At 41.9% G+C, this 134,246-nt stretch overlaps 1 protein-coding gene across 2 annotated transcripts; it reads left to right on the forward strand.

Annotated features, from left to right (window-relative positions):
* Positions 1-28,215: 28,215 nt before the first annotated feature.
* LOC109629527 (matrix metalloproteinase-16-like) lies at positions 28,216-90,411 on the forward strand. 2 transcript variants are annotated; one of them, XM_069512791.1, is made up of 11 exons: positions 28,397-28,650; positions 45,920-46,068; positions 47,175-47,189; positions 47,444-47,566; positions 52,260-52,564; positions 68,480-68,641; positions 70,829-71,046; positions 79,268-79,406; positions 83,715-83,865; positions 84,189-84,304; positions 88,241-90,411. In XM_069512791.1, exons 1-11 carry the CDS (start codon positions 28,537-28,539, stop codon positions 88,573-88,575), a joined length of 1,827 nt encoding a protein of 608 aa, XP_069368892.1. In that variant the 5' UTR covers positions 28,397-28,536; the 3' UTR covers positions 88,576-90,411. The 2 variants fall into 2 exon arrangements, with proteins under 2 accessions (XP_069368893.1, XP_069368892.1); XM_069512792.1 differs by lacking the exon at positions 47,175-47,189 and having other exon boundaries at positions 28,216-28,650.
* The last annotated feature ends 43,835 nt before the right edge of the window (positions 90,412-134,246 follow it).

A 134,246-nucleotide genomic window follows, 5' to 3' on the forward strand; every position in this document is an offset into this window, starting at 1 on the left:
AGCGAGACTTTAATATGTAGCAGAGAAGACCTTAACCTGTCCATTCTCCTGTATCTGCCCCTTACTCACAGTCAGAGGGTCGGAGAGGACCCGGCTGTGTCCTCATCTTAACGCACTGAGCTCTCTGATTCCTCGCTGAGAAAAACTGAAGTTGTTGAGTGTCTAAGTGGGGAAATTACTGCCTTATGTACAAAGTACTCTTACTGCCTGACTGAAATATTCCAATGTCCTTGCATGGCTTCTGCCAGATTTCTTTAAATTGTGTCTGACTATGTTTTATCAGCCCTCACGCAGGTACCGTTTGTCACAGTCTTCCTGGAACATGGACGCTCTTCCTCCTACACTTTCTGTTGTCGTGCAGTCTTCTATTCTTCACTTGCCACTGATTTCACACTTGTCTCTGTGCAGCTCGCACTGACGTCACTGTGACTTTTTGTATCCAAGAATAAATTCAGTTAGAGTCCTTATGGGACCTGAAATGAAACTCTTCATGGCTTCATGTTTCCCTCCATCATTGCTCGTTGCCTTGATTGTTTTCATTATTACTCGATTTCTTTCTTTGCTCGACATGTGGTTTCAATAGTTATCATCTTGCTTCCATTCTTATTTGAAAAGAAATAGATTTTACATCTGTTTAATGTACATTGCATATTTCATGGACAATGGTAAAAAAAGCTTTAAGATTAATATCAGTATAAAAGCCAGTTAAATCATTCAGGACAATCATGAGCCTGAGAAAATCAGTTTTGCTCCTATGTTTTCTTAAAAAGTTGGAAACAGTAATGACTGATCTCACATCATCTGGGGTTTTGTCCTGAGAGGGAGTGAAGGTTCCCTCTGCAGAAGCGGATCTTGTTCTGGGTGCAGTCAGAGGACGTCAAAGCTTCAGTTGAGCACAAATCACCAGAAATATGTTGGGAATTCAAACAAAGAGAAAAAGTAAAAGTCGCCACCGATGCTAACGGAGGTTCTCCTGATGTTTTGAGTTTTTAGCAGCCGAATTTTACCCTCTCATCATCAATCTCTGCAGCGAGCAGTAGAAAAACAACAAGATGATGATGATAGAGGGCGTGACTCATGTGACATTTAGAGTTAAAGTCATCGCCCACTGAGATACATGCAGCTGCTGACTGTGATGTCATGTCACTGTGAGTCAGACCTGGATGCGTCTCATCCTCTGAGAGGTAAAGCGATACCCTCCAGTCAGCTCCTGCACCTTTGACAAGCCCCGAGCTAAGAACCAGAAAAATTACTGTGACATGAGAATTCTGGGGACTTCAGACTGTCACAACATCAACACTGTCTATCCCTGTACTAAACAAAACACACATGGTTTGTGTATAACTGAGCACAGATCAGATGATAAACTGACTTTAGTAATCATTTATATTCATATTATGCAACATCCACCTCATTAGTATGAGACTTTACCATGGATGTAGCAGGTTGTAATCAGTGTGACATTATGGGAAATCATGTGTTGGGATGTTTATCCTCATTAATAATGTGACTGCAGACGTCTGCCTGATTAAGATGCTGTAAGTTTGGAACAATGGATGTTATGATGGTCCAGCACGCCACCAAAGCAAATGGATCCTGACTGTGACAGGTGTGTGTCTATCTGTGTGTGTGTTTGTGTGTGTGTGTGTGTGTGTGTGTGTGTGGTATTTTTTTAATGTGCCAGGCACTCATGGGTTATATAACATTTTAATCTCATTGGTTAATGTTTAATAATCTGTTCACGAGTGTTCGTTATCCATCTGAAAAAATTCTAAATTTAAATGAACCCTAGTCTTGAATGATTTCATCAACATCCATTGTGAGGAGAAGCTGCAGTAGTCAGGGTCATCTCATAGGCTACGCTAGGACTAGCTTCCATTCCCAGGCATTGGGTGAGAGGCGGGGTTCACCCAGGGCAGGTCAGCAGCACATCACACCAACATGCAGAGGCAAACAACTAATCACACTCATATTCACACCTTTCTGGACACTTTCCTGCTCTATTCTCACATGGGCTCAATCTGACATTTTTTGGACTGATAGGAAAACTTCCAGAAAATGTCCAGAGCAACTGACTTGGACATTTGCGTTCTCACATACAGCCCCTCTAGAAAACATCTGACGTCTCTCGTGTGATATGAAGCAGGCCAAAGAGCCCTTGATTTGGACTAGCACCAACTTAAAGATATCCTTCTTTCTGGCTGTGGACTAAACAGAGTGGTCCTCTGGGTGGGTTAGAACCACAACATCTGGAGCAATGGCTTGTATGAAGATAAATGATGCATCTCCATCTTCTACGACTGCACAAAACACACATAAAAGAGTCAATAAATAATACACTAACATGTATTACTTTACTGCAAGGTCCACTTTAAAAGCTCTGGTCTGAACTTCATAAATATATGTTAAACCGACAGATGTTGTTGACCAAGTTATGCCATCGATCTCATATTTTCAGTCCCTCAGTCAACAACAAGTCTTCACCTCCCTGACTCCTCCAGAGCAACTGAATTCCTTCCCTCCACCATACATATTTAATATCAGAGCATATGGTTGTCATCAGAGGAGGTCAGTGCTGGAGGCAAAGCTGCAGCGTGTCCTGTTGGCTATACATCTGCCCTCAGCCTGCTGGGACGGGGTGAAAGGAGGAGGGAGAAGAGCTGAGGAAGGAAGACTGACATACAAAACTTTATGTAACTGTGTTGTAATGCTAAAGGGATACTCCACCCTTTTTAAGGCGGGTGCTCAGTCTGTGAAAACAGTTCTGAAATGTTAACCACATCCATTCTACTATGTTTCTGTTTCAAAATAAAACGATCTCTGTCCAAATAAGTTTGTTGGCTGTATGTCAGTTTTAATCCCTTATCTATACCAACACGCCTGAAAATGAATAACGTGACCACTCATGTACACAGGATGCATTTGGTTGTTAGTTGCAGAATTGTCGCCACTCAAAGCCTTGTTGGTCTAATTTTAATTGATTTAGTCTTTTTGATTTTTGATTGACAGGTATACACACTGCAATACCCATGAGCCTCAGCTGCTGTAACCATGGAGAAGGAGTCAGGGCAGTAGTAACAGTTGTAAAAGGAAACTTGGAACTTGACCAATGCTGAGCCCAAAAAAATCTGCAAGTCCTGTCTCATCCACTTTGCTTTGATTTCATTTCAGCTTTGATTGAATGTCCACACACACGCTCACCACGTGGCTAGTTGTTGCAGCGTGGCAGTGGTTGATGTGACTGATCGTCCTAATGCACCCTCTTCTGCAGAGGTCATAAATAAGCGTGAGATACGGAGCAAGCCGCCGCTGCCAACCTCATCTGCAAAGTGAGCAAAGTGAAGCAGCGAGGTGCGGCCCCGAGATGCAGCGTCAGGCTGTTCTCGTCTGGTTCGTCTGCAGCGCTGTCTCGGAAATGAGATATTACACTCTGTCATCTCGGGACTCCTCGCTTTCCTCCATAGATATGAGTGCATCCAGCTCCCACGGCAGATAGTGTTGACTGATTGGCCTCATTTTATATTAATTACAATTTCTATGAGTAATAACATTTATTGGATTCCCATTATTACGGAGAGAGGGAGATAAGGAGCTCTTTTGTCTGAGAGGATTTTCTTGGCTTTATGCTGCTTGAAGCACGAGCGACTCTTGTGGAGAATAAAAAAGAGATAAGATTGGAAGGAGCTTTCTTCAAAATTTTCAATTGTAATTTCATTTCCCTAACCTTTAAACCATCACAGAAATTCCAGAGAAAATATTAATTTCATTTTTATCTTTTGTCTTGTTGCCAAAATGCTTCTTTGTTTGGTTTAATTGGAAGGTAATTGAGCTTTTTTGGTCCACGATGCCTGTTCATGTAATTGTTTACCATCAACTGTAATAATTAACAGGGAGAAGATTAAATTAATTTACCTGCCCAGTGTGCATATCACTGTTTACAGTGATTTGTTAATAATTGTGTGTAAATCAGGACATTGGGGAGTCTCCAATAATCTATTAGATGATATCTGTAGAAATTAAAGATACGTCTCATCTCCTCTCAAACACCCACTCGCCGTAATTAACAGTGAACCTGTCACACAGTAAAATACCTAAGCCTCACTTAACCTTTGCTGATTTTAATAGATTGATAGTGTTTCATATGAAAGCCTTTTTTTTACATACTTCTCTTTCATTTCATTTCTTTCATTTCAAGTCCACAGTCATAGAAATGCTTAGGTTCAGACAATAAATACTTTGTTCCAATGTCCAATGTAAAAAGGCTGAATACTGTTTAAAACAATTAGAATTTTTGTATGGTTGTCCACATGATTTCAACTCAGTGTATAAACAGACTTTAAAGCTGTTCAGTTGTTAAGATGTGTTGAATTTGTTAGAAAAAGGTTGAGACTGTTACTTGAAAACAAAAACAAAAACATGAAAAAGGGAAACTTAATTTCCATATTTTATTCCACAATTTCTTTTACACTTTGGCAGGAGTCTTTCTGTGTGGAGTTTTTCTGAGGGTACGCTGGTTTTCTTCCAGAGTCCAAAGATATGCAGATTTGGCTCAGGTTGATCGGAGACTCTTTAATCTAGAGTCTAGATGAACCATAGGAGAGAATGTGAGTGTGAACGGTTGTTTGTCTTTGTATGTTGACCCTGTGATACGGCTAGTGTCATCAACCCCTAAGTCCAAGTGAAGCCAAACACCTAAGTATTGGTCGTATATGATGCATGTCCACTTCCTCCCACTGCTGTTTGTATTCTTCCAGTTTTGTGTCTGTGGAGTGTTTGAAATGTCATCAACACACACATCATGAATTTTCCGGGCATTTTCCTGCTGTATGGGCTGACTCAAAACATTTAATGGATATTTAATTTGGGACCTGGCAGGAACTTACTCTTACATTTGCATTCTCATGTCTGGACTTCAGTGCATGTCTGAAAGCATCCTGCAGTTTCAGAAGAAAATTCTACTCCCAGCAAATCTTATGAATGCAGAGAATTAGACTTTAACATGAGATGAAGTAAACTATTGCTCCAAGAAGAACCTAGCAACAAGCTCCAAGCATGTGCATCCTAATCAAACCCCTCACATCCTCTCATTAACTAACAGCGTCCTGTGAGATGTTTCCCTTTCGAAAAGCTCATTTCAGCAGTCCTTCCCATCATGCATCTGAGCACTCCCCGCTCACTGTCTGCCGCAGACACACTTAAGATAATGAATAGCTGGAGGAGGCTGGCGTTCTTTACTGCAGCCCAGTAAAAGGCCACTAAGTCTGGATCCACCAGGCAAAAAAAGAAAAGAGAAATCTTTCCTGCAGCATCTGGTTGGACAGTGCGAAATCATCACTCTGAATCAGTGGTTGTGTTAAAGATGTTCTTGTGTCACAACATTGAAAGCAAAGAATGCCTTAAGGCCAGCTGAGGGCAGACGAAAATGTCTTTATTCACGTCTTCTCCTGTAACTGAGACTCCACATAAGGTCACAGCTTCTTAGAACAGCACTGGAGCTGGTTGTGCACGTCTCAAGAAACTGGAATAGGTAAATGTCGAGCGGAAATGGACTGGGGGTGCGGAGGAGCTTTGGAAGAGGGCTAATGAAACCCTGGGCGTTTGACAGTCATCGCATTTAACTGCCAAGGTTCTGTTGGCATCAACTTGTCTTCTATTTGAACATTTAGTTATTAATTCATCCAAGCTCAGCCAAATAGTGGCTATTGGCATTTTAATTAGGCCTTTTTGAGCTACAAGAAAAACACATTTGCTACGTGCTGGGGGCAAAAAAATGTGCATATTAAGACCTAGTTGGCATTTCTTGGTTTTCTCTGATCACAAGTTCTTAGAGTCTCATTAGTGGCAAAGGATATGACCACAGAAAATCAAGACTCTCAAAGACCGATTTACTAAAATGCCATGTGTTATATTTAGTACCTCATGTCCATTAGGGGCGGTGCCAGAGATGTTTGGACTTTAAGTGCCTAACTTTGGTGCAACTATTAACACATTCAGTCCTACATTTCCCATAATGCAGCTAGAATGTAAAGCTAAAGCACCTCAAAGACGCCTTTTCTCAAACTTTGGAAAGTTCCCTTCACAAGCACAGAGGCTGTTTGTCCAACATGACTGAAGTTCTCAGCTTTAATATGTCATCAAACCAACTGTGGACATATCAGTGAAGCATTACAACCTCAAACACAAACTCTACAACAACTTTCTGCTTTAATCAGTGCAGGAGGCAACACTTCTAAGGCAGCTCCATACATGATGTGGGGACTTCAGGGAACAGAGGGGGATTTTTTTTAAACTGAAGCCTCCAGTGTAAACTAGTTTTGTAAAAACATCACATGTGCTGCTGTTTGTGTTGTGTGTCTACAGCAGACTGTACATAAAATGGACGACATGGCAGCTCCACAAAAGTGAAGCCAAAATGTTTCGATTGCCCCCTGGGGGCTGGCAGCAGTATAGGTCATAAATCCTGCTTCGTCCATGTTAGTGGATTTAAATAAATTTTTCTCAAAGATGCTACCTGTATGTTCACATGCTGAACAAGTAAAACTTCATGATTGACAGCTGAGACTAACCAATCGCTACTGCACAGAGCACAAATGACGACATAGGAGCAAGATGGCAATATTCGTATCTAGGATATTTTGGGTTAATTTCTGGATAGTGGGAGGGAGTGAAGACATGCTGTCCATCTTTATATAAAGTCTATGGTCTTCAGACTCTATTCTGCCATTGCTCATCCACTGACCAAAAGATTTTGTTCATTTTAAATTCCTACAGTAGTAGAACTGGTTTTAGAATTGTTCCAGTTGTAGAAACACTACAGACTCACACACGACTCTGTCTCCATACTGTCTTCAGGGTAGTTTGTGCGTGCATGCTTTCGCCTCCTGCCTGATCCACGCAAACTTGTGGTCGTGGTAATGTGCTAGTTCCTGACACGATGCAGTAAATCACCTTTTTTTGAGGTGAGTTGTTTTTCCCTGCTGCCCGGCTGCACCGGATCCCAGGGCTCCCCCGACCAAAGACTGTCCTGCGCTCTGCAGATTCAAAGGTGCTCAACCCTGGAAACATCTACATGTTTGAAATACCGGATACACGCAGAGGTCCAGACCCGACGAATACCGAGGGAGAATAACGCTTGAGAAAAGAAATAACAGTCAGAAAACTGAGGTGAACCTTTAGTCTGCAGGGAGGGGAACTTCTCTAAATCTAAAACAGACTTGAAGCTTTCAGCCACAGAGGCCAGTGAACCTCTGCACATTAAATTCATCACTTCACAAGGTGTTTGAAATGTGTTACGGTGTTAGAATTTCTCATCATTTTGATGGATACATTTTCATGTGGATGCACTCAGATTCGGGTATCGTGTAAAGTGTGATATGGACAAACAGCAGAGGTTCCATACTGAGTGATTCCTGTGGTGAACTATATAATGCATACATCACCTGCATGCATTACTTACTTTGTTTGGTCTGAACCTTCTAACTTTTCAGTTCAGTCCGATATATAAAATAAAATAACAGGTGTAAAAGGTGCCTCAGACCATGGACTAAACTTAGTCCAACCGAAAGAAATGGTGTCAGTCTGTTTAAATTGAACCATGGTTTGGTTTGAAAATAATTTTTAGGATACTTCAGGTTTTTGGGCCAATTGCAAGATGAGGCATTAAACAAATGAAGAACAATGTGGATTATATTAGTATTACTTGCAGTCTTCACCTCCAGCAATATAATGTTTGAATGACAAGGACGTTAATTTGGCGTATTTCAAACAAGTGTGTAGAACTGCACCAGAAGTTTTTTGATGCTGGTAGTCATACAATAATGATAAAACAGTGGCAATGAAAGCAGCAAAATGGCCTTGTTCATTAATCTTTTCCATTCCAACTGAGAGACCAATAACCCGCTTAATTGACACCACCACAGTGACAGAGGCCCATCTACAAACCAATCATTGTAGTAATTAAATATAAGTATAGGTAGATGCAGGGCACATAGCTGATAGCAGGACACACATATGCCATATGAAAGTCTTTAGTGCTAAATTGCAATGTGAAACCAAAACAGAAGGGATCATACATATGCAACGTAACAAAGGCATGAACCAACACTAATCAACATGTACTGTTGTGGCAAGAGACAGTCAAACTTACATAGAACTGCACAACCTCCCTCTACTCTGTGCTTTGAGTAACTGAATCCTCTTCTTCTTCTGTTGTTGAACAATCGCTGTTGAACAGTTATCTTCACGTTTCTATAGACACAGCTGTTGTGGATCAGCCCCTCAGACTGTTGACACTATTACAACGACTAACCCAGACTGCGCCGCGCAAACCGTCTCCAGCGAAAGCCTGAAATGGGTCAGGGGATATTCAGGGACAAGGCAGAGCGCTGGGGGCGAAGGAGGGAGGATTCAGAGGGATTTGAAGAAGCTGTGCAGTGTTTCATCATCATTTATTATTGAAGCTTGGGGGATTATGGTGTTTTTATCAAAATCACAGATCTTTTATCACTGTTTTCAGCTTTATGGAGCGTGGATGTTTAGTATCACAATGCAAATTAGGCCAAAAGGGCAAAGCTCTGTAAAATAAATTCAAGAGGTTAACTTAAGGACGCAAATTTACTGTGAACATTATAATATCCTTGGTTAGTCAGTGTTCCCAAAGTTGTAACTGGAGCCTCACTTGCACTGTGCATTGCTGAAAATCCACCATGTTATCATGAACACTGTTGACATGTGTCTGTAAAAGAAAGATTGGAACTATTCTTGGATTAATTTTGTCAGAGCATTAAAGTACCATTATCCATAACTTATTGCCTGATGTACAAAGGTGACAAAGAGGAAAAGTGTTCATGTTGCAGCATAGCCCCTTTAGAACAGACAAACATTTCCCACCCCGAGTCCTGTGGGGGGTTAACTAGACATCCATCCATCCATTACCCATCTCACTTATCCTTTAAGGAACAAAGGGGAACTAATCCCAATCGGACCCTGGACAGGTCGCCAAAACAGGATTCCAACCAAGAACCTTCTTCCTATGAGTCAGAGGACGGACACTGTAAAGAGGACTGACCAGTGACCCTGAGACGCCGTCAACATCAGGGTCAGTTTACTCTCTTGTTGCCATCAGCATGTTTGTTATTACAGCTCATTACAATCAACATTTCCCATGAAATAAAATGAAAAAACGTTATGTTTTCACTCATGAGAATCTGTTTGTTTGTTGGTTTGATTTTACAGAAAAACTACAGAACATATTTTCAGGAAACTGGTTGAAAAAATGGGACATGAGCCAAGTCACAATCCATAAAGGTTTGGTGTAGGTCTGAATAAAGGGGAGAATTCAGGATTCATTTTAACATTTAACATTGTGAGGGAGGATGTTCTTTGTTTTTTTGACATTGTCATTAATTTCCCAGAGAGTAGCTTATGGATCTTGATGAAAAAAGCCATATGAGTGTGTGTAATTTAGGGTTTGATTGCAGTCAATGAGATTGTTGGGCTGTGACGGAGATATGGGCCAGAAATTCATGCCACACTCTCTTATTCACATTCCTGGGTGTGTACAATGTTCATACGGTGCAGTTTCTGTGAACACAAGGAATTCACACATGCACGTTATACTAATCCAAAGTCAATTATTCAAGAAAAGTGGTTTGAAAAAGTTTCAGAATATAAAATACAACAATTAGACATCAGGACACACTGCCACCGTCTGACTTACATCAGTCCCTGTCGGCAGGTCAGGCTGTGACACAGCGTCTGTCCACACAGTGCACTGCTGGATATGGACAATACATCATGCACACAAACACACACACACGTTCACTTACACAGACACATACAAAGGGTCGTTTCTCGCTCTGCTGCTCCTCCACCGCCGAAACGCACACACACGCTGAGTGAGAGGCCAGATGGAGGCTCAGTGTGGGCTGCTGGCCTTTCACACTCTCTGTTTCTTCTCCTTCACCGACCCTTTCCCTCTTTCTCGCTCTGGCTCTCTCTCTCCTCGTCCCACTTACCTCGCTCCTCCACTCCCTTTCCTCTTTGTCAGCTCATCCTCATTGCCACCATTTGTGTCTGACCTTTTTATTTGTTCTCTCTGCGATTGCCATCCTTTTCATTGTGTGAACGATACATGACAATGGTCGATTGTGTTGTGCAGAATGAGGTGATATTTTCCTGAAGACTCTGTTTGACATGATGGGGGGGGGGGGGGGGGGGGGGGGGGTTGCACATTGATCTGGGGACTACAAAAGCTATTCTTATTACTATTATTACTATTGTGAACAGAGAAGAAGCACTGGGCTTCGTTCCATCCACAGTTGTAATCAATCATTTCTGTTTTCTATTTTTTCTGAAGATTTTAACATTGTCCAAATAGTTTCTTCCAGCACTACAAGCTCTGAGTTGTAACTGGGAAGAGCTCTCTCACTGTGGCTCTCGTCTTCCTAATCAAATAAGAGGCAAAGAGAAAAAGGAGAACTGCTTAGTCCTCCACCTTCCCATTGCCTGTGCTGTAAAAATTGATCCCAGGTTAAAGCCAATTAGAATAATGGAGCAAAAACCGTGCAGGCTCGGCCACAATGTTCTTGGCTTCGGCTCATAGAATAACGATGGTGGAGAAAGCTTCTGATTTAAAGAGCTGGAGCTTCTGACCAAAATAAGCCCTTAATACATCTTACGGAGGATAATGCACGTTAAACACCATCGATCAGTGTCCTGAGCAAGGGGAAATCTCCTCCAGAGCAAAAAATATACGTGGACGTGTTTCAGGAAATCAGCTGATTTGATTAGTGGAGACAAGAGAAGGAGTTTAAGGTTTCAGTCATCTCTATGTAGAAGAAGCAGAAGACAGACAGATACAGGCTATAGACTGAAGATGGACGACGAGAAATGAAACCAAAATATCCTCGATGCGAGCACTTTTGCAGTCGCATTTAGGTAATGTAGCTGCTGTAGCAAAGTCCTGCCAATACACATGCTCGACCAATCTGGAGCGAGACTCATTTGTATAGCACTAACTAACTAATGAAAACCAAATGAACACTTGAACAAACATTATTACAATAAGAACTACCTGAATATTATCTTCTTCTACTTGAACTATCTCGTTCTATTTGTACCTTTTTAGATTTCTGATTCACTGCGCTTTGTACTTTTCACATATTCACGTGCGCTCAGGTTCTAACGGAGAGCCAGTGAAGATGTAGAACAGAGAAAATGATCCACGAGGGTGGCATGGCGGCCGCATCCATGATGGCATATCATGACATAATCTCTAATGGAGGCCAGGCTGCAGATGGCAGACACCCCAGGGTCCCGATTCAAAGCAGAGCACGGCGAGCAATGCTGTCCTGTCATGTGACGTGCCATGAAGCTCAGGGCTAAGTCTGTGTCACCCACACACTCGCTCGCTCTCTTGCTCTCTACACACAGGCGCTGTGTCTAAATGTCGTATAAATATTTAAAGTCTGATCAGGGGACACAGGCTCCCAGCTCCACTTTCTACTCTCAGTGAATCCACATTCCCTCAGATCAGAGCGCGATCGAGTCACTTTCTCTATCAATGCAACCATTCAATCAGCTGCACCGTGGGAGGGCTCTGTGCAACCCAGTGCCGAAGGCTTCGAAGCCCACACTGGGTTGAGCAAAGTACTAGATTTTATTTCCTAAAATGGAAACTTGTCAAAAAAGTCTGGACCAGCTCGACACCTATAGTACTTATGATTTCCTTGGTCGCAGCAACCTTGGACTGTAAATAAGTGACACAGGTCCACCTAACAAGTGTGGGACTGTATGTTATTTTTCACACTCAGACCTCAGGATGATTGACTCTCCCTATCTGTGAATGTCTTTACTGCTCAGCTCGGCTCAGCTCTGGTTGTAAAAATAAATGAATCCTGCTTGTCCATTCAGCCCCAGCACAGGCAGGAATGTAAACTCACCTTAAATAAACAGGGGGACCCTTATATACAGTCTATGGTGGGGCCCCCCAGTGCCTCCAATAACCACCACCCCTTGTATCGTGGCTGCTCTCAGACTGACTCAAACAGTGCAGCCATGTGGGGGTGTGCATATTAACTTACATTAAGGCAAACATGTCCATGATTTACCTTTGTGTGTGTGTGTGTGTGTGTGTGTGTGTGTGTCATAAAAATGTCCATTTTAACATGAGTAATATCTTAGATTTTAGCTTTATATATAATACATTGGTTCGTTATTAAATATAACTGTTATATTTATTGCATATCACATGTTTGTATATTATTGGATAATTGTTTATGTTAATGTATATTTAGGTTTAGGATTCACATTCCCCTTGTATTTTTTAACACTGAGATGTGCAGTTAAAATAATAGCTGTGTCTCACTTCAGGCATTGCATCTTTCAGAGTCTGACAATTTGACAATGGCGCTTGACAGCGACGTCTAAAGCTTGAGTATCACGCTTCAACTCAACCGATCAGCGGTCAACGGTACATATGTTAAAAAAAACATTGCGCTCAACTTCAGCTCTGTTGCTAGGCAGCAGCAGTAAAGGCGGATTGAGCTGGATGCAGATCACGGAAACCAAACATCTCAATTTGGTTCGGCCTTCGCAGAAGACCGCCTCCTTCATGGGCCCCTTTGCATCCTCAGAGGAATGCAGCACCTGAATTGAGACACAGCAAATAGGTTGGGTGGAAAAGTTAAACTGTTAGAGAGAGTGTAAGTGAAACTGCAAACTATGTGCTACCCAGAAATCAGGATGCCACTTCCACTGGGGCTTATTATACAGTGTAATTCAATTACATTTAAATGCATAGTCTGACAATTGTGCTCATTTACTGTCTTTTGATAACCCCCTCGATCACTAATGATCACAATGTATGTACATGTATAATCAGCGGCTACAGACAAGCATGAAGTGTAACACAACACTCCTCTGTGCAGAGAGGAGGCCAGAGCGTCCAGCAGAGACTGGGCTGACTGTGTTCCACCAGGAATCAATGGAGCACAATGTAGTAGATATTCAGGGTCAATCCCCTTCTGACGTTGAATAAAAGCAAAAGCCGTTGAGCAGAAGTGTTTCACAGACTGAAGCAGCTTGTTACAGCTGCCAAGAAGGTTGTGATTTCAAAGTTATTTTGCCCATTTGTCTGTCTGTGAGCAGGATTATGCAAAAACTACTAAACTGATTTTCTTGCAATTTGGTGGAAGGGTGGGAAATGGGTCAAGAACAAACGTTTGGCTCAGATTTGAACAGAGGGGCAGATTCTCTTTTGGTTTTTTTTACATTTTCACTAATTTCCTTCAGGGATTTATTAAAATATTTGATGACAAAAACAAGCATATTAAGGGGAACTGATATCTATGAGTGTGTGCAATTTTGTTTGGTTTGAGTGAATTTAAAGGGACAGTTGGACCCTGGCAGAAGTTTGTGCCCTGATGTGTGCCATTCTTGAGCGTGTGCTGCAGCCAGAACCTTCAACAGTTCACCACCCATCTCAAGGCTGCTTAACAGCTGTGCTGTTTGTACAGCTGGATGTGGAGAGGTGGACATTTAACACACTTATCCACAACTGCTGAGCCACTTCCTCACTCCTGCTGCACAAAAACGTCCGACCTCAGCTTCTTTCAACAGACCCCTTCAACACACACAGTCACAGGGTTTGGAAAGGGATGGATGTCATCAGACTGGAATAAAAAAACAAATAGAAACATACACAAATGTAAATGTAAACAACACGTAAACTTAAATGCAAGCATAACAAATGTAAACAAAAACATGATAGTGAACATAAAAATATGAGCATTAATAAATGTAAATATGAACAAATCTAAATGGGAACATAAATATAAGCATTAACAAACATGAACATAAACACACAAATGCAGCATGGTGAGGCTGTGGACAGGTGGAAGTCACATGATAACATTATTATTATACGTTACTCACTTGCTATGTGTCTGTTATGTAATGGCCTTAAATATGTTTTTGTTAGTTTGTTTACTTACATAAATTTCACTTCCTTCACTGCCTTCTTTTCTTTACATGCACATCTTTGGTAAAATTCATTCTCAACGACGAGACCTATAATTACTTTGAAAAGTTCAACTCAAACTTAATTAATTTTTCTTCGTATAACAAAACCAAAGTTAACTTTTGCTTATTTGAAAAAAGCATTTGTTTTACCTAAGAGTAGCCACCAATGTTGCTTCTTAAAGCTCTTTAATTATTTTACTGTCAAATGGTTCTGTAGTTAATTACACTGAGGAACTGAATCCCGACCCCTCCTGACCCATCTGGTTTCATTACCTTGTCTGTTGAGAGGCCGTACAGAGATGAGTCACGTATGTTCCTCAATAAAAGTAGAAGAGAGTGTTTCAATCTGTCTTCCACCTGCATCCAGGCAACATCAGTTAATGTGATAAGTGCAAAACTTGTTGTGCTGCTGTTTATTTGCTTCATTTGACCAAATGATCAAACACTCACTATTATAAGTGGTCAAATAGTATAACTTTATTGCAGCAAATAAACAAAAGAAAAGTAAAACTAAAAGTAATCTGTTCCATTCCAAAAAAACATTCAGGACTCAGCACATCTGTGTTTTGGCTGTGGCTATGCACACATGGAATTGGAAAACCTTAAACAGATTCATTGAAGCTGCACTGTCCAGATTGTGCAGACTGATCCAAGTACAAATGCATATTTGTGGTGGAACATATAGAAAGCAGCTGAAAGATGAATCCCATTCAATCGTTCCATTTACGCCAAGAAAGAACAGTGAGAAGATATTTCCTGAAAAAAAGACACTTGTTGCTGATATAATCAGACACATGTTGCACCACATATATCAAGCACAGATGTAAAATGTTGACATAGAAACCAATGATCGGACTATTGGCTTTATTCTGAAGGGACGTCAAAATACTGTGAAATGTATATATGAGTCTACATACTGAGACTGAGGTTGTAACACACTTCAATTCTCCAGTTGTTTCTAATTCTGAGTTTTATGTTAATCAGAAAAGGCTGTTTATATGGCAGTGTCTGATTCAGACTATTGTCTTAATATCAGAATATTGGCGTCCATGTAATCGTGTCCACTGAGCCAGAACCATCTGGCACAAATGTTCTGTCATTGATCAGAGATGATCGCTCTGCAGAGGACAGAGTTCGCTCTCCCACCTGGTTGTATTGATGATTCTCCTCCCTCTCTCTCACCAGACTGCAGCACCAGATGGATAAAACAGGAACCTTTAAGACAGCAGATGAAAAAAGGGACACGTTCAAGGTAAAGAGGCAGATAACCACTTTCAAACCAAATGTGCTTTTATACAACAAGCCTCACTGATCATAAAGTATTCAGTGTTGGTCAAAGATCGACTTCGAGGAGTGAGGTCAGTCGTGATACTGTGTTGGATAAAATGAATCTCTATGAATGTGTGAGAGGACCCTAACAGCATAGATCAAGGAGTGATGGTATTTTCACAACAGCTGCAGGTGCTTGTGAGAAAGACTATTCACCTTCACCGAGGAGGTCATGTCTACGCCCTTGTCCATTTGTTTGTTTGTCTGTCTCCCAGCAGAATAACTCGAAAAATACAGATTCCATTTCCATGACATTTTGTAGAAGGGTTGGGCACGCCCGTAAGAAGAACCCATCATTTTGGAGTGGATCCATGATTTCTTTTTCACTTTCTTTAACATGGTGAGATAGTGCATGAAGTATGTTTATATTTATATTTAACTTACTGTTAAACTGCTTTCAGACGTGCGCTGAAGTTAAAGTCAAGGAAGACAATGAGATTCAAGAGTTTTTATTGATTCAAAGCAAATGGTTTCAATGTCCTGTAAACAAAACCATGTGATTTCTGCAGCTGAATTCATACGTCATGTCCCGCTATGAACCTTGTGTTCCTCATATGAAAATGCTGCAGTGCTTTTTTCAATTTAAAACACAGTAGTAAGGATGTAGCCAAAGTCAGACCAGGGCTGAGACATGCTATCCACCCTCCCCCTGACCCCTACTTAGACTACTTAATTTAGAGACCACTCGTCCTTGACAAACCGGCCTTAGGACACACAGACGATAGAGCAAAGTTTGAGTTTGCCTTATAACGGCAATGCAGCTACAATGAACAAGACCCCTCCACTAAACATTCATACTCTCAGTCGAGCTGCACATAGTCTACCTCCCGCTGAGACACACAGTAGTGGTCCCCACCCGGTGAATGCCACGTTTGTCAAATCAAATTCTCCTCAATTACGTCCTCCTGTAAGTGCACCGAGAGCCTGGTGAAAGTATCCAGGATACTGCGGGGATAGTAGGGGGGTTGGAGGAAGATGGGACTGCGTCTGACAGTCTCCAGCAGAGTGTCTGGGCCTGATAACACCCACAACCTCCTCAGTGTGTTCAATTGTTCGAGGTTTCCCAGGATTTGGACATAAAAAAACAGTCCCTGAATGCAGCAGCTTGATTTTTATGCCACAGTGTTCTCTGACTCTATAAAATCCCTGTGTCCTCCCATAACTGGCAGCGCCACACAAGCAGCAGTGTGTTAGGGTTTTATTGATGATGATTAGGTGCTTTTCTTCCTCTTCCTGACTTCCTGCCTGCAGCCAGCGACACAAACTATAGGAGGTTAATGTCTTTTCATAATGGTGGCTCCATAACTCCTCTCTGCGTATTAAGATTAGGTTTATTATTATTGCTCTCGTAGGTGCACTGTCATCGTAAAAGTTTCCCCCAATTCAGTGATGCACAAGCAGCAGGTTTTCGGGGAGTGCTCAAACTGTTTGCCTAAAGGGGAGATAAAAAAAATAACTGAAGAGCAACCTGTTGTTTTATGATGCTTTTTATATTTGTCCGAAAAGAAACTTTGGATGACTTTCAGCTCTCACTAAAAAACAACATTTTACTTTGAACACTACATAACAGCTGTCACTGCTGCTTCGTTCGATCTAACATGTTACTTGAGCTTTTTTTGGAAGAGCTCTTCTGACGTCTTGAAGATATAAAGCTAATTGGCAATCATCTTAAAATTGCAAATTACACAAGTGTGGTAATGTGGTCCTAAAAATCCATCAGCACATCTCTCTCTAACGTGTAGGACTGCTGTGTTGTGAGAGCTGACGACGATCAGTTCTTCATTCTTTGTCTTCATGGTTCTTCAGAAAATGATTCAAAATTCCTAGGTATGCCCTTTTACTATACAGCAGCTGAACCCAAAACCCGATGCAATCACAGGATTTTTATTTGGATCTGCACCAAATTGCACACAAACATGGAAATCTCTCCTCTAAGTACGGCTTATCTTTTAAATCAAGATCTGTACATTTTTTACCTGCAGGGAAAATGGTGAAAATTAAAAAAGAAAAGAAAACACCTTTCTTAAAGAAAGAAAACAAATAATCCTGGTTCTGTCTCCTTGTTCATATCTGCGAAAAAATGTAATGGCCTCTTTCTTGGCCCATCCTTCCACCAGGTTTTGTGGAGGCTTGCTTCCCGCAGCAGCAGCAGAACCTGTTCCAAGCTGCAGCGTGTCTTCCCCAATCCCTCTCTCCATTTCACACTTCAACTATCCCTTTAATAAATGCCCAAAAATATATCTGAAAGAATTAGCAGAATTCAGTAGTAAGGCTCTACTTAATTCTATGGAGAAACCGCAGTGTGAGCTTAAGAGTCTCTCCTCTTCTTTATGGATTTGTTCTTGTTTTGCTTCTCATTTATTCATAAAGAAGCCTTTGCTCTCTGGTTCAGAGACCAGCCCTGACAGTTTCAAATGTCTGAAATATTTTCTCATAAATTACATACATTTCTCCCAGGCTTGGCCACTTGATTAAGATCTAACATTTCCAGTGAGACAAGTCTTCTTCCAGACAGGGGTTGATGACAGGAAATAAAATTCAAGCCAATATCAATTCCATATCAATTTTGATATTAGTCAGTCTATTATTATCATCCAATTTTTTTTTTCAAATTATAATTATTAACATCTAAATATGTATGTGATTCTTGCCCTGCTTTCATTGTACATGTATTTAACACCTCTTCCAGTTTTCCATTATTTCTCCTGATAAAACATGGATTCCAGGAGAATTTTCAGGAGGTCCTGAGGCACCTCTTCATCCGCCCATGTGCTGGCGGAGCGGTGCTCCTCCGAGGACAGATGTCTGGCCTTGCTTTAAGGCTGCATGTTGTCGAGTGAGAAGAAGCTGTAAGACTGCTCCCCCACAGGAGTCTGAGAAGTGAAGCTGATGTTTGTGCTCTGTGTGAGGAAGGAGGGGAGGGGGTTGTCTTGAAAATGACCTGTGATTCAGTACAAGCTCCCGGCATCCTCCCTGATGGGATTCCCTGAGTTGTTTTCACTCTGGACAACATGCTGGAGCACATCTCATCCGTACTAAAACTCTGATGACATCACTAAACAGAAAACCTGTCGATGAAGTGAAATAATATTAATAAAATAAACTTGCTCTTTGCACTGATTGCTGGAAATGAAGGATTGGCCCAGAACACTCAGTTCAGACATGTGTTAACACATATAATAAACATATACTGTACATGAATATCAGCTGTGGAGGTCAGGCCTGTGTCTGTCTGCTCACTCCACTGGAGACAGATTACAGCCGATGGTGTTCATTGATATTTCTTTCCTCTTTTTACCCTGTAGCTAATTCTTTCCGGAAAAAGTCGAGCGCACAGCTAAATCCTCGTCTGCCTGCGACGGCTCCATCTGGACACCGAGTGACAATGTGAGAGAAGAGAGAGGGATGGAGGGAGAGAGAGGTGTGCAAAGTGACCAGAGTCCCTCTTCAATGTCAACTCTGTAACAGAGACAGATTGCAGTGGGAGGGAAACGTCCCATTTCTGAGAATGAGTAACACTGAAAGCAGATGACAGCGTGATCTCAATCAAAGAAGCTGCAGGGATGGACACGGAGAGATAGACATGCAGGGCCAAAAATTCAGATGTAGGATGCACACACACACACACACACACACACACACACACACACACACACACTCAAACTGTCAAATATATTAACAGAGGCATTACAAATGTTTAACAAAGTTAAACAAACTAGTTTTTAATCAAAAGTATCAGCAACTAGAATGACACGATAAAAATTTAATTCAATCAGTCATCGTATCTCGGCTACACATTGGTGGTAGGTACAGTACTTTGTTTACATATCACTATAATATATACTTATATTTTGCTGATGACATTTATTTTATACTTCATTGGTTTACATTTTATTTTGTTTATATATTTTACTTTGTAAATCTTTATAACTGGCTCAATTTGATTTGAGGAGGACACTTGAAAAACACCTAATCCCAACAACAAATGAAGATGGCCTCCTTGGTGGAGCTAACCATCTCCACACGAGTCTGTGTTGAGATGTTTGTGAACATGTGACCCTTTCTGACCTCTGACCTTTTAGTAACCCACCACTTGGCACCCATATCATAACGGACCCAATGAGTTAATTCAGTTTGTGGCAGTCCGCATGTCTGGAGGGTTATTGACCGTTGATTACAGTCCCATTGATTGAGGCTATAGAATTGCTGCATGTCCATTTACAGTCTGATGGATAATTATGAAGCAGGTTTCAACGTGCAGCAGTAACAGTATAATAGCAAAGTGATGCTATAGGAGCTTTTTGGCTCAGTAACAGACTCAGTAGCAGGCTCAGAAATTTCCGTTGAGGATCTTAGCAACAACTTCTCCTCCTCCCACAAACAGACATTAACTCTGATTATCTGCATGTGTCGACCTTCTCGGTTTTCAATCCTCATATATTTCTGTTCCATAAAATGAAACGAATAAAACGATAGTGGAAACCTCAGGCCTCCATTTGCATGCAGATGCCTGTCTGTTGATTGTTTGTTCCCCCCACCTTCAAAAGGTTCAATACACAGATAATGTAATATCGGCAAACATCTCCAGCCGTCTGTTTCAGACAAGTCTGACCTTTCAAATGAATACATCTTCTTATCGTGGACACACTTTTGATGGATTTCTCAGAACCTGTGGCGCTGCCCTGAATACAAACAACAGCGCTCCCCTCGGCCGTGGCATTCACGTCGTGAGCTGTTGATCAGAGACTGCTGACCTCAGTCACATGCTCCAGAACTCAACTCAACTTTATTTATACACAAATATGTAGCCCTGAGTGCTTCACTTAGCAGGATAGGTCAATAAAACCATATAAATAAAAGTCAACACAATAAAAGAAAGGATGGAAATAATTATGAAAACCACTGATTAAAACATAAAGACTGAGGCTGTAACATTTCCCAATAGTAAAAGCCAAATTAAAACAAAACAGGCCTCTAGTTTGTATAAAAAAATACTGATGGAGCTCAGCGTTGTGATATCCAGAGGCAGAGTGCTCCTCAGTTTAGAGGCATTAAAATGGAAGGAGACCTCAGTGGTACTTTTATAGTACACAGATGGAACATTTTTAGTGATCTGGCTGAAGCATAAAGGAAGATCTCTGATGTAGGGAGGAGTGAGGTCATTTGAAGATTTGCAAAGTACAAGAACTTTAAAATCAAGATACAGGCATTTAGGGAAATATGATTAAAATAAAATTCATCGTTTGGATTGTGGCTGCAGCATTTTGAATTTATTCTTGTCGACTTTATTCTAGTAAAAATGTGATACAATAGTCCGGTGGTGCCCAGTAGCTTGCATTAATATGGGAAAAAATCATGATAACTATTAGAGCACTTCATTTTAAAGTGTAACTTCACCTCTTAGTTTTGGCTGAATTGGCTGGTTAAAGCTAAGTTATAGGTTGTGTAGCTATGAGCTGCGACTCCAGCAGCAGCACAGGCAGTGTTTCCTGATGATCAAGACCACGGCCGTCCTGAGTCGTTTGAACCTGTGGCACAGGCGGATGTCTCATGAGCAGGAGAGGGTGGGGGACATCTCTGAATGGTGGACAGCTCTCACACTGTCATGACGTAGAGACTTCCAAACAGTCTAAGTAAGAATTGGCCCTGCAAGATCGAAGACCAACAGTGGGTAGTGTTACGAGCTATGTTCAACTCATAAATATGTTTTATTTTTAATAAATTGTCACTTTAATTCAACAATGATCCTTTGATTCCCAGATAACAAAAGGTTTGATATGTTGCTTTGTAATACAGGCCCTGGGTCTCTTACAGAATTAGAATGGATTATACTTGATATACACATGTACTGCATCTATGACCTGCATACATGTCAACAGTACATGTCCTCTTATCTATTGCTACCACCATACACTGAACCGCTGATCAGATTTAATGTTGTAGCTGATCCACCAACATGCAATATTATACTGACTCTACTTTCTGCACGGTCGCTGCAATGTCACAGCAGCTGCAGCACCTGCCCGCAGATCTGATAAGACCAGAAACTGTAAGCTTCAAAGTCACAGCAAAGGAAGCGAATTCACTACGTGCACACACACACACACACACACACACACACACACACACACACACACACACACACACACACACACACACACACACACACACACACAGACAGCTTTGGGGAGATTTGCCCCTGTGATTGCTTGTGGTTACAGCAGCTCTCACTAAAAATGCTTCCACCCTTCCTGTACGGGGTAAACATTCGTAGCATGCAGCCACCCATCGGCCAAAAACCTGAAACTGATCCTTGCCGGAAGTAGGTCAATTGGCGCTGTTGGCAAACTCTCCCTCTGTCTCACCACCCTTCCCCTCTCTCTGGCTCCCGATGGCCAACTGATTCTTCTTCAAACTTGTGCTTGTGGGAATAAGGCAGACTCATGCTGCTAATAACTTCAGTGGGAGACACTTGGCCACGTCCCATCTCCTGCACTTAATGACAAATATGAACAGTGTGCAGTTTGTGTGGAGACACAATGTCTGTGTTTTTTCCTGAAAAGGAAGACAAACTCCCAGACAGCTCCAAGAAACTGTTTGAAAATGTGGGGACATTGTTAGAGTTAGATGAAAGGACTGATACTTATCCAATATCTGTACAATATCGATTCACATCCAGTAGTCTGAGTTGAATCCCAAAGACTGGAGACTGGAAGATTCACCCTGCACAGCCAGGAAAGAGTCAGACGTTTCACTAGTCTGTGGTTTAGGGGGAGACTAGAGTGGGTTGTTCACAAACCAGAAGGTTAATGGTTCAATCTCCGGCTCCTCCAGTCTGTAAGATGTAAGGCACTGAATCACCAGTTTGCCTCCAAAGTGTATGTGTGTGGATAGATTAATTTGTGCTTTGAGTGGTTAATAAGACAAGAGTGGTGCTACATACCTGTAAGCAGTCCAATTGTTTACAAATGCCAGCAGAAACAATGGCATCATATCCACCAATGAGTACAGAAAGAATGAGATCACCCAGAACAGGCTTGTGAGAACCTAAACAATATGTCTTCTGACCTTAGAAACTCTCAGGATTCTGCAGGAGGAGCTGGAAAACGTTGGTGGGTAGAAACCAAGATGAGAATCTCTTCTACTTTGGTCGGCATGTAGCCACAATGACCCTACTCTGGATAAGAGGCAGAAAATGAGTGGTGGGACGAATAAAGAAATCCATAACTTGTTAATCGCTGAGCTGTAGAGTTGCTTGTTTGTTGCTTTTGAGCCATTCAAGATTTTACCCTCAAATTAAAACATAACATTTTACAGCAGAACTGGTCATCCATTATTCCAGGGATATACAGTAGAAATTGAATGTATAGTGCAGATATAATTTTTGCTCCTTTAATTCACCCCCAACAATGTTTCAGCTTCATTGCATTTGAGCAGATGTGTTTTGAACAGGGTTGTTGGTGGATTTCAGCTGATTTGTTGGGGCGAGCTTCTTGACAGCAGCTGACAGTGTTGGACTGCACCAGGATCTTACACAGTTCATTTCACAATGTAGAGTTTTCATGATGTAACTGAAACAGGTTTGTGAGGTTTGTTGACAACAGCTGGGAGAGCAGGTTTTTATTTTCAGACAACCCCACTGAAGGCTGGAAATGATCGACCACAGAGTCTAAATTGACAGACTCGTGGATAGAGTCGCTCTGACCATCTGTGTGCTTGGTCTCAGTCTTTTTTAAGAGCTAGACAGTTGTTTTTCAGCCTGTGCTCATGTATCTGAAGACCAGTTTATTTTTAATTATATATGCTGTCGCTGGAAAATAATCAATAGGTCAATGAACATTTTTATGCCAATGATATACTATTGTACAGCTCTGTTTACTCATTTAACCTCAGTGCACTCTTGTCTGTCTCATGTATGAATCAAAAAAGGCTAAATAAATAATTGTGATTGAAATCAGCAAGAGAAAAACTGCTCTATTGCTGTTTTCAGACATGAACTCCACAATAAGTCTGGAAAATGGGGTTCATTCTTTGTCTGGAGTTTGCCTTTCACATATGAAGAATGGAGCAGGATGTTCTGCTCTCAGGAGCATTCACAACAAGAATTCTCTACATATTGGACTATTTTCAAATTTACATCCAGTGGCAACACCGACGCAGAAGACAGGAGGCTGTGTGTGCAAGGGTTTATACGGCAACATTCAATTTCTGTCCCATCTCAGACCAAGAACTCAAGTTGTATATATATATATATTGACTTAGCCTAATAAGAACAGACCACTGAATTGGCTTGTTGTAAATTCCTCCACTACTAAGCTTATTATGTAAATATCTGGTTTGTTCGCAGCAGAGTGTCGGCTGTAATGGCTTATTTTTTATATAGATATGTATACAGACCCATTTCTGTTGTTTTTCTGGATGCAGATCTCAAACATGCCGGTGCCCGACTCTGACATCGTGGCTGGGGTTGCTCGAGATCAGCTTTCTGCTTCAGGTTAAAACTTAGAATGAGGTGTAGTCACATGACTGACGGAGCCATAGACCCAAATGTGCTGGTTTCCTGCATCACTTATTTCCGAGAGAGAGCCGAGCCAAGTCATGACTCAAAATGGCAAAATGAAAGGGTTTTACCTCAGCGCACATGCAGTGCCATGCTCTGTTTGGTGAAATGACTTCACATGTGGGAACTTTCTGCAACGACTGGCAGCAAGAAAGGATATAATACAAGCTGAGAGACATTGGGCCAACACTTTTCATGTTTTATTGAACTGAATGAATAAATGTCCACTGGCGAACTTGAAATACAGACTTCATAAATCCCCAAAAAATGAAAAGTCAGCCATCCAGCCGAACTTGCTGGTCTGTCGGGCACAACCACTTTTGTTGTTGTGGTCTTTTATTTTTTTGCAGTTTGGGGTAATTTTTCTTTAGTTGTTCCAGGCACTGTTTCCCGGTGTGGTGGATGTTCAGCTCGCTCAGCTTGCTTGAGATTGTAGAACACGTGTACACAGGCAAATAGATTCACCCAGAACTTTATTAAGACACTAGTTCCTGCAGTGGAAATGGAAGGAATTCCTGCAATGGTTGCTAGTTTCGCAGAAAAGTTCCTGCTGTCAAAGCGCGGCTCGAGAAACTTTTTAAGTGAAAATATCTTTATGCACAATGTTCTAAGATGCAAAACGAACACCGAGCCTGCATGAAATAATCAAAAAGTAATTGCTAACATCAGCAAACAGTTCAAGGTTTGGAAGAATTTCCATTTGAAAGAAAAGAACGATGTCAGAGTGAAAAACACAAGTAAAGTGGTCCAACTGTGAAAAAGGGTTGGAGCAGAGTGGATTTTCCTTTTAGTCGACTGTGGCAGGTCACAGGATAACACATCAATCTGAGACCTATAATCAATCTGAGAGGGCGGCTTCTCGCTGTGCTTCCAACCCGACCCTGGAGCTTCATCTGGACCGAGAACATGAATTTGATGACCCCATCCAACCTCAGGAGTATTAGCAGTTATACATACTATGACATGGAGTTTTACTCCCTGAGAAGTGAAGGAAAATCCCGAGCAAATCTTCCAAAATAAACATACTAGCTTTAAATAATACAAATATCTAATCTTTTCTTTATTACTCAGAGAAAAAAAGGCAGATGGATGGGAGGCTTTGGATTCATGCTGCCAAGAGGTCCAGGAGGTCTGACTGGGAGCAGATGCAGCACTTATGAGACAGTCATGTTTGGAAAGGGAAGCTTTGACGATCCTGGCAAAAAAAACTGCACTGGTGGGAGGACCAGTTGGAAAGGGCCAGAACCCTTCAGAAAGGCTATTCAGGATTATAGAGTGAGAGAGGAAATCTTTAAGAGGAGGAGGAGAGGAAGCGGGAACTGGAAAACGAGAAAGGAAGCCAGGATGAGAAAATGATTTCAGCGGCCAACAAACTTCTAAATGAGCATGAGAACAAAGAGAGGAAGAGAAACTTTCACACATTAATCACAGAAACAGTGAAGTGAATTCAGTCCAGAGGACAAAGACACAGGGACACGTCTTCTGTGTCACTGCTTCTGTTTCAGCTGTGTTGTCAAATACGATGTAGTTAATGGTAAGGGTTTTGTTCCAGGAGATTAATTGATTCTGCATTTTAAGTGAAATAACTATAAAATAAATGAAGTGGCAATAAATAAAACTGTCTCCTGAATTTTAACAAGAAACAAACACTTAAATCTTCCCATAAACTCCCATAAACACAGGAAACACAAACCCCTTAAACCTAACATTCAGGAAATGACACGATTCAATAATAATCAGTGAGCGTTCTTCAGAAGGGTTGATGAGGTGTCTTTGTGTTTGTACACTTGTTTGAGTTGCCTGTTTAAGACCTTTTTCAGCATAAATAATGACCTTGTCAGGACCAATAGACGTCATGGGGACCACAGCCGGGTCCTTAATGAGGCTAAACATCATTTCTTAAAGTCCTGGTTGAGAACAGGGGTAAGATGAGATGTGTGGTAAGGTTAAGGTTGGGGTTAGGCATAAATTGGCCATGGCTAATGTGAGGTCTTTACTAGAATGGCACTCAGTCGAGGGCTTAATGGTCCCCTGATGAAACCACATTTAAATTTTTATTTGGATCTGCACCAAATTGTGCAACTCATTAAATATCAGTTCCCTAAAAATGTCTGATCCATGAATTATTTTTTGAGAAATCAACGAAAATGTAAGAGAAAGTGAACAAAACAAATTCTGAATCCGGCCCCTGATCCGGATTGTTTCCGACATTTGTTAGGTTCTTCCCTGACTCATACTGCATCGCTCCACCAAGTTTTGTGTCCTGTAGTTTTTGTATAATCCTTCTATGTATGCACAACATGCAGTCGAAAACATAAACATCCTTGGCGGAGGTAAAAGGGATAAGGGACAAACCTCCTGTGTGTGTGCATGTGTATGTTGAGGGGGTGCAAATTGAAATCTCAGCAATGGGCTAATTGTTGTTGCATTCACACACACACACACACACACACACACACACACACACACACACACACACACACACACACACACACACACACACACAACTCCATCCCTTGGTGTTAGTCTAAGTGGAAAATCATTGATCAGGCTCTCCGCTTTTATGTGAAGAGATCAGAAAAAAGGTTTTTCCTCACACACACATTTCTTTGTCTGCCGTGGCCACACGTCAGTAAATATTTCTAAATCTTCCTATACTGAAGAAAACAATATTCTGTACATTTCCTGTTAAATGATACAATAAGAGTCAGCTTCATGTATGTAAATAAGACTGACCCTTAATGAGAGTTGTTCCTGTAAAATCAGGTCCCACATCAGTTTGTCTACAGTAAGTAGTGACTGTCCCAACGGTCATCATCGGACTGGAGGCTGAGACACAGCAGGATTACTCATCCACATTTACTGGAGGGAGTGCTGAGCCTATCATCGCCCTCTGGTGGAGCTAAATCATTTATAAAATGAATTCAGTAAATAACACCCAGGCACTTTGATTCAGAAGAGAAAAAACACCAAAACAAAGAACCAGTGTAAAAACAAACTCACTGACAGCTGATACTGAGGCAGGGCTTTGTCCTGCTTGTTATAAGTTACGAGTGACTTTGTAATTCATCAAAATGAATAACAAGCAAAACAACCTGCAGCCTGATGTGGAAGCTGTGTTGGGAATATGTGTCAAATTTGGACCTGGTGACCTGAAGTTATTCATGCTTTTATTTTGGTAAAGGAATGTTAGGAAATACAGCTGTTTTCATATGAAAAACTTTGGTTTATTTACATTAATTTGCTGACAGAGAATAAAAAGATGTTTCTTTTTCATTCAGGTGAGGACTGAATTCACAGGAAGACACGGTTTCATATGAGGACAGGGGTTTACATGAGGACAGACTGGTTTATATAAGGACAGCCTGGTTTACAAAAGGATCGACTGGTTTTATATAAAGTCAGACTGGCCTCAGATAAAAACACACTGGTTTTAGATGAGGACAGACTGGTTTCAGATAGGGACAGACTGGTTTTAGATGAAAACAGACTGGTTTCAGATGAGGACAAACTAGTTTCAGATAGGGACAGACTGGTTTCAGATGAGGACAGACTGGTTTCAGATGAGGACAGACTGGTTCTAGATGAAAACAGACTGGGTCTAGATGAGGACAGACTGGTTCTAGATGAGGACAGACTGGTTTCAGATGAGGACAGACTGGTTCTAGATGAGGACAGACTGGTTTCAGATGAGGACAGACTGGTTTTAGATGAGGACAGACTGGTTCTAGATGAGGACAGACTGGTTCTAGATGAGGACAGACTGGTTTCAGATGAGGACAGACTGGTTTCAGATGAGGACAGACTGGTTCTAGATGAGGACAGACTGGTTCTAGATGAGGACAGACTGGTTTCAGATGAGGACAGACTGGTTTTAGATGAGGACAGACTGGTTCTAGATGAGGACAGACTGGTTCTAGATGAAAACAGACTGGTTTCAGATGAGGACAGACTGGTTCTAGATGAAAACAGACTGGTTCTAGATGAGGACAGACTGGTTCTGGATGAAAACAGACTGGTTCTAAATGAGGACAGACTGGTTCTAGATGAAAACAGACTGGTTTCAGATGAGGACAGACTGGTTCTAGATGAGGACAGACTGGTTCTAGATGAGGACAGACTGGTTCTAGATGAGGACAGACTGGTTCTAGATGAGGACAGACTGGTTTCAGATGAGGACAGACTGGTTCTAGATGAGGACAGACTGGTTCTAGATGAGGACAGACTGGTTCTAGATGAGGACAGACTGGTTCTGTTGGACCCTCTGGAGGAGCAGTGGGATGGGGCGCTCGGTTCACGCATGCGCACTCGGTGGGAAACACGATAGAAAACGGGCAGCTATGCCGCGCGGAGCAGAAAACGGGCTGGACTCGTCCGCTTGGAACAACGGCCGCTGCACCGGAGGACCGACCCGGGGACTGCGGGACCGGGAGGCTGCTGAAAGGCGTTAACAGCTCATCTTTCCCCGGGGACAACATCCTCCTGATAACCGCGGCGGAAGCAGCCGACCCCCAGCTCCTCTCGTCCGCTGTCGACGTCTAGGATTTTTTGTACGTTTCGTCTGAGAGGAAGCGACTGTAAATAAAAAGCGAACCGAGGAGCAGAGCGACAGCTTCGGCTCCACCATGGCTCCTCCGGCGCTGCGTGTGCACGGCTGCTGTGTGAGGACGCTGTGTTTGCAGCTGCTACTGTGGATTTTATGTTCCGTGAACGGAGAGGAGCAGCCGTTCAGCGTGGAGGTAAGACCCGCGGAGAGCAGCGGCCTGTGGGGCTCCGCATCACCGGCGTGTGTCGTTGGTTCCCCAGCAGCGAGGCGTCCTCCTCCACACACCGGTCCTCTCATGTCCCCCCTCTTCTTCCCGGGCCTGTCTGTGTCTGCTCCACTTCAACACTGGAGCATTGTTAGAAACTAAAGATACATGGTTTCTTTGTAGACCGGTTTGAATCAGTCAGGAAACTTCAGAGTTCATGTGTGTCCACTTCACAGCAGCCTGGCAGATCCAGATGTGCCAGCTTAGTAGCACATGGTCCCAAAGACTGGTTTTACACGAGGACAGACTGGTCTTATGTGAAGACAGACTGGTTTTAATGCGGACATAGTGGATCATAGGTGGAAAGAGTGATTTGTGTGAGGACAGACTGGTTTTGGAGAAGGACTGATTACTTTTACAGGGGGACAGACTGGTTTTATATGAGGGCAGACTGGTTAATATAAAGACAGACTGGTTTTAGAGCAGGACAAAGTAGTTTTACTGGGGGACAGACGGGTTTAAATAAGGATAGATTGTATTTAGATGAGGATAGACTTGTTTACATGAGGACAGACTTGTTTAATGTAAGGACAGACTGGGTTTAGAGGAGGCAGGCTAGTTTATTTGAGGAAAGATTGGTAAAGGACAGACTTGATTGTGTGAGGACAGACTGTGGACAGCCAGTTGAGAGTCTGAAATCTTCAGTATTCTCTGGTTATCGCATCCCTGCACCCCCCCAGCCCTCACACACTGTTATAGACTAATACAGACACCACACAGGAACATCCTGGCACGTCTGCTGACAGACATCCATGTCCTGCATCCACGTATCCACATGATTTGCGAGCTTTGGCGTGGTGCACCGCTTCCTCTGGAAGGCAGAGAGGCAGCAGATTTGGTCCAGATGCTGCAGGTCAGTCCGCTTACATGAAGGAAAGAGGAGGAAAGTCAGAATTGCTGAGTGTGAGAGTGTGAGGACATCTTTTCATGTAGTCTAAAGGTATATGTCAATTCACTCTGGCCTCACCATCACCAGTGTACTACCACGCTCATTGTAAGTTCCTGAGTTGATTTCATACTCCTCTCCCTTTGTGCCCAGGTTATTATCCTCTCCCTGCTGTCTCTCGTCTCCATCTCAGTTTAGATGTGGTCACAGCAGTCTGATCTTTGTCCCTCCTTGTTCTTTACACACCTTGGGATTGTAGTAAGTCCACCTGTGGCGGGCAAGTCACTTGAAAGTTTAAACCCCTGAAATGAGATGTGTATTATAAGTATTATGAGGTTGAGGTGATGTGGATGGAGCAGCACCCACATGTGGGGGCAGTCCGGACTCCGCTGTGGTCACACTTATCAGAGCATTATGAGTTTCACGTGTTTGATCCTCACATGAGGAATCGAACCATCCTCGTCTGGAGGGGAGAGAAACTGTAAAAGCTCCTGGAGAGACCGTTAGTCTAACCCACAGCTGTTGAGGCTGGAGCTTTAAACTGAGCACTTGTTCCAGAGGGAGACGTTGTGACAGTAAACTGTGAAGGTGTGTGTATCGGCTGGAGCAGGGCGCAGTCACAGCCTGAAACACGTCTTATAGTCAGTGCAATGTAAACACTGTCGCTGCCACATGGACAAGCACAGTGGAGTTGTGCTGCCGTTACAGAGAGTTACAGAGCCACGTTGTTAACGGCTGCTGGTCTGAAAACATGTTGAGATTTAAGGGATTTCCCTGGAGACACTTACTGGACCGACTCTGACTGTGTGTGTTTGTGTGTGTTTGAGTGTCTCTTACACCACAGTTTACAGATGGAATAATGAAGACAGATGTGTATTACTGAGGTGGGAGGTAATTTGAAATTCAGAACTTCCCGTGTACTTGCAGATCTGACTTAACCGATTTCATTTCACATTGATTTTATCCAAGAAACATAAGCCCCTTTTCCACTGGTCAAAAAACTTTCAAACTTTAATTTATGCTGCCTCAATAGATGACCATTGTTGAAATTTCTTCTTCGTGTCATATTTCGCTTGAATTGTTGGCTACACTGCCCCCCATTATCTCTGGTGGTACTGCGGCTGTTTTGTCCATATCCGTTAGTTTCAGACTTTGAGCGCATACATGGAAGAAATGAACGCAGCGTATGAACAGAGGGCTCTGTCCGTTTTTATCTACGTATATAACATTGAACATAAATTAACTCTAATACCCACTAACATCTGAATTTTGTCTGCAACAGGACACTCGACATTCAATCTCAGGTCAAATTATTCTGCGGTAGATATGGGTTTTTATTGGCTCTAGCTCCGATCGGCAAATACGGAGCTAAATTCATGCCAAAACTTAACAAACAAAACATGTTTTACAAATTCCCTTCCATTCACTTGTGAACACTGCATGGTTTGCAAATACACAACACCATTAATAAACAAATGCATTAGGTTTTTTATGACAAGATGCAAAAGACAAACAAATACACAACATATTTATAATAAATGATGCTTCAGAAACAAATAGCTTACTGACTTTCATACAAGTGAAAAAAATTCCACATGTACAAAAAAATGCATGTACCACAATGTAATCTTACATATACAAATATGTATTTTTAACCACACTGTTTTTGTTTGTTATGTTTTGGCATGAATTTAGCTCCATAGTCCTCTCTATTGACAGTGGCAAAGGAGTCAATTGCTTTATTTAAAAGAAAAAACTGTGTATATATGTATACCCACTAATCTGGTGTTAAAGACGTATAATGTGACATTATTGCTCCTTAATGCAAGGCCACACAGTGTAGGTGGCCTCAGCTCATTATCTGGTTATGTAACACAGAGTAATTAAGAGATAATGGATGTTTAATCTGTTTTTCCTGTCTGTGTTTGAGGATGACATTCCACTTCATAATAAAACACACAGCTGATCTGTGCTCGGCTCTCCTCTTGTTTCGTGGACGGTGGTGGTTCTCCGCTCTCTGCTTCCCTTCATGATGTGTGTGTCACAGTTAACAGGTTTAAGGCCCAGTGAGCTGCTGAAACTCTTGGTCCTGTGCAGTGGGCTGATTCTTCGCCTACAGCTTAATGTTTGAGTGCAAGCACCATGTGACTCATACTGCAATGTACATTAGATAAGAGTAATTGGAGTGAAATGGGGACATACTCAGCCTGAATGCCACTGTGTCGCTGCTGCTTTTGTTGCTTGTTCACCTTGTTTTGCTGGATTTCACATATTTAGATTTGTCTACCCACAGTAACTTTCTCCATAAAACCGAGCAGCAGCATCAGCAGCCCTGACGGCACTGAGTCCTTGTGAGCGTGTCACTGCCTCACTCACCGGACAGAGACTTCAGGTGTCACAGTCGGTGTTTGAGTCATTGTACCGAGCTCAGCAGAGACAAGGCTCACAGATAACCTGCTGTACAAAAGAGATGGGACAAAGCTTCTGCTGCGTTCCTGTCTGTGGACGTACTGTCTGTCTGCATTTGGATAGATGTCTGTCTGTCTGTTTATCTGTCTGTGTCTTTTTGTCTTTCTCTCTTTTTGTCTCTTTCTCTATCTCTCTCTGCCTCCTCCTCTCTTTCTCTTTGTCTGTCTTTCTCTTGATCTGCTCTGTCTCTTTCTCTTTCTCTCTCCCTGTCTCTCTCCATCTCTTTATTTGTCTTTTTGTCAGTTTCTCTCTGGCTCCTAGTCTATTTCTCTTTCTGTCAGTTTTTTTGTCTAATTAATTTCGTTATCAATGTGCTCATTCTTTTTTCAGTTGGTTTTTTGGATCAGTAAACAACCTAAATGAACATGATTTATTCTGCAGAGCTTTTTGTAGCTTTTTGACATGGTCACAATTGATAAATCAATAATCAATTTGTGGTGGATCATTTTTCTTTCAGTCAACCAAAGGCTTTGGTCTGAATGTAGAAAAACCAACCTCTGTTAGTTTTTGACTTGTAGCCATAAGTATTCAGACACAGTCATGATTACTAGATAAACATGGAGCAGTTAAACCATGATTCAAACCGTTTCTGTGTGTTTTATGTGTTAGTACAGATAGACATAACACATGTCCTCATTAATATAAATGTGTCAGTGCTGGCCACACCATTGTAAATACTGAGTCAGTGCAGACCACTCAGTGCTGTTGTCACTATGTGGAGAATGTCGGAGCTTCCTGTCACAGCTCAGGTTACCAGCCGCCATGTTCAGCCTCTGAGTGGCATCTGGGTAATAACACCTGGAGTAAACATTGGTGTGTGTGTGTGTGTGTGTACTAGTTTCATTATCGCTTTAGGACTTATTTCAGCATAATGTGCAAGTGTAAACAGCTTCTCCCACTTCCACATGCACAAACACATCTCAGTGTTTATGCCTATGTTTATGTGTGTTTATCTGTGTTTGTGTCTCCCTCTTCCCTGTCATGTCAGACATGGACCAGCGTCTTCGTGGTCCTCCCTGTCCTCGTCTCTGTCTCTGGTAACCACTGTCCTGTGTGTCACTAAAGACAGGACTTTGAATGAGGCTGAAACTTGACTGTACATTACTCAGAACAGTTTTAAAACAACTAGATTTATTGTGTTTGCTGCCTTTGTGCTGCATTTCCCACAGGTGTCTTGGCAGTAAGTCAGCAAACACAGTGCTGGTGTGTTTTCCTTGAATTATCTCAATGTAGTTTGAATGCTCCTTTTCTTTCTTGTGTCACACTCTCTGGCTCCAAATGCATTTGTCTTTTATTCAGATAGATGACAGGGTGTCTTACTGTTGTTGATCTTGAAGTAATCCTGAGGGCCATAGTGTCATCTATCTTTGATGAAAGGAAAATGCATATGAAGCCAGAGCGTGCTTTCAAGTCTATACTCAGCAGTCAGCACAACGCTTGATGTGTTACTGTGTTACTATACCTTTTTTTCCTGTCCCAGTGTGTATCAGCACTTGTGTTTACTGCTCAGCTACGCTCACATTAATTATGAAATACTTCGTCTGCAGCAGGTTCTCATTTTTGTTATAATCATTAAGTGTAGAAGTGTTACATCTTTACTTCGCAGTCTGTCTTATTTACATGACAATACTAGTCCTCATTAGTGTGTAGCATATATAGAATTTTGGGGGCTGATGCTAATGATATTAGAGAGTAAAACACATCTCTTCCGACTACACCTCGGTGAAGATGAGGTCTAAATACCGCCCCCCCCATCCATTTAAGTGCACTCATATTGTAGCTCTTTGTATTTGGCTTTTTGAAGAAAAAATGTACTTGTTTATGTTGTTCTGGGTTTGTTCCCTCATGGTTGATGCAGTTATTATAAGTCGCTTTAAGTAACTTTCAGCTAAATGAAATGTAATGTAACAAATGCATTTATTTATCAAACATTTGTCTACATAGATACAATTTTATTTAGTGCAATATAACAGTGATCAACAACAATATATCCATTATTTATCCATCAACTAGATATTAACATTGGGCAATAATGGAAATGTTTTTTGTGGGCCAACGTGATACTGATATATATATTATAGTTTGCGATATTGATGCTGTTAGGGTTATGATATTGCCGTTTTCATGACGACAACAATAACAAAAATAACAATATGCCCATGAAAGGCTCACATTGGATGATTTCAAGTTATTAATTCAATATCGTGCCGAGTTCTAGTCTTTTATTATGGAAATAATAACAGGAGATTTTTCTTTTCTTTTTTTTTCCTCCATGTATGAGTTCACTTCCTGTGTCGGACTGCATGCAGGTGCATTTATACAGTATGTTTATACTTTTGCCTCCATTCTCGCTTCTTACTCAGCAATCATGGATTGCAAGCACACACACACACACACACACACACACACACACACACACACACACACACACACACACAGACACACACACACACACACACACACACACACACAGTGTTCTTGACGTCATTTGGCTTTGGTAGGAGAGCAGATTTCTGAGCCACCAGGGTGTCTGTCAGTCTGTTCACCCAATCCTAGAGAAATACAGCAACACCTGCACTGACCTAAATGATTCATGATCACACACAGGCAGATGCACACAGATCTGTGTCATTGGTCACAGCTAACTGAGCTGTTGAATCTTTAATGTGACTGACAACTGCAGCATTAGAAGATGCACATGGGGATTAACATGCTGTCAATTGAGCTGTTGACTGAAATATAAGTGTGTGCGCATATTTATGCAGCATACAGTTTTGTGATTCATGGAAACGGTTGCAGTCTATAATTGCAATCTTTGAACCTTGTGTTTGCAGCAGTGTGAATATTTAATTGTGGAAACCTGAACACCTCATGGACGTTTTGTGTGACTGTGATCATACTGCAGAGGGAGTCGGATCTGAGAACGGCAGCCGGTGTCAGACATCACGATCTAGACATTTGTTTTTTAACATCTGAAGTCGTGAAAATGCTGTGCACCGTCCCTGCAGATGATTTAGTGTCAGAGCCTCAGTTCTGATCAGTTTGTGTGATCTGGTTGTGACATTTATGGGTGACATTTTTGTGACCTTTTGTCCTAATGGAGCCACTCAGATGCGGAACATCGCATGCATAAAGCATTTCTTCAGTGTGTGTGTCCGTGTGTGTGTAGGCTTAGTAAGAAGCAATGCATTGTTCAGCCTCTGCAATAAACACACTGCATGTGAGTCAGCTGACAGCTTGTGTTTCATTAAAAGTGATGTTGAGTCTTATGCAAATTCAAACATTTTACAGCATGAATATCGGGTCCAGCAGTTTAAAGTTTGTGTGTGGGTTTGTGGTTACTGGTGTGGGCAGAAGGGCTATGGTTGCCTTGACGACCCTGGCACGATTGCCAGTGGTTCAGCGTGTAACCAATGAATAATTCACAGCGGTCTGAGGCTGCAGGCGTTCCCGAGAGGCCGGGATCACATTCCCACGAGTCACCTGTACCCCCACACTTCTCTCTTTTACTGCATGGATGGGTAAAACTAATATCTGTGCTGTCCTGAATACTTTAAATTCTTTCTTCAGATAGTGTTGAACTAATGGCAACTGCTCCTTTTTTATCTTCTGTAGTGTAACCCCTGACTGGTTGAACTCAGAAAACACTATCACAATGCAAGAAATATTTGTCTTGATAGTCTCGATATATACCACTGCTGGAAATTCAGAAATATGATTTCTTCTTCATCTGTTTCTTAAAGTAAATATTAATATTAATTAGATGGCCTGTAATTTGTGGTGGGGGCCTAATTAAATCAAGATCTTTTTAACACACAATTATGATCCATGATCCAAATTATGATCTCTCTTCCTTAGTTTGAAATGTGCTGTTGAGGATATTTAGACTCCAGCCTCTCGACAGACACTATCAAATCTCATGTTCACCCAAAGTAGCATCTGTGGTTTTTTTTATTATTCCACGTCGTCCACAGCTTTGAAAGGCTCTATATCCTCAGCTAATATGCCCTAATTCACCTCTTTCCATCAGTTTCTGCTCTAATGTGTTGGTCAGAGCAAATAGTTAATGCTTTTGGTTCTTGTGAGGTAAAGATGAGTGTGGTTGTACCTCCGTTAGTGTAACACTTTCTGCATGTTCCCTTTGGACTCTGTCTCCTAAGGTGGTTAAATTGTCGCAAGTGTCAACCGTTGGCCGACAAAGTAAAGCGATAACTCCCAATTGACCATGCTGCAAGCTCACTTGGACATCGTGTGACACCCAATAAAGAAACTCTGATATTGACATGGGATATAGTTTGGACAATCAGCACAGCCATCCAGTAAGTGTTCATTCCTTGAATGGCTATACATACATAAATACAATACAGTCTGTATATAAGCAGTCTCAGCATATATTATATGGAAATTTTAAATTTTACATGAAGGAACAATGGGAAATGTTAAAACAATCCTTCTGATTTCTTATCCATAACAACTCTGTAGGCTGTTTAAAAACATGAAATACAACCCTGGTTGAATTTAAGATATAAGCCTCTTGACAGGTCCAAGAAGAGCTGACTCCTACTCTAATTCAACTTTGTATATATATTTTAAAGTCATATAAACCTGCAGGATCTTAATATTGTTAAATATATGAGGTAATAAACCTCTGAGTTGCTTAGGCCTGTCAACACTCTTTACTGTCTGGTTTAACAGTCATTGCTGGTCTGTGACAAACCTGCTCTGATTACCTCCAGTATTTTGTGCGTGCGCCACAGATGTAAGGTGTTATGTGAAGTGTTGTCGCCGAAATGGACGTGTGAACTCAACTCATGCAGCTGGGCGACAACTTGTCCCCTAGAAACACTGCTGTCGTCTGTTTACTTGCAGTGTGTTCGTCTATTTGGTTTTGTCGTGTGTGTTTGTCTGCAGTGTGTTTTTTTCGGGCCACTGCATGAATCACCTGCTGTAATGTTGTAATCTTTCTTCAAACAAACAAACACACCTTCAGACAATATGATGCTGCTTCCTAGACCTGTGAATAACCCTGTGTTTAATTCAGTGTAACTCCAGACGACAGATGCGCCAAACCAACCTGGTTTTTCCTAAGTTCAAAACTCAGTGCTCCACATGTTCTACGTATTGAACTTTCCCTACATATTTTAGAGATTCAGAAGGACTCTTTCATGGATTCTCAGTCTAATTGAAGAGCCAGATTTTATATTTTTACACAATTGGTCTTATGTGCACACGGTTCATTTTTGGCAACATTTTAAATGAGACATAGGATAAAGTGATTTTGATGAAAACACAATACTCTGGCTGATAAACAGGGTAATCTCAGTGATATTTGTTTCTTTTATCATTCACACTCCATAGTTAAAGTCTCTAAGATCAAACTTCATCTCTGTGTCCACCACTGTCCATCAACAGTTAATGCACTTGTGATCGGTAACCTGAGGGGACTGAGCTCCCATCAGCCTGTTCAGCCACCAAGCGCCATCAGCACGTTGTCATGCCGACCGGGTTCCCTGAGGCGTGCCTCATTTATAATAGAGTGACTCCACCACCTCACAGCTTTGTCCTTTTGATGGCCCCCATTGGGCAATTAGCCCGCCTCCTGCTCATCAGGTAGTATATAGGCAAAGCCGACTGGTTGAAGTGGTCTGGGGACACAAACGCTGCCAGTTCACCTCAGTTCAGTGCTCGTGTGAGGCATCTGCGACAAGACAAGGCATGTGAGTCACTCCAGTACACTGCCATCCCTTTCACTGTGAAAGACGCAAGCTGCAGGATGAACCCTGAAACCTGGTTCCAAACTGGAACTGGTTCTAAATTATTTACAAAGCAGTTGCTACTTTTGTCATTCCTAGAAGAAGCGAGCAAACACACACACACACACACACACATACACATACACACACACACACACACACACACACATACACACACACACACATACACACACATACACACACACACACAAACATACACACACATACGCAGAGATGCCACAGATAGGGAAAATGACACCAGGTTCAAGTGAGCTAAATTATGTCTGTGTTCATTACTTTGAGTGCAATAAAACCATGTTGAGTGAAAAGCTAATGAGAGTAATTTATGTGAGCACCTGTTCAACAAACACACATCTGAAGAAAATCAATGTTTCCAGCTTTGCCCACAGTCTCAATCCACCACAGAACGTTTTACCCATAATGAGCTTGTTAGGCTAAAAGGAAATTGTTATGACCAAGCTAGAACTAAATCTGCCCATCTGCATTCAACTGTCTGACCCAATTAGCCTCGTACATTAACTTCTGGCAAAATTCTTTACTCAATGTGGTAATTTCAAGCGTACAACAGTTTTTAGTAAGGATTACAATTTTACATTAATTTCCAGGGAGTTGCCTTCGACTTTTATTGACTTGGGTTTTCTAAACATGATTGTTACGGTTCTCAGAACAATACTTACTAAAGATGCAAATGATTTCCAATTCTGCTATGAATGTAGAAATGCTGTGGCACATTAATAAAAAGAAGCAATAGTAGTAGTGTAGATGACTAAACCTCATTGATGTGTCTGCATTGATTTACCTCACATGAGTTCAGAGCCTCATTGAAAACATGTGGTCGTGTAAATGCACTCAAGTGTCCTTTTTTATAAAGCAGCTATGAGGACCAAGGTTCTAAAACCGCAAGTTGTGCACTGTGTGAGAAAGGTGAGGAAGAAATGTAGTCTGTGAAGCAGCAGTGAATTAAGGCTCTTCCATCATCACATGCATGGGAGAGCTGTACTTCAGAGTGAAGTGAAATCAAGTGTGAAGCCAGAAATAGATGCATTTTAGCCTCCTTATCTTTCCCTGATTTCTGGATAACCTTAACCTCAATCTAGCTCTACTCCTTTAGAAGGTACTGGGTATTTTTCGAAACACGTCATCATCAGATTATACATGAGGAACTGGTTTAAATCACTCGAGTCCTGGTGTGGCTGAATGGTACAAACAAACATGCCAACATTTATCAATAATTTCTGCTTTGTTCAATCAGAAGCAATTTTATCATGACAGCAACACATCAAATACTAGACATATAATCTGTCAGAACTCTAGCTGCAATTTGGTCTCTGCTAACACCAGAAGTTTTTCACCTGTAGACAGAGCCACTTTTGGACAGGCTACCTGTTTCCATGCTATGCTAAGCTAAGATACAACCAGCTGCTCCTCTTATCTGTTTTCCAGTGTTTCTTTGGATTTATTTTGGTTTTGTTTAAGACTGCGTTGGCAAAGAGCTATAATACACCACTATATCATTTTCTGCTTTGATCCAGGAAACTGAATTACAGATGTGAACATTTTGTGAGACGACTGTAATGCAGCACCATGGTTACCCATAGGGATGTTCATTTTGAAATCTTTTCTTACTGACACTTGTTAAACAACCATTAAGCATTAAAAGTATATTATATTTAGCAGATTGTCTTCGCCACATTACAAATACCAAAATGACATGTTCTTACTAAAACAGAATAAAGCAGACAAATAGGCCCACACAATGTTCTCCATTCATCATCTAGATTGTAGCAGCCCACCATTGTCTAATTTGTTCCGACACAGTTTCATAATTATTGAAAAAGTTTCTGTGCACTTCTGGTAATGACAAAAAAGATCCACCCCCTCTCTTTCAGTCACAAACACATTGACGTCTCTTATTGTTAGACTGCCAATTGGCAGGATGAGGAGAAATCTTGCTGCATCTGTGGCCACGGTGGACTGTCAAAATATCTGTTCTTCAGCAAGCAGGCAGACCTCTTCATAGCACCTCAGGGGATCAGGAGAGGGGCGTCTGTGGCTTAGGGGGTAGAGCGGGTCATCCTCTAACCAGAAGGTCCAAATATCTTTGGGCAAGATACTGAACCACAAATTGCCCCTGACAGCAGTGTCACCCTCATACATGAACTGTATGAATGTGTGTTTGAATGGGTGAATGGCAAAAAAAAAGGTGTGCCCTAAAGCACTTTGAGTGCAAGACTAGAAAAGTGTTATATAAATACAGACCATTATCCATTGTTGTTACACCGAGTCCACAGATGCCTTACTGGTCTGCACCGTCTTCTTTGACAAACTCCCTCGTTTCCCTGTTGTTGAGCAAGGACTGTCTTATTGATGATTGTTGCTGAGGGGGTAGAGCAGTCGGAGGAATGAATCCCAGCCCATGCCGAAGTTTCTTTGGGCAAGATGCTGGACACCGAATGACCCCTCATAGATGTTGAATGCACAAATTGTGAGTCGCTTTGGATAAAAGCGTCTGCTAAATGAAATGTAATGTAATAAGGAGGCTGTCTAGCTGGAGTCTCCTGCTTCTCACATCGGCAGAACACAAAGAACCATAGATCACAGAGTGGATCAGTGAGGAAGAGAGGAGAGCAGTTGAGAGGGAGGATAAGGAAAGAGCAAAGAGTTAAACCCAGTTTCAGAAAAAAAAAATTAAGATCCACTGTTCTCTCTGAGGGATAAAAGAAAAGAAGTGCAGATGCACCTGAGCAGCCAGCTGTGGACTGTCGTACAGGTAGTGGCATTATCTGCTGTGGTGTTTCAGCTCCGTTTTTGACCCTGTGCTCCAGCTTGAGCTCCCTCTAGTGTCTGCCTCTCACCATAAAGAGTCAATGAAATGGTCAAATTTTGGATGTTTTTAGGTTTTCTCTGTCATGGTTGTGTAAAGAATGCATTCATTTACATTTTGCCAACGTTTGGCATTTCATTTAACATTTGTTGCTTGTACGTGTTAAGGTTAAGATCCCTTCATTGTTCTGGAGGTTTTTCCCTGGCCCTTAATGCCGGTAACTGAAGTTTAGTTCTGAGTCAAAGATGACATTGAGGTTTCCCGCCCACTGGCTCAGGTCACTTCCTGGGGAAATGAATTGAATGGGTTGTTTCTCTTTGAGCCTTAGGACCTATTGTTACAATGGTTTGATCAATCTGGTTGTAAAATGTTTTAATCAATCTAAAATAGAAGTTATCTTAGAGTTTTTACAGCACATTGTTCAGTATATATTTTATATCCATCTCTTCATGAACAATGTTCAAAATCAGTTTCAGGATAAATAGCCACATTCTGATTAATCTGCACAGCGCTGGAGAAGAGACAGTGAGCAGAACAGTTATCCTGAAATCAGTTCCTGCTCTCTCTACAGTATTCAGTTTTTTGTGCTGTCTTGCTGTTTCCAATGCAGAGCTGTACATAAAGAACCTGTGTGACAGCTACATCCTCTTGCCAGCCTCCATCTCTTACACTGAATAGCCCCTCACTACTGTCCAGTGTCCTGATGACAGTCTCTGCTTCCTCCTCCTCTCGTGGCTCCATTTCATATCTGTATGTGATAGTGGTTGCATTGTCTGGAAGCACAAACCAAACATACAGCCTCACTTACTGCCCCATTATCTTAAAGACAGCTCTTCACTTCCTGTCATCCCTTTGGGGGACGCAAGATGTTTTCCAGAAATTAAATACATTTTTTATAATTTTTACAATTAGAAATCATCGTTTACTATAACCGTAATCATTAATATAAAATATGTATAAAATATTATGCTTTTGATTTTCTTTGTCCCCATGTGACCCCTGTGGTGATAATGACGGATTAGCGACACCATCAGTTGCAGCAGGTTAAGTGACAGCACCACAGGAAACATTGTGACAAGTCCTTGTGGGAGATTTCTTTTGCAAACTAGCAAAAATCAATATCCTTTATATGCTTTAATCACCTCTGGGGATAATGGAGGTCCCATATGGAGTTTATTTTCTATCTTTATTCAGGAGCGCACTCTTTTATTTTGAGAGAGCTATTGCTTCATTTCACGCTCATATTTTTAAAGCATTCCATCAAAGCCCTGCCGTCTCTCTCTCAAAGAGTCCCTCCTCACTTGCAAATTTGCTCTGCTCCTGCTCAAAACAGACATACAGTTGCTGCACAGGCAGCAGTGACAGTATTACTGTTTGGCTCAATATGCAGTGCCACGTCTAAAGTGTGTACGTGTTTTTTGACCCGGGAAGCAGCAGGGAATTCACCAGGGCAGAGCCAAATGTGGAAACAACAAGAAAGCTCCAGTGTCAGAGAGGAGACATGAGGGAGGGACATGTGAGATGGGAGCAGAGATGATTACAGGACAGGAAAGAGGAACAGGGAGATCTGAGACAGCTGAAAAATACCAAGGGTCAGTTACGTAAAGCTTACATCATGGTCTTACACATAGGAAAAGTGTGGATGTGTGTGGTCCATGTCATTGTGGGGACCCAAATCTATTTACACATTTATATTATGTTTAGGTATTATGGCTAGGTTAACATTATGGTCAGGATTGGTTTAGGTTAAGGTTAAAATTAGATTTAGGTTAAGGCTAGGTTAAAAATATGTTAAATTAGGTTTAGAGAAGGGTTAGTATTATGAATCTGTGATAGATTTGGACATTAACCAGGAACATTTGTTTTTTACTTCAGCAGTTTTTAAAATTCTAGACATTTATCAATTTCTGCTTAGAATCTTTCATGCCCAGAGGTGTACAGTGTAAAAACCTGACACACATCATGAAGTTATTAACACTCACCGAGCACAAGGGGAGGAAGGGGACAAAGTGCAGATACAAACAAGGAGGCTGTTGGTAATTCATGAAAGATAAAAAGTCTAGACAGCGAAGGTGCAGGACAGAATGAGGAGGAACACCAGGCGTGAAGGGAGGTGTGAAGAAATGTGATGGAAACTGGACGTGATAAGTCACTGCGCCACAGTGTGTCAGGGTAACGATCACAACACAGGTAAACTAAAGAGGTTCCTGTCTTCCTCTCTACTCAAACAGCAGCAGAGACTGGATGTACATAGAAAAGTGCTGGAACATCTGGGCAAATGGAGATAACAAACTGAATGATATATCCTTCATCCTCATGGTGTCTTTTTAGCTGAGTTTATATTTTGAAATGCATATATAGGTAACATTTTGCACTATAGATGACTTTTGCTTTATACAGATGTTTCTTGGATACTGTTTTTGTTTAAACCTTGAGGTAACATTTGGCTCTTGAGTTCATAAGCAGATGTTGATCATTTCACTAAAAGAACTCTAATGAACTCTAATCCAAGTAAATACTGTATTCATTAATTATTCATTCTCCAAATCCATGTGAATACTGTTTTCATTAATTATTCATTTTCTAAATCTAAGTAAATACTGTGTTCATTAATAATTCATTTTCTCTTTCCAAAAAAAAAAACTATGTTGAATTGATTGCTGGCCTTTAGACATGTTGAGCTGTGCGCTGTCTTACAGTATGTTTACCCGTTGAACCCTTTCTCCGTCTCCGCTGATGTTACCTACAGCAACCTTTTCCACTTCAGCTCTTGGAAAATACAGATGAAAATGGGACCTGAAAAATAAAATGTGACTGCCAGATCTTAAAAGTTGTTTTTTCCAGATCTTTATAGGAATATTCCGACATTTTGTGAATAACGCTTATTCACTTTTGTGGCAAGGGTTACACTTGAGGATTGATTGCATATAAGGCTACAGCCAGCTGCCAGTAAGCTTATTATTAAAACTGATAGCAACTGGTTAGGTCAGCTGAATTTTGCCTGTAGACTAGAGGCAGCTGGTTTGATCGGTTCAGTTTACCATGGAGACTAATAGAATCTGTTTGGGTTAGCTTAGCATAAAAGTTAATTAATCTTCTGATATATATATATATGTATATATAGTCAATAAGTGATGAACATTTGCTGTTCAAGCACTGCCCACTCTGCTATCAGTGTATTAACAGTGTCAATAGGCCTGGGCCTCTCCCTTCTACAAAGACACAACCAGAAGTGAAATATATTTCCTTTACTTTTGATTTTGAACGTTAGCTGAACCCACAGTGAGTTTGCCATGTGGGCATCCAGAATCAAATATCACAAAGGTCTTCTTGTTCAGATGTACCAGACCTCTTTTTTTAAATAGCAGGTTTCTACAGATCTGATTGTTGCTTGTGGCCCGACACGAGGCTCAGTCACTGAAATGGAAGCTGCAGACTCCCATTTGTTCCAGTGCTGGGTAATGTTTTTTCTTTTATTGTGTTCTTGCCATGCCTCCCTCGCTGTTTAGTGAATTTCATTCTCAGTGTGTGTGCTATCCAGAGCAGCAGGCCTCCATCATGACAGAAGCAGCTCGACAAGACTCTGGACAAGAATAGCGCTCAGATTTCACAGCACAGTGCGGCTAAATGAAGAATAAGGAAGGTTCGAGACAAACACATCCTGGCAGCTTTGAGTTCATCAGCTCTCTGAGAATTTAGACCACTGTTTTGTGTCCTTTCACTGCACTTAATCCAATACAATTTAGCTCCCGTATTGTGGTTTTTAAATGGCTGACATTGTGTAGCGCCATTCAACAGTCGGTGAATCTGTTGACCATTTCTATGATGAAGACTACTGAATAAATGGATGGACTGGGTCTTTTCCAATTTGTGTAGTATGTGAAAACCCAGATGATCCCTCCCTCGTCTCCCGCCTGGTCCCAAGACCTGAGCTGTGATTCCCCCCTGGCGGGATTTCACAGGGACTCTGAAAGCTCCATTACACTAAAGCTCTTTTCCCTGACAAGCCAAATGACATGATAACAGATGACATTCTGCTCTATAAACTGGTAAAGAGATTTCTCACTATCTGCTCATGCCCTTTCCCTTACACAAATGTCTCTGGGAATAAAGTGTCTTTGTATCTGTTATATGTCATATATCTCCATCTTTCTCATATAAAGTCGTGTCTTGATGACATTTAAAATGGTGTTGCACAAAAGGGAGGTAGTTCTTACCTTTCATTGATTCGGGGAAATTCAGTGGTTGAAAGCAAATTAACACCTGGAAACCTGCAGACTCATACTTTTGCACTGAGCCACCCCACTGGACCACAGAAGAGACCACAGCTCATAGCTTAGCGTAAAAACTACAGACTGGCTCTGTAGAAGGTGAAATACAAAACTCAACATATCAAATCTTGTGTAAAAATGTCATAGCTGTGAAGCAGCAGAGGATGTTAACAGAGAAGTGAGGTGTGAGCAGTTATTCTAGAAGCTCCTGCCTCTCATTCATTTTTTTCCATTGACAATGTTGGTGACTCACAGTCTGGATCAACATGAATCTCATCAAAATACAAATATTTGCTCCGTAGATAGAAAGTCAAAACTTCAAACTTGTGAAACCTTCATTGGAGACGTAATAGATGCATTTAGGCAAGAAACATCTGATCGCAGAGTAAGAATTATGTCACATGAGCCGCTAATGCTGGGAGGCAACTGAGAAACAGAACAGCTTAAATCAGTTAACTGTTAATTCTGGATCAATTTGACCAAATTCTGCAGCTGTGGATCCACGTTGGATCCACGTGAACTTAACAGTGACAATTTTTAAATCACAGATGCTTCCATTTACACCTCTGACTGGCTGCATGACAAGAGCAGCTAAGGCTTATGGGTATTGTGGGATTAATACCCTAATGTCTTAGTAGCAAAGTTTTCAAACTTCAAAATATTTCAAACTTGAGGCCACAGCATAAACCTACAGGATGTTGTAAATTATTTATTGTTCAATCCTCTGAAGACTGGAAATGTGAACTTGGACTTGTATCGGTCATAATATGGTGATCTGTGTTGAGATTGTGGCGATCTTCGATGTCAGCTGTAGTTTTCGTCATTTCATAACCCACCCACCCCCCCACTGCTCAGTACCACACTGCCTCTATTCCTTTTACCTGTAACTTACTTCACCCTCCTATTGTCTGACCTGGAAAGCCTTTGCTACAGTGTCTAACCGTTTCTTCTCTCTCTTCCTATTTTTTTGTAGGCATGGCTCCAGAGGTATGGCTACCTCCCTGCTGCAGACCCCAGAATGTCAGTGCTGCGTTCCGCTCGAGTCATGCAGTCCGCTATCGCTGCCATGCAGCGCCGCTATGGCCTCAACATCACAGGGTCTCTGGACAGCCACACTATAGAGTGAGTCACGCTGCTTTAAAAATACCTTTGAAGATGTCACTGTGTAACTTACCAGTCATTGAGTCAATCCACATAAATAGACACATAATTCAGCAGTTTAATGTAAACGTACACAGATGCCACAGAGTTTGAGTCATCAGTCTAAGTGCTTTTGCCTTGTCTCAGCTTGCATGTCAGTATAGACTTTCAAACAAGTGACTATTTCATTGGTTTGATGATGGTTCTAACCATCAAAACATCAGCCCGAAGAGGCAAAGAAGGGTGGTGGTGAACTGCAGTGAACTTAGAAATGGTGTTGAGAAAAATAGCTTATGCAGTATAGTTTATTGATTGGGTTTGTGTTATTTAGAGGTAAAAACTCGTCAGCCCCTGTTTTGCCTTCTTAAGGCAGCCAGACACTTAGTTACACTGACCTGAGGTTTAAGTGGTGTAACTTCACACAGAATAAAGAATTAGAATAAAAGCTTCTATATATATAATGTCTTAATACAAGAGCAGAGACATGACTCTATCAGTGCAGGGGCTACAGTGGAGGATGCAGATGGATGAGCCTCTAACCTTCTCTCTGACTCATCATTGCAAATGTAGATCGAGCTGAAATCACAGGACAGCCGTCGTGTTTAACTCATGTGTTTGGTGATTCCTTCAGACGATTGTGAAATCAGGATTTTAGCTGAGCAGTGTCTGCTGGGTAACATGTTGTCGGGCCACACTTTAGTCACTTGTTCCATCGTCTAACAATGGAACCAGGAAAACATGTAAATGGGATCCTTCATTTATTATTCAAGTACTGTATATGTGAGCACAAAGGAGTCTTATTACACCAGGCCCAGGCCTCACTCTGTTTTAACCCTGGGGTCTTTTACCCAGATGTCCTGTTACCTATTCACAGACATTTGTCTCCAGCAACACTGAAATATCATCTGAGCTACATGTGGCGCCGAGTTGAAATTGGCCACTGAACTGTAAAGTGACAATGTGGTGGCTGATGGTGTGAACACAGACGAACATCTGTCCAACCACTGGGCCGATACTGAGTGAATGTGATAATAACTGTGCACCTGTTTGCTTTTCTGTTCCCCCTCTGCTTCTCTTTGTCGATGTAGTGATACCACGATAAGGTGAGGCGTCTTTTCTCTACATGAATTCATCAATGTGTGTGTGTGTGCAGTACGGAAATTATGTAAAATGGCATGTTTTGTGTTTAGACCTCGGAAGAGAGATTTAAATGAATGATCACGGTCTGCATCTGTTCATAAATGGCAGTAGATTAGATCTTTTCATTTGGTTTCATCACTGCTGCTGATGATTCCTGAAGTTCAGTGATGGATTTACCATCAGTGCTGATCATGGCCTCCTCTCCGCTCTCCTCTAGGTGGATGAAGAAGCCCAGATGTGGCGTTCCCGACCAGATAGGGGGTGCGTCCAAATTCAGTGTCAGGAAACGGCGGTACGCTCTCACAGGACAGAAGTGGCAGCACAAACATATCACATACAGGTGGGTTTGTTAAGATTTGTATGTCACAGCTAGAATGGCACTCAATAGAGTGAGTACCTCCACCAAGGCCCAGGAGTCCCCTTAAATGGAATCAAGCTGCACCAAATTTCACACAGCCAAAAATGTCAGTTCCCTTAATCTGCCTTATCATTTTGATCAATATTCATGAATTGTTCCTTGGGAAATTGGTGAAAATGTCAAAAACAGAAAAGAAATCCTGGACCTGCTTCCTGAACTGGATCTATGAAACTCCTATTTCTGTGTGTAAAGTTTTGGCAAAGCTTTGTCATATATGTGCCATTTGTGTGGAATGAAGTGTTTTCCCAAAGAACAGCTTCTGAACACACAGTCATCAAGCTTCAGTCTTATATGATGAAGAGAAAGTTACACAAATGTTCAACTAAACCTTATAAGTTATAACACGCAGTACAGACCATGTACTTTAAACCCTGTGACTGCAGCATTATCCCCAACAAAACATTTGGCACAAATGGGTAAAAGAGTTTACACGCACCAGAGACATCATCACCAATTTCATGACTCTTTAGCACAATTTGTGGCATGCAGCTCCATGAGTAATAATGTATAGGACAACATGCTGCAGTTATATAAAAATTATTGAGGTCAGTAGCCCAACATGTGTAATATTGTATACCTACTATGCTGTCGCCTGTCCCCCAGCTCCATGTTTCATGGGATAATCCTTAAGAAGTGGAAATGTTTTTTTATTTCTGCTCTGCCTTGAGGATAGATGTGTAAGCAGCATTACATGCTGAATATAATCTAGTGGATCAGTGACCTACAGCTGAAGTAGGACTGTATACTACTGCATTTTTCTCTGTAAAATATTGCACTGGGTTAGGGCTTGGAAGCAGTTCTGTGAGTGCCTGGTTCATCTGTGATGGCACAGGTCTAAAGAAAAGAGGAAAACGAGCTGAGCAACTGGATGAAGAGCGGAAGAGGAGATTGGTGGAAATGAGGAGTTGTGGAGGAGAAGCAGCTGCAGAGAAAGAGATGAGCTGAGAGGAGGAAACCCCAGTGGAGGGCACAGGGTGCTCTCTGACAGATTAGGGTTATGTAATAGGGTGTGTGTGTGTGTGTGTGTGTGTGTGTGTGTGTGTGTGTGTGTGTGTGTGTGTGTGTGTGTGTGTGTGTGTGTGTGTGTGTGTGTGTGTGTGTGTGTGTGTGTGTGCGCGTTCGTGTTGGACATGGATGTGTGCCTGGCCTCCAGTCAGCAGTCAGATGTGCCTACAGCTGCTCCTTTTTATCTCGGAAAGAGCAGTGGAGGTAGAGAATGCGGCACGTTTATATTACAGTTCCTGTGTTTTCTTGCTAATTTCCTGGAAACATTCCTCAAAAGTGTTTCTCTTGAGGGCAGCAGAATTGGCACCATTTGTGGGACTGTTCTCAGGAAGGGATATTGAGGGTGGGTCTGGGGTCAAGTGACAAATAAAAAAAAGTTAAATAAGAAGCAAGGAGACTGTTATTGCAGTTCAAGAAACATAAAGAATATGAACAAAACACACACAAAAGGAAAACATTAAGATTCCCCCCTTGTTTATCTGTGGATTTCTGGGATGTTTCCAAGAAAGGCCTACATACTTTGATACAAAGCGAAATGAAAAAAGTGATAGTTGTTGCAGTGCCCATCTGTCACATATGGCAGCCTTGAAGAATCCAAATGAAGAACGTTTGTCTTTCATTTCCCACCACACTACATCATTATACGTATTTTACTCTTCAGGTTTTTCATTTTCCTTCACAGTGGTAGAGCTTTTTTCTTCATGTATAAATTCTTCTGACCTACAGAAAACTCTGGAATTATGGATTTCTGTTTACATTACCAAGTTACATGTAAAATTTAAAAAAAACTTACCGGCATGCAGTTTCTACTGCGACTCAGAAAGTTTGTACAAACTTCTCCCCACTGACACATATAAAGCCACCTTGGGTATCTTGAAGGGCGCTATATAAATTCAAACTATTATTATTATTATTTAACACTGGGAAGTCAAAGGTGAACCTGGGAGTCAGTCCATAAACGTGATGAAATGCTGACACGACCAGCATTTGCTTCTATGTTGTGGTGTCCAACAATAGAGGACAATTTAATACGTGACACCTTTAACACATTCAAGCTGTTTTCAGAACTAAAGTCCGAACATTTTCCAGAACCTTTCAGCCAGCCCCCAAGTAAACACATGGCTGATGCAAAATTTAAAAAAAATTTGAGACACAAGATTTGATAGCTTTTGGTGATGAGGGCCAATGCTGGGGCAGATGTGCTGCAACTGATCAGATCAACACCAACATTTTATGTCCGGTCTCTTCTTCTCAGGCCTGTCTTGTGAGCATGTCTTCATATTTGAAAGACAGAACTCCAGAAAAATGGCTGGAAACTTATTTATGGAGATATGTTGGAAAATTGCTTAAGACTCACTAGTTGACTGTGCAGACAAATGCCCCATTATTGAAAAGACACACTCTGGCCTGTAATATTTCAGTGGGCGGAAATAGAATGGCAGCCAGCACTGTTAACATTTCTCACTTTCTGTGTCCGTGAAAAGGCTCAAACAGGCTTTAAATAGACTCAGGATAATTACATTAACTTGATACGGTAATTAGCTGGTTTTATTATTAGTTTGTTTTACTTTAAAGTCTTTAACATGAAAATTCAGGCTGCTGGGGGTAAGAAGCATAATCCGACTAACTGCTCCTTTAAGTTGAGGAGCAATACTTATGCTTGTGTTTACTGTGAATCAGTCATTTCCCTCCTGGTGACTGTGTTGGCTGAGGTACACCTCTAAAACTGAATCCAGGTCAGAGCATTTGCCTCTTTCTGTTTTTCAAACTTATTTCAAACAATAATCTTTGAAACAATGCTGGTATTTGGAAAGAATAACAAATGCATGGTCTCCCAGGCGTGTGCTTGTTTCTGTGCACTAATTAGCTCCGGCATGCCTACTGCTCTCGCTGCATGCAGGCACTACAATGAGCTGCATCTGGAATCACTGTCACCTCATAAACATGAAGTAGAATATTTTCTGTGGCCTCAGAGCCGGTTGGATTCTTCCATTTGTCTTTAAGCTTCTTCTCCCTGCATGTGTTTTTGTCGAGTAAGGTAATAACAGGTCATATTCACAGAGAACCTATTTTTGTCTCAATAATCTCAGTCATTTGGACTCTCTCTCTCTGGCTCAGCTGATGTCCATTTAAAGACAGCCATGTACTTTGTGCACCTATGGCAGAACCAGTTTACCCATCAGCCAACCACCATATTCACTCAGCACTTATGCTAACTCCTTTGATTTAAGGGTTTGCCAGGGCCCATCGAGATGTTTTGCTCACATTTATTGTTGTCATCACCAGTTGAGGACACACAGTTACGGCAAATTATTGACAAGTTGACAACAAGCCGGCAAAAACTGGACATTGTTTGGCTAGACCATAGACTGTATTTAAAGATAAACAAAGCTAAACTATCCTGGAAAACTAATGCTGCCATCTTGGGCATTTAGAGCCAGAGTTTGGTGGAGTGGGGAGGCTTTGGCTCAGGGAGTAGAGGGGGCCACCTCTAACCAGAACGTTGACTGTTCAATCCCAGTCTTCCCCATTCCCACACTAGAAAACCGCCATATAAATACAGTCCATTTACCATACAGACCATTTTGTGCTGTAGTTCAGGGGTTGGTTGTTAATCATGAGGTTTTAACTGGGTTTAAGGCATCAAATAACTAAATAAAACTAAACTAACCAGTAAAACAAATACCTGATACATAATGTGTTAGGAACTACCTAAAATGACCTTTGACATTTTAGTTTGGTAAATGTCCCATCCATTAACATGTAGGAGGCAGGGTTTATGGTCTCTACTGCAGCATACTTAAAGCAAACTTTTACTTTTACTTTTGCACGTCAGTCAGATTTGTGTTTTGGTAAAGGCAACTACAATATCTTCAATATATGCTGCAGCTGATTTAGTAGCACTTTATTTATATTCCTTAACTTAAAACTGAGAAGAAGGGGAAAAAAAACAAAATTCAGTTATCAGAATTCACACACTGCACTTATGAACCAAACATCAACCAACCAACTCTCCTACAAGGTCAGGCTCTGAGCTACCAGCACAACAACATGCAGCAAATTGTTAAATTGCAAGTGGCTGAGCTGCATAATGTAAACTGGACCTCTACCTCTATCCTGTAGAGAACGTGAGAGCGTGACACTGAGATATTTTTGGAGTGAATAAAATAGAGAGGCTTTCCTGATTGCCCAAAACCAGACTGGGGCTCTCAGCAGGCGCTGGGCTGTTGATAATCCTTAATTAGAAAATAAATTCCAGAGGCAAATTCCTCCCAACACCTGCAGCAAGTCGACCGGCGGGGAAGGACTCAGCTGTTTTTGTCCCACAAATCGCTCCATTTAGCTCTCAGCTGGCAAACAGGCCGAGCGTGAAATGGCAGTGTGGGGAGAAAACAGCGATAGTGGCGCAGTGTGAGGTTTTAGATTGACATGCAGCAGTATTGCCCTTTTTCAGCCAGTGTGTAAAGTTATGGGAGTTATAACTAACATACCTTCAGTGTAAAAGTTTATTCTGGTGGTAAAAGGAGAAAACTAAATTCAAATCACACTGGATGAGGTAGGTTGGACAGAAACTTTTGTTTTTAACTTCTCCATCCTCTTCTCCCTGCAGCATAAAGAACGTGACACCCAAGGTGGGTGCTGAGGAGACCCATGATGCCATTCGACGAGCCTTCGACGTTTGGCAAAACGTGACGCCGCTGCGCTTTGAGGCTGTGGCCTACAGCGAACTGGAGAGGACCAAGAAAGATGTAGACATCACCATCATGTTCGCTTCAGGTTTCCATGGGGACAGCTCGCCCTTTGATGGCGAAGGTGGCTTCCTTGCTCATGCCTACTTCCCAGGACCGGGAATAGGAGGTGACACGCACTTTGACTCAGATGAGCCGTGGACGCTGGGAAACCCCAACCATGACGGTAAGCACTGGCTATTTTTTTTATTACTGGTTTATAAGTGTCACTGTGGCTGCACATAGGACACAATTTAGAATAGATACAATATTTATATCTGGCATCAAGGCCATGACCAGAGGTTTGGACTTTATTGTAAACAGACACGCCTGAATCTGACTTGAAAATAACCTGAACCTGACATGAGCCGGATCTAAACCTGATCTGAAGCCAACATGAAAACCACCAGAACCCAATGTGTACCTGACTTTAACCTGACCCAAAAATAACCTAAACAAAACATAAATCTGACCTAATAACAAACTGATCGAACATAGATCTGACGTGAACCTGATTTGATCCTGGAATGAACGTCACCTGAAAACAATCTGAACTCGACTTGAACCTTACCAGAAAACAACCCAAACCCTACATGTAGTAGACTTGTACTGAACTTGACCTGAACCCAACATGAAAGCAGTGTGGACCCATCATGTACTTGAATCTGACCTGAAAAGAACCTGGACCTGGCATGAAGCTGATATAAATCTGACCTGAAAACAAACTAAACCCGACTTCAACCCGACCTGAACCAAATGTGCATAAATTAATAAACAAAAAACAACAGGAATGTTGTAGACAACTGTTTTTCCTAAAATAAACTCGGCCTCAGTTACCTCGTCTTCTGAATGAACCCATGTCGTGATGCAGTTTATTTCCATTTCAAATAAAAAAACAACGTTTGAATGAAATGTGTCATGAGTTCAGTGCAATGATCTGTTTGTTGTGATGGAAACTGGGTGAGCCGTTCAAACCCTGGCTTACAGCTGACCAATCGCTGAGGGAGCAGGCTGCAATGTCAGATCATAATTCAGGTTTTGAAAAGAAGTGCATATGAAACAGTGTAGTATATAAACATCTAGACCATATATTCCCCCAAGTGTCTGTCTCAGTTCAGTCAACAAAGTCGATCGTACCGTCACAAAGACTAAAACTGGTAAATATGGAAGTAGAGGATGTGTTATAAATACTACAGTGCATCAACTCTCACTGAAGTACAGACTGTGATGCTCTGTGGTCACGTCTGATGAACTGTGCTGTAACGCCAGAGTTTTAAAGTGAGCAGAAGCAGCTTCACTGCTCTGGTAGAGGCGTTCAGGTACAGCCACGAGTTGCAGGTCACCTGCCTTTTGTCAGCACCCAGTGAAGCGTAAGTGTGTGAAAAAACGTGAGGCGTTATACAGCTGGACTGTTTAACACAGAGTCTATCTGCTGCATCAGACACGTGAGAGACGGGCGAATTAAAACCACTGCTGAAACACTCGCTGCTGCAATGCCTGCTGGTTATTGGGTCTTTCTAGGAGAGTTCACTGTATGATTCCTGATCAGTCCTGGTGTTGTATGTTGCTCAGGCCTTTTTTTTCTCTGTGCCGCTGATCTGCCGTGCAGTAATCATATCAGTCTTGGCCGAGCTGAGTGATTACCCCCTGAGCTCTTCAGCTTGTCAGGCTATGTGTAAGCATTCAGCAGGCTCTGTTCAGCTGCTTTCAGACATGCACTGGACTCAGACACAAAAATGAAACTAAAAGAAAGCAAGTATCTCCCAGTGAGAAAGAGGTATCACACCCGTAGAAGATACCGACAAAGATGTCGAGAGAGTTTGTGGCGATAAGAGCCGACGACGGTGTCAGGGTGATGCAAACACGAGATTTTATGGCTTATGTTGTGTGGGTTGCATGTTGAGCAGCTGTGTTGCTGCTGAGTATTGTGATGAGCTTCAACAGATCTGTGCTTGTAGACTAAGCTCCCGGGTCGACCTGTGAACCCTGTGCAGCCTTCACTGTGGAGATGACAGAGCTCTGTCAAACAGGAGATTGAGAAAGAGACAAAGGGAAAGAGCAGGATGACCAACAAGACTGTGACAGAGACTCACACCCTGTCCACAGGGTTCTTCTCTGGTGCAAATCGTTGATGATGTAGACTTTATCACAAATTTAAAAGGTGACCAATATTAAACGTCCCATTACCTTAAATAATTGGGGATTTCTTTGGGTTTGAAGATTTTTGGAAACATTTTGGATAATATAAGTTGACAAGTCAATAAAATATTACAGGTCAAATATTTCCAGGTCTTTTGGACATTTACTGAAGAATTTTCACATATTTAAATTCTTAATGCAGCTACAATTCAATAATTGATTAATCAATTGATGCTCATTTTTTTGACACAAGATTTTAAATGTTGGGTGTTTTTAAAATCCCTGACTTACTGCTCATTAAATGCTGCCCTGTGCTCCACTCAGTCAACTCACCAGGAGCCTTGAGAGTGACTGAGTAAAAAGAGGGAAAACAGACGAGTTACTAGCAGGGAAGAGATAACAAAGAGAAAGAGGATAAGAGAGAATGGCAGAGCATCTCTAGACAAATTTTGGAGGTTGAAGAGCTCACAAACGATGAAGAGTGAGTGAGCTGGAGAGGGAGAGAGGGAGAGAGCAGCGTGTAGTGAGGAGAGAACGGAGAGAGGAGATGAGTGGGAGCTGTTGAAAACCATGCTTCAAAAATAGACGTAAGGAAAAATTCAGTGTCATGCTGAATTCTGAGTTGGACCAGAGGGACTTTTGTTGGCTCAGATAACATGTTGTGAACAACTTCTAAGAGCATGTTGTGGGATCGAACTGATCAAACCTGCAGCTTGAATTACACAATAAGCAAAGTAAACTAAAGATGCATCATACGTTTGCACATTAGCAGGTGAAGATGCACACACAGCTGTCACTTCAACACATACCTGCGGTGTGATGGTTTTATAGTGCTGCAACAAAAAAAAAATACAGAGTTACAGTACCTTGATCATTGTACTGGTGAGACCATAAAACCTGGTTTGTTTTAACAAACACATCTAGTCTGCTGCACAGCTTTATTTTCATTGTCAACATTGTCAACCCTGTAAACTGCAGCAGTCATTAAAACTCTGAAATAAGCAGAAAACTAAAATGTAAAAAAAAAAAAATTAAGCCGCAAAAGAGCTGACAGAGCAAACTTATCCTACACTCTGCTTGGTGCAGTGGTTCAGTGTGTGTGTGTGCGTGTGTGATGTTAGGCTGCTGTGTCCTGATCACTCTTGGTAGACCTGTGTCTCTGTGCATGTAACAGTTGGGAATCATGTAACGTTCCCAAAACTGCATCTTGTCTCTGTGTCTGTTTTTTTCTTTCCATCTTCTTATCCATCTTTCTTTTTGTCTCCTGCCTCCTTTTAATGGGTTTTAAAAAGGTATACACGCAGACACACACCAGAGATGAGCTCCTGTCCGATAAGCTGTCATACCTAATCCCCCAACGCTGTTGTCGGGAAGGATCAGTCGTCACGGCGACTGTTGCCAGCATCGTGCCAAAGATGTTATTGTTATTGTTTTGGATAGTGACATCACTGATGCACGCTGGAGGATTAATCACTCACTGCATGGACTCTTACACTTACATACACTTGTTATAGGGCTCTCACATAAACTTCCACACACACACACTGAGACATTTGAGGACAGTGGATTACTCCACAGTTATTTTAGCCCACGCAGCAGAGTGAGGCTCTTATTAGGATTAGCTAATGGCATTTTAAGAGACTTGTATATATGATATTCAGCAGCCGCTTTCTGTGTGTTTTGATGTTTTTAATATATGCAGGAGTAAGTACTGTGATGTCTGCACAGTCAACACATATTTGAAAAGATGTAACTGCACTGACATCAGTAAAGATGCATCTCTTCAGAGGACCTCTTTGCAAAATGTTGATGTAAACAACTTGCATCTCAAGATTCCTCTTTTGGCTGCTTTGAAAGAACTGAGTGTATTTTACCGTAGGCATCATGATCATAGCAAAGTGATCACAATCCCAGTCTCCATCAGTCGTCTGAACATCCTCAGTTACAGGCCCATGTATTTCACTACTTTATTCCAGGGCAGCTGAAATCATCACAAATAACAAAACATCCTTGTTTGTTGCTTCTCAAATGTGAGAAGCAACAATTTCTGCTGTTTTATGGTTTAAATCATTTTAAATTGAATATCTGACATTTGAGTACATCATCAAGGGTTTCTCATTGATAATATATACAGTCCTGTCTGGACCGACAGAAATAATAATAAAAATATACAATCTGTGGAGACTCAGTTTTTATTAACAACAGATTTTTAGGGTCGATACCATCGATAAATGTGATAGAGATTTGATATTTTAAAGTTTAAACAAAAACTGTGAATAAAACAGGGAAAAAAATGCGACTCCAAGACAGTAAAAAGGTAGTTTATTCTCTAAACTGAGTTTTTATATTGGCCCATATCAGCAAACACAAAGGCCGTCTCCAGTATTTCTGCTTGAAGCTCACATTGGCCAATTTTATCGGCAAACCGACAAATCGGTCGGGTTTTAGTCTTGAGAAAAATTGAAAACAAGAAGCTTCAGTAAGCTTAGGAAAAGTTTGGAGAAGAACAAGCTCCTCACATACAGATGGATGACAAGCTGAAGGAAGAGTCTCCATATGATTGTGTAGAGAAAAATATTGACCAGAGTTGTCTTGATCTTTGAGTGGTTTGATGAGGATGAAAATGTCTGTCAGTCATGGTCAAACCTTTGGGGAGTTGAGACTGAGTGGTTACACAGCTCTTTGCCCCTCCTCCCATAGTGTTCATTCATTCAGTATAGTTTCACACATGCATCCTCTGTCCAGCCGGTCCACGCCTCTGTTTCACACTCTCCTCCGTGTTGTGTGTAGTCACGTGTACGGCATCTGACAGAGCAGACACACATGACAAACATGACAAACATGACAAACATGTACAACATATCATGCCTGGAAAGAGCTCAGAGCACCAGCCGGTGAAGAATGTTTAACATGTTTTTTTTATTATAGATTTGCCTGTTTCTCTTTCCCAGTGGCCTCTTCTCTTCTTCTCCTACAAAGTGCGTGTCAGAGTTAGATGCTGCTTTACAACAATGGTATTTCCAGTTCTTCTGCTCATTGTGTTCTCACAAATAAACATAATGACTGACCTCATCTTACTTCAGAACTTTAAGTGTTTGTTATTCTCATGTTGCCTCATGTTACTGTGAGAAGACAAACATTATTGTGTTAAGGATTGCACAGTGATATTACCCAGAATGCCAGAGACGACAGGGAATGAGTTTATTGGGGTGGGTGGTCAGCCAATATCCTCTACTGAGGATTATAGTGCAGATACTCAACCTGAGCCCTGGTGGGTCCCAGCGGGTTTGGACAAAAATGTTTAGATTATTTTTTGGGTTGGGTTCAGTCACGTTGGCTTGGTTAGTGGATTTTTCACGCTGCACGTGCCTGTAATTGGGAAAAACACTGGGCTCGGGTTGGGTTCAGACACAAAAACAAAACGCCTTTCAGGCTTCGTTTCTCTTAGGCTTGGAAATATTCAGACAGAAAATTGCAGCCACACTCGGAACTCGGGACGGTGATACTTGAGGAACGACAGAGTGAAAGAGTCTGAAGGGTTGGGTAATCTGTCAATATCTGGTTGGATGTATGGATGGATGTTTGCAGGTATGGATAGAAACCCCTGGATTCAGAGTGCAGGAGAACAGACAGGAGGATTGTGGAGGGGTTTGGTGTGAATGCTGATGGGGAAGAAAAACACTGTAAGTGTCTTTTCATCAGATCTCAATGTGCAGCGACCACTTCTTAAAGGAAGCACATTAGCAGAATGTGACAGTTTTCCTTTTCTGAACAGAAGAAGCGAACAAGCAGACGCACACGGGTGCCTTATCTCAAGGTCATCTTGCTGACGCCGCTGTGTTTTCTTTTGTGAAAAATCAAAGGGATATACGCATGAACAGATAAGGATTCCATTTTGACTTTCACACACACACACACACACACACACAGACACACACACACACACACACACACACTGAGGCTCACTGGATTTCTAGAAAAAAACCAAACATCACCACTACATACCGTGACTGTACACAAACACCCCGTCTCACCCAAGGGTGACTTATAAGGCCTGGTATGCCTTCAAGGACCTCCAGCCTCCAGTAGTATCAGTGAAAACTATGTAACATAACACAGTATGCAGGCCAGACCTATACACAGGAAATGAAAGATTCCAGGGCTTTATTATTTCCCTCACCCTTTCTCCCAGAATGAACCAAAGAGGTTAGGAAAACACACTGTCACCAGGAGGAAAAAATACTCCAAGAATTTATGTTTCCAGGGACTGGGTAGATAACTGCGGGCTGGGTGGATGGGTTGCTCAATAACGGAGTGATGATTGGCCGAGGGAGGAGATGTCAGGACAGGCTCGACATTGATCAGCTGATTGATTGATAGTCGTATAAGAGAATGCTCGGCTCCCTGGTATCGATCGGCAAAGCGGTTTATCATCGACATCCAATCCTGTAACATGATTGTACATTTAAACCTACCATCATTTCGGGCGTTTCCTTTTTTTTTTTTTCCAACAGACAATAAAAGGATATCAAACCTCTGTTTTGTAGTGGTGGAAGTCGACTCTGTCAAGTAGCGTAACGAGAGAGAAAACAGAGGATGGAGGAAATGGAAAAAAGAGAGGAGAGTTGGGAAGAGAGGGAAGAGAGGCTGAGGGGTTGAGCATATGGTGTCCTTGCAGTTTTATTTTTAGGCTACTACTCCTACTGGGTGATGAGGAGGAAGCAGTTGTCGTCTCTCCCTGGTCTCTCTCACGCTCGCTCTCAGTCAAGTTCAGTAGGTTTAGGTGGAACAAGACTTGATTTGTTTCCAAAGCACCATTCAAGTTTGTTTACAAAACACATTTAAAGACAACCGCCGACTAAAGTGCTGATGAATAAAAGAAGACATTATGTGATATACAAAAAAAACCAAAATAACGTTGGAATAAGATAAAAAATGTAATTATGTAAATTAAATACAACTTAGGTCGAAAGTTCCAATGCTTTGGAGCTGCTACAGAGAATGCATCATCACCCTTCCCCTTGAACCTCCACCGAGGAACAGCATGGAGCAACTGATAAGAGGATCTGAGAGATTGGGGGTGGAAAGAGGGAAGAGAAGCTCAGATGTGTATTTAGGGGCAAGGCCATTTAATGCTTAAACACAAATAAAATTCAGTCTTAACCGGAAACCAATGCATCAATGCAAGTTTAGGTAAAATGTTATTTCTCCTCCTGGTACCAGGTCTCGGTCAAATGGCAGCATTCTGCAAAAGCTGCAGATATAAAAGTAAAAATCCAGTTGCAATAAGATTCAGGCTTTTGAGACACTCCTAAGGTCACTAGAAGGGAAGGGTTGATGGTTCTTAGTCGGAAATAACAGCCTTTCACAACTGAGTTTGTTTTGATCAAATTTCAAAGCTGGGTCAAAAACTACACAGAGATCTTTAACTTGGTGATGTGGGTTCAGTGGTTGTCCATGCTGTTCTAGTGACATATTTAACTCCAGCACCAGTCCAGCTTGAAGGGGCATTGGACAAACTTCAAGACGTTTTGTTGGACAGTCTGTTTCGTCTGTCAGAATATGGTCACCCGGTCACTCTTTTTTTAGGTGAGCTCGTAGCTTGTGTTTCATTTCAGTCGTATTTCAGTTGTAATTTTGTCTAAGTGACAGTCTCCTCTGTGTCCTGTTGCTAGCTCAGGGTTGTGTTGTTGATGGGGGGGGAGGTACACCAGGGGTTTGGTAATGTTATGGAATCAAGTCACCGCTCCACAGAAGCGTGAGCTCCTGCCTTTTAAGTGTGAGCTTTACTTTGGAGCTTAAGAGCACTTCTGTGGGGATTTTACACACAGCCCAGCGTCTTGCTGCAGCTGCACACACTACATCGTGCAGCTGCCTCTCAAAGCCCTCTGCCAGGTAGTGTTGCTGTGTGATCCAGTAAATGTGCATTTAATCTCAGTGTTCCTGCAATGCATTTTCCACTGGCTTGTTTTTACAAGATGTGGCTCTGATATTCTTAGGAAACCATGTGTTGTTTGTGAATAACTGGTTTTAAGGGTGAATTTAGATTTAGATTTAATGCTCAGTTTTCAGAATTGCTTTGAAAACAGTTAGTGTGCTTGTTCATTCTCTGTCTGATCCCAGAGATGTTACAATCATATTTATCCCTCCCCTATGATTCTGATACTTAGACTCTGCATATCGACTGATACTAAGTACAGATTCAATATCAGTCTATTAAAAAGGTAAAAGGTATTTTAACCGCTGTTAGCTACTAACTCTGTATGGAAGTGATTGTCATCGTTGTATGGCCTGACTCAGGTTAAACCCTTTGAAATATAAATACATGCAGGTAATGGATGCCATCAAACTTCTTTTATTATCTAGTTTGACTGTGTAATCTGGTGAACCTAACAAGGTTGTCAGTTACCTGACAGTGAAGAAGTGATTTCCGGTAAAAGAAAATTGCAGTTTTATCTGGGTGAAACTAATATACTTTGAAGATGAGTATTGGATCTGTGCATTGATTCACGTATTTTTCACAAATGTTTGGGCTTATTGGATAGATCCCTGTCTTCATGAGGTCATACATCATCTCTGTTTAGCCTAGATATATTTTAAAGATACTTTGTGTGGTTAAGTTGATGGTCAGGGAGCAGGTCTGATAAGAGGCAGAGTCCAAGTTCAAGCTCTTCTTCAGTGAAGCTGCATAAAAGAGGATTTTCCTTCAGTGTCTGTTATTGTCAGTATAAAGTGACAAAGTCATTGACCTAAACATTGACTGCGATTAAAACTGGAATCTGATCGTTGGTTTATGTCTCCAAGCCGCTTCTCAGTTAGAGGTCAATCCAGGAAAGTTACATGCTCCATCTGTTTCATGTTGTTCAGCTCCTCTCTGTGTCTCTGTCCTCCTGTCTCTGTTGCTGTCCTCCTTTATCTTTGTCCTTCTGTCTCCTCTGCTTCTACCTCTACCTCCCTCTATCTCCCAGAGAAAATAAATGGGCACAGTCAGATGATCCTTATCTTTAACTGGAAGCAGCATGAGGATGTGTGCAGCATGGCTCCATTCGAGCAGTGGTAGGAACAGTATTGATGGTTGAGTTACTGTAAGTAAAATAATAGGAGGAGGACACAGGCGGTAAACACACACTACCTTGGGCAGCTTATCTCAGGGATGCAGGGTGACAACACATGATGTAACACCATGATATGATACAGTGCTCCACAATAGATCAGAAGATCAGATTCTACACAATACCATGATATATAAAATAACACATGAATATATATGATTCTGTACAATGTATGTCTGAGTGATCTAATATAGAGTCACTTTAAAGAGTTTTATTTTCTCTCAGGCAACATACAGGCTGTCATAGAATAAAATAATCAGTGTTAAAATCTGTTTGCCTGATCTGATGATGAATAAAAATTGCATCATGGTACAAAACATGAACTGAAGGCAGGAATCAACACCGTCTTAATGGCAACTAGCAGAAGGGAAATGTATTCTTAAATTTCTGATAGCTGTGAAAACGCATAACACTTACATGGCTACATGGCTTGATTGTGTATATTCAGGGTTTCCTACTCAGCTAAATGTAAGTAATTCTGGGAATCTGTTATATAAAACTTTTTTTTTTTCCATTATGATCTTAACAAGATCTTACGAAGTCTTAATAATGTAACTTGTGGAAACCTGCCAAAGCCCTGCATATACTTGTGTTTAATTTGTTAAACAAAGCACCTATAACAACTGGAACATTTGTGATGGTGACATAACCATTCACTGTGAATTCACTGTGGAGTAAGATGAGGCTGATAAATCCCTGCCTTCAGACTGAAGGACTGAAATGAAGAGAAACAAAGCAGAGATATCACCGTGTGTTCCTGCCCACCAGGCTGACACTACAAATAGATGGCTGCCTACTGACGGCAGCATCAACCTCCACGTGGGCGGCAGTGCTCTCTTCCGCCCCCACACATGAATACACACGCGTGCAAACAAATAGAGCACCTGGGGAGGCCTGCCCTCCCACCAGTCAGTCAGATGCTCTCATAACCCTGTACCCATAATCCTTAGCAAACAAAAAGTGTAAACAACCCTGCCGAGTGTACATCTCACATACTTTAATAGTTTTCAAGAACTGTGACTAGTGTATCATATGCCTACTTTGTATTGAAAGGTGGGGGCAGCCATGTTGGCATCAGTGTTGTACATGTCACCTCAGTGGAAAATTAAAGGAAAATCGTGTTTTCTTAAACTCTGACAAGCTCACAATAAAGACCTCAGGCAAGAAGCTATGAAACACTAACAGCTAAAGTGTCCGTTGCATTTTTATTGAAATTCTTTCAAATATCAAACCAACAGTAACAAACCCAATTTATTTCAACCAGAGGATTGAAATATTTGACCAACAAGCAAGAAGTAACCCACCAAAGCTGTTTTTCTCGCATAAAAAAATAATTTTATGTTGTCTCTAGTTTACTGGTCCAAGCTGAGTTTAGAAATGGATGCAGCTGCAGAACCGTGTTTGTGTGTGTTTGTATGCGTGTGTGTGTGTGTGAACTGCTGAACGCACTCTTGCACACAACAACTCTTGCAAATGCATTATTAATGATAAATGATCACAATAAAAATGTACACACACCCTGGCTCGCTCTCAGGTGCTGCACAGGGATAAACATGACAAGAATAAAGGATGTCATGTCTGAATCTCTGGCAACGTCTATAGCAGTCTCAGTAAATAAATAATCTCTCCAGTGTACATATGTTGCTCCCATCAGCTGTGGTTTTGTACCCTGTGAAGCTGTGAGAGTTAAGTGTGATAGATTCAACGGGACAAGTGTTGCTGAACCAGTGTCAACAGCCTGGAGCGAGGGCACAGAGAGAAGGGATGGAAGTGGAGAGGAGGGAGCAAAGCAAGTGGAACAACAGACTGGAGAAGATGATGAACCTCAGTGGGAAGTGGATGGTGCAGACTCTGACACTGCAGAGTTAAGGCTTAACCACACAATCTGCGGCTTAGTCGAAATTTCTGCTAGGGCGATAGAGGAAAATCCTGAGTCACAAAATTTGAGCTGTTTTCACTCACACTTCCTTGTAGCCTCCTCACATGAGACAGGCTGTAAAAAAAAAAAAAAGAACCCTAAGCTTGACAACCTTAATCTGACCAAACCAAACTATCTCTGTGATGGAAGTAGAGACAGTCAAACTGGGCTTTTATTCTGATGCACCCAGTTCGTCTCCACCAGGAAGTTTTTATGTAGTTGCTGTGAACTTGTTTCTGGTTAACAAATTGTCGAACTGTTGGGTGCCTGTGGCCCATTTCTTTCTCTTATTTACATAATTTAAATATACCACAAGTAACAAAGGTGAAACAATGTTTTTCGCTCCAGCCTGGTCATGACAATTCCCAGAATCGGCACCTTGGTGTGTGGAAATTACTGTGGTGAAATCTACCAAATGGTTTGCTGTGTGTTTGGAAGCCATTGTACTTGGCTGCTTTCTTCACAGTGATCGCTCTGTCGAGCCTGGCTACACAGCTCTGGAGTGACAGCCAGCAGAGCTCTGTGACTGTGCGTGTGCATGCGTTTGTGTGTGTGTCTCGGCTTCCTTGTTCTTCCCTCACCACTGAGCTCTCAGCCAGTGTCGGTGACAGTGAAATACATACAGTAGTGGCACTGGCTTCTTCTCTCTTCCGGAACTTCATGTGTGCAGAGTGGAGGCTCATGAGACATTACATCTTACATCCGTGCCTCCCAGCCAGGGGAAATATTAGCTCAGCTGACGAACAAGAAGCAGAGAGTATCCACATCTGCCCACATGTTGCATTTGAGAGGAGGTGAGCAAAGAAGTGTGATAGTTAAGTAATGTATAAATGGTCAAAAAAGCATTTTAAAATGTATAATTAATTCTAAGAATTGGTGCTGCACACTAACCAGTAACAGTCACTTTTCTAAAAACGATGATTCTAATATCCATAAAATCCACCAAAATATAATTAATAGTTTTCATGTATAATTATTTAGCACCCAGTGTATCTTTGAGTAAAAGGTTGCTTTACTTGCTTTGACAGGGCCGTATGGGCTTTACACTTTGCCGGTTCTCTACCAAGCTACCAGGAACATTCATGTAATTACCACAAAAACCTTGTGTGAATGTTGGGCGCTAGACTCTCATGGAGCTGTGGGAGCTGAACAGTGGGAAACATGTTCAGCTCCACTGGGACAAAGAGAGCAGCTATGTCTGCTTACACTTGGACACAAAACAACCGCGAGGACATAAGAGCAGTAACATTAGGTGCTGTGTTTTCTGAAGAAAGGCTGTAGGAGTCTCTGTGGAGTAGGAGTAGTTCAACTCAGCTGGGCGTCCTTTTCAGTACGTTTCAAGCTTATAAAAAAATTGAAATGATGTCTCAACAAAGAGGTCATAAGGAGCAAATAGCCAAGATAAGAATTACCGACCGAAATCAGGTCACAATGTCAACATTAGCTCAATGTGCATTAAATTTGGGATGATAATTCCAATGCTTATTTTGCAATCTTTGTGACCTGCGAGAGTATTAGTTCACAAAAAGTGGGGGAAAAAACATGGACATGTTTGTAGGCTTCTGATGTTGATGTCTACTTACGTTTCGCAGCTCTAGACTTCCTACACTCCCGGTCGCAGCCATGAGATCGAACCTGTCTTTGTTACCTGTCCCTACGTCAAAGCTGGCTACCAAGGGTACCCAGGCTCTCCCTCAGGACCCCGAGGCTCTGGAACTCCCTGCGCCCCACAACTTATTCTTATAGGAAAGCATTTTTAATATGTGATTTGTAACTCTGGTGCTACTGTTGTTTTAATTCCTTCAGCCAGTAGCCAGATTTACCTTCATGGGATCTGTTGGGTTTCTCCGTAAATGTTGTGGTCTCGACCTTAGTATGTCATGATTTGGCACTTAAGATTAACCTGAATTGAATACCTTTATTGTCTATTCATTCCTTTTAGCCATGGATTTTGTAAAGCACTTTGTAACCTTGTTAAGATAAGTGCTATTCAAGTAAAGGGATTATTATTATTACTAATGTTTAAGGGAATGTTGAGCTTTCAAAAGCCTCTGACTGGAGAGAGGCCCCTCGCTAGTGCTGCTGGTTCGTATACTCTGGACGACAAAAGACACAAGGGGGATTAAAAAAAAACTCAGAAAAATGAGGGAAGAGTTTTTAGAGGCAACAGGTGAACGGCCTGCTGGTCACCCAGGCTTGTAGCTGACATCCTGTATTGAGCAAACCACAGGCGTTTAGTTAAACATTAAGGAAGCAGAGAGGTTTACAGGCCCCTGGAGACCTGTGCTGACAACCCAAGCTATTACTGCAATTGAACAGCCATGTCCAGGGACCCTTTTCTGATTTGTGGGCCAGTGTGTGTGTGTGAGAGTTTATGTTCGAACCTCAGTCTTCCCCATGTCACGTGTCCCCCAGCCGGCTGATGGACTGCAGTGGCATGTCCCAGGAGCTGGTAAATTACAGACAAAGATTAGGTAGAGTATTCTGGTTTCTAATCACAACCACTGTTTACTGTCCTGCAACGCCCTGTGGGGAAAGACCGAGAGAGGTATGTCTGGTCATAAATCTCCAGCGACTCTCCTCCTCCACCTTCTCCACTCCATCTTTCTTTTTTTCTTCCATCGCCACTACACTACCTCATTAGCTGCAACCTTGACCTGTCCTGAAGAGAGTGTCGGCAAGCCTGCTGCTGCCGTGGGCTGCTGCTGTGATCGTTGCAAATCCTTTACAATCATGTAACGGTGCTGGAACTGTGTGCTTTGTTTCTACCAAATAGAGATATCTTTTCAATTAATTACTATATAGTGAAAAATACAGGACTCGCTGTCACAAAAACCTGTTGCCCTTCAACTGTAAACTATCTCCCGCCTAATCCACTCCCTTTTCCGCTGCATTTTTGTGTTTGGGGCTGAGATACGACCACTGACAGGAGATTGCTGTAACAAATGCAGAGGTCAAAGGTTCTATAATTCATTCGGTTGTATAATTCATCATCTCCATCTTTTGTGCTGGCAAGTACACTAGAGCCTCTTACAAGATAACAAGTAGACCTGAGTCTTATCGCTTTCCTTGCCTCAGTTTTTCCTTTCTCTTTATCATCCTGTATTTTTTCCCCTTTTCCTTCTCCACCGTTTACTGCATCTTCTTTAATCTCTGTATTTACCTACTCTTTTAAATTCCTCTTTCCCTCTCTCCCCCTTTGCTTTGTTTCTTGACTGCATCTCACCTCTTTCCCTCTCTTGTACCCCATCACCTCATTGTCTCTTTCACCCTCCGCTGTCTGCCTGCACGTCCTCCCCATCTCATTCCACTCTCTTCACCGTTCCCCATGTAGCCTCTGTTTACCTTCCAGCTGATAATAAGCCAGGCAGTACACATGGATGTGTTTGTGGCCCCGGGGGCCGGCAGAACGTCCCTGTCTAGCACAGTGTGACTTACATAAGGAACTGAAAGAAAGTGACAACAATGACCTCAAATGGCTCCAGGAGGCTGACTCGAGATTGAGGGCGGGAGACGGTCGTTCGCTTTACTGACAGCTGATGTGCATGCAGCATTAGGACATGGACACGTTCTGCTCTGATTTACTTGGGCTGCATGTCTTGAAGAACTTAGACATTAGTAGATCAGTTTTGTACATAGATTCAGTGCTAGTGCTTGTTACTGTGTATTTTTTCAATAGAAGAAACATGTTATCAAGGTGATGATGCTCATATTGGCTCAAAAATCTTCTAGGACAAAGGTCAGGCAGAGGAGGGAGTAGAAGGATTTCATAGACATATCTTTGTAACATCATCATCATCATCAGGTTGTTCAACGTAATGGAATTGGTGTAAATCAGTTACACACTATTTTCATGCCTCTGTGCCAGCAATAGCCAGTTGCGAGAGGCCTTATGACTTTACATCAACGTGGTAAAGACTCATTGATATTTACAAAGTCAAATATCATTCACCAGGACCAATTAAACTATTTCTCAGTGGTAAATTCTTGTGTTGTAGCAGCTAAGAAGGGACCTGATCCACCGTCTCTATCTGCTGATGTGTTATTCATGTGACAGATTTGCAGCAGATAAGTGTGCCCCTTTAGCAGGAATCACAATGAATAAGTGATGCTCTTCTTCATTCCTGACGCATCTCTCTCTGTGATGAGAACAGCGGGGAAGGGTAAAACTGAAAAGAGATGACAGCGGGGATCTGAGGGACAACCTTCAAATTCAAAGTTTTCGGTCCTATTTTTAGCCTTTGACCACCACAAGTCAAAACTCTCACTGAAAAAGAATTTTTTTTGCCAGTGTCTGGTGTCTTTAAATGTGTAATGCCAAAAAACCGCGACCACAGTTTGTCAAAAGTTTTTATCTATGACAGGGAGGAAAAACAAGTTGAATGATTCACAGCAGTGACATTTTTCACATGTGGCACTGGAGTCAAATTCCCAGCTTCCCTCAGACAACCAGTGTGCCATTATAAATAAGACAAGACATAGTTGTCTAACCCTAATGGTACACCCATGTGTTTCTCCACAATGATGATGAGCTTTCTCTGCTCTGTCAGGGAATTCACATGGTGCGTAAATTATTATTGGATTATCTACACTCATACACGCACATTCACATGTTTGGATTCATTGTGGGGATTGTACACGGATCATTTCATGTTCTAACCATGAACTAAGCTGGAACCTTTCTCACAAAGGCTCCTGTTTATTTAAATCACCCAGAACAAAGCTCAGCAGACTTGGCTTTATTTTGAAGGAACCACTGTTGCACTGCCAACTTGAACAGGTGCAACCTGACAAGCTGTGAGGTGACAGAAAATTACCCAGAACTAACCAACACTTTGACTCATCTTTTCATGCTGCAAAACACATTTTTGCTGTTGAGCACTGCACTGACAGACCTGCTCTATCTTTGCTTTTTTTCCCTGTCTGTTTCTAGGTAACGATTTGTTCCTGGTAGCGGTCCACGAGCTTGGTCACGCTCTGGGCCTCGAGCACTCCAATGATCCCACGGCCATCATGGCTCCTTTCTACCAGTACATGGACACTGACAACTTCAAACTGCCCATGGACGACCTGCTGGGCATCCAGAAGATTTATGGTAAGTCTTTGTGGCTTAATGCAGATGTCAGGACCCAGCTCGTAAGAGCAAAGGGAAGCAACATAAAACAAAATGTTTTCGGTCAAATAAACGATCAAGTTTTAGTACTAAACAAACTACCAGTAAAAGAGGAAAGAGATGTGGTTTAAAACAATAAAACACATATGACCAGCCTTGGCCTGCAGCCGTGACAGTGATGTGAATATCAGTCTGGCCACGGTCCTCTCAAGAGTAATCTGAATTACTAACACTGGTACGACCTGATGATCCCACGGTGACTGCTGGAAATAAGATGATGTTTGCATGCTTCAGTGACTCTCACACCAGGTACACTCATTATTAACTATTAATCAGATGAACAGTTAGAATATGTGTACATAGAGTCAAGCTGTCTGCTATGCTGAGGACTGAGGTAGGCCTGGCCACTGAACATGCACACAGTACACCCTCATGTGCATCTTGTTAATGAATAGAAAACCCTGTGTACACACGTGCTGCTTGTGGTGTTCCAGTGTTGTTGGTGTGTTGTGAAGATACCCATCAGTTTTCCATTTACTATTTCAATTTTCACGCTGTGGTCCCAACATCAGTTTGACATTAAGTTTGGAAACAGTGATAATATTGCCCCTCACAGCTACGGGGCTGTAAACCAGTCGCACTCTGCTGAGATGACTCTGGTCCACATTAACACAACAGCCTGCCATCTGCTTACATGGTCAGGGTTTGTCCCTGAGGGAGTGGCAGACCTGGGCGAACTATTAAATTGCTGCTTCCTCCCTCCCTCCTCCTCGCTGTTGTACCCAGAGTTGAAGGACAGGATTAGCGGTGGCAGGGAAGTCTTTTCATATTAAAGTATTAATCTACATGACATGTGGTGATATGATTTAATTATCTCTGATGTCCGTCCATAGTATAAATTAATAGTAAACTAGACCTTCATTTCAAATCTCATTCAATTCACAGGGATCTCGTTTTAGTCGTCAGTCCATCCATGGCTACACTGCATACAGGAGCTGATCCAGACACTCTAAATGGGACAGTTTGGATGGAGGAAAAATAGAAGCATCTGTGGCTGTCATTACAACAGCACGTTGGATGAGATGTTATTCTCATCATGGCTTTGATTTTCCTTCTTGGTTTGGTTCCTAAACCGACCTGCATGTTGGTGATAGCATGTCTGTAGAATATACAGTACAGTACAACCAATATGGATTTATTTGGCCAGATACTTTTATTTAGGAGTAAAAAATTGGGTCACCGGTTGTTTGATCCAAGCTTCAAATCGGCAAAGAAACACTGAGCTATGGTGAAAGACAAATGTTGTTGCATTCTGATTGGTCAGATATAAAGCGAAGCCTTGGATCGACCTTGGTCCAAAAAATAGAATCACTCAGTGAAATTCCGTTACTGATGTGAAAACTCGCATTGACTGAAAACAGATCTAAAATAACTTTAACGTGCAAAATCACCACAGAAAAAAAGGCCCTCGGTCTGTTGTCATGGTTACTTATCATGTTGTTGTTTGTGTGAGTGTGCGAGTGCATGTTTGCTACATGTCCAGCTGTGGGTTTGATTACATAACTGCAATCTGGGGCGTTTCCCCCCCCGATCGACTTGTTCAACTAATTTGTTGGTTTATCTTTTGAGTGCTTACTATAGATCTACTCCACTGGTGCCTCGTTCAGTTTCTTAATCCTCTTCGTTCGCTGGCATGTTGAATCATTTATCACATCTGGTTACAGCAGACTTTTATTTACCGTCTGTACCCCATGGTTACTCATTGATACTTTTCATGAGGTATGTGGGGGGGCTTGTTTGTCACGTTTTCATCTTTCATACCACCGTCTTGTAGTCGTTTATCTGGTGGCCCCAGTCAACACATGGCAGCTCCCATCGTCGTCTTTACACTTTCTCTGTCATATTCACGCGTTGTCAATTATTCATATGCACAACTAGCTCGCTCGCCCTGCCTCTAGCTCTCCTTCTCTCATGTAATGCATGAATGTTAAATGACACCAGGGCATGTCTGCACAGAACACTTTATTTTTACCTCACTGTGTACATTTACAGCACATTATGAATACCTTTCTGTTCATCTTAACGTATTGTTTTCTGCTGATAAGTCCTCCCAAGAGAGTCAGAAATAAAAATCTGACATTATTTTTTTTTTTATCTCACTTCCTCCAGGGCCTCCCGATAAGATTCCCCAGCCCACTAAGCCTTTGCCGACAGCGCCCCCTCCCCGCTCTCATCTTCCCTCAGACCCACGTAAGCCAGACAGGCAGACGCGACCTCCGAGGCTGCCACCAGGAGACAGGCCATCCCACCCCAATGCTAAACCCAACATCTGCGATGGCGGCTTCAACACGCTGGCCATCCTCAGGAGAGAGATGTTCGTCTTCAAGGTGAGAGTCTGTGATTTGGAACAAACACATTTACTTCTGGAGCTTTTAAACCCTGGAGCCATTTTACCAATAGCCAGGAAATCTGAGAAGTGTGATACCACATGCAAGAGCTGCTCTGGAGAACTCTTGGTAGTTTCATAATATTTTGAAACCAACAACATATACCTGAGGAGATTTCTGGCTATAGAATATAACTAATCTGCTGATGAATGCAACAAAAGAACATCCCATCCCTGGATTCAGACCAGTGCAAATGGCCTGTAGGTCTGGAAACGCCCTGTGGAGAGAGAGCTGCAGCTGACAGTAGCTGAATGTGGTATAAGTTTTTTCAGAACTTGGAGGATTACCTAAATATACAGAGAACGGGAGCTTTTCTGATAATCTGCTTCATGTTTATTGCGGTATGTGCATAGTGTGGAGAAAAGCTTACTTGGATGAAATGTAAGCTATTACACCTTAGTAGAAAAGTTGGCTGGAGAGAAAACTGAAACTCTGGTTATAGCTTGTAGAAATATTATCTTAAATATTTATTATCCCTGTGTATTTTATTGCATAATTATAGAAACCATTATGTCTAAGAGGAGCTTTTTCCAGGTTACTTGAGGCCAATTTAGAATGAACTTTGGACAAAGCGGTGTTTTACTAAGTACAAGTGCAGTGCTGCAGTTTTCCTTTCTTCCAACACACTGCCTGGTTTTCAGAAAAAGACAAAAAACACACATCTCCCTTAATGCATCTTTATCCTTGGTCTAAGCTTGTGAGTACAAGACCTTGGCAACATGCAGAAAGGAACAGAGAGAAACCTGGGGGCAGCACAAAGCGATCCTATGTTCTCCACAGAGAGGAGAAAGAGTGCCTCTGATGCTTCATGTGAGTGTGGCTGTATTTTCTCTAAGGAGATATAAATAGACTGTTTTCATTGGTTAAATAAGAAGCTTGTGGAGCTCGGGGGGAAAAACCCTTTCTGTCCTCTCTGCCTCCACCAGCACTGCCACCAGTGTGCTGGGAGCCAGAGCTGCTACCTGTGGGGGTACTTAACTCAAGCTTTTTTCAGACATGAGGTATGGAAAATTGCATCCGGGCTTTGCCTTTCACACAGGAAGAAAGCAGCAGGAGAGGGTCGTTCACAACAACAGGAGAATGTCCGGAGCATTCAAGCAAGAGGTGGCTCCTGGGTAGAGCATGCAGGAGGCAGGACATGATGTATTAATTCCACTGTGGAAGTCACACCGGTGTCCTTTCTTAGCACCAAAAGCTCTTAAATTTCGTTGTCTTTCCAAGTTCACATCTCTGGGCAGCTTTTTTCTGTATGGCACCATACACACATTTTTTTCAGGCGTTTTCTTGCTATATTCTCAATCAGACATTCTCTGGATATTGCGTTAGAGGGCTGGCAGGAAGAACTCTTAATAATATCCGGAGCAACTAACTCAGACTTTTGCGTTGTAACATACAGCAGTTAGTAACTGATGTAATTTTTTTTTTATTGAATCATCTCTGCAGCAGCTGTTGCACAGACAATCGTTTATGTTGAAGGAACTGTTTTGTCGATCATAAAAAGTGCCTGAGATCGTACCACAATAAGCTTCTCTGACAGTATCTGAAACCTTCAAACCGACAAGAATTAAAAGTGTTAATATTAATATGAAACAAGAAAGATAAAACAGTAGAGGTTCTAATAGGAGGCTAAATGAGCAGGAGTGCCTGCAAAAGCTTGTGGCTCCATCAGTTTGGAGGCTTTGATGAATGCTGGTCTCTTCTGACATTTTTGTAGAAGCTTTGTCTCCCACTCGGCCAAAGGTGGGTGGATGCGAGGGAACACATCTAAGTGCTGTAAATTCACTGCGTTCACATCGTTAGGACCACCAGTAACATCAGGACTAATGATTTCCTCGCCTTTTAGCATCATCCACGTCTCAGCTAGTGAATCAAGTGTGGTTAGTGAAGTGAAATCAAGAAGGAATCACTGGTTTGACTTGGATTCACTCGGTGAGTGTGTTTCACATGAGGAGCAGGTGGTCCTAATATTTCTTGCCTCGCAGTGTGAGCTGTGCCAGTTTTCTCCAACAACACAGAGGTTTCATCTTGATGCGTCCGTCTCTGGAATCACAATTAGTGACACAGGGCTGGATTTACGTTCTTTGGAGCTCACCAAGGTTAATGCACGATTGAGAGGACTGGTTGAATGGTGGCTGCCTGGAGGATTTACAGCTCCTTATTTCAAATTCATTTGAGTTTTAGTCTCCTGTTACTGTTGTTTATGAGGATGATTTCCACTTTCCTTTTTGTTGGATTAATTGTCGGCTTGGTTACATCAACTGCAGGTCTTTTTGTCCTGCACGACTTGGCTACACTCACCATCCTCACTTAATTGTTTTGGAAGAGTCAAGTCTAGTCGATGCCAAGTGATTACAGCAGACATCTCAGCAGTCGGAGAGCCCTAAGGTCCACAGGTGGTCCAGCAATGTAAAGTAGGGGGGTTTATCTGGTCGAACACAATGGGAACGTCGAGGCCAAGTTTGTTGGACCTTTCTGCGGTTTGTTTGGCTCAGCTTTTATTCGTGTTACTAGATTCATGGAATCATTTTGAGTGAAGACTATTTTGGTCAGTTCCTTTTAATTGTTAACAGAAGAGGCAACATTTACACTTCATCTACAACATTGACCTCTGTTCAGTTTTCTGCCATTGAAAGTACATCAGAGTGTGCAGATGTGTAGAGTGCAGCTCAGGCCACACTTTTCTGTCCGAACCCATGCGAGGCCAGGAGTAAGACTATCAGAGCCTGATCTTTTTTTCTGTGGCCGAACCCAACTTGAGCCTGATGCAGTAAATATAAGCTGTATTATGTAATACAGGTAGATTTGAAGGTTTTAGTCAATGCATTAACGAGAAGGAAAGCTGCACGGGACACTGTACAGCTAACTTCAGTGATTAAAGGAGGTGAAAGGTTAATGCTTTACTCTTTATTACTTAAGTTGAATAGGCAATGAATGACTAATTTAGAATTCAGGCTACTTTAACTCAATCAAGTATAAAAATGGAGTCCGAGCAATGCCGTCTGAACAGAGCCACCACAGAAGTTGGCGTCACGAGGTCAACACTGAGAAGAGCCTGATTTATAAGAGGCAGTAGATCTAAAGAGCTGGGCAGGGAGTCACGCTGCTTAAGGTGGTGGTTTTTACAGCGGCTCGTTTTTCTCCCTCAGTGAGGCGACAGAGGGTCAGTGGAAGTTCACAGAGGACCGTGTGCAGCTGTTTGGATCCAGTGTCACCAGTAAATGTCCCACTAAAACTACGCAGCTACCATTTTTACGATTGTGGCCACATCAGGTTCAACTTTTTGGGAACCCACAAACCAAAGTATATACATGTGTGGATAACCAGGTTTCACCAAGGATCTGCTCATTTCCTATCATGCTTTAAGCACTGTACAATATGGATGCAAAGTTTGAGGCAATTTGTCAGTTTACATAGTTGGATCATTAAAATAGGGCCGACCCTTAATATTGTCTTATTGAACAATGGTTTGGAAAATCAGTGAAGAGACAATTATAAGAAGAGAAATTAAGAAAGAACGTATAAATGTTTCACAAAACATTTCTGGAACCCCTTGAGGGAATTCATTCAAATTTGGTACAAATGTTCACTTGGACTCAAAGGTGAAGTGACAGGTCTTCGGTGGACGCAGTCACAGTGACCTCAGTTTCTTTTGAATGTGATATACTTATGACAACATTCACTTAGAACTGAGGATGATCTGATTAGAATTGAGTGGTTTCCATTGATGTCTGCATCATTTACAGCCATTTAAAGCCCATTAAATACATATATGTCCTCTGTGTGAAAGAGTAAAGGAACATGTTAAGGGATGGTTTTTCCCACTGTCAGGATGAATGATTAAAAATAAGAGATCACTGCAGCTTTAATGTAACAGTGACTAATTATGATGCATGCCTCTCCTGCTCCAAGCTGCACAGCTCTGCACTGCAGTCTGGTACAATAGATACAAAACCACCTCCCCCTCATCGGTCCATGACAGTCATGTGGACAGATTTAGAGCAGGGGACTGTGGGACGCCGCAGGGGACTTTGGGACGCTGCAGGGTCCCTTACTGTTCGGAACGACCACTTGGTCACTGATGTTGGAGACACACTTTTGAATTCAACTTCCCTTAATGAGAACACAGTGGTCAAAGGAGCAGTAAGCTGTCCACCCCTCTTAGTGTCTCTGTCCCGGCGAAGAGCGAGACGGACATGGTGTATGAGAGCACGTTCAACGGCACAAGTTTGTGACTTTCAAGTCAAGTTCACCTAAAATAAGTTCACAAATGTCAGAAATTGAGAGAAAGAAAGGGTGAATGATGTTAGATATAGAGATCAATACAGCTCTTATGTCTGAAAGCCACAGTCAGGAGGTGATTAGCATAGCTTAGCATAGGCAGGACCTCTTAATTTTAACCAGCCAGTTTTATATGTCATTTTGTATAATCCTGAACACACAGTTAACATCTCACAGATGCCTTCATATTTACCAAGGTATCGATCTTTTCCTGTACCTCTCAGAAACCATGTGGAATAAAGGAGCCATGATGAAACTGTGCCTCACTCTCTCTGTGGACACATCTTTCAAATTCAGTCTGCTACACATCTTCACTTTTAAGTTTTCTTGTAGCTCTACAGTTAATACCGCCCAGGATCATGTGACTAATGACTGTATGACAGATAATCAATCACAATGTGCACAGTTTTTAGTTGTCTCCCTCAAGATTCATTTGATTGTTTTTATTGGCGCTCTGAGGCATTTAGTGTGAATTGTGTTTTAATTACAGCACCAGTGTTTTCTAATTTATCAAAATTCCATCATGACACAAAAGTGAAGAAACGTATCATCTGGCTTCTTGATATGTTCTGTGTTCTCTCAATACATCGGCTACTTTTTTATTGTTACCATATTTATTGCACAACAAGGGTGGCTTTGGCTTAGAGTGGGTCTAATCCCCAGCACTGCCAGTCTGCATTCTGAAAAGTCCTTGGGCAAGATACACTGCTGACAAATAGCACTGTATTGAAGTGCTGTATAAATGTGTGAATGGATAAAGCGCTTTGAGCAGTTAATAAGACGCTTTATAAATACTGTCAATTTACAACAGAGATCAACAGCCATCTATAGTCATTGGTACATGTGTTTCCTCACCTTTCCTATACTTTCTTCTGCAGAGGACTTGCTCGCCTTTATTGTACAAGACGTTCTCCTGGGAGCGTCCCCTCTTTAAACACAGCGGCAGAGGCGTTGCCAACACACTCTATGCTCCACCTGCATGGAAGTGAACAATAATGCATAACAGAAAGAAACAGCTGCAGCTTCAGAAGCTGCATCACTTTTCATTACTGTAGTGGCTGCATTTCAAGGTCGTGCCTGATTAAGTTTGGACGAGTCTAGTTGCAGTTGCTTGTGCAAAGACACCACTACACAACTGTGCACGTGCTAAAAGACGTAAAACAGATATTCTGCAGTTATTTTCCTCAGTGGAAAAAAAGGATTTTCTTTGGCCAGAAATGATGGTAAACTCTGATCTCAGGGTTCCGGCTGTGAATTATTTACACCTGCGCTCTGCTCCCAGTCCAGCTAATTGTGTTCTGCACATTAACTGAGTGAGAGGTCAGCAGCACGGTCAGCCTAGCACCACTGTCCATCATATTCACAGCAGCAGATGCTTGCACAGGGCTGACCTGGACGCTGCTGATGACAACACTTTAGGTTTAACCACAGAGCTACAGCTGGGCCAGACCTCCATTTAAAAAAGAAAAGACACCTGTTTTTAGTTGCCTCGGTTCTGTTGGAATATCATACATAATAAAATAATTTTTGAAGGTAAAAGGTAACAGAAACAGGTCTATCTTCCTTTGTGAACAGCCCTGTGCTGCTTAAGAACATTTCAAAGAAATGCTTTGCTTTGCTTCCTCACCAAAAAAAACCAACGTTTTCCTCAATTGGCTTCTTGTTTGTAGTTTGAAGTGGAATTTGTAGAGGGTCACTAGTCCAGGTCCCAGCCTTGTAAAGCTTTTTATTTCATTGAAGTGATGAGAAGACACCACATCATCTGTCTTTAATTCAGGGTAAACACATCGTAGCTCAACCTGAAGTAGTTTCAAAGATGCTCAGTGTTTAGGAACATACACACATGATACTGTATGAAAATGATCAGTAGTAAAATATAAAAGTCAGATTATGAAACAATGGCAGGGAGGTAAAAAACCCCGCTGAGATTTTCCGAGGACTGAGAAGAAGACGTGTTCAACTCTGTTTAGTTTATTAATATTGAACATATTGCACCAGATTCGAGACTGCACTTTCTCCGACTCTTAACAATACACATGCCAAGTGTGAAGCCGATAAGATGAGCGGTTCTTGAGATTTGTGAGCCACAGACAGGCTGAAAGAGATTTCTGGAATTGGTAGATAGAGGAGCAACAATAGTTTCTTTCTCCCTGCGACCCCCGACCCCCATGGGCCCATGCACCTGTGCCTGGTTTGTTGGATGATCCATCTGTTGCCTTTATGTTTGTTTAAAGGGTTTTGCAATATATTTCTGCAATTGTCTTTGAGTGGCGCTGCCGTGTTCTCACGTCTTGATCCATGTACCTGTTTATTAAAATCTCTAAGTGAAACGTTTCATCCCATAATTCATCTGTTGCTTATCAGCTCAGCATGTGTCGCTCCAGTCATGTGTCGCTCAGCATTAACACAACTCTCAGTTCAGGTCAGCCGGGCAGCTCCTGTAGTGTTTGGCTGCACATTCCTTTAGAGAGTGTGGTAATTCAGCCACATTGCTCTGAGTGCATTATCGTACACCATAAGACAGCATGCATGACAGACCCAGCACCGCCAGTTCTCTCAGAGCAGAGAACATGAACAAGCTAAGTAAAGTACTTCCAGCCTCAGCTAAGACCAAACCTATTGTGCTTATTCTAGATGTTCCTGCGTCTGCACAGCGGCGCCTGAAATGTTCCTCTGGTGAAGCCTGCTCGCCCGAGCTTTATTTTCAGAGTGGGAGTGGGATGGCAGGGCGGGAGAGAGAACATTTTCTCTTATATAAAGTCAAAAGGATTTTAAATGGGTTGGATTTCACAGCTTGATCTGTTTTCAATTACTGGGCCAGGAGAAAATGCTGAACAATTGAAATCTATGGAGGTAGCATGTATAGAGCGAGTGAGGGTGAGCAAGAGAGGAGGAATTGGTATGAAAGACGAGGGGAAATGAAAAGAAAGAGGAGGAAGAGTCCAGGGAGAGTGAGGAGTCCCAGAGAAACAATTGGATTAGACAGAGAGAGAAGGAGGGCAGTTTGATAAATGGGCTGTTTATTTAGCTTTCACAGTGAATGAGGCAGCGTGTGATGATGTGTTGTCTCCCCCTCTCTCCGGCCCTGCATCCCTGGCTATGAGCTCAGGCTTTTTGGCTACGGACGTTCTGTGCGCTCAATTGGCCGTTCATTGCCAAAGGGTGGGACATCTCTCTGAGTCCTAATGGCTTTCACAGCTGGGTCTCCCCCCAGCCCCCCTATGTCATCAAGTTTCATCCAACATCAAAAAGACACACCTTCCGCTTGGCCGCGCTCACGCTTGCCCTCTCCCCACCCTGAAGGAAATCAGAGACTCTTGGCTTCTCATAAAGCTCCTGGCTATCACTTTGCCCCCATCACTTGATGGTTTTCCTCACTTAACCGTTCTCATGGATCTTCGTGCGTAGCGACGGTCGCACAGGCTTTCCAGGCAACCGGAGAAAGTATATGTGGTTTTGTTGTAAGAGAGCAAGAAGCTGGCCTGAGTTCACCGGTATCAGATGTTATAAGCTGCTGCCAACTGTGCTACATTGTCCAGAGTTCATTGTATGAGTTCCTCTGCCTCAGGGCAGTGTGTGTTGTTTGGTGTCAGAAAACTCTGAAATATTAAAAAAACTCTAACCTAAGGAACTTTTTATACAAACTCACGTAATTTACCGACACACTGACTGTAAAGGTATGAACTCACACAACCAAGTTGTTTTTTAGTTTGTGTGAATTTGTGCAGAGTTACTCTAAATCCTTAAATATTGAGGTACATGTATTTCAAACTGCCTTGTACTTCTACTTCCCTACATATATTTGCAGCTTTAGTCACTAGTTACTTTTAGACTATGTCCCACTGGACTAAGTATCAGCTGTGCTTCCTCTGTTCTCTTCCAGGACCACTGGTTTTGGCGGGTGAGAGATAACTCTGTGATGCCGGGGTACCCAATGCTCATCAGTTTCTTCTGGAGGGGCCTGCCACCCAAGATAGACGCCGTCTACGAGAACAGCGAGGGCAAGTTTGTCTTCTTCAAAGGTAAGATCACGTAGCTCTGTGAAGCTCTTTTCATTAGAAGCACGTCAATAAGCTTTGATTCGTCTTCATCCTGCAGATTTGAAATCGCAAACCAAATACGTGGCCACACCATCCTGCTTTCCATTATCCTCTCAGCTCATTCAGCTCTTATATTATTCATCCACAAGAATTCCTCACATGGCTGTTCACATGGCTGTTCACATGGCTGCGGTTTTGTCGGCTTGTATGGCACATGCCTTTTTAGTATTCCACACACATTTTCCATATGTGTGCCTGACCTCAGAAACAAAGAGGGTTTTCATCTTGAATGTATGTAATCGTGCTCACTCACACAGAGTGGCCTTGATCTTATTTGGGTGAGTTCAGTGTAAATCTGTGGAAGATTACAGTGTTGTACTGCCGCAGTCTGATTCTGATATTTAATAATACTGATGTCAACGTTACTGCTGCAGGTAAATATAATACATTTTATTTTGTCAATAACTGTAGCTAAACATAATTAGCATGCATAGCTAGGGATGGGTATCAAGAAACAGCACTAAATTGGTACCAGTTCTTCATTGAACAGTACAGAAATATTGATAAGCCTCTGAACAAACAGTGTTGCTATTGATATATATGTCAATCAATTTCCTGATGACAAAATTGCCAGTATCAGGTGATTAGGTTTGACAATGTGCCGCATTCAGTACTCTAAAGTCATCCCGATGGACAAGGTACTTCGTTAAGTTGCTCCTTCCCTCATATACAGGAATCTCAGGAAACAATTTAACTTCTGAATAATGGTAGTAAAATATCTGTTCTACATCTTTTCATGTCATGTTTTTATTTTTGCATCAAATTATAAAGTAGTATCATTAAGATTAACCATAAGCTGTATCGCTATTGGTATCGGTAAAATCAGAATGATACCCATCTCTATGCTTAGATTTTGGAGATGTCGTCACCAGTTACAGTCTGTGCTTGAAGATCTCTGATTCAGATTTTTCTACCGTTTGTGAAATGATCTGTCCGCACATTCTAATCTAGACTAAACTGAGATTTAAAGCTAATTATTTAATTAACTTGAAAGAAGCAGCGCACAAACATCTCAATCTTGTAAACTCATATTTACATACCCTCCAGAGGAAGAAGCAGAGAAAAGGAGTTTATGTGTGCGTGAAAGGAGACGTAGGTAAGCAAACAAAGTCTGCTGGGACAAAAACTACAAATCTTCACTCAAACAAGTTTCTATTTTCATCTCCAAACAATTCCTGGAAATGCAGACTATTGGTCCCCGTGCACGCCACCAGCTTGCATTTCTCCGCCTGCTCTGTCTTCTTGGGCTGGGGTGGCACAGATCTAGAAAAAAACTGAAACAACAGAATGCCATTCCTCATCGCACCACTGATTTCCCAGAAGGCCTAATTCCGTCCACTGACCCCATTTGGAGTAAAAAATTAGGAAGAAAATCGGTCAGGAGATAAAATGCAGCAACGCCGAAGGTCCTTGTTCAAGCAGGCATTTTGCATACGGACTAACGGCTCCTGGTCGGACGACTGCTGCTCAAATAAAGGCACAGAAGGAAGCTTCTGAGTCTTCAAGTAACAGCTGAGACTCTGACTGACTTTGTGCCGTTCAGGCTTCACAGAGCAGGTCAGTGAGCAGACATTAGAAATAGATTCAGCATGTGTTCCTCCAGTGCAGCCTGGTGCCAGTATTCAGTCAGTCCTCTCACCATCCCAGTTTATGTGCACATATGTCAGTATTGGTGTATTGCAGCAGCAGTAGTTAACAGAGTTCAGCACAGAAGAGCAAAAGTATGTTAACACATACAGTGTCAGTACTGTAACAGTGAAACAAGTGTAACATCTCCTGACCCCCTCAGGCACTGTCAGACAAACAAAGCTCACAGTGACAACAGGAGCAGATTTACCTCCTGAAATACTCAGTGGAAGTGGGCACGATGGCTCCCGGATTTCACACATAGTTTACCTAACAGACAATTGTTAGTGTTTGTCATGCTGCTGCAACCTATTAATAAAGTGCGTTTCCAAAGGTAAATCAATAAAATTAAACAGGGCCCAATTAGTATGGACAGAAAATTGTGGCCTGAGCATCACTATATTTATTATTGCTTTGGCCTGGTCTGAATTTTCAGCAAGAGGCTGCTTAAATTCCACAGGGAGCTGAGTTTGTGTTGCACTCAGAGATTTTCATATTTAGTTCCACACACACAGTAAAGCACACATGCAGTGAATTCATTTGGAACAAAAAGCTCATAACAACAATTTTCAATGCAAATACTTTTACCATTACATTTCACATTAACATAACCTTGTATGTATCTTTTTGAATGTGTCTGAGAGCTCTTATGCTTCAATTGTAATGTGATGACAATGTTTTCTTTCACAAAAGTTAAGAGCAACAGCTCTGCATAGATAGAAAGTTATATTATGCACTATGTTTTAATAAGTTGATGTGATTTCAGCCCCTGGTGTTGGACATCTCAGTTAGGAGTAAATAAATCATAATCATTTAACATGTGCATTTGTTGCATTTTCCATAAACAAAATCCTCACATTTGTGTAACTCAACATTATAGTGCAGTTAGCTAATGATCTGCTTGATGCCGTTGGAAATCAAACCAGTTTTCCCCTGCAGGTAGTGACCTAGTTTATTAACTGCATGTCCTCACACTCTGTTTCAGTGTAACTGTGTGAGGCTGTGGGACAAAACTTATGAGTGAGTATCACTGATCTGGGAGCAGCACAAGCAGCTTTTTAGTGAGCGCAGGAGGTCAGCATCAGGGATGAGCGTTGTAGAATTCCTGTGTGTGTGTGTGTGTGTGTGTGTGTGTGTGTGTGTGTGTGTGTGTGTGTGTGTGTGTGTGTGTGTGTGTGTGTGTGTGTGTGTGTATATATCTGTGATTATATAAGGAGGAGGAGCCTCTTTTCGGAACAAATCTTCACCCTATACAACGCTCTTTATACACTCGTCATGGATTAGTCGTTACACTGCAGCAGATGCAGGAGCCGTTGCTACATCAAAGCAGCCCTCCCAGCTCTGGAGATGAAGCCAGACTTTTATGTGGGGGGTGTGGGGGTCTGCGGAGTTAACTCTAACTGAATAAAAAGGAGAATCTCATTTAATGTTGGAGAAAGGGAGGGAAGAAGGAGCAGAGGATGATTCTACTTTGTGAATCAGGTTGAACTGTTCTTTGTGGGGATGGGAGTATCTTTGAATGTCTGGGTGTGGTGTGTTTGCATGTGAGTGTCTGTGTCAGGATCAGAGGAAGTGCGACCCAGAATGAGTACAGCATTTGTCAGAGAAAGAGGTGAAATGACGGGAGTTTCCTCTCCAACAAGAGGCCACTACAGGTCTGTCCCCTCCTCATACACTCAGCCAACATCCTGTCCTACTGTTCCTCCATCGCTCCCTTCACCTCCGCTGTTCACTGGAAACACTTTTTTAGGGTTAAATGTCAGATGTGCAGGCTTCATATCCATGATTCATAATATAAAATGATGCTCAAATATCGTGCATAACATGAGTCAGAAAAGGAATATTTAATATCCTCTTCCTTTCTTCTCCCTACTTTCGTCATCTCCGTCTTCCTTTACGTTTTTCTCCAGTAAACCTCCCACGCTTCCTCCCTGCCCACTCCTCGTCACCATTGATAAAGGCAAACGCTTCCTGAGGTCACTCTGTTTAGGAAACGCGCCGTGTAAACTGCTTACGAGACAGGCAGCAGGGAAGGAGGAGAGGAAGTGCAAATAAGGACAACTCACAAACTCTGTTGAAGAGATGCTGCAAATTTCAACATGTTTTATGAGCTGTAAACTAAATTATATTTGACAAAAAAAAAGACATTTCTGAGTTAAACGTGGCTTAAAATGCTACCCTGTGTTCAAACTTTTAATGTATAAAAAAGTATCCTGTTGTTCAGGTACGTGCTTGGCTTCCTTTGACATGTAAACTTTAAATAAGTAAATAATACATAAAAGGTTTCAATGTGACTCTTTGGTCGCCAACAGTTCCTGCTGTTTTATTTTATCTCAACTGAGCAGCTACCGGCTCAGTCTCCAGGCCCCGAGAAACTCCCAGAGCCTCTAAGCAAGGGCAAGGAGGACTCGCCACGTGTCCCAGTCCTATTTTAAATGAGGCAAACGTCAACATCAAACACTGTAATACAAGGCAACAGGTTATTGCCTGCTGTTTGTTGCCCTTGTCATGTTTTCGGCTCCTGGAGGGTAATCCCTGCTGTACCTTGTCCTTCTCCACTTAATTTATTCCCAACCCCTCTCTTTCTCTTTTCTCGGCATGCAGGAAAGCAGTTCTGGGTGTTTAAGGACACCGTGTTGCAGGCTGGATACCCGAAGGACATCACCCAGTTTGGCCACGGCATGCCAGCCCAGAGCATAGAGACGGCCGTGTGGTGGGAGGACGTGGCCAAGACCTACTTCTTTAAAGGGGACAGGTGGGTGTGAACTGAGACACTTTCGAAAAACAGATAGTTTGTAAATGTTGACGCTTCAGATCCTTAAAAACTGGGCCTGAGTTTCAGGGTGTAGGACCATGTTTTTATCGTGTGTGTTACAGCAGGTCAGATTTCTCCATTTTCAAACAGACCTAAACCTTTAGAAACCTTAAATCTGGCATGTGTGAGACAGTAGACACAAACACAAACTGACTGCACGTCCACACACCATCTGCTGTCAGCTTGGAACTATTTACTCCAGCCTTCATATACACACAGTTCTTGCTTTGTCTTCCTGCGGCTCATCTTTTGTTGTGGTTTAGGTACTGGCGCTACAATGAGGAGATGAGAACCATGGACCCTGGCTATCCCAAACCCGTCACAGTGTGGAGAGGTGTGCCTGACTCGCCACAGGGGGCCTTCGTCGACAAAGCCAATGGTACGATTTGTCCCGTCCAATACTGTGATTTGGCAAGAACACCACGGTTCACGTGCCAGCCAGCATTGATTTCAGCCGGTCACTGGTGTACGCTGTGCAGGGGGTAAACCAGGATGACATTGATTGAAATTTGCCCCAGTTACTACATGGAGGTTAGTGTGTCCGTACAGGCAGCACCAGGACAAACGACTGATTGTGTATATCAGATACAAAAAGAGAAAAAAAGGGTAATTATATCCAGAAAGGGCTTTTTTTAGTTGATTCATCATCATAATGTTCCACAGTAAGTTCACCCTGCTCAGTGAGCCATAAGACCCAGTTGGAGCAGGATTGTGGAAAGTAGAATGTACAAGACCACCGCTGGGTGCTCATTCCGGTCAGAGCCAGTTGGGCCTTGACATCGGTGGGGGAGGTGGGATTGAAAAGTGGAGTAGCTCACCCATTGGCCACTTAAATGGTGTGAAGAAGAAAACAGCTCTTCCCATTGGGTGTGTCGTGCCAGGTGGGTTTGGTCTTGGTCTTGGCAGCTCCCAGGTTGGAAAAAGTAGGACAGGTGGTGCTCAACGCTCGGGCCATCTGCACTGAGTATCCGCCGCCAGATCCTTAGCCGGGCGGGTCTAGTGGCGAGGCCAGGTGGAACGGGCATCACTCAGAGCATGAAGGGTGGATCGATATCCGAGGGGATGGTGGGCGTTTGTGTGCACCACGTGTTTTCCCTCTCGCGTGTGTGTCAGCCAGCGTTGGTCTGGTGGGTTGGCTGTTCGCAGACATCATGTCAAGTGGCTTTGCTCATCACACTGACCCAGATACGCAGACATGAACTGGGTACGATAACAGTGTGTATGTGAGGCAACACATTGCAGAGCTGAGTGAGGGGCCTCAGGGTCGTGTTGACCCCAGGCTAACCCACAACACCTCAGCCCTTCTGACCTCTCGCCCAAAATGTCAAACTGCATTTCGCAAAATGTCGAATAATGTGTTTAAGGGTCTGTGTGATTTGCTCCAGCTCATGAATTAGTTTTCAGCCGTGAAGGGACACAGTCTGCTGAGGAACAAAAACAGTTTTACAGAGATTTGGTTGGTTTGCCATCAGACGTCTCATTTAGTTTAAAATAGAAAAATAAATACTGGAAATTGAGTGAAGGAACTACGTATCCCATAAACCACTCTGAAGGAATCCTTTCCAATGACAACATCTCCTAAAAAAATATTAGAGATGGAAATCATAATTGCTGTGAAGGATTTGATCGTAACCAAAATGATTTTCATGGTTGTGATAAACTTTTCTATGGTAACAGTGAGCTCCACCAATTAGACATTGCACCTGATGATTGTGGGTAGTGTCGTATTTCTCCTCAAAGTTGCGAATAAAACACATTTTCTTTCAACACAGTTGATATATTAGGGACTTGTGGCTTCTACAGGAACATATTAAATTGTTTTACAATCTCGTAGCTTGTATGGTTGAACTATTTGGCTGATAATCAAAATCTTTGGTTTTGACTTAGGGAGCCAGGCTTTTGAGCTCTATAAACATTACTCTATATAAGCAGAGACCAGTCCTGAGCTTCTGCTTTGTGCTTTTTGATAGTTTCCTCTCCTTCCAGATGAATCTTTTAAAACTTTGTCCTGTGCTTCCTCACATCATCACCACAAACCTCCCCTGACTGATTTCAGAGGCGATGACCTTGTCTCACTTCATCTGTTTCACCATCTGACTCCAAGTTCGGAGCGTTTCTCCATCAAATGCCCCAAAAAGAATACATGAATAATAAATAACAGGAAGCAAGGTGTAAATGTGGCCAGTGAGGAAGAAGAGAGCCTGAGGCTACCGCCCGGCTGTTAGTCCCACTTTTACACACTGTACCTTGTATTTTCCCAGCATGCCTTTCTGGGTCAGTGACATTTAAGAGGCAGCAAAGTTGACAAACAAAGTTATGATCATGGCTCAAGAAAACAATTTGTAATCTTAATCCCTTTTTTATTCTTTTTCTAGAAGTGTACCTTTAGTATTTTACTATGGATGCTGCCGGGTATTTCTTTCATTTCGTCGTTTATCAGAATAGTTCTTTATGAATTAAATACTTGATTGACAGTGGCAGCTGTAGAGTCCGTGAGATGTGGTTGAAAAATCTAACTCTTTTATCTTGATTGATATTGTCATATCCAGATAACAACACTTTTTTCTCTACTGTGGAAACTGTGTCCATGTGTTTCCAGATGTAACGTTGTGACAGCAGCTTTTATATGTGAGTCTGGGCTTTGTTCTATTGGTGTGGTGTCTCTCATCCACAGACTCTCTCCGTACTGTTTGACACAAGTCTTGTGTAGGTGTGTAAAAGAGGTCAGGGGTGTTTTCAGTGTGTCCTGGGGACCGGTCTGTGGTTGTTGGCTGCTTTTCAGACCCAGACCACGTAGGTAGGAAGTCCTGGTTTTTTCTCTGCCGAGTCTTTCTCCTGTTCTGTGTCACGTTCACTCTCCTCAGTGTGTCTTTGTGATGTCTTCTTTAAGATTTACTGCCTGAATATGAGTCGTGTGGAAAAACATGAAAATGTTAAAGGTTATTGTTTTAAAAAGTGATTCATGACACAGTGACATAAATAACAGACCTGAATATAAAGCAACAGACATTTTCATATTGTCACTTGATGTGTAAATCACCAGATTACTGAGCTCTATGCAGCTCTAGTGTGTACATTTAATAAAGTGGTATTTTCATCATTTCTCTCGCAGTGATACGTGACTTCAGCACATGAAGAGTGGCTCACTCTGTAGGTAGATTCATTCATTTATGTGACACTGGCACACTTGCCCTGTCACTCCTGTGATTTGAAATGCAGCCGGAGCTGCTCGCCTCTGGATGACATCTGTTGTGCTGTTGTGTGATACGAGCTGTGGGCCTTGGCTCCCAGGTCGTTGTGTTTTCTCTCCTATGACCAGATATAATTAGTCCTGAGGGACGAGTCGTCGGAAACAGTGGCTTAGACGGCAGACACTCATTCATTGTTTGTCAACTGGTTTGAGGGGGGGAGTCTGTTGTCACCCTGTTGTTAGGAGGAAAGACAAAGTTTATTCAGGGTTTTAAATAGAAGGAAAATTCTCTCCCTGTGTTTGGAGTGTACCGCGCTCCACCCAGTTTGCAGACGTGAACAAACACAGACAAACACATTTCCAGTGTTCTACCTCTGTGGTGTTGATGCTGCTGCGTCAGTATCGAATCATGTTTCACTACTGTCTGTGATATTCATTCAGTGCACAAGGCACTTATCCATCACAGAGTTCAAGTGTCATTGTTTTATTCAGTTTATTCACAGCATAGTAACCCTCACTCCTCAATTTAGTTTTTACTTTTCAACTTAACGCCCCTTTTCCACTGGTCAAATAACCCACTATCACCCACTAACATCTGGCATTTATCTGCAATGGGATCGGAAACAATCACTCCTGGGTAGTATAGACATTGGTTTTTATCATCTCTGGTTTCGTTGTGATGGAAACATGACACCTGGGAGAATGTGCTACTTTGGCAAGACAGCGAGGTGAGAGTGACTCAGTTGTGCGTTGGTGATGACAAACATGGCAGCGCCAGTACAAAAAAGCAGGTGGGTCAAAATCCCCGACTGGCAATGGGAAAAGACTTAACCCACATTTTATAAAAAAGACACGTATACCTGCTACATTTTGTGTAAAAGAGGCATTAGGCCATAAAACCATAAAACGCATCACTGCTATATTTACAACTGGTGTCCACATTACTTAAGAGTTCTTTAGGAGGGTTGGAGAAATTTGAAAATGCTGCTGGCTCCATTTTTGTTTGAAAACTGCAGGGATGCATTTTTATGCAGACAAATCTGCACTGATAGTCGTGGCTGTAATCAGTGACTTTGTTGAGTTACGTGCTCAGTGAATCAGTTTGCTCTGTTCCTGTTGCCTCAGGTTTCACCTACTTCTACAAGGGGAAGGAGTACTGGAAGTTCAACAACCAGTTCCTCCGGGTGGAGCCGGGCTACCCACGCTCCATCCTCAAGGACTTCATGGGCTGTGACCTGACGCCCATCGACCCCGGCCGCCCGCCGGCTGACGACGGCAACTCGGAAGTCGTGATCGAGCTGGACAACGAGGCCAACACGGTGAAGGCCGTCGCCATCGTCATCCCCTGCGTGCTCGCGCTGTGCCTGCTGGTGCTGGTGTACACCGTGGTGCAGTTCAAGAGGAAGGGCACGCCGCGCCACATACTTTACTGTAAGCGCTCCATGCAGGAGTGGGTCTGAGACATACGGACGGACGAGCGGGTTGGGCAGAGGGACGTGAGGAGAGACTGGTGAAAACAGGACATCGAGCCCCCACTTTCACAAAGACAAGGACGGTGGACTTCTATTGTACGATGCTCAGCCACGCCGCCTCGGTATGGTGATCTGACGGCTTCGTTCTGACCCACAGAAACGGCCCCTCTGGACTTAAAGTCGACTCCTCTAACCCCCGGCCTTTTTACAAACAAAGGGGGCAGGGGTCACTTTGTGGGGGGGTGGTCTTTACCTGAATGACCTTGAGTCCCAGTCCCAAAAAAAACAAAAAAAACAGGAGGGTCGGCATCACTTTGTATCTCAGACTTCCTGTCCCCTCCCTCTTTTCTTCGTGTGGCTGACTGCTCGTACCCAGAGGTGGGACGTTCAGGGGGACGCTGCATCTGCATCTGTCATATCAGGTCGTTGATTAAACAGCAGTTTTATATTTTCTGATCTCGGTGCCCCCCCCCCAGCCAACTCACCCACATTCTTCATTGTGCGCTCAGAAGACGAAGAATCTCAGATAAACATCACATTAACAATTCAGTCCTGCTTTTATTTTATTTTTTAAATATCAGTTGTTTTACTTCGAGGTCCTCACTGTTCCCTTTAACACGCTCCTGAGGAAGAGACCAAACGAAACCAAATAAAATCAATTTCTCTCCAAAGAGGATCACATTTTTTCCTTTCTTTTTCCTTTTTTTTCTTTTCGATTCATCCTTCCTTCCCTTCTCTGGATCATTGTGGAGACTTAAGAGTCGGGGAGCTCTTGACTGTTGTGGCAGTCTGTTTGAGACACAGGGGCCAAATTATTCTGCAATATTTTAACTCGCCTTAATTATAGATCATACTTGTGCTTGGTTTTCGCTGTTCTTGGTGTTATTTTATGTTTTTTTTGTATACCACTGTTTGTTTGTTTGTTTGTTTGTAAAGGAGCTAATTCGGAGCTTCCTGTGATTAGTATTTCTGTATTTTATTATGTTACCCAGAGGCCTCAGCACTGGTTTGCTGAGAGTTCTGGACATAAAAAACTAGGGTCAGCCTGTATTGAGAGAAACGTACTGTATTGTAACAAGATGATGGAAGGTTCTGGAGTAAAGCCACTATTTTTATGTGTTACTTTTATTATTTCCACATGACACGAGCTCATCAAGAGTTTGACAGTCTTATTATTGCATTTGCATTATTTTTTTGTCCGTGGCCCATAATTCCCCTCAGTTTGTGCATCCAAACTGGTCATTGTGTATGGTTGTATGAGATTGGACAGACTTTTTTTTTTCAAAGACGTCCTGTTGACTGCCTTGTTTGAGAGAGCTCACAGTTCCCATAATGCTCTTTGTCTCCTGACTGAGGACCCACTTAAGTGAGACACCAAGTCGAGATCAGTGCCTGTGTCAACGTGCATGCAAGCATTAACTGTACAACTGCTCAACGTGGCTTTGGTTTTTCTTTTCTTGAAAATACTGTTTGCATTTATTTTTGTACATTTCAAGTGTAACCACCCCCCCTACCTCCAGGTACTAAGAATAAAAAAAGATAAGTCAGGTGATACATCTTTGTGAGATCTGATGGATGATTGGCAAAGAAAATTGGCCTCAAGACACAAAAACCGACCGTTAGGAAACACATCGTGTCCTCGCAGCCTTTGAATGTGTCTGTTTTCATGATCAAATACTGTTTTTTGTTTTAATTCTCTTCTTCTTCCTGTTTTCTGGTTAAAACTAATCGGACATCTCACAGTGACTTCTTTGTGTAAGACTTTGGGACAACGGAGAAACGTGTCCCGACAGAATGAATAAAATGATCACAACATGAATAAGAGCTGCTTCCCAGTTATCTGCTCGTCTTTTCACTTGAAAATAGCTGTTTGCACAAACGTTTGGCTCATCCACCGCTCCACTGTGCTGCTCAGTCTGGTTTGAACTCAGGTTAAGAGGAAGTTGTTCTCTGTAACTCGTCAAGTAACAAGCCTGAAGTGGCAGCAAGAGGCAACGTGAACACACAGAATATCCTCAGGTAACAAAAGCTAACTGCACACTCATCTTTTCAATAATTCATACCCAAAGATATGAAGGTAAAACAAGTCAAATTTTATAAACCGAGCCTCTGCCACAACATAAAAAGAAAAGAATACGTAAACTTTATGTTTCATTTAAAGAAAAGAATAAAACAAGTAGTTTTAAAAGGTAAAAACTTTCATCAACTTGAAATTTGATTTAAAGGAAAAAGTTTGACATCTTGGGAAATGTGTTATGTAATGTCAGAGGTGTGATACCACACTTTATTTAGAGATTGAAAACGGGGGAAACAGTCAGCCTGGCTCGGTCCAAAAGAAACATCAACCGAATTGACTGACATCATTCTGTGTAAGTGTTTATAAAGATGGACAACACAACAGCTTCTTGCCCATGTTAATGGACGGGACAGACCAAACAAAAAGTTGATTCATAAGTCAATTATGAAGTCTTACGTGTTCGTCCAAGTGTTTGTTTTTTCAGGTAAGTTTGTTTTTTATTAGTTATTTGTTGTGATAAAAACATGGTGAAAGGTCTTGATTGACAGCTAAGACCGTTTGTGGTTTCAGCACTCTTGTCATCACTGAAGTAGCTAGGCAACCTGCCGAGACTCCAAGAAAACAGCCAACCAAGATCTGCTACAACCTCAGGAGGTGACAAGTATTCCAGAAAGCAACTTTATTTGTCCCTAAAGGGCAATTTGTGTTCACAACAAGAAAAAACAACACGTAACATATAAAAGAATACAGACATAAGGGAAGTGGGAGGAATGTTAAGCATCATTAACCTAAAAGTTTCAAGACAATTTGTGGCAAAGTATAACCATATAAATAATACCATTTAAATAACATATAAATACTTGAGAAGAAAAAAAATACCTGAATAAATAAAATCGCAGTGGTGATGGTGGACTTTGAATACTAGACAGTGAAGGTTTAGGTTTACAGTACGTTATTTCAATAATTGTATTCCTTCTGGAAAATAAAGTTTGGCATCAGAGTATAAATCTTATTCGAGGAGAGGAGCTTTTGGCCCCGTATCTACGCATGTAACCACATGTCAATCCAAGAAAAGACATGTATTACAATACACATAAGCAGTGCAGTCTTTAAAATGTATTTGAATGTCTATCATGTTTGGATAACAAGCATATCTTGTGACCGTTTCAGTCAAATACCTCTCAGAGCATCATCAGGTTTGGTTGAGTTGAAGTGTAATCGGTCCTCAAGTCCTCGGGATACCTGAGATGAACTCGGCCTGAAGTTCTGCACATGACCCAACCGCATTTTTTGTTTTTTAATACGGGTTAAACAAACTAGACAGAACGTGTCCATCTGCGAGCCTTAGAGCTGCTGGACTTTGTTAACATTAAAACAAGGATAGGGTGATAACAATCAGTGCGTCAGATGTTCGATCCCAGCGGTGCAGCGCTGGCATTTATTGTGGTGTGGATGTGAAACAGGAGCCGTCCAGTGTTTATCTGAGCTTTGCTGGGATACATTTTACACACAGTTACTGACAAGAGAGACAGTGAGGTCAAGCCAGTTTACCGACTGTGGCCACTCCGTCTGTGTGTGTGTGTGTGTGATGAAATGAAATTACACTCTTAGGAATAACACTTCATTGGTTCTCATCACAGGACTGTTCAGTGGTGAAATTGCCTCTCTGCTTTTAGACAAAGGCATTATATGTCCAGCTATGTTTAGACTAGTGCTTTTTCCTCAGGCTCTTACTCATTATCTTCTCCCTCCATCTCTGTAAATATAGACCCAGTGTGTGGGACTGTTCTCGCTCACAACTCCCGGCCCTTTTGTGCACTGCACGTACCCGTCCTCCGGCAGCAATACGAGCAGTTTGGTTCAGTTTGTGTGTACACGTGTTGTTGTGCACTGAGCAGAGTGCAGTGTGGGTGTTAAAGTGAAAAAGTATTTGGTCAACAAACTCCACGTTGCTTCGCCTGCCATGGTCTGTATGTGTCTCAGGATCTGTCTAGGATATAATGAGGGAATGGCTTTCTGCTTCTTCACCCAGTGCATGTTTGCTGGAGTGTGTGTGTGTGTGTGTGTGTGTGTGTGTGTGTGTGTGTGTGTGTAAGAATTTTGTAACCTTTTTAGGAACATTTCCAGCATATACAATTGATGATGGTAGAATGGAATTGGTGTGTATGAGCATGTCGACTTCAAAACCCTGTGGTCCCAGCAGCCTCCTCTGCTAAGCTGACCTACCCCGGCCAGGTGCCCTCCTCCTCCTCCTGCTGTCATTGGCTCAGAACGTGAGTAATTACAACATGAACCAAAGTAATACATTTTCATTTAACCTGCGCTGCCTAATGGCCCCTCTCAGGTTAGGGCCCATATATCCTGTGCTGTTATTAGCGCAGCACAGTGCAGCAGCTGAAAGCATCTTGTTTGAGGTCAGCAGAGGTCAAGCTGTTGCCTTGGCCTCAGTGAAACACATAAAGGAGACTCTCACAGAGATTAATGGTTGTTTACCTGCGCTCCTCTGCAGCAGGAGGCCAGTGGATCATCTGCTTTGCACCACTTTCTGTTGAAGTCCGAGGACTTTTAATGTATGTACTGTGTGATGACAACTACCTAAAATGTCTGAAACCATCTTTGACATTTTAGAGTGGTCCATTTCTGCTGAAAGCATATGGGTCGAACTGAAGCTTGGGTCTTTAGCTTGTCTGGCCAACAAGCTTTCTAACCACATTAGTACTCAAAGAGTCCGAGAAGGAACTAACTAACTGGGTAACATTTGTTTCTGAGGTTTTAGGTTACGTTCAGTTTTGAATCCATGTCTACAAATAGCACATCCACTGTATTTCCTCTCTTTATTGTAGCTGGTCCTAGATCCAGGTTTAGGCTGAAATTAGCAGACGCTCACAACCAATCCCCCAGATCAAGATCGGCAGATCAATTCAGTGTTGCATGTGTATTCTCTGCCTCATTAACTGCTTAAGCCTCAATTTTTGTTGCACCACAATAGGTCAAATGTCTCCCTTTGCTAGAAACTCTTAAAAGATATACGGCACATATCTTATTCAAAAAACTCAGGAAGATAACATTTACGTAACTAGGTGACAGGAACAGTTCTATTCTGATGAAACAAGAAACCTGACATTTATAGTCACTTCTGTTTTTTTTAGCTACTGACCCTTGTGTCTTATTTCTGTTCACTGTACTTACTGTCACTGTCCCTGCTGATTACATTCCCTGCCCTGGTGCACTGCCACTTTGTCTCGTCAGTGTTTCAGTATTTTCCTTGTCTTATCCCTGGTAAGTTTATCAACAAGCTTTGTTTTTTGCCTCACCTTACTTTAGGGAGAGAAAACCTGCTTTATTAAAAGCTCTTGTTTGGTGTTTGATGAAGATGGAGACGTGATCGTCACCTATGCTCACTTGTTCTCATCTGGATGGAGATATTTTGTCTTGTGGACAGTTTCCTTTTTTCCGACCATTATACCACTGTTGTATTCTGTCATTGGAAGCACCACTGAAAAGATCTCTGGCATTTCTCGTCAGAAACAGTAAAGCTCACTTACTCTGGACAGTTTGACAGTTTGTAAAACATTACAAATTATCAAGAAACACAGAGGTTTCAACTGTTCACTGCAGGTATTTGAACAGTATGCATCAATACCTGACATCTAAAATATAGTTTTCTCACAATTTTGCGTTACTTGTTATCTTGTCTGCCTTTAACGTCCTTCCCTCACATCCTTCAGAGATCCTCTGTCGTTCCTTCAAAGAGATGAGCAACAGTGTGCCGTGTTTCTTCTCTTTTCATAAAGAAATAGAATAGTTATAGTTATACTGGAGTGTGACAGATGAAATCCAACTCATCTCCCTCAGGTTCATTCAGAGGGAAAAAGCCTTTCTACTCAGACAATGTTTCTGCAGCTTCGAACAACCTCAATAAGGACAGGAGGAATCAGAAACAGTAGAGATTTATGATTGGATGAAGCAACAACACTCCGGGCTCTACATCTACAGAGAAATAGCCATTTCTGTGTTTTCTGCTCGGACCAGACTCTCTCATAATGTGTTTCCAATTTCTATCATTTCCATCATCAGTTCCAAATGGCTTTTCGGCCGTGGATCACCTTCTCGCTGAAATCTGCAAAGAATAACACCTCTGTGCGTATGAAAACATACCCAGAGCACACTCTACATTCCAGACACTCCAATGAGACACATTATGCTTTTGTTGAATGTAACAGTATTACCCTCATTTTTTTTTCTCGAATCGCTGACATTTTGTTAGCTTTCCCACCATGTTGTGTCTGAAAGCCTCCGAGTTCCTGGTTCTCCAGCTGTCTGTGACACGGATATTATGTGAACAGTGAGTGGGGCTGATGAACAGAGACACAAAGGAACAGAGCTTTAATGAAGAGAAGGTTTTTGCTTCACTTTCACTTCCTCCCTGTCACATCCATCGGCTGTCCCTCCTAGTTCTTGTTTGGTTTATTAGTGTGGGGCTGCAGGTATTATGTTACCATGTTGAATGAAATAATACAGACTCAGGGTAAGAAATTCAGGGCCATCTGTTAAACACAGATTTTTGTGTGACATACATGCATCCTGTTGTCATCACCTATGTGGGCTACAGCTGCCTACACATGACATCCATTGATTGTAGACAGGTGTGTGTCTGTTGGCAGTTGTATTCGCTATCTATTTTGATTAAAGTGCATAGAAAGAAAGTAGTCTTCTCATTTGAATTGAAAAAAATGAATCAACCACTCCATTCCATTTCCCCTTTAAAATCATTTTTGTTTTAATACCAGCAGAATGAATGTCTTCATCGTTCAAACATCATATCATCAGAAGTGAAGACAGCAAAAAATCCTGTGGGTCACTTCCACTTCTTTTTCTTTTTATAGTTTAATGCAACTTCCCGCAATTGGTCCAAATGTCCAAACTATCAAATCAATTCAATGTCAAAAATAAATTTAATGAATGACTAATAAAACCTTGTCTTTGCAGTAAGTGTATGAATGATAAACAGTTTCCGTTCGTCAGTAGAATATGGAAATACTCATAGTGAGACATTCTCCAGAGAGAAAAACACACTTTTAAAATCTAATATGATTAAAGCACCTGAAGCTAAATTGGTCCAGATGCCGATGGAGACTGGTTGTGTCTCACTCTCAAAACCAATGCATCTCTAAATGTTTGGTTTCCACTTAAAGTGTTCTGTGACATACACAAAGGTAAACTCTAGGACTATATCCAGGGGACAGTCTGTTAGTTCAGTGGTTGATGGAGTCCTGGGGCTGCCACCCTCACACATCTATTGTAAAAGTCCCTCTGGATTCTATTCTGCTCCTGATCGGGTCACAAGATCAAATTTTGTGAGGTCATTCTGAGACACACACCCCCAAGAGGCTTCCTGTTTTCAGCTGTATTTCAAAGCACAGTCTCAGGAGAGTTCTCAATGTGCAGCCTTCAGTACAACCCCCTCCTGCTCTGAAACTCAAGGTCTTTACTTATTGTCACGGTGGGATGATGTCAAGTTTACGACTCAGAGAAATCAGCCGTGACCTTGCGGTGACCTGATTCTAACCACAATGCATTGTGACATACGAGCCCAAAAGGTCTGAACATTTTGTTAGCAGACAGAGAAACATGGAGGTAAGAGAGTGAAATCAATATTCAAAACATTTTTTGTGTGTTTCTCTGCAGTTTAAAGTGATTGGTGAAGATTTCTACCAAGAGCAACCTATTGAGGATGGGCCGTTAATTTATCCATAATACAGAGTGTTAGCAAACATCTGCTCCTAGACTGTATATAAATGTGGATTATATGATGACCTGAAAAGAGAAGCTAAAGTGTTTCCTTTGCCACCTGGTGGAAGAATAGGTCATGAACTCTAAATGCTCGATGTTAATAGATCGCATGGACACAAGTAAAAGTGAAATAAATGTTTTCTGCTGAGTAAGTGTTTTGTTGCGACATCACTACTTCGCAGGCTCCAAATGATGAAGATTGCAGTGTTCGTATCCGGGATATTTTGGTGTCATTTCTGGATAGTTGGAAGTAGTGGAGAGATGTCGTCGATCTTTATATACAGTCTACGGTGAGCACATGCAGATGACTGGTCTACCAGTACCCAAACCCAGCACTCCTTACCAATAGACCAAGTAACAGTTTCCAGATTTCTTCAAAACATACTACAGACGAGATGTGACCTCCATTAAATGGTTATAGGTTATGTCCGTATTCATTTTTTACTTTGCTCGGACTAAAGCTGCTTACTACCTATGCTCGATTTGAATGTTTCTTTTACCCTTGTCATGGAGAAGAAGCCACTTCCTGAAAATCACCTCCCCGCAGAGAGCCAGAGTCCCAGGTGACCTGTCGTCCGAGGCTTTACCCTCCACCGTCCTCTGTCTGTCTGCGGGACTCTGATTTGTGAAGCAAGCACATTATCCACACTGGCTTCCATATAGACGGGCGTGAGGAGGAGACGGAGAGCGGGAGGTAATGATCCGCAGTATCCAGGTGAAATTAGCTCCATTAATCACTCCATTGATTGGTCAGCAGCAGAGGCCACTGGCCGTTACCCGTCTCTTTCACAAGAAGCAGATATGAAGTGTGGGGACTGCAGCTATCTATGGATAGACTGCAAGTGATATGTGTTGATGGTGGAGGTGGAGGAATATCTCTTCTCAGGCTGTTTGTGAGCAGGCGATACCTGCAGATGAAGAAGAACTGGGTTTGAACACTTCCTCCAGCTTGTGCTCATTCACAGTCAGCAGTGATTTTTACATCTCTCTCTCACTCTGAATCGCTTCCTTAGTTACTTCCTCTTCCTCCTCTGATGTTTTATCTGCAGCTCCTTGACCGAGCAGCATGTTTCCAGAGGGGCAGTGTGAGAGCCCTCTCTTTGATTGATATCCACCTTTCAGAAAGATGTATGAGATTTTAAAAAAGGAGAGGACAGCATCAATTCATCAAACATACCTGCAAACATGAAAGAAACCTTATTGTTATTTCCTATAACTTTGAGATGTGACAGGGTGAGTGAAACAGGGGTCTCTTGCATGTTCAGATTTTTAAGTTGCTGCATATTTCATATTGTGTGTTTTTATATGTTGGTGTATTTTTGTTTTGTTTTATTCAGTGGGGTTTATCCTTGTTGAACTGCAGTTAGCAGAGTTGCTAACTGGCCCTGGCCTATTTTGGAAGTGGACTTTGGAGGGAGCGATGGCAGGAGTACAGAACCAGAGGAGGAGCTGCCACCGGAGCCTGAAGCGTAGAAGGCTGTGTCCAACTAATCATGCCGGGGCCAGTAGAGTTGTCATTACAGCCCAGAAAATCTAAGCAACTTTTACATAATGCGACACAGTGAGGAGGGGTGGGGAAACTAGGTTGGTGTATCGGCAAAATACTTGTGAAATGGGCGTCAAAGACCCGTTGGACACAATACTGGACTGGAATCCTCAGTAACTAGTTTTGAGGGACATTGTGGATCCAGTAATGATGTTTTTTATTGATTGTTTTAATAATAACCTTCCGAAATATACTTTTTGTTGCGTAGTTAACTCTGCTCACTCCTGATTTTCAAAAGAAGCTGCGTAGTCTTTTTACATAAACATGGGCTCCTCATATCCCTACAGTGTCGCCGGTTTTTAAATTGTTTTTAATTTCCTTAATTTTAGAGGGATTCAAACAGCAGCAGATTATTATGCTTTTTAATCGGCTGAACAGCCAGGGGCCACTGCTTAAGATCTGTCTCATGCTTCCATTTTAAATGAATTTCAATATGAATATGAATGACGAATGTGTTTTTATCACAAGCTTAAACCTGGATCATGTTCAGCTTGTGCTTTGCAAACAACCAAACAGTTGCACCTGTCTGCTCCCTCACTGCCAGCAACAAGCAGAGAAACAAAGTTTATGTTTACATGTTTTTCATATTACATCCACCCAGCTCACATGGAACTACTGAACATTAAGCCATTGAACAAGTGCACCCAGAGCATTGCAATGTCTTTGTTCTCCCCAATAATTAGAGCAGGAAAAGGGATTTTCCTCCCTGTTTGTCCTCTGGGTATTTGAAGCAGCGATTCTGTAAATCAGATACACAAACTCACCATGTAGATTTAAGGGAAACAAAGAGAAGGATTTTCTTTGGGCTTTGAATCAAACACCAGCCACTCTCCCACTTCCCCACAGTGATTACTGTATGTTCTTCAGTCAGTGCGATACAGATTTTCTACCTTCGCAAAATGCCTTCACTTCATTTTTAATGGTTTTTCTTTTTGCACAGTTATCACACAGATACTCTGCACGGTTTGCAAAACCTCTGAAACAAGGCTGAGGAAAAAGGGAGTTGTTAGAGAAAGAAAAACAATAACTTAAGGTTAAATAAAGCTTACTGCGGACACAACATATTTTGGAGCATGTTTTGCTGACTGGAACAAACTTTTTATGATTGTGTGTAATTATAGATACTCACTATAGATACTAATGAATTGGAGCCCTTCTTCGGCAGGAAGTAATTGGACACCCAGTTGTTAATGTTAGCGAGGCAGCACATAATATTGGACCCATCAGTGGTACCAGGCTTCATCTGAACAATAAGTTGCACATCATTTGCATAGATCGCAATGTAATAAACTCCCCTTTCTTCACCACTTTGAAAACCATTATTGTTTACAACACCTCATATAAAGGATGTTTGGCGTTTTTACAGAGCAAACATTTAACTTAAACAGTTACAGGAAGTAACAACACTATGAAAGCTCAACAACGGAACTAAAAAAGCTGAAACAACAAAATAACATCAGGAATTTACACTTAGAGAAATGAATTTGATAATGATTAAATACAAATAAGAGAGCATAGCAACTAAGTCATATTCAGACATGAGTATGTAAACTTACCTATTTTTTATTTATTGATTTGGAGCTCAGCCAATCAGAAGAATTTAGAGGTTTAGACCCCATTTCACTCAACATGGAAACATCCCAAGAAAAAAATAGTTTTTGACAGCAGGATATATCTGTACAGGATTCCCCCCAGGAGGTATACATTAAATGTTTGCAGTTAAAATGGAGAAAGTCATTGGTGATGTTCACCAGAGCAGTTTGAGTGCTGTGCAGAACCAGAGTTCTTTTCATAAATGAAATGAACAATGTTACGATTTTATTAAACTGCTGGACACAAAAGACAGTGAGAGCCTGCTCTACAGTGATCCAGATCAGAGAGGACTGGAGGCATTTTTAAAGAGGTAGCAGTAAAACATCTGGACCAAACACCTGCAGTTCTGCTCAAAATGGATTTTGCATGGTTACATGTTTCTCATAGAGTCAATCTGAGTTCATGTTCTTGTCATTCAATAGTCTCTTCAGTTCATTTGATGAAACTACAGTCATAGTAGTACGGTATAAATGAAGCCATGGGAGGCCTTGGCTGCTAAACGTCAGCATTTTGACCTTTACAGACGTTGATACATGAGTGTGAGAACAACAGAGAAGCAGAAATATCTGTTTATTTTTTCCTTTGACAGTGATGAATTTTTATCTGTAGGAGACATAGGATACAATCTCTTTATGTTGTACACCTCAGCAACAAATCTGCTAAATCAACACAGCCCAGACGTTTTGACTTTTTTCCCCCCTCTCTCTCATTGTAGTGATTATTTTCAGTGAGTTGAAACCTGCAGACTCTGGAAGTATTATGCTTTTCAGACAGTCCAGAGAGGCTGGCTGCATACCTGCTGGTAACACTGCTTTGTTTGCTTTCACGTCCCCATTTCTTTACACTGTATATATTAGTTTAATCCCATTCATATTTTTCTATATTTCTATATATTTCTTTTATATTTCTACTTTTTACTGCTGATGTCTTTCTGCTGCTGTAATATTGCAAATGTCCCCATTGCAGGACTAATAAATGACTTCTTATTATTATTCTTGCTTTGTCTGAAGCCTCAGTGTGAGGATTTTAGGAGGGGACTGCCCTGGACTTCATTTTGGTACTATGGCCATGGCGGTCCCCTGTTTGTTTCCACACAATTTTACCACAATCTCAGGCAATTAGGGTAAATTCAGTTGGACTTTATGAGCTTCACTCAGTTGTTAATTTCGTGCAAACACACGTCACTCTCCTCCACAGGGTCAGGCCTCTGAGGAATGTGTAAGGAGGACGTGTGGGTTAAAATAAGATGACGGCTAACTGGGTGAGACAAATGACTGTGGGAAAGATGCAGCGGTCAGCCTCATGTGAGCAGCTCTTTACAGAGGAAGTGTGGGCTGTAAGCATGTCATGTATGTTGTGTTGTATGATCACAAAGAAACTGACTAAAGGCAGTGAAGTGTATAACCACAGGATGTATGGTCAGTGGCCTGAATAGCCTGAAATATGTTCTGTGTAGACATCATTTGTGTTAGAGTCTAATGTGTGTGCAGTGATTCACTTTCAGGATGCTTCAAATTTGCATGAGTGCTTTTGTGGTGTATAGTTCAGTTACTGTGTCACAGTACATTCATGTATAGATTTATATATATTTGGCCCAGAGATTCTAAATTAGGTCAACAGGCCCAATGTCACATGAATCATCTGCAGTAATATTAACAAACACAGGGAGGGTTTTGTTTTGTATAAAACTGGGGAAACAAGATTTAAGATGCTATTTATAGAATTTTGGTCGATAAAGGTTATATCTATTTGTACAAAATAATTAAAGTATAAATAAAGTGTTTTATGAATAAAAAAGAATAAAAGATAATTGGAATAATTAATTATTATTATATGAATTGCCATTTCTATATTATATAACATAATATAATATAATATGATATAATATAATGTAATATAAGGGGCATTTAATATATATATATATTAAATTAAATAATTTAAAAAGTATATGAAAGCAACCAGAAAAAAACAGAAGATAACGGATGTTGAACTAGTTTAATTAGCTTTTGAATTATTTCCCAGTCCCTTCTCCTTCATCTAAACAAACTTATGTACGTTAATAATACAAATGTCTGTATTGGTGTGTGGTGCTTGTGAGACAGTTTCTAAGTAACAAAAGTGACAAAACATTAAACGTGTTCACATTTGAAGCTACTAAAGTTAATCATAACCAAATCTTTTCATTCTCATTTAAAGTATCTTATTGTCTATATTTAAGATATCTGTGTATGACACTGTTGAACTTCCATATTTGTTGTGAAATGTCCACCTCAATGAAGAGGGAGAGAAAAAGTTCGTTGTCGTTTTCTGGTGGGAAGGAATATATGGTAACACCGCCCTCACCTCTGATCCGGGTAATCCACCTGTGGGGACACATATCGAACGCACCTGGCGGAGCGGCGCGGTGTTTACGTGTTTATAAAACACGGGTGTGTTAGTAAACAGAGCGGAGCCAGAGTTCGATAAGTTGATATAGTTAGATACAGTTAGATACTGTGTTAATATGAAGCCCCGGACATGAGGACCACCACCAAACAACACGAGGGCCACCACCACACAACACGAGGGCCACCACCAACCAACACGAGGGCCACCACCAAACAACACGAGGGCCACCACCCTACAACCTGTGGGACCACCACTATCAACTGTCCGGACTGATTTAGCCACAAACACCCTCCTTAGTGTGCACACTAACTCGCCGAAGGACTCTTAACTCCAGGACCCTGAACGCCAGGACCCTTAACTCCAGGACCCTGAACTCCAGGACCCTGAACGCCAGGACCCTTAACTCCAGGACCCTGAACTCCAGAACCCTTAACTCCAGGACTCTGAACTCCAGAACCCTTAACTCCAGGACCCTGAACTCCAGGACCCTGAACTCCAGGACCCTGAACTCCAGGACCCGTAACTCCAGGACCCTGAACTGCAGGAGCACCCCCACCAGGTGAGAAGTTGAAGCTGCTGCTCAGTTGTTCTCATGTGAGGGGGGTGTGTGTGAGGGAGGCTGCTCCATGCTGCTGCTTGTTTCTGTGGTTAACATCATTCCCACATGTCCATGTCAACACATTGCATTTTTAGTTGTTTGGTTGATTGACTGGATTATGTCTCTTTGAATTATATATCAAGATTAACATTTTCACGAGTCAGTATCGATAATTATAATGATAAAGGTCTGATTATTGTTTATTTTAAGTTCAAAGACTGATTCTTGCTCCTGGGTGAAAGGTTTTCGTGTTTCAAACTCTTAAGGTATATAGTATATTATTTGGCTTTTATTACGCATATTCCCACATAGTCCTTGGTGTCATGGCTAAAAATGAGAGTACGGCGATCATCATTTATCATATTAAATGAAGTTCAATGGCTGATTGTTGCTCCTGAGTGAAAGTTGAGGTTTTAAATAAGATAAACAAGAAAACATTTTTCAAAACTGAGGAAGACAAATTGCGTTGTTTTTTCTCACTGTGCTTACACAACGCTTAAATAATATATCGATGTTGAACTGTTTAATATTTTTATTGATGAAAATTACAATGCAATTATTATTTCTATTGTTGTATTGCACAGCCCTGTTTGAAGGTCAAAGTCCTGTGGCATGAATAGAATGAACTGCCCAGCTCTGAGTCATCCTGTTGGTGACTGATGAATTTTCATCCTCCTCCTGCAGGCCAGATATTTCAGTCTGATTTTCATGCTGAGGAGGGAAGTGTGTCTAAATCATTCATCTTGAGATCTGTGTGTGGGTGTTCAGGTCTGCTCTGGATCCTGGTCCTGATGTAGCCGCTCACCTCTGTCACTGTGCTGACTTTTGATTTAGTTCGAGTCCATGTTGTTGCTTCACACTCTTTGTCATTGTGATGTAGTTAATGTTGCTGGTTTGGGATTTTACCATATGTAATTGTCGCCTGCTGCTGCATCACAGGTTACTGTGTATGTGGGTATTTTAGCAGATGATCGATGCCTGTGTTGACAGAACTCGTCATTCTACAAATCGATACAGCTCATTCTGTGTCAACTCATCCCAATTTTCAGCCACATCATCACAGATCTTTATTGGCAAGGTGCTTTGGTGTCGTGATTGTCTGCTCTTTGCTTGCGAGCGTCCTCCATTATTGTAGCAATCCAACATAACATTTCTGTCTTTACTAACAGGTCAACAGAGCAGGCAATAGGTCTAGCTGATAGTCATTGCCCTTTGCTGGATATTCTGAAATCCAACAGGTCACAACAGTTTGACCTGTTTTTGAATAAAAACTGACAGCCCTATAATTAAGGGAGAGAGTTTTCTCGTTTGACCAAATGAAAAATTTCATTAAGATTTGTTACGGTGCACCCGAAAGTCATTCTTATCATTTTTAAAACAGAGAGACATGTATTGAAAAAAAAAATCTGAGAACATAATTAAATAAGATTAAAATAATCTACCTGTACTTGGCACCACCCAAAAAGAAAAAAAGAACCTGCTGAGTTCTGCGAGTGCATTTTCCTTCCTCAGGCAAACTAATGTGATGTGCAGATATAAGAACTGTCGTATTCATTTTTACTGTTGTGAATGTTCACCCCTGCTCTGATCTGTGTGACCGCTGATGAGGTCAACGTGTAAATCATATTTTCCTCACTGGTCATATTCAGTCAGTCAGTCACTCTCATTTATAACAGCAGCTCTGTCATTTGGATTTGCAGTCAACCTGTGCACCTCGTGGCACGGCTGTGTAAATGGATTTAAGACTTCATAATGGAATTTTCATTATTAATGACTCGTTGACAGGCGTGATGAAACTGGCCGCTCACCACAGACGACACTTTGTAGGGGGAAACATTACATTGTCTTAAAACTGTCGCTCACTCCGCAGTTATGGTGCTGTCACCTGGACGACGAGGACAGAGGCGCGACTGTTTACAGTGTTGCTCTGCAGAGAAGTCGGCACACAAGCTATTTTTATAGTAAGCGGTGTTAGCGTTGAGTAGCCGAGGCTCTCTCTCTGACAGTTACTTAGCAAACCCCTGTGGGATCAGACTATCTATGCTTTTTACAGCGAAGTCATTATAGAAGTGGATTATACACGACAGCAGAACCTCATTTCTAAACCTCCCAGGAATGCAGACCGAAACGTTCCGGAGTAAAATACTCGTGTGTGGCTTATTCCAAATGTAAAAACATAAATTTGCACTCAATCTAAAATGCTCTATGCGGTTTAATTTTTTACTGAGACTCGTGTTTATCAATAAGTAAGATATTTTTACTCAGTGAACTCGCTCGACTGTGTTCATTCAGCCTGGACCTCGAGCCAAAGCCCCACATTCTGACTCCTTGTTTGATGACTGAAAGCTTCTCAGATTCTGATCTGCTTCAATCTGTCTGCTAATCCCACAGCACACAGACACTTTGACCTCCCTAATTTATTAGGCTGCTATCTGATCACCTCATAGCTTGTAAACTGTATTGTGCACCGTATGCCGGGGACAGTAACCCCTGTTTTTTTTAAGGTTGGTCTCTGACTTCGAAAAGGGAAAGTTCTCATCCATTGTTCCGACCGGGTAATGTCTTCTGGGTCATGACCTTTGACCCCCTGCCAGGTGCACCTACAGATGAGCCATAGTTTCTTGGTTGTGTCCATATTCACGTAATCCAAATAAAGATTCAGTTACAAATTAAATATATTTTCATCTTGACCCAGAACTAATCATCTTTATTCTCAAGTAAAAGAACTAAAGAAATTGTTTCAGCTGAGATTATTTTGAGGTTTTCTGTTCTCTGAGGTCATGGACCTGAATAATGGACTTTAATGATCATTATAACGATGGAGCATTCACGTTTGCTTGGGCCTCACTACTGTTGTTGAGCATTGTAATGAAGAAATTGCCTTTATGTGAAATCGGGTCGTTCGCTGGAGTGCTGTCTCTGCCCGCCGCTATGAAAGAGGCTAATTAAAAATGGTACTAATTCTAACTCTGACTATGGATCTTATCTTTCACGATCTGTGCATTGCGTCAAAAGCAATTAAGGGAACTGGATGAGCTGAGTTGGCTTTTGTTCCCCAGTCAGTTTAATTATTGTGATGAATAGTGAAGAACTGGGAAATAAACCCTGTTCAGCACAGAACTCACTGAACAAGTCAGAGAAAGAAGCTTTGTCCTTAATTTTAAATGTTGCAAACGACTCTTTCTCTGCTTCCCCACCAACAATACAAACCTAATTTCAAGAATTGGGGACATTGTTTCATTCATCATGTGTAATCTTTCTGTTTGTTTTTTTTCCTGTCACCTGAACTGAATTCAAAACCACTCTGCGTCATTCTTTTGTATCGTAGCTTTCTGGTAGAATCCACATGAATGCTGAACACTTCTCATTAACATGTTGCTTCTCAGAAAACAAACTGATAAAATCGTTTAAACTATTGATCTGTGAAGGAGTGGTATATATTTTTTTGTATGGAGGACAAAATAGCAATGGGTGCCCTTGTGTTAGTCCTAAATTACAGGGTACAAGAGTTGTTCGTCTGTAAAATCAATATGATCAAAAATAATATAGTTTGTCTTTTTTTTTATGTTAACTCAATTCATTCAGTGTGTGTGTGTGTGTGTGTGTGTGTGTGTGTGTGTGTGTTTGTGTTTGTGTGTGTGCCAGAGGCATTATGTTTTCAGTTTGTAGGTCCTTCCCATTCTTGTGAACACAATATCTCAAGAGCAGCTTGTTATTATTTCAAATATGCTAAAAACATTCAGTTAGACTTACAGGTGACCTGAAAAGTGTCAAGGTCAAAGTGGCCTCACATGTAAATTGTGTTTGCACAATTAAACTACAGATCTGTGCTCTAAATGGCCAAACAGCTGATAAACAGTATAAGATGATCTGCAGTGTCTCTGTGTACGTCCTTAAAGCACACACTGTGTGATGCATGCTGTTAAATGATGCAGCGTGCTAACACAAGCCACACTGGATCCACACTCTGCTGTGAAAACGCAGTGAAATCCTTAAGCTGCTTACAGAGACATATGGTGAGCAGTAAGTTACTTTATATGTTTATGGCTGCAGGCGTTCTTCCACTCTCATTAGTTAGTGAGGCAGATACTGTTCAGACAGCGTCGAGACACAGAGGCCCGAGTGAAATGGAGGGAGATGGGGTAATGGTTTAATAGCAGGGCAAGCTGCTGGTGCTCATTCATACTGATATCTAATAAACACACACTGTCCTGAACAGAGTCATGTGGGACATCCACACAGACAAATGAGTCAGGAATAAACCTTCTGAAATGATAAATGGTGCATGTTGATATCCAGCCGGCTTCTCTGACAATGGAGTACATGTCCCCTGCGTGTGTGTGTGTGTGTGTGTGTGTGTGTGTGTGTGTGTGTGTGTTATGTGTGAGTGTGTGAGTGTGTGAGTGAGTGAGTAAGCGAGTGAGCGAGCGAGCGAGCGTGCGTGCGTTCAACTCTAATCATCACAAACACATACATATGCAGAGCTGAAGAAGACAGATGATGCAGACTGGCAATACATGCACACACACACCCAATGACAGATAGATGGCATTCTCTGGCCAGCCCACCCCATTAAAGCTGCTCGCTGTCCTCCCTCTCCTCAGCTCGGTTCACCAAACCTCACCCAGGGGGTCAACAACAATCTAAATTTCAATTAAAGTGGAAAACACCGCTGATAGAGACCGAATTAATGTTGATGCCTCTTCGTTTGAGGGGTCCGGGTTTCAGCGGCTGCTTGGGGGGTGTCGGAAGCATTTGGGGCAATTATTTCATTATCTCAAATCTGCTCGCAGCGGGCCGGGGTCGTAGCCCTGGCAGAGATTAGCCGGGACCACAATTATTGTTACAATTAGAAAGCAGACAGCACCAGCAGAAGTGTTTGGCCCTGGGAAAAACTGAATGTCAACTTCAAGACTGTTATTAGAAAGCTGAAGGTGAAGAGAAGAGTGAGAATGCAGAGGGGGATGGGGAAGAATTGGGAGAGTTTTTTTTTTTTAATTGTCTATTTTCCATGTTGTTCAAAGCCTGAAGTCTGAGGGAGGATTTAATGAGTTGAAGAAAAAGAAGAGAAAGTGAAGCATATCCCTCCAACAACCTCATATACAGTACATGTTGAAAACTGCTTTGCATAAAGAGGAAATGTTGCTTGCTCTGGTGTGTGACTGATCTGAGCACCGACATTAGAATAACGACACAATAATATACACTGTGTTGCCTGTGGAGAGCTAGCGAACTCTGGCCCAGTGAACGAGCTTCGGTTCACATCGTCGCGCTCATCGACGGGAGGAAAATAAGAAGAGGCGGCTTTGATGCCAAGAGCGAGAGGTGCAGCCTGTACCTAAGAAAATCTAATTAGCATTCGTATTACAAATTCAGTCCAGCTGCATTTTGCTGACATCATGCCTCTCAAATTACTGTTAACAAAATAAGGGCCCACTCAGCAGTGCAGGTCTGTCCGTTCGAGATCAAACAGGGAAAAGAGCAAGATGTAAGGGCACGGTGGGGTAGAGAGGGGGTAAAGTAAGTGTAGAGGGGTGGAGTTGAGAAGTACAGGGGGTGGAGTTGGACTAAAGGACAGTGAGGGGAAAGAAAATGATCACTGTTGATTGCAGGAGAACCTGAATTTTCTGTTTTCACACATATTCTTTTTTTAATGACAAAATATGGTGCCTACACTACATTTCCCCAAAAAAGGGACTTCTAATAACTTAGAAAAGATAAAGGTAGACGTAGGAAATAGAGCAAACATAGACAAAATTATAATAATTTTACTTTCTCTGCATTGCAAAGGCAGCAGCAAAACGTTGCCTTTACAACAGAACTCATGTTTATAAAAGCTCTACACAATGGTATCGACATTATACCCTGTTAAGGCTGGCAGAACCAACTGCACATTGGTCATACTGCAGATTGATCATTTTTGCCCAACGCACAGGCTCAGCAGGGACATTAAAAACCTTGTGGACATTGTAATGGGCCACTTACATGGGCAGGATTTCTGTCAGTACCCGATGGTCAGGGTGAGTGTGACAGAAGGATCAATATGTTATTGTGTGAGAGAGAGAGAGTGACATGTGCCCAAGAGTGCAAGGTATTGATGCTTTTTAAATTGAGGAGTGGCAACTACACATTAACAGCAGAGAAGATATTAACATATTTTATGACACTGCTTACGTCAGACAGACATCACGTCGTGTTCATTCACATTCATCACAGCCATCGTTGCTTCAGCACTATGCTCAGCACAAGAATAAAAGCGAATGCACAACAATGTGTCTGTCTGGGCAAACCAGGTTCTGAAAGCATCCTAGTTGAAGTTTAGAAGTTGTTATGTATATTTATATTACATATTTTTAGTAACAAAATGTATTTTAATCTAAGTTGGCCGGTGAGTCATGTGGGTGAGACAGTTAGTCATGTGGGTGGGCGGTGCCGCTGTAGCCCATACTGTCTACGCATCTGCTTTCTTTCTGTCATGTACGCTGCAGCATCTGAACAAAGATAGACCCACGTGTCCCAGGTCAGACTTTTACGTTGTCCTGAGTATCTCCTCTCTTGTTCTATGGTTTTCCATGTCTTTGGTGGAGTCACCTTCACCACATCTAATGTTTTAACGCAGCCTCTCCAGTGTCAGTGGATTCACCTCTAGCTTCAGTGGCAAATGTTGCTCTTTGTCATGCAACATGATGACATGACATCCGCAACATCTGGACCTAACATGATACCTTCACTGCACTCTCTTAAGATGAGCCAAGGTTCTCTCATCGTTGAAGAGTGGTTTGCTTTCCTTGTGCCACATCAGTTTGCTTGGCACCATGTCAGCATCGGCCAACTTCTCCTAAGAGAACAAACATTCGGGCAGAGGACTGTTGATATCCCGTATACAGCAAAGGCCATAAGACAGGAAGACAGTTGTTTTGGGTCGTTTGCACTGGTGCTTAGTTTTGGTTTGCTCCAATCAAAAAAAGAGATCCTCTTTCCCTCTCACAGATTTTGTTATGCCTCTGTGCTGCTGCAGTAACAGCCAGTGGCTGGAGACATTTTGTTTCCAGATTGTCTGTCCCATTCCTGTGAACCTGATTTCTCAAAAAAAGCCTTGGGGGAAATTTCTTCATATTTGGCAGGATGAACTGATCAGATTTCAGTGGTCAAAGGTACAAGGTCAAGATTATTGTCACATCACAAAGCACAGTTTGCGTTGTGAAAACTATACCTCAACAAAACCTTGAGGGGATTTCTCAAGGATTTATTTCTTCTTCAAATTTGGTACAAAAGTTCTCTAGAACTCACAGATAAACTGATTCGATTTTGGTGGTTGAGATTTAAAGGTTAAGGTCATGTTGACAAAACTTTTTTTTGTCTAGTGAATACATTATCTAAACAAAAAATATCATTTACACTCTATAAATTTACTGATCAAAGGTCAAGACCAGTCAAAACATGTGTTTGGCCTGTTGAACATGATATTTCAAGCCTTCCTTTAGGGGATTTCTTTAAATTTCAACCAGTTGTCACCGGCCCCAAAGGTCATGGTGACCCCATAGTATTGTGAATGCAATATGTTAGGAATGAACCTGATGGGACTGAAACTGGCAGAGGTATGTAATTGCAGGTCGGTATTCTAGTTAGTTCTGAACTTGTAGTCTTCAAACATGACCTAAGTGAACACAGGTGACATCACCTGAGGAGATCAGACGTCAGACAGACTGTTAAAACATATGCAGGGTTACCCCCCCAATACTTGGAAACACCTGGAAGTACACACTTCTCATCTAAAATCAGAGGGCCCCCTTGAAATGTGCACAGATTGGAAACATACATGTTGTGCTCAAAGACTGAGGCCAAGTCTGCATAAAGCAGGATATTAACACTGTTTAATGTGTTTCTTTAACTGTGGCCCTGGCGGTTTTTAAAGGGTGAGCAGTCAGTTGTGTGTGGGATCAAAGATGTACTGTTAACACACCACTGTTAGAGTAAATCATCCATTAGAGCAGCAGGTCTCAGAGGAGAGGGGACTTCATTCTGGTCTCCGTCCTTTTCTGTATGTCTCTATTTGAAAAGAGACGGAAATGTGTGTTTGGCAAGTGATCAATCACTGACATCTGTTAGTTATTGCCAAGCTATTATCAAGGCTGTAGCAGCAGGAGTACATTGCATTGCAATTACAAAGTCTTTAGTTTACAATATTGAAACCTATTAAGAAAACATTTCAATAGGTGAAAAGCAATCTGCTGAAAAACAAACTTTTTTTTCAGTGTGTGTGCTGTGATGTAAACTGCCAGTGAGCAACTGAAGGAGTCATGGCTTCGGGAACTTAGACACATTAAGTCCCCATTATTTGCCTGTGTAAACAGATTTGGGTCCCCACAATAAGAGTAATTGCTAAACCACAAACACACCAGTCTGACTGTTCCATTTGTGTGTGCTGAACCCAAACTTAATTCTAATCTGAAACTCAAAACAAAGTCCTAACTCTCAAACAGAACTTTTTATTTGTTAGGACCATTTTTCGTAATGATACTTTCAAACAGGGACTGTAGATGGACGAAAAAATACTTTACGTGTACTTAAACATTTTTGTTTGGTCCAAGTCCCATCCACTAACATGGATGAGGTAGGATTTATGACCTATACAGCCAGCCACTAGGCAGTGATCAAGCAGTTTTCACTTCACTTTTGGGGAGCCGTCTTGTTGCCCATATTTATAAACAGTCTATGATTTCAAAACTAAATTTGTCCACACAACTATAGAAAGGCCTTTTGTACACACACACACACACACACACACACACACACACACACACACACACATGCACACTCTTTCATAAATGTGATTTAGTTCTACTTAGCAGTGCAGCTAAGATACTGTTAGCATCAACCAGAGTTTTTAGTGAGGGGATAATAATTGAAGATCTGAAGTGGTCGTCGTCCCCACTAATTGACTCCAGCTTAGAAGTGGACCCCAGTCGACAGTTTCCTGCCTGGCTCCTGTAGACAGTTGATATTAATGTCGGGGTGAGGTGGCAGAGAAGGCATTCAGAGACGGCAGCGTAACTAGTTTTTGATTTGTTTCACGGCAGGGAATGAGGTCTCCAGCACCGAAGTGAGAGCGCCAATGCGTGTGTGTGTTTCCAGCTCCAAGAACACATAATGATCATCATAGTCATAACATTAGCGTCTCGGCGTGATAATGTTGCAGCGCTAGCAAGAGCTAATGGGAACGTAATGATAGTGGCTCTGATTGCTGGGAGGTGTTGGCAGGGTGGAGGAAGCTGAATACACAACAGAGACACCACACTGTTAAAACAACACTGCGACAGTACAATGTTTTTCATAGAAAACCAGCGATAGACACATGATGCTTTAGTAACACACCACAATGAGTATTTACAAATGATGTCTGATTAAAGCTGAGTTCACACTACGTGACTTTCAGTGTTGTCGGATCGCTGTAAAGTTCACACTACACAACTCACTGTCTTGTGATCAGGATTTTTGAAGAATGACACATTAAGCTTGACAAGAGGTGAAATGCTTCAGTTGGCATTAGTAGTAAAGAATAGAGAGCAGTTCAGAAATCCATTCGAAAAGATGTTGCACCGAGAAATTGATTGTGATTAACAGCGTTTTCACTGGTCCTTCCTAATGAAAGTAAGTTCGCTATCGACCTGTTGTCATTTATGACTGAGGCACTCAGACTAGTTCTTTTCGATTTTCACGACCTGGATTCTGCCTGTCTACACTCTTATTTTGAGCTTTTGTCAGTGGTGCATCCTTCTGTTGTTTCTTTTTGTCTCACAAGAGACAACTTGATCTTTACAGGAGCTACGGCATCAATAACACTTATAACTTCAGAGTTGAACCTGTGTGAAAGTTGTTGTGGGTGAATAATGTACAAGTGTTTTTATTTATATAGTGTTGATGTCAGCAGTGATGGTATCTTTATAGAAAACACATTAAAAATCACAACAGATTTTAGTCACCACCTTCGTAGAGATTCTGACCCATGTTAATTTGATTGCATCTCGATAGTTCTGAATGTGTGTCCTCTATGGACTGAAGAACGTACTTGATGGTTACAAGTACCAGTTTTTAATTTATCTGGTTATTTGCTCTTAATCCACAACTTCTATTGACATTCTGCAACTCAGTCCTTCCTCTCCATCTTAATTATCAGTCAAACCCGTCTGTCGTTGTCTCACATCATGGATCATTCACAGTCAAGTCATGCACTGTTGTGCTGCTGCCAGAAATCAGTGCAGAAATAATCAAGCTCAGTGGAAGTGGATGCTGCAGGTCGGCAGGTGATTCCTGATTAGGCAGCTTCCTGTCTGCATCAATTTCCAGTGGAAGAACATGTTGTCATCAGACTTAGCCTTATGCAGAAATGACTTGTCCTTTTAGAAAATGCCCCTCTACTTTTCTTATCCGCTCCAGCCCCAGCACCCAAATGAAGCAATGGCAGCACAATTCAGTTTCGTGGCAGCTCAACGTGTCTCTACTCAACTAGTCTGTTTCTTTCTTTTGTTCTACAGAAGTCATTTTGTGCTGGTTTGTAAGTGCTGATAAAATATAATTTGAGGCTGCCCAGTTAAACTGAACTTTGGTCAAAGCTAAATCTGATTTAGTGAAACAATTGGAGGTTAAGGTTATTTGCTGGTTTCATGAGGCCATTGGAGCCTCAGGAAAGTGTGAAACATTTCAATGCTGAAAACCAAATATGGAAGATTCCGAGTGACACAAAGGCCGCAGCCCCTGAATTGAGACGCATGGAGTCTATGGCACAAATCACTGATGCCATTAAATTAACCTCTGCTCATAAGGCTCTTTTCACTGATCTGAGGTCAGCATCTGGTCAACTGTGGAATAAAAGATCCTGTGGCAAAACAATATGGGTTTATTTAACCATGTGCCACGTCAGTGATCTCCATGGCAATAAATCCACACTGTGTTGATAAACCTTTGACTTGGCAACATGCCTTGCTCCCTATAGTGTCTAATTATTTATGAGTCCAGGCAATATGGATCTGAAGAGCTAATGAGATGGCACCCACTGCTGTGGCCCCCTCTCAGCAGCAGCAGGACTTAGTGAAGGTTTCAAACGCGTGCCACCGCCTGACACGTGCCACAGACTCAGCTGCCAATGAAGCTCCGCTCATTGATTCAGTCTGACTTTGAAATGGGCTTATTTTTTTCCATGTGTCATAATAAATTCATCAGGGTAATGATAGGTGCCTGTGCTGGTTGTATAGAGAATGTGACAGTTTATCAGGGATGGTCACACGTGTGTACATAGGAACATAGACACTGCCCGCCATCCACCAATATTACCCTTCTTTTCAATTGTTACCCCCCACATCCCTCCATCCTTCCCTCTGTATTGCTTCCTTTCACTATCTTTCCTCATACCGCTCCCTTCCTCTGCCGCTTCCCTCCTTCTCTCTGAATGATGCCATCAGTCCTTATTGAGGCATTTGCCCAGGCTCATCACGCAAAGTGCCGCTGGCTGCAGCTGAATGCATCTCTACAGGCGAGCAGTGAACGCCAAGGGACCGACCGGAGGATGCATCTGCCATGACACTAATGCACTGACTCAGCGCTCTGTGCTCACTACTATGGCCTGGACAGACCCTCAGGGGTTTGGACTCATACAAACATGCACGCACACACAGGAAATCAAACCTGCAGACAGACGTGCATGTGTGCGCGTTAACAAGTGCACAATGAAGTTGTTTGGATTTGTGTCTGGAGATTCCTAAATGTAGAAGAACATACACGTGCACAGGGGCCCAGCACTCTCTTCTTAGTTTCTCAGTAATAACCAGGCCGCTGCCCATTTTCCATCAGCATCTGGAATACAAAAAGTCCACCAGCCCTCAGGCCACCCGCTCTGCCAAGATAAAATTTGCTTCCTTCCAACAGCGTTTTGTGTTTTCCTCTCTTTCCCCCGAGCTTTATCTCCCTCACATCATCGTAAATTGCCTTCCTTTGTGAAATACAGTGTGCAATGGAGGGATACTTACACACACACACACACACACACACACACACACACACATATATATATACACACACACGGAGTGCTGCAGCTGTCGTCCTAACAATGATAAATTGCAAAGAGACAGGTTGAGATGTGGGGTTTTCTCTTTGTTTTCATCACCATCAATTGTCCCCCTGAGCAGAATGGTGATAATGCCTTTAATGGCTCAATCTCCATCAACTTCATGAGCAAAACATGCACAAGCTTATGTGTGTGTCGAGACACACAAGTTCGGGATTACTGTCTCATCCATATGTTGCAGTTCTCCACCTCCTCCTCGCTCTCTGCTAGCCTTGGTGAGGTAAAGGTAAAGGGTGGTCAAGTCTTACAAATCTGTGTTAGTTTAATTGGAGACTTTAAATTGACCATAGGTGTGAATGTGAATGGTTGTTTTCTCTGTATCTTTGCCTTCCCGGAACATCTGTATCACACAAGACTAAAAACACTGCATGTGGACATGTTGCTACTTGCCACTTATAGGCTTTATTAATATCAGTGAGTCTGTTGCTAAAAATAATCATTTACTGTGAGTGAAGTCAAAGACGGCTTCACGATTGATCCTCACCCTCACATTAAACCTGCGATCACCACTGTATAATGTTAACACAGCACTTAGATAGTCAAACAAAGACAAGGAGAGAGATTTCTAAACCTGATAAATGCTCTGAAATATTAGTGATGACAAGTGACACTTAAGGACAGTAGGAAACCTGGAAGTTTGCCATTGATGGAAAATCCTGAAACATATTCCGTCAAAAGTGATGAAGTATTCAAATCTAGAGCCAGAATCAGGCTGCGTCAGGATAAAGAAAATAGTCTTTGATCTTTAGGAGGATTCAGAACACTCTTCAGATCAGCTCTAACCTCGGAGATGAACACTTAAATGGAAATGATCTATTTGCTGATTTTTCAGCTGAAGAGAAACTTCAAAGTTCAAACTAAAATTCCCATCTGAGTCTCTGAATGTCCTGCTGTTTTCATGTTGTTCTCTTTGCTAGTTTGAGAACAATCAGATTCACGACCCCAGAACCATCAGAGACATCATGTGTGGAGCACTTTTGGTTGGACGCCATAATTGAAAACTAGTGGATAAAGGTGAAGCTGATCAGTCTGAAACAGAACCAATGACATGTTGGCTCAGATTTGTTCAAACTTGATAAATGACAGCCCTACTCAGTGATGGATTAACATTTCAGAAGATTTTTGCCGTGCAGACGATGGAGAGAACAGGAGCGAGTGGAGGGTAAATGGCCCCAGTTGACCTTTCACTTGAAGCCAGAGACACAGTAAAAACTCATCTGTGTTTGTGTGCTTAGCAGCAGGCAGGCCCTGTGTCCACAGCCAGAATATTTTCCAAAGGAGATGAATCTTTTCTTTTTCTTTGTGTGGTTGCTCAGATGAACCGCAGCACTTTTTTTTTCGGGACTAATGGAACAGATGGGTTGTGTGTTGTTAACGCTGGACCCAGGCAGCAGGTTTGCACCATGATCCTTATCTCAGGAAAGCACTGTTGGTGTAGTTGTCTGGACAACTAGACTCGGGTGTCTTCATTGTCCAGTGTGTCTGCATAGATTGTTCAACACCTCTGCAAACTTTATTAGTAAAACATAAACATGTCTTCACCACTAGCTCAGCCAAGATTGTTTCTGCATTGTTCTGTTATTTAGCACATTCACACTTACCTTGTTTGGTAACAATGTAATGTGAAACCAATGTGAACCTTGGTTTGGTTCAGACTCTGGTTCGGACTTTCAAGTATGAAAACGCTCTTAGTTTCACTAACTGCTCCAAAGGATTTCCTGTTAATGACTTCACACACATCAGAATTTATTCTGGCCACACACTCACTGTTATGGGGAAAACACCGCAGCCCTTTTTTTTTATTAACATCAGGTTACCATATACATCTTCCCTTCTTCAGCTTTGTTGTAGAAGAATTATCTGTATAGAATATGTGCTTTTATAAAAATGTATTCAGGATTTCATTTTGCACAATGAATAGAAACTCATCCTCTTATTGGAGCCATTATTTTGGATTTTATAAAATGATTACAATTATAAGTGTATAATTTCTTCAGAAACTTCATCAGCTGTCGCAGCTGAAATGATTTGAGCGAGTCGATACCGTCTGACAAGAAAAGTTAGCTGTGGAGAATGAGGCAAGCAGATTAGAGCACATTACCACGCCACGGACAGGATGAAATTGTTTTGTCCACGGGGCGTCCAGCCCATAATGCATCAGCTGCAGAGGCCTGGTTACCTTTTACCTAGGTCAGGTGAGTCAGGTTTGTTGGCTGTTGGGGGAACAGGGGAAGTCAGAGAAAGGTGATTGAAAGTCAATGAAACAGAATGAATCCTATTGATCACTGTCGCTGATACATAGTGGGAGAACAGACACAGGCTGCCAAATGACCCCATTTAACTATAATGTGTAAAAGCCACAGTTACCAAATCACCCGTCCATGTCTGAGTCAGTATGGCAAATCAAATGACCTAGTGCTTGACAGCCAAGTTCAGAGTAAAGATGGTGGAGGCTGTTTGTAAGCTCATCATCTATCAGCCAGAAAAAGAGTTGCACATTAATACTGTGCAGCATCGAGGAGATCTGCATCACTCTCACGTGGACTCACCTCTGTTGGCTGTGAAATAGAAAAAATGAGAGCATCATTGTCTTTGTGTAGTAGTTTTAGTGTCAGGAGAGTGTTGCTGGAATCAGTCCCTCTAAACACTGCACACAAATATCATTTTCTTTTCACCCGAGTTGTTTTTGTTTCCAGTGTGTACAGGTATGCTCTCAGGCTGGCCAACTACCATTCAGTCACATGTAGCTGAGGCGATAAAGTGCAAGTGGCATTGCTTTTATAGTAGCAAAGGGAGTCTGGAACCAAAGTGTGTGGCTTTGCTGATAATTTGAACATATGCCAGTGGAAAAATGTATTTAATGGTGTTTCTAAAGATGTAGGAGGTGATTACAGAAACAGATCTCATCACTCATAGTCAGAAGCTGGTTGAGAAAAAACAGGTTTGCAGTTTTGCAGCCATTTGTTCACATGAACACACATCCGTTTCCTCTAGAGGGTGAAAACCTGAAAAGCGGCAAATGAAACGCGATAAGTTGTTCCCTCTCAAAGTCCCAAATGTGTCCTAACACGATAATGTTAGATTTTATGAGTATAAAAAGGGGGTCCAGCAGAGATGTGGAAGCTGTTTGTCAGAGCCTCCCAGGCTGTTGGGTCTGCCTGTAGGTCACGGTTGGCCGTCTTCAATGACACATCTACCTCTCTCCGAAAGCCTGGCCTTGCAGTCCAAAGAGTCGGCTCTGGTTACCTGAGGGGCCTCCCCTGTATTCTGAGCCCATATCGAAGCAGGGGAGGGGGCCACATTTCAGATGCCTTAGGGGAAGAGGGAGGGAGGAGCTGCTGAGACATGGGTTTGCTTCTTTTTACTGTGGATGCATCTGGAAATGCTTTTTCCACAAACCAATTTTTTCAGCTTTTGTCGCTCATTAAAGTCATAGCAAAGAAATGAGAAGAAAAATAAGCTGAAACCTTCTCCAGAACAAAACGTCCGAACAAGTGACCTTCATCATCAGTGTAATGGTTTGAAATGACCTGGTGTTGTCAGTCGTCTGTCATCAATGAGCCATAATGAAGTGACATGAGGACAAATTAAAAGGAGACAGGAAGAGAACAAGGCTGTTATGAGGTGACCTGAGGGAAAATATCCCATGTTGTGCAGATTCCTCTTTGAAAACAAGGTTATTTTTGTTGGGTGCAAATAGATTCTTTCTGTCTGCACCCAGTTTTAATGTGATGGCTTCTCTTAACATAACTTTGACTCAATACTCAGACCCAATGTCCCTTTAGACCCAATCAAGCTGCAACAAATTACACACACTAGTAAATATCAGTCCCTTAAATATGTCCTTTAATCAGGACCCATTAATTATTTTCTGGGAAAGGTATTTTACTGTTTGAACCACCAAAACACACAAAAAGTTTCATTAATTTCCTCACCAGCATGAATTAAATGTCTCTGGGATTTAAAGAAATGCAACTTTTTGACTGCAGATCTACTTCTCTGAATTTGAGCCTATCAGCAGCTGAATATGGGACCAGCTGTGAGCTTATACTTTGAGGTTGGAGACATCCCAAGGGCAAAACAAACTCTTCCCTGCAGCCACAACTTACCTCACCTACCCAGATGGAAAGAAAAAAACATCTCTCTTCGTTCTGCATTTTGCTTCATCTTGATTGCTCATATGTCTTATATGTCTGTCCTCGTCCACATGGCTCCTTCTCGCTTTCTCCGATTCAATCTTTTCTCTCTGGCTCATTTCAACCCTGTGCATCCTTCCTTCCCCCCTCTGCTCCATCTGTTGGGATCATCACAGGACAGCAACAAGAACACGCTCATTTATCCAGATGTCTTATATTACACAAATGCCTTTCAGAAGAATTGGCTTTCAAGGCGACCGTGCAGGCCGGGGCTGAGTCTAACATCGTCGGGCGCATTCTAGCATCAGCCATTAGCCATCAGAACACCAGCTGCCGTGCACTTCATAGCCCATTCGGTCGCGAGGTGCACCTCAATCCTCAAAGCTGTCAAAGCTCCTGACGTGATTGAAAGGTGGGCAACAGAGACAAAAGTCTGCAGGGATCCCACACAGCATGATTTTGAATGAATCAGCACATATACAGACACCATAAGCAATGACCCAGTAAAACTAACAGGAGGTTAAATAATCTCAAAGACTTGGCAGACGGTGATAAGTGTGTTTGCTCTTGGAACAGAGTTGTATCAACACTGGCGTTCCAGTGTTTCCACAAAAGAGGTTTAAAAAAACAAACTTTTTCTCATTGCACACCCAAATGCTCAAGGTTCTATAGTTTCCTCAGTATGCAAAACACACAAAGACAAAGCCACACCACCAAGGAGCTAACAAGTGACCTCAGGCATATCGTGAAAATGACGACTGATGTCCTGCAACCATGCAAAGCGAGGCCTTGCATTCTCAGATATATGTCCTGCCTCCTGCCTCCCAGCTGAAACAGGAGTACCCTCTTTGCAGGATGGGGGCATCCTGCAAACAGCGGTGTAATGTCGTGGAACAAACTCCTTCTAGGCTCAGAGTAGCAGCCCATTTTGTCTGCTCAATCTACCAGTCAGTGGCTGACAACGAGATTTATGAGGGAAATAAAGGCAGCCATCGTCTGCGGGTAAACAACGGTAGTGAGAGGAAGAGGAATATACCTTCTTTTTTTTTTCATTATTTCTAAAAGGAGGGGAAAATCCACAAATCGCAAATGACAAGAATTGAAAATGTTTTCCTATCGATGCATCCAGAAGGCCTGCGGAAATATCAGAGCTGTGTTTGGGGAGGTGCTGAGTGATGCGGCAAAAGGCTGGAAAGAACAGTTGTGGATAAAGTGTGGAGTGTAACAGAGAATGTTTTAATAGCATGGTATTCACAGTGATGGGACGGCATATAAAGAGGAACATTCACTTCCCTGCCAAGAGGGACAGGTTTCATGCAGCTAGGATATAGTGTATGTCCACATGGGACTGAGAGGACTGTTGTGAGGAGGAAACATGAAGAAGTAGAAGGGGGGGTCAGGGCTCGGACACCACCATGTCCGAGGGCTGTGGATGTGGAACAGGTGGTTCATGTTTTCACAGTGAGCCTCCCTCAACAACACACTGTGTTCCTGTGACTCCCACTCTGATCCACACTGAGATTTTCTTTACTTTGAAACAAACTCAAACAGCGAGCTGTATCCTGTTTCGATTTCCCTATCACCCCCTGCCATTATTCACATAATTACCTTCAACTATAACTCACCAGTCCCTGTGCACCACACTACTATTAAGCTATTCACTGACCCAGAAAGATGCTGCGATATCTGAATTTTACACTGAGTTCTAGGGCTCTCGTGGGGCAGTTAACATCACATGATATTATACCGATTGAGCTGAAATGTTTGCTGAGTTTGCAATTTCCATGAGCTATATATTTAATATTATTGGTCTGGTGCCTGGGAAACCATTGTGAGCAGTGCTGAGCTGACTGGTGAAGAAGAATCGAAGTGGATAACAGGATATACTCAAAGTGGGTGCAGCCAGAACACTGGTAGAAGCAGCTGGACCGCAACCTGTAGTTAAACTTTCTAACTGTTCACTTTTCTTCCTATTGGTTTCCCATTATTAACGAATGACAAAGAAAGACACAGGCGGACAAATGACATCATCTTAACAACAGCTAATCCCATCACTAGCCCCAGAAAAGAAAGACTGAGGAAATGAATAAAAGAAAGAAAAACTATAATATTACGTAATAGTAGAAAACTTAGGTGGAAACAAACAAACTGCAGAAAAATGTTGTCCAGACTAAACAAACCTTTCTACCTGAATCACTGCTTGTTGTTAGATATGTCATTCTCACTTTGCTGTCATGGACACAGTGATGATCGCCCGGAAGCCTTATTACACAAAGTGTATCCCTTCTTAATGAATCTACCTTCCTCTGACTGTAAAAACCTGCATTACAAGTATCTGAGCAGCTCTCATTAGACCGTATTTACACGCTGGTTTAAGTTAACCTGGTCGGCATCAAACATGAAATGTTACTCATTTCTTCACAGCGACTGAGACACCTCTTGCCCGTGGGAGAGCAGAAATGGGTCAGGGATATTATTTGGTTGCCTGGCCCATTATTTGATGAAATGCTTAAAGTTTCCCAGAGGTCTAAGTTAAGATCGTCTAATGTGATTTCCCTTCTGGCTAATTACATCCTGAATAATTTGCAGCCAGTCCACCACTCTGGATATCACATCTGGAGCTGATGGAGGAAAGTGTCTGTCTGTGTGTGTGTGTGTGTGTGTGTGTGTGTGTGTGTGTGTGTGTGTGTGTGTGTGTGTGTTGTGTGTGTGTCTGGGTTCAAACGTTAGCAAGGAGGGAATAAAAAAATAAACGCTGAGGGAAAAAAAGTGATCTCTCTCAGAGACAGAGGAGTGCATGAGGGTGACAAGGTAACGGATGTAGTGCTGAGCAGCCGACAGAAAGGGCCATAAAACTGGGCCATTCACTTCCTCGCAGACCGTAATAAGACACGATAATGCGTCGCTTTCTATTAAAACCTTTGTGAGAGTGAATCCATGCCAGAGCTAGGGGTGTGCTGATCAGTCTGTCTGTTTGGCATTTAATCAGCCTCAAAACGTTGAGCATGTGATTCGAGCACACAGTATCCAGGAGAGGACAACTGTCTTCATGAGAGAGCATCTCGTCCCGTGAGGACGTGGCTGTGACGAGCGCCTGCATGAACCTCCCTACAAGTTCACTCAACACTCGCTTGCACATCAAGTTGACTTCTGAGACTTTGGAGGCCACTCTTTTGTCTGTCTTTTGCACATCAGCTCCTGTTTATGCCAATGTGCCACACAATGGGCTGGTACTTTAGCTCGGCAGCTTTTCCTCATGTTTATTGGACATGATGTTGTTCTTTGTAGAAGTGTTCGGCACAACACTGCCACTGATAGACAGGTGAACATGTTTAATACTTTTAATCTAAAAGAGAAAACAGGAGCCTTTAAAGATGATGCTGCTGCAGCTTTCCAAGAAATGTGTGTTTGTTTTTGCCTGCAAATGAAGGACTCGACTCGTCTGTTGGCGCGGGGCAGATGGGAGGGGTTTGGGGGGAGGAGCTGATCTCAGGAGACGAGCAGTGTCACTCGTCTCTACCATCGTCCCTTTGGGTGTTTTTGACGCCGTTGCTGAAGCGGTGTTATTTGTTTTCTTTCTGTTGTTTCATTTTGTCATCCGTCTAATCAAGTTGTGGTGCCTGTGTTTTCTTCCTCGTGCTGACATGTAATTGGGAAAGAAAATGTGGTTTTCTCTTTGTACGATCAGCTGTGCTCCTCTGTCGCTGCTGTATGGTCCCTCAGTTTGTCTGAAATGAGAAAGCACATCGAGTATTTTCAGTACGTACAGAACTTAAAGTGACCCCAGTGAAGCATAACTTCCGAATCCAGAGCTACAAGGACTACTGACAGTGTTGAGTGATAACAGTAACACTGAACTGTTATTTGGGTGAAGAAGGTTCCAGCCTCTCTATAGTCTGGTGAAAACAGATGTATCGTGAACCAAAGATGTTTCCGCTAAAACATCACTGCATTTACTGCTTCTTGTGGTCTTTGTTCAGAACTGAAAGAAAGAAACTGTGTAATTTCAGCTTCATATATTTCATTCCTGTCCATAAAATTGGCCCTGAAGCAGTTTTAGGTTTCATTGATACTCTCTGTACTCTGTAAAAATTGACAAATTCAAACCCTAGAAAGGACCAGTGACAGAGAAGCTGTAAACCACATACAACAGGATTTTATTTTGGCCTAAAGGATGAACCACAGAGTGCCTCAGTCAGCCGAGGAGATCAGACTGTAGTTCAAGTAGAAATCTCTACTAGAGCAGCTTTACCTGTAAATAAATTATTTTATAGCTGTAATGAGTCAGTGGTAAAATTTGGAGGAGATTAAATGAGACTACAAGAAGAAGTGGATGGAAGTTAATATAGTTACTCTCATTTTCTGCCTCTTTAGAGCATGCTTGGGCAAATAGGAACAATACTAAGCCTTTAATTGTCCATATTGTTTTGTCGCTAGGTTGGTTTCAGGGACACAGCCAAACGCTCTGATTTGCATGTACACACCGATACACAGAAACCAGAGTTTGTGAAAAATCTCTATTTTAGTGACTCGAAGTGTGTGTGGACTAAACACAAAGGGAAAAGTTCATTTTGCAAAATATATGCATTGTTGTGGACAGGGTGTTAATCGAATCTGCTCCAAAAGTTCTTCCTTGGCCCATACCCCACCCTTGCAAAAAGTTTCAAAAAAGTTGGTTCAGTTGTTTTTGTTTAATCACAACCTTTATAGATGTTGGAGGAGCCTGTTCTGCACCAACCTGTGCAGTTATGAGGAGCTGTGAAGTGTCTTACAACAGGAACTCTGTCAGTGAGTTTTGGTCTTGTGTTAGAGGAAAAGTCTTTGAGTGACAATATTACCAAGAGGGTTTATTAAAACAGTTCACCCTTCTTTGCTGCGTGTGCCTCGTGGTGTCCCATGTCGTCACCTGTCCCGCAGATCAGTGGTTATAGGTGACAGACAGACGAGTTGAGCAGACGACAGCAGAGGTAGAAAAGATGACACAGAGGGCTCAGAGAGAGGCTGAACATTTTGAGGGTGAGGCACAGAGAAGAATCCAGAGTGACAGAGCCTCAGGAGGATGGCCAGACCATTGAGAAAATGAGGAGGAACGTCAGGTGCTCATGAGCAGTGGCACAGGGGGAGAGAGGGCTGCAGGAGATGAGAGTTTCAGACTGACAGGGGGAGGAAGAGACAAGGGCAAAGAAAGACGACAGGAGAATATGGACTTTTTGAAGGGAGAGGTGCTGCAAAGAGTTTTTTACACAAGGTCAAAAAGTCAGTCTTATTCACCCTCTCTAATTGGCATCATTTCTGCACTGTAAAATAAAGCTTTTCCTCAAGTGGCTGGGACACCTCACACCACCACACAAAGAGGACAGTTCGACACTGAATCATCATGATAGTAAGTTTCCTCATTACCAATCACTCTACTGAATGGCCCTCAATAATTAGATGCTAACTGGACTACACTGGATTCTGGATTCCATACTTTTTTCAGTTGGATCTCATGATCAATGCAAGGAGTGGCAAAACCTATTCAGACAAGATCATTTTTCAATGCAATCTGTCAAAAGTATCTGCAATGTTTGATGGCCCCTTTGCACTGGATAAGAAATCTGTGGAATCAGTTTCAGCAGTTTCTGATGGGAGTGGCTTTTTCATTCATACAAACCTCTTCTCCTTTTTCTTTTCTCATAAACTATTTAAACAATAAAATGACAGCCTGGCCGTAACACCAGAGAAACTGATCCCAACGCCAATCCAATACAGAAACATAAATTCAGTGCCTTGTTCTGGTGATGACTAGTACATTACCACACTAACTACAGTGTTTTTTAATCATGTTCAGAAAAGGAAAAGAACAACACCATCCACCTAAAGCTATAAGGTCTCATACAGAGGGCTAATCTGAGCCTCAGCAGCAGGAGCAGGGTCTCGCATAGTGCTGTGTGTAATTAAAATACAGTATCTAATGATTCCAGAGCCATTCTGGAAACGGCTCAAAGGAATTCATTCATTACTTGGTTTTTATATATGCAGAATTTGCAGGTTTGTAATTTGTGCTGTATTACTGACTGCATTTAACAACAAATGTAAATCCAAACTTAAAGGGAAAGTAATCACATGTGTGCACATACACTGTTGATAATGGTTGATAAATCTCTCTCCAAATTTAGTGATGCACATTGCTGAGGCAATTATCCAACCTGGACTAACTGACCAATAGAGCAATATTGCAAAATGGTTTTTAGGTCTGTAGGGTTGTATCTCAGCTAATAGTTGCCTCGCATTGCATCTTGCATTATGCATCCAAGCAAATAATCATTGAGCTCGCAAGCTAGTGTTTTTAGGTCTTAATATTTCGGTCTGTTTGCTCATTGTACGACTAAATACAACGATATAGAGCAAGAAACGAGACAGAAAACTGTTGCTTAAGTTTCTTCTGTGAAGCTAATATACAGAGTGACAGCGATACAACTAGTTAAAGTAAACATTCTGTCAAGCAGAAGTGGAACAATCTCCAATTCTTTATGCCTTTCAACTCTCTGAGGTCTGTGCACTATAGTGGGACTACTGATTCTGCTGACTGAATTTGCCACAAGGTGTTTCAGACTATTACTTTGGTGAATAACTCATGAGACGCATTGGCAGAAAGAAACTGGAATCTCTTTTCAGTTGGGACACAATAATAAATATCATAGTTTATCTGCTGTCTTGTTCCACATCCCCGTCTATCATACTTTTTATTTTAATAGAACTTTTATTTTCTCTGCTGGAGTAGGGACTGCTCCATGAAGTTTGCAGATGGTTATGAGTCAAAGGTACAATAACAGTGGTCATCTTTTAAACCTGCTTCAACTTAGAGCACAAGCTCACCAACTAACAACTACTGACTGTTGTGACAGACCAATTAACCCAACAAGGAACCACTACATCACCAGGTGCTCCACATGTCAGCAGTCAGACACGGATGGTGCAGTAGTGCTGCCTCATTCTTACCTAGACGACCGATCCTGTAATATTCCTCCAACAAAGTGCTGCCAGTTTGCTGTTTTGTTAACTATACCAGAAGCAACCGTGTGGAAGGAAAACAAAACAGCAGTCTGACAGTGAGCCAGGGTCAGTGCCATGTTGTCTGTCTCTTCCTCCCTCTGTCGGGTTTCCACACACAAAGGTTCCCATCAACCTTGGAAACCCATCAGATTGCAACCACAGTGGTTATTAACCTCTGCCACAAACCATACACCAGCAAGTTGGCAGCCGGTCTAAAGAGTCCTTGTGTCTTTGATGAGGTTTTCGAGGTCCCTGGTTGTTTGCACAGAGGAAAGCACTGAATCTTAGGACGCTTATAACATAGTTCAACAGTGTGTAGATAATCGTCTTTCAGTGTATTTTCTTTCCATTTGCATCTCCAATTATCCTGTGAATATTGCATATACCATTCCTCCAGCAGTCATTAGTCAGGGATAAAATAAACACTGCAGACAAAGGAAATTAATTTGAAAAGCAATGTATTATGTTATTGCCATTTTCTCATTTTTAATTGTTTCCCAAGTAGCCACTGGAGACGGCATACTTGATAATTTTAAATTGTTATTATTATATTTGGGGGTTGAAAGTCATATTCATGGGCATTGCATTATTCCTGGTCTCCTATTGTTTTATTCCACGAGTCTGACAGTAAATAAGCAGCGCTGGCACTTCTGTGTTAGTTTGATAATGTCCAAAAACACATCAAATGGCTGTGTAATAATAATGGTAGACTGAAGGGAGTTAAACTTGAATTATGCAGATTATTTATACAATTATTTACAAGTTCAGTTGAAGACCTTTTTTCCAGTGTGACACTTTTTCTCCAGAGAGACTGAGACATGTTGGATGTTTTTATTTCTCCATTAACTTTTGCTTTCATTCTGCCCAAAGCAGAAAAGCAGCGAAGCGTTTGACTTCTGTCTGGAGGAAGCCACCGCACATAATGTCTGTATTTGTTGGTTTGGATGATGAAGGCGGATTGTGTTTGTTACCATATGGTTTCATTTTTCAGCTGAGCCAGTGGCCTGGAGGCTGAACCAGTTCCTCTGTTGTTATTGTTGTTTTCTAGGTCTGCTCTCAGTTCTGAATTTAGGCCTAACAGAGCGGAGAAGGTTCATTTGAACTTCTGACCATCTGTCAACTGGTCGAGAGCACGAGGCAATGTATTAGTTTGCTGAAATGTCTGCGTTAGATTTGTTCACCATGAGAATCATTATAAAAGGATCAGATTTAATTTAAGAGGCCCAAGGTTTTCTCTCCATTGATTAACAGTTTGGAGTTAGCCCTGGGCTACTTCTGCACCCAAAACAAGGGTACAATGTAAAACATTGTTCTTTCGACTGGAAAACAACCTGTAGAACCTAGTCTCAGTTATGGTCATAAGCATGTGCTACATGATCAAAACACAAACTGTGCAATCCACACATCACACAAACTCATTTGCTAGATATATATATATCACAAAATTCGAGTGTTTATTATGACTGGAAAAGGAAACTCTTGATAAGTCGGATAAAAGTTTGAAGCTCTATGTGAACACTACTTTCACTCAAAACACAGTTTCAGGTCCTTAAGTCAGAGAAACTCCAATGGCTCTGAAAATGACAACTAGAAATTAAGCTAATGCTGAAAGTCTAATTCCTTCCACTTTATGTTAACGTTTGAATTGTCGTTGCCAAGGTAAAGATTTGCAGTGTTATGTTAAATTATGAATTTACTTACTTCACTTCTGAGACTAATAATAACAAAGAGATGACAAGAAATAGCAAAAAGCTGACATCTCATTAGGTTTTCCATCACCTAGGCCTTCAGCGGTACAGAAGCGCCCACATCAGTCACACACACTCACACACACAGATGCTGCTCGGCACTCTCCACCTGCCTCGCCATGTCTGCCAAATTAATCTGTGCGAGGAGATGAGTTTGGGATGAATTCATCTCTACTGGATGAAAAGCAGCTCCCATATGTTGGGCCTGCTGGGAACCTGAGAGCCGTATCCTTATTTCCCCTGAGGCGGCAGTCGGTGTAACCCAGACCGAGGCATGGCGGCTGTAAATGGAGTAGAGATAAGGGAGTTTTATCTGTAGAGACTGCTGAGAGTACACACACACACACACACACGCACACACACAGAGCTTAGCAGAGGTTCATATCCTTAATGCAACCTACTTCTCCTTATGTTACCTGATGTTATGATGGCTTCTTATCTTCTGTCTATGAGACTGTGGGTCGTCTGAGGTGAACTATACTCCTGAAGATGTCGTCTTGAATTTAAATCAGCAAACTGCAAATAGTGTTCAAGAGAAGCAGACACAGAAGTATGAAAAATAACAAGCTCTGAAATCTGTGTGGTGGGTATCTATATATTCACAACTTAATGATGCTGGGATAAATGCTTCTGATTTATTCTTATGTTTCTGTGAAAAAGTTAGCAAAATCATTTCATTTTCTATCAGTAAAGAACTACTTAAAACTTAAATGTTCAGTTTGAAGCGCTGTTGGCTGATACTACTCTGATAACCCTCACAATTTAATTTAAATTCCACACAGCAAATTCAATAGAAAACACTGACATTTTGCTCCGGGAGTTATAGCTGAACAAGAAAGGAAACAATTGCTAATCAAATAGAATGAGGCTGAATTATTTGACTTGTATGTGTAAATCATTCAAAAAGAGATGGTTCATGGGTCATGTTGGTCTGGTGGACTGAATGAAGACAAGTGTCCAGAGTTCAGTTGAAATGTTGAGACTGGGTCCTTCAGTTGGATCCTTGAGGTAATATTTTCTAGCTGTAACATTGTCTCTGTGTTCTTTGTCTGTGTTCTTTAGCTGGAATTTTGTGATCATGCTCTTCTATAGGAGTTGTGAGTATTAAAAAGGTATTCACTGTTGTAAGTGTGAGGGATGTGGACATGAATCAAAGCTGAGTTGTGAATTCATCATCCACCACCGACAACCACAACCTCTTTGTTTTAGGAAACCAATGCATTCAATGTTCCAGATGTAAAACATTTTGTGTTTGCATTTTAAAAACATGTTTCTTATTTTGTGAACTTTGTGGCTGGAATGTTGATGTGTTGCATTATGTGACCTGACCATTGATGTAATTTGTTATGTTAAGTATCTGAGGAAAATTTTAAATATATTTGTCAGCATAACGAAACTGAGTTTTAGCCATTCCGATGTTATGATCCAACAAACATAAGATCCAAAGCAGCCATATTGACCCTCATATATTATATTCAGCACGGCCGTGTCTGGAGAGGATCAGCTTCTTTTGTTATGCTACAGCTGTCAAATAGCACAGCCCCATATGGAAGATATCACACATTCAAAGGCAGGTTTCAGTTTCTCAGTTTTATCTCCAAGCATAATTTCCCTCTGCTCTTTGCCCTCAGTCAACACAGACTTTGATCAAGCAGTCATCTTCAGATTACTTTACTCTGATTTATTCAAACTTTCTGGATCATTTTACAGTTAAGGTGGATGAAACAAATTCTCAGCTTTGCCCCTGACAGACTCATACTTCTATTCATGATTTTTACTGTTGATATTCATAACTCACATTTACCAAATTATGATGGGGAAAACATTGCATTTCCGTGATATACATCTGAGCACAGACTAAACACAAGCTAACGATTTATCATGTAAACATTATGGCACAGCTGGACTTATTCCTTTGTGAATAACTGGGGAAGTGGTGGCATCATGCTGCATAAATCAACCATGGAAACTCCATATGAAACTTGGATACAACTAAGATTTCTGTCATCTAATGGACAGGAAATTGGACGCATGAGTTTGGTGCCAAACAAAGCAAAAGCCAAAAAACACAAATCGGTCAAAGTGGCCTGTTTGTTTTGTCGTCTCTGTCAGAGTCATTGGAGCGTTGTTTGGGTGCCTGCACTCTGTAGGCCAGAAATAAAAACACAGACGCAGATATAGACGGACGTTGGGTGTAGACGTTCACATACCAATGCAGGCTGGATCATGATGAATGTTTTGGGCAAGGGACGGTGCACTCGACTGAGGACGAGGACAAACTTTGCGCTAAGCCCACTGCTCTGTTTAGCCTTTCTCGTCTCTGATGAGCTGGCAGAGACTGCGGGAAACGATGCTTTGTGTTGGAGAGGAAGGGGTATGTTCTCTAAGACTCGTCGCTTTATTGTACACGGGTCCCTGAAAGTTAGTCGGTCAGCACAGTGATGATGGATTACCTATGAGGACTGGAAGTCAAGTGGGGTCTCATGTTTCCCCCTGTGTCCTATGTTTATTATTACACTGTGTTGAGTCATCTGTCAGCAGAGCTGCCTCAGGCCATGATACAAAGGGCAAGCACTACAGTGTATGACTAATCAGCCACATCAGGGCTGTGTTGATTATTAATGCTTAATGTAAACCTGGTGAACTGATTGTTGAGCTAATACAGCGCTCTACCAAGAGTTAGTATGTGACCAAGATAAATATGACAAATTGTTAACGTCACCATTAACGCAGCGGAGGTCTCAGGTCACCTGGATCACCTTATTGTTGTTAAGGAAATACCATCTCTGTCTTCCCATCCATAGTTTTAAGTCATAATTTAGCCATGTGAGATAAATGATACATGAAGATTTAGTACTTTTTGCCCTTTTCCTTCATGGCAGTTCAAGGGCCGGTTTAGAACCAATGCCTAATCTTAAACCAGTTCTTTGTGTTGACAGCCAAATAACTGAGGGCCTTGCTCTTTCTAGATGAAAGTATTACATCGAATGCTGGGGGCGGGATTATCCAGACCAACAAGACCAATAAGGTCTGTGATGGAGACACACTGTTGCCTTGTTCTCACTGGTCCGCCATTGTTGATGTCATCACCTCAGAAAACTCTTTGATAGTTAACCAGATATCCAGTGTCTCAATAACAGAAGTTGTGGGCACATTGTTCATTGAACAGTACGCCTGTCAGTGTTAGGATCGCTCCAGCCTTGGTGTCTGCACAATTTGCAGATTTTTGTTCATTTTTTTTGGATGGATTTGAATTAATTAAGGGAAAAAATACACGATAGGTAACAGACCTTTGTCTCCTCTGTGTCTGTTTGGTTTGCAACAAGGTGTTCTGGCAGCACATTGTACCTCTGCCTCCACTGCAGCAGCCTCAAACACGAGACACAGATTTTCTGAGTCAGAGTTGTTGTGCAGCACTGTATCACTCAGAAAACAACATGTAGAGAAGAACCACTTGTTCCCCTGACAGCGAATTGAAAAAGGAAACATTTGCTTTGTTGTTTCTTCACACACTGGAAGCTGGTGGAATGAAATCTAACAGAGAGAAGCAGACAACACAGTCTCCCATGCTCTTTTGTTGTCAGCGGCTTTAAAGCATCACAGGTCTGTCTGTTGCTCGGGTCGTCACATGACTGAGTTTCATTAAAACACTTCCAATAGACGAGTCCTGGGTTTTGAAGTTTTCAGTGACCTCTCCCAGGCTCAGATTAATTTGTAAATTGATTCTGTGCTGTAGAGGTTCGTGTGTGTGTGTGCGTGCATGCGCGTGTGTGTGTCCATTTTAAACGATGACTGAAGACATATTGGCCTCGGAGGCAGAGCAGCGATCACACCCCAGTAGCTTGTCCGGCTGGGAGGTCACAGGAAGTGTGTGTTATATTTAAGGACCTGTCAGCTGGTTTCCCTGTGACACCTCCTGCGGCAGCGGAGTCACCGCACCTAATGAGTCCTCTGGCCTCCTGGGACGTTTTCACAGGGTTTAATCCAAATAGCGGAAATGACTTGGCTGTGACCCCCACCCCACCCCCTCCTCTGCACCTCGTGAAGGCAAATGGGAGGCAGCACAGACTCAGCAAACAGACTTGTTAAACGCAGAAGACAGAAAATGAGTTTCCTCATGTCGGAATAATGGTTTCTGCACCACTTGACTTTGTGAATGTCATGAAACGTTTTTGCAGTTGAACAGCGTCTTGCCAAGAACTGTCAGCAGATCCCACACTTGATTTAAATGTCTGTCCCGCAATTTCCAAGCTCTTAAATCCCACTGTAAACTGCCTGCAAGGCCACCAAACACGGTCGGAGAGCAGCTGGTGAACATAGTGGAGCATTTAGCTGCTGAAGAGTCCAATATTTCCCTCAGGAGGCGGTGGAGACCAAAAACAGAGTTAAAAGAGAAGAAGTACTGGACATACACACCACTATTGACCTGTGACTGTTGGATTTGGACATGAGCAGCTGAGTGATTCAACACATAAAAATAAAATCTATCAATATATTTTTTTCGGCTTGTTTCAAACATTTGGACCCAGGTCAAATATGACAGAAACAGTGAACAGTAAGTTGTCAGGAGAGAAGTTCTGAAGGAACTTCACAGAAACTGAAGACAAATAACTACATGATGTTGCACTGCAGAGGGAGATTTAGTCTTACTGAAAAACAGGTCGGTTAGGTGCAATAAATATGATGTCCATATTAAAACGTGCCAATTAATTACTGTACACATCTCAAGAATGGGTCCATGCAGTTAACATTTCACGTAGTAGTTAGTAAGTATTTATTAAAATGCATTGTATATAATTCAAAAGATTGCTGTAGTTTGACAAAGCAGTAGTTACTATAGATGTCTAGTTATTTACAGGGTTGACTAGTCTTAAAAAGTTGTTTCAAATGTACTATATAACACAACACAATGACTGAATTAAATGAACACCTTTGTGCCTGAACTGAAGAACTGAAGATTATAAGTTGAGGATTTATTGCAGGGCTGTTGTTCAAGGTTCTTATTGATTGTGAAGCTTTTTCTTTTTCTGATTCACTCATGATACAAGAGTCAGAACTTGTCAGTGCTGTTGCCTCTTTCCAGACTTAACTGTTGAAATAAGTTGGATGAAATCTTATCTGAAAGCTGAAGTTTGACCAAATTTCTCATTCTTGTTATGAACAAAAAATGTTCCTCTGTTTTTATTCAATTAATAGAGCTCAGAGTTGACTAAAACTGATTCGAAAAGGTTGCGGTTGACTCAGTTGTCTCATGATCAAGAACAAATCATACCTTGGCTGACAACCTTAACAATTGTCCCAAGAGACAAATTGTGAAGAACATCATGAAGGGGCTGCTGACACTGTGCAGGGTGAATCGATTGACCCCTGTTATGTAGCGCTTTCACCACATGTTTTCATGTTCCCACGAGTTCCTCTGACCTCTTTCAACAACATCGGGTTTTCAGCAAAGATGATGCTGGATCTGGTTCAACAATAGACTTCCTCCCACTGTCCACAAATGAAGCTAGAAGATCATTACCAACATTGCCATCTTGGATATTTGGAGCCAGAGTCTGTGCAGTAGTAACCACAGTGGAGGGAGCTGCAGTATTAAAGTCAAGCTGATAAACGTGCTCAACGAATAGCGAGTCGGTGTCACATGTCAATTATGATGTTTCGCCCTGTTTTTCTAGCATCAAAAACTATTTTTATTTTCAGTCTATGGGTACAACATTGAGTTAAGTCACTCAAACCATTTGTCCTTGGTGAGGGAAGACACCAATAAAAAGGGAAATGGATTCATTTTACTACTGTACTAGTGTCATTAGGACAAATTCTTCCACAGTTTTGTTGAAAGAAAAGATTCTCATGTTATTAATGACTTGTGAGAAATGGCAGAAGCAGCAGACACATATCTCCAACTAATGTAGGCCTTTCATCTGCAATCACTGCTGATCCGAATATTTCTCCACCTCTGCAGATAATTTAGACATAAAAGTAATGCTGTAATTACCTGATGCAATCTGAGCAATTTCTATCACATCCCACATGTGGATTTACACCAACGCAGCTTTCGTCAGACGAAATGTTTAAGTGTAGCACTTAGATACGATCAAATAGAAAACAGTACCGGTCCTGCAGCAAGACGATCTCGGTCACTGGCGTCATTGTTGAATGGGATTACACAGGCAGAGGGTAAGGGTAAGGAGAAAGGTCCTGGTCATCATGTCACACTAAATCGCATCAGTGTGACACGATGACCAGGACCTTTCTCCTGATGAGAAAGAGCAGATTCTTTAGGGTCAGTCAAGATCTGTAAAGGCTAAACATTGTCGGTGCTTTTTAAGGTCTCTGATCGTCTGCACTGATAGTTGAAATATGGGGCTTCGCTGCAGTGACATTCTGATCTGACAGTTTTAGAAGGAAAGCAAATAATATCAAATGTCAATGTTGTAGGTCACCTTGAAAAAAGTACCTGTGAACAGAGTGAACTTGATGATTAACCCATTAAAAAAAAAAGAAGAAAACATTAACATTAACAAAAAAGTGAAACTCTTTAAGACGAGCTGGAGGATTGGAGCTTTTATAGATCTGGCTGACATCACCCTGGTGATCTTCATCCAGTCCCTACAAGCTGAGAGCTGAAGTTAAGTTTCACTGATGCTCCAGCAGATCCCAGCATGATGGATTGATGCCGTCTGG

This window comes from Paralichthys olivaceus, chromosome 17 (assembly GCF_024713975.1).
Source record: "Paralichthys olivaceus isolate ysfri-2021 chromosome 17, ASM2471397v2, whole genome shotgun sequence".
Taxonomy (NCBI): domain Eukaryota; kingdom Metazoa; phylum Chordata; class Actinopteri; order Pleuronectiformes; family Paralichthyidae; genus Paralichthys; species Paralichthys olivaceus.

Excerpts from the sequence above, each read along its gene's own strand:
- LOC109629527 (XM_069512791.1), top strand. The coding sequence starts at position 28,537 with ATGGCTCCTCCGGCGCTGCGTGTGCACGGCTGCTGTGTGAGGACGCTG. Across the intron at positions 68,642-70,828 it reads GGGCATCCAGAAGATTTATG|GGCCTCCCGATAAGATTCCC; the intron begins GTAAGTCTTTGT and ends CACTTCCTCCAG. Across the intron at positions 84,305-88,240 it reads CTTCGTCGACAAAGCCAATG|GTTTCACCTACTTCTACAAG; the intron begins GTACGATTTGTC and ends CTGTTGCCTCAG.